Source organism: Astatotilapia calliptera, chromosome 10 (assembly GCF_964374335.1).
Source record: "Astatotilapia calliptera chromosome 10, fAstCal68.1, whole genome shotgun sequence".
In the NCBI taxonomy this organism is placed as follows: domain Eukaryota; kingdom Metazoa; phylum Chordata; class Actinopteri; order Cichliformes; family Cichlidae; genus Astatotilapia; species Astatotilapia calliptera.
In genome coordinates this window covers 33,820,427-33,955,314 of record NC_137431.1, presented here as the reverse complement: position 1 = coordinate 33,955,314, position 134,888 = coordinate 33,820,427, and the positions used below count along the sequence as shown (strand labels likewise).

The following is a 134,888-nucleotide window of genomic DNA, read 5'->3' as shown; positions in this document are numbered from 1 at the left end:
AATATGTTGAATTTTAAACAATAAGCATACAGATCACAAGGACACGGAGTCCTGACCAATCAGTAGAAACTGCTGTGTCCGTTTTAGTCAGTTTAGAAACACACTGTGTTTTCAGCACTGAGTTATTAACATTTTAAAGTGACCATTATGATTTTATGCTGCGACTTTTGCACCTGCTGACTGCAGCCGTGCCGGCCCGGCTGTTTGGATGGATCTCCTTCAGAGGCACGGCTGCAGCTTCCTGTCATGTTGTTGTCCAGCCTGGGTCACTCTGTGATATCACACCTCATTTCTTTGATGTGTTTGTGGGACTTTGTCTGGATTAAAGTGGGTTGTTGAACTCAGCTCTCTGTGCGGCCTTGTTTGTGGATCTGTCTTTGCTCAGAAATGTTTAATCAGCTTTTTCAGAGACAAATCAGCCGGACTTCTGCTGACATCATACAATAACTAATACTAAGCAGCCTTCATGTCATCACTGTTATTTATTACACAGTTTTAGATTCTGGGTGAAACTTTCATACAAAGTCCAGCTGAAGCTGACAGGATACTAAACTGGTGGCTGAGTGGTGTCACTGCACAGGAACACGTCTCCAAAACATCCCAGACATAATCAAGCAATTGTGTTTTCACTGTTAAACAAATGTTAACCTCAAACTATCATCAGAGAAACAAAGGTTAAATCAGAGGCAGCGGTTTCCCTCTCTGTGTTCATCTTTCACTCATGTTCCAAACGTGCTGCAAATACATCTTCACATCACCAAAATCAGAAGAAAGTGGAAAAAACTCACATCTGACGTTATTTTTTGTACACAGATTAAATAGCACCAGAAATCTTTGGCACAACTTCACCTACTTCTAAGGTGCATGCATGAGAAACTAACACCACACAGGTGTCGAACTCCAGGCCTCGAGGGCCGGTGTCCTGCAGGGTTCAGATGTGTCCTTGATCCAACACAGCTGATCTAAATGGCTAAATTACCTCCTCAACATGTCTTTAAGTTCTCCAGAGGCCTGGGAGCTTGAGCGTCCTGCAGTATCTTAGCTGTTCCCAGGACTGCGCTCTTCTGGACAGAGATCTCCGACGTTGTTCCCGGGATCTGCTGGAGTCACCCTCCTAGTGCTCCGATTACCACTGGGACCACCATTCTCAAGATTCTCGTGTTTCTTCTTCCTGATGTTGCTGTCATTCAGGGTCACTACATCGATCACTACGGCCGTCTTCTTCTGTTTGTCTACCACCACTCTGTCCGGTTGGTTAGCCACCACCGGTTTGTCCGTCTGTATCTGGAAGTCCCACAGGATCTTAGCTCGGTCATTCTCCACCACCATAGGGGGCGTGTCCCATTTTGACCTCGGGACTTCCAGGTTATATTCGGCACAGATGTTCCTGTACACTATGCCGGCCACTTGGTTATGGCGTTCCATGTATGCCCTGTCTGCAGGCATCTTGCTGTTATGTGCAGCCTGCAGCTGGGGTCTTGTCTGGTGTGGCAGACCCCAGCCTCCATGGACTTAGAGTTTGTTCCTATGCTGCCATGTTTAGTGTTTTCCAATACACACACACACACACACACACACACACACACACACACACACACACACACACACGTATTTTTGACTAATACAGTGAGCCGTCTTTACCAGAAATGACATTGTATTGTCCAGGCTTTCTCAGAGCTAACAATTAGATTCTTTTTCCGACACATGCTGGCAGACAAGCATTCCTGAGTTGCACTTAGAGCATATCTGTGTAGTGGACAGAATTAATATTACACCAACTGCAGACAGTTATTCTGGAGACACAAAAAACAGTCTGTGTGGACTCATTAAGTTTATTTACAGGAGCCGTGCTGTATAAACACGACAGAAAGAAACCTTAAGATTAGAAAGGAAACAAAACTGCAACACGACTACAGCATGTGTGGTGAGCTAACACAAAACAAACACGGATCTCACTCCCACCAAGATAAACTAAGCTTTACACAGTGAACACTTTTATTACTTACTAAACTAAAAATAACCAAAACAAACAAGTAAAATGACGAGATGGACGACAAATAGTGAGTTTCCCTCTAAAAACAAGAGCTGATGCAACATTAAGGTATTTTATTAGGAGGGTGGTGCCTCCATAACTTCTCTCACTACACCCAAGATCTTCAACAAAAAATCAGAAAATTAAGGAACTCATTGAACTAAATTACCAAAGAAAAACTTAAAGCTTATCACAGAACAGAAACAGTGACGATTATAACTGATCCTCTTATGGCCTCTGACAGCGGACTAATCTCTGTGATTGTCCAGGCCCCATCTTATCTTAATGACCTTGTAGTACCATATCACCCTATTAGAACACTTCGCTCTCGCTCTGCAGGCCTACTTGTTGTTCCTAGAGTATTTAAAAGTAGAATGGGAGGCAGAGCCTTCAGTTTTCAGGCCCCTCTTCTGTGGAACCAGCTTCCAGTTTGGATTCAGGAGACAGACACTATCTCTACTTTCAAGATTAGGCTTCAAACTTTCCTTTTTGCTAAAGCATATAGTTAGGGCTGGACCAGGTGACCCTGGATCCTCCCTTAGTTATGCTGCAATAGACGTAGGCTGCCGGGGATTCCCATGATGCACTGGGTGTTTCTTCTTCACTCACTATGTGTTTATACACCTCTCTGCATTTAATAATTAGTGCTTATTAATCTCTGACTCATCCACAGCGAGTCTTTGTCCTTGAAATAATGAACGTTTATTGTAACGATTGAGGTAGATTTGAGTGTACAATGTTTATTAGAGGCAGCTCTGCTAATCACAGCAGAGGGTGGCACTAGAAGGTGATTAAATCTACAAAGCTTGGTCCTCTGTGGAGCTGGAACCATGATTTCACAGTAATCTGATTACACTTTGAGAGTTCCCGTCAGCCCTGAATCATAGGATATCGCTGCAGGGATCAGCCCATTAAAAACACAGTGACCGTCCAAATCTCAGCATATAAAGTGCAGTTAGTGATAATGTCACTGTGTAGAGCTCACTCTGCCTGCTGCCAGCTGTGGGCAAACACATTTAGATTCATGCTGTGAGATGATTTCTGAAGGCCTGAGAATCAGCTTGATTGGCTCATTTAAAATGAGCTGAATCGACTCCTGAGAGGAAACGGGGCCTGCGATCCTGCCGCGCTCTGCGCTCTAATCACACCTTCAGACTGTGAGGTAAAACCTACTGCAGTGCTTCGCTTTCTGCCTGTCGGTGTCACAGATTTGCTTCTATTTGTGTCATCTAAAACCTGCCAACACCTCGTTGCACAGACTCACAGTCTCATCTCTGTAGCAGCATCAGTGCTGGAGGTCTCTATAACCTGCAAATAATCAGCACCGCCCTTCCTGTGTCTGTTTCTTCACAGGACAACTGTGAGCACTAACTGTCCTTTATAATAGTAATTAAAACTAAAAGCAAAGTGCCATTGTTATAAACTCCAGTCACATATATTAGTGACAGCTCTGGAGTCACACCAGTTTACATCACGGACTCACAGGGAGTAAAAGCAGCCTTCACAAATCAATATGTATTAAATACTTTGGACTTTTAGACCAATAAAATTCTGAGGTGTGTTTTCAACAGCGGCTTTAGCAGGCGAGAACATTTATCACACAGTAAGCACAAAAGTTGAAGCATTGGAATATTTGTAAGGTGGTTCTTGAGACCACTCTTTGTGTTCTGAGCTAAATTGGGGGCTCATCCGAGATTTGTGCATCCTATAAACTTTGCTTGTTCAATGATGCTGCTTTTAAGTGAAGTGTCGATGTATTTTGGTTTGATGACTTATTAGCCTTTATTAGCTGCAGCGGGAGTTTAAATATAAAAGGTTTTCATTGGCTAATCAGTATAATTACAGATGAGGGTGGAAGTCCTCAATCTAAGCAAGTGTAGTAAATTTGAAGAGGGGCAGAGGGAGCAGGCCTCCCAGGTACAGCCTGATGCGGCGCTAGAGACTCAGCTTCCTTTGCACACCTGCCCTTCACCGATTAATTGATCAGCTCCCACTCCAAGTCGCTGATCAGCCTGTAATTGAGCTTCCGGTAGTTTTTGGGGTGAATCTGTCGCTGCCGCCACACCTCCTCATACAGGCTGCGTATGACCGTAGGCAGCAGTGGGAAGCCAGCGGTGCGAGCCAGTGTGTTGCAGTACTCCCACTGATCCTGGTCCAAGATCAGCAGGTGGCGATGCTGGACTCCCCGCTCCAGCTTCTCCTGCAGCTCCCGCCGGACCTCATCCTCCATCTGAACTCGAGAGGGTAACGTGACCGAGCCCTCCAACACGGCCAGGGCGAACTGGACCTGCAGCGATAGAAGACAAACGAACCTAACAACCGAAGCTACCTAACAAACGGCATTCAAACCAGAGTAAGTCCGCTCTGCTTCTTAGAAAGTCGACACTGGGACTGCTGCAGTGGAGAACAGTGGGTATGACGGTACACTGCCGCTCACCTGGCAGTTGAAGTTGGGGAAGGGGCAGATGATCTTGCAGATGCCGATGAAAAAGAGCGAGGGGAAGGCGGGTGGCACCAGAAAGCGGTACAGAGGTGACATCATCTGGTCCTGGATGTCCAGACCCAGCTGGGCTGCGTCCAAGAACGGAAACCTGAAGTTATACCCGGTGCAGAACATCAGGACATCCGCCTCCGTCACCGAGCCGTCCTGGAACCCATCACAGTGTCAAATACAACCAACCAATCACAGGAGGCGTCTGCTTGAACTTTATTATATGCAGTGGCTTGCAAAAGTATTCGGCCCCCTTGAACTTTCCCACATTTTGTCACATTACAGCCACAAACATGAATCAGTTTTATTGGACTTCCAGGTGAAAGACCAACACAAAGTGGTGCACACGTGAGAAGTGGAACGAAAATCATACATGATTCAAACATCTTTTACAAATAAATAACTGCAAAGTGGGGTGTGCGTAATTATTCAGCCCCTTTGGTCTGAGTGCAGTCAGTTGCACATAGACGTTGCCTGATGAGTGCTAATGACTAAACAGAGAGCACCTGTGTGTAATCTAATGTCAGTACAAATACAGCTGCTCTGTGACGGCCTCAGAGGTTGTCTAAGAGAATATTGGGAGCAACAACACCATGAAGTCCAAAGAACACAGCAGACAGGTCAGGGATAAAGTTACTGAGAAATTTAAAGCAGGCTTAGGCTACAAAAAGATTTCACAATCCTTGAACATCCCACGGAGCTCTGTTCAATCCATCACTCAGAAATGGAAGGAGTACGGCACAACTGTAAACCTACCAAGACAAGGCCGTCCACCTAAACTCAGGCCGAACAAGGAGAGAGCTGATCAGAAATGCAGCCCAGAGGCCCATGGTGACTCTGGACGAGCTGCAGAGGTCTACAGCTCAGGTGGGGAATCTGTCCATAGGACAACTATTAGTGGTGCACTGCACAAAGTTGGCCTTTATGGAAGAGCGGCAAGAAGAAAGCCATTGTTAACAGAAAACCATAAGAAGTCCTGTTTGCAGTTTGCCACAAGCCATGTGGGGGACACAGCAAACATGTGGAAGAAGCTGCTCTGGTCAGATGAGACCAACATGCAAAACGCTATGTGTGGAAAACTAACACTGCACATCACTCTGAACCATCCCCACTGTCAGATATGGTGGTGGCAGCATCATGCTCTGGGGGTGCTTCTCTTCAGCAGGGACAGGGAAGCTGGTCAGAGTTGATGGGAAGATGGATGGAGCCAAATACAGGGCAGTCTTGGAAGAAAACCTCTTGGAGTCTGCAAAAGACTTGAGAGCGGGGCGGAGCTTCACCTTCCAGCAGGACAACGACCCTAAACATGAAGCCAGGGCAACAATGGAACGGTTTAAAACAAAACATATCCATGTGTTAGAACGGCCCAGTCAAAGTCCAGATCTAAATCCAATCCAGAATCTGTGGCAAGATCTGAAAACTGCTGTTCACAAACACTAATCTGACTGAGCTGGAGGGCCGAATACTTTCACAAGCCACTGTCTCAGGTGGACTTCCTGCAGTGGAGGATTAATACAGTTGAGGTCAGTCACCTGGAAGCGAATTCTGCCGTCGTCCTCGACGGCCTCTACTGAGCTGGACTGTTGAATCCCATCAGGCAGAGGGAAGGTGATCCGAGGGCGGCGGTGACTCAGAGTCACCTGTGAGATGAAGAAAGAAAAACACGCCGTGAGTCTAAAGCTCCGTCACACGCTTTCTGCACTCGCTGCTCGTCCCAGGCTGCAGTTATGCAGCGTAACCTGCTGTTAACTTCTTTAAAGACACAATTATACGTCTTTGCTCTCGCTCCTCTTCCTCCTGCTCTCTAACCAGAGGCTTCCTGTGGCTTTGTCAAACAGTTAATACAAATGTAGGAACATGCACCCTCTGTCTATCACCTGGCACCTTCCTCCCATCAGAGGAGGAACCCACTGGTGCCCAGCTCGTCAGGCATTCTGGTAGGTCAACTAAAATATGCAAGAAATAAAGATAATAATAATAAAAATAATACATCTGCATGCAGATGTTAGTTGTTACCTGGGCACCCACATTGGCCAACTCGAGGGAAATATCCAGACCTGATGCTTTGGCTCCCAGAACGACCACCGACTGACCCGCAAACGGCTCCGCGAATCGATACGAGTGACTGTGGAGCACTTTCCCTGCACACAGAGAGGCACACTGGTTCTAGAATGGATCACTGGGAGGGATGCTCTGTGCAGCGGTGACAGCTGTTCCAGAGTAGGCGGGGTAAAAGTTGTCCCACAAGGCTGGCCGACATGATAGACGATGGGCAGGGCTGTGAATACTCAAGACTGTGTTTATTGAACGCAGTATGGAGAAGAACAACGAGAATTAAGAGACCTGGTGACCAGTGATGGACGTTAGACCAGCTGTAAAACTGGAGGCAGTTTGTTCGCACTAACCACAACAACTACCATCTTCATCTGATGCGGCCCCCCTGGCGCCAGCTGGATGCTCAAGGCAAAAGCTGACGGGAATAACACAACTCTCCGTTAGATAACAAAACAGCTGCTGTGACTCCTCATTCAAGGTCACCGGCGCCGACCGAAGATTGCTGACTTTTGCATAACCGGGTGAAGGGACACTTTCTCTCCGCTGAACACGGAACACGCACGCATGTACACTGATGCAGACCTACACTCACCTCCACCCCCTCCAAACGCCTTCGAAGCTTATGTCTTTATGTTGTGAGATGTGCTGATTCGTGTGTTGAGGTGTATTTTTCTGTTCTCAAACTGATCTCCCTGTTGGAGCTCAGTCTGGGAGGAGTTCTTTTCTTCTCCTCGTCTTTCCTCATGTTGTGCATTTTCCATGGTTTCGGTGCGGGTGGCTGCTCGTGGGGTCGACCGGCCAGAGCTACCTAGCCTGACCGGTCTCCTCAATGTGATGTTTGTGCATTGTATATACGGTCGGCAGGGTGTCTATCTTAATTGCCCCTTGGAGATAAATAAAGTCTCTCTGACTGACTTGGCTGAGCTGCCTGTTGAACTTTCATTCAAACTTCTTTGGTGTCCAGAAGCCTCTGAAACCTCTGATTTTACCAACTGACTGAAACACGAAGGTTTCCCGGAGGTGTCTGAACACACCCGGAGGTACGCTTTGTGGGGATTCAGCACAAAATGAGAACAATGCTGGTGTGTCTAACCAGCCGCACGAACATTCCTGAAGCTCACACCGATGCGGCTCAGTTTGAAGTGTCACGATCTGCTGTGAACTCGCAAAACTGTCCACACCTTCAGTGTGCAGCAGACAGAAAGGAGAGGACTGAGCTCTGAGCGCAGTCCTTCCGCTGATCCAATCTAGCACCAGCGAACCTCGATTTACTAAACTGACACAGATTAATGCTAATCACGACTGAGTGTTTACAGATGTTACTGAGGCTTAAACACAAGAATAAACCTGATGAAGTCATCAGCAGTTCACTGCATTCATTCAATCTCCTCAGAAAAACTAATTTCTATCATATCAGGAACTTTTCATTAAAATACTTGCATGTTGTAAAAGCTTTGTTTTTGTTATGAAGGCATAAATGTTTGTTTTACCTTTAAAGTTCTCGATGCCTGGTATGAGTGGGATGTGAGGGTCTGAGTAGTGCCTTTAAAACAGACGAGAATAAGAGTCAAAATAATAAGAGCCGCTGAAGCAGGTGAACTCAGAGCTTTGGCACCCTCAAGTGGCAGCAGGGGGCAGAGGCTTTTATTCTGAAGTAAAGCCTACAGAGTCATTTCAAAATAAAATGCTCACCTTCAAATTAAGAGCTTTAATACACACTTTGTAACTTTCTGCTTTTGGATAAAATCTTTTTCTTTCTCCAAAACACAAAATCTTAGACTTCACAAGATTCACACTTTTATTTGTAAATGTCAACATTTAAAGACTTTTAAAAAAAGACATCGTATTAAAGTTGCACTCTGGAATAATTAGTGAATGCAAATATGTTGAATCGCAGCCACACGCTGACCAGGTGTTACGGCTCATTAGCCAATGAGATGCTGTAGTTTAACCTTTGATTTAATGAAACTTTAAACTACGTCTGAGACCATCAACTCATGGGCGAAGTGTTGGTCACAGAACCAGATTCATATGTTTCTGCACTATTACTTTTATTTGCCATCGCCCCCTGCTGGTCATTAGAACGCAGTGTGTGATCTCACCCCGAGCAGACGAAGACAGAGTCAAACATCTCAGTTTTCTGATGACCTGAAGAATCAGATGATGTCACTTCCCACGCCGTCCTCTCCTCCACCTCGCCCTCTGTCGTCACATTGACGGGCTTCACGCTTTCCACGACAGTGTTGAACTGACAAAAAGAGTCACAGTGAGGAAAGTGGCGCCGCGGGAGGTTTACTTTTGTATTGTATCATATTTGAGACAAATCAGATCTCTTAGAAAATTCAAGGCGAGCAGATTTTTATTGACGGAGCTGAAATCGTCTCCAAGTCTCTGATGATCCTGGGGTCCACACCGGTGGCAGGTACTCAGGTGTTGGCTTTATACTAGAGAGCAGTTTAGTCATATTAGAAACTCCATCAGTGACGAAGCATCAGGCTGTTCCTGGATGCAGCGATGTTTCCTTATGTTTAACACCCTGTTACAGCCAATCAGATCACTGTCACGGCTTCATAAACCAGAACTAAAAACCTCAGGACAACAAACCACAATCACACTTGTTTCTTTCAGGGATTCTGAAAAATAACCAGCCACGTAACATTAACCAGGTCAGGACTACTATTGGATGGATGGACTTTGTGTTTAGTGCTGTGACGTAGTGTTTGTGTAACTGCTGGATCTTTATTTGGGTTTTATGGTTTATTTAATACAGCGTGTGCCTGCAGAGGGAAGATAAATGAGATGATGAATAAAGAAAAAGGAAATGAAAACTTTGTTTTGAGTTTGAGTTCGGTGTGTCACACCAGGCTTTATGAACAGCTTTCATTAAGCCTGAGGAAGCAACACCGCTGGTACATTTTCATGTACAAAGCATGCTGGGTAATCGCCTTGATTATCTTTATTGCCTATGAACAGCTGTTAGGATTGTCGCTCGTGTTTCTGGTACCAGGAGTTAAAACAGAAAGTTCAAACGAACGAAAGCTGCTTTTATCCAGCTGGGAAACTTGAAACCTCAGATCTTCTACTGCAGAGTGCGTCTGTGATCCTGATCAGGTCTCTGTTGAACCAGATTTTACTCTCTTGGTTAAATACAAGAAGCAGTCGAGCTGGTTGGAGCCTCGCTTCAGACTGTGGCTCGGAGTTAACATCTCCATGGTCACGGCTGTGGTCTTTCCCACAAACTCCACACTCTTACTTTTTACAGATGCAGACATTTTTCAATTTTCAATCCAATCAATGTTATTTAAAACAACAGCTGCCTCCAGGCGCTTTATATTGTAAAGACTCTACAATAAAACAAAGAAAGGAATAAAACATTACTGAGTCGAAATTTTCCTTTCTGCACTCGAAGGGCATTAAATACAAAATGCTGCCATCGATAAAGATTTTAACTGAATCGTAAAGTCTACACGTATCACAAAGCAGCCACCTGCACCCTTCACTACATGACATCACAGACTGTGTTATGAGAGCCAGCAGCTTAAATCTGACTCAGAAGAATCCCGGGCGACTCACCCGGATGTGAGGCCGGATGCTGTGGCTCTGGCAGTACCTCTCCAGGTACCTCTGGACCTCCTGATGGGGCAGGAAGCTGCTAAGCTGGGGTTCAAAGGGGAAGTCCGGGAACATCATCACCTCCTTCGGCAGGTTGGTCCTGTCGGAATATCAGAAAACATTAACTGCGAGCACAGAAAGGAAACTTCACTGCAGCTCAGCCTTTCTCTCATGTTCATGTCAATGTAGGAGACTGCAGAGAGAACGAGCCCACAGGAAAGGACCAGAAACAACTGTGACTTTAGGCTTTAGTCGAGTCAGGACTGAAGCGTTAAGGATGACTTTACAACATAAATTATGCAAAGCTGCTCTAGTGAAACGTGGAGCCGGCCCTCGCAGCGAGCCCATCGATGGTGTGCAGACAGGTGAGCCTACCTGAGGTCTCTGTACATGCTGCTGTGCACCGGCAGCCCGTTATCAAGCTTTCCAACACGTTCGTCGTAACACCAGGTGCCGCCTACGTTTTCAGAGAGCTCGAACACCACCGGAGGAGCGAAGCGGCCTGAACGGGACAGGATGTGCCTGGCCGCGCAGAGTCCGGCTGCTCCGGCACCGACCACCGCCACCCGCTGCAACATCAGGTCTGTGCTGGTGACTCCACCTGAACTGAGCACGGAGACACAAACGCTCGAGATGAGGTCTGGTTATCACAGTGAGTAAACAGCTAATAATGAGTGTGCATGCTGTATGAATACAGTACGTGCTGATCTGCTCCACCTCATTTCCTGTTGTAAATCTATGTTCCAGTGCTACGTGCTCACATCAAACACAGCACACAGACGGATAACTAGGTGATAACTGATTAATGTGAAATATTTCCGAGCATCAAAATGATCATTTTGCTGGTTTTGGCTTTGCGCTCCAGAAGAAGCCCCGCCCACCTGCTGATTAAATGTTCTGTTTATGAGGGGCAGCCAATCAGAAGAAAACTGGCATAAAGAGGCAGGAGTTGAAACTAGCGGAACTGAAGCTCTGATTATTTTGAACCCTGTTAGAGTCAAAGAATAAAAGGTATGTGAGTCTAAAGGTCACAGGTGACGCTGTGACTCTAATTTACAGTTTAACCCAGCCTGGACTTGGACCTGCAGGCTGCCACTTTACAGTCCGAGCCATTAGCTCCGCTCCTCCACACTTCACAGATGAGCAAATATGAACAACTCCCTTATCAGAATGCTAACAAGCTAACTCAGCCACAGTTTCATAAATCACGTTTATTCAACCCCATATTGCAAACTGCGCATGCCCACACCAGGCGGCCACAAACTTTTTAAGTCTACCTGTCAGTGCAGATCGCTCCGTTGCTACATTAAAGTCGGCACTTTTAAACAAAACACCCCGATTAATCAGTGATGATGAAGAAACAAGGAGTTACCGTCGTCCCGCTCAACCGTCTCCCGTCCCGGTGTCCGCGGAAATCAGCGAAAACATCGCTTAAACGTTAGCTAACTGAACCGCTGGGCGTCCATCCAGGTACCGAGGCACGACTCACGTCTCAACACCGCTCGGTTACCGCACAACGGCCCTGGTGTTACGGAGAAAACGGTCCCGTGTCTTCCGCTAACGTAATCAAAAAACTTCCGGAGTCCTTCACAATAAAAGCAGATAAGGACGTTTAGCGCCAGAAAACGGCAAAAATAATATTTTATTTTATTCTATTTTCAATACATTTTAGCTTCATTTAGTTTCCTGAGTGGATTTACTTTACTCAGATGTATTATTATGATTTTGTTTCCTCTGTTACATTTTATTGCTGGTATTATTTTATTTATCTATCGAACTATTTGTGTATTTATTTTAGCTGAACAGTCCTCCGATCAACGCTTCCTGTTTTTAGATAAACGGACTTTATTATTTTGAAAAAATAGTTCGATGATAGTTTAGGTTTTAGTGTATTAACCATCCTATTACGGCTGCTTGTCGTGTCAGTATTTAACAAAAATGACTTAAACTACATGTCCGGGTTTCTTTTGAAGTTAATTTTATAATAAAATGTTAGCTGTATCAGCCAGCTGACCTCTGAGAATGGTGTTTGCACTCCTCACTGCACGTTCAGTCCTCGGTCCTTCATCCGTTTTGGTTCCCGCTGCTTTAGATGTCCTGTCATAAACACGCGCTTACACTCTTACAGGTGAGAGCAGCAGGTAACAACGCACCCTCAGTCAATAAACAGAGGGTCCAGGAGGGCTCTCTGTCTGTGTTTGTGCTCAAGGCTCTGCAGCCAGGGATGCTTTGTCTTGTTGCTCTGCTCTTTTCCACCGGATCTGTTTTCGGGATCTAAATCTAACGGGATCTAAAAATAGAAAAGAAATATTGAGTTTCCTCTTTAAATGCACATCATGAGCCACCCTGGTGGTGGTCAGAGGGCCCGGTGGCGCCAGTGTCCGGCAGCCTCGCCTCTGTCAGTGCGCCCCAGGGTGGCTGTGGCTACAATGTAGCTGCCATCACCAGTGTGTGAATGGGTGGATGACTGGATATGTAAAGCGCTTTGGGGTCCTTAGGGACGAGTAAAGTGCTATATAAATACAGGCCATTTACCATTTACCCTCACTGAATCACTGTTTAATGCTCTGCTGTAGAAGTGACGATGGAGGGAAACTTTGTGATGAAGTGAGATCTTGTTCATGTGACCTGCATCAGAGCACCTCCTCTTTCCCTCACGTCAGGATATTTCAGGTCAAGGAAAAGTGGTTAGGAAAAGGAGGTAGGTCATTGTTGTTATTGAGCAGACTAACTCAAAGAAAGCCTGCATAACTTTATTGGTTTAATCAACACGCAAACAGAAACAAACTCTTCACATTTCAAACATTTTATTAGAACAAAGGATGAAAACAGGCCGAGCCACTCCCCTCTCCCGGAACACTTCAGTCACACTCAGGTGATCGCTGCAGATAAAAGCACGCCCCCATCAGGCAGGAGCTCACTCTGCAGCTGAGCAGCAGGACTTTAAATGAAAACCTCTGCTGCCTTTTTGTTTTCAGTCTGTTCCTGCTGAGACCATAGGACTGACAAGTTCCAGGAAATAGTTACATCCATAAATCCAGGAGAAATTTTAGCTTGAAAGCTTGATGCTTCCCATCAGCTGATCAGCTCCCACCTCAGTTCCTCCCCCACGGTCTTTAATGTTCACGTGAATGGAGAAATAACCTCGGTATCCCAGCAGCACTCCAACTCCGTCGTCATTTTGCGGCAGCATTGCCGTGCGGCGGGGCCGTCTGTGGCTGCGCCTGCGTTTGCTCAGCGAGCGCCTGCTGCAGCCGCATGCGTTTTCGTGAGTAGTGCTGCCAGTGCAGCAGCTGCTGCTCGTCGATGAACTTGGCGCACTGAGCGTTCACCAGCTCCTTCCTGAAGTGCTCGTACTGCAGCAGCTCCAGCATGTGCAGGCAGTGGGGGTACCTGCAGGGGGCGGAGTCACAGAGCAGAGGTCAGCTGACAGAAGGGTTTACAAACATCACAACTTTATCCTCAAAGAGAAAATCATCTAAACTGAGGATCAAACACGTCGCCGTACTTGAGGAACTTGGCATACTCAGGCTCCTTCCAGTACAGCAGGTACTTCAGGTAGTTGATGAAGGATCTGTCCCTCAGGATGCCTCTCTGAGCCAGAACTGGAAACAAACACACAAAACCTACGTTAAACTCTGGCAAATGTGAAGCTGCGAGTTTCTGATCACAGAGTCACTCACAGTTCAGGTAGTTGGGATTCGCCAAACACTGGACGAACTCGAGCTCCAACTGGAAACGGTTCCTGGCCTGCTCGTCTGCACCGGGAAGCACACGAGTTAATCAGCAACACGACATTCAAACCCACAGCACAGATTATCCTGAGATCATCAGGAGCACATGCTTTTAACTTCTATTATTTAATTACATTAAATCTAAACCTCAATAATATCTCGAAGGATTCAATCCACACTACACACACGCCAACGTAACACACCCACGAGAACGCATGTTTCTATACCAGACTCCATTAGAAAAAAAGCAATTTAGAGGCACATTGTTTTAATTCAACCTGCAAACTTTAAACAGGCAGCTCGGAAATTAAATTTAATATAAGGATGAATTATTGAGAGCCGAATTAAAGAGCGAGTCTCGGAGTACAGTCTTCAGCGTCCATGCCAGGTCATCTTCAAACACACTTACGTTAGCTGATAAATCAGGTTTGTTGTCAATCGGAATAATTTCTTGGGACGTTGTGATCAGGACAGAAAAGGCCGACACTCTGCAGCCTGACTTAAAGCTAATCATGAGTGTACCAACGTCTTTAACAACACATTCAATTACATTTAAAAACAACCAGAACCTTTACTCCCTTTAACTCCCTTAAATAAAACTCGTAATCCCAGCGCCGCCAGACTCCATTCAATTTAACGCCGCTTTGTCTGTTTGCGGAATGCTTCGTAGTCAAAGTAGAAAAACAAGACGGAGCACATGTAAATACCATCAGCTGCTCACAGACACGCTTTTAAAGCCAACAAAGTAAAACTTACGGATTTATTTATGGCGTTTTGTCTTACAGGAAATATTAGCCTAGCAGATTAGCATTGACCAAACAATCTGCTACAAACCTGTTTCCATGGCTACAGCCTGAAGGCAGCAGTATGTAGATGAAGGACTTAAATGTCAGATAAACTGTATAAAAACTTAAGAAGCACAAATAAGAACAGAAAGCCGGGTTTTGCCCTTTTCGGGTTTAATCGCCGCCATCAAACGTGTGCAGACTAAAACGTAAAACGTTAAACTTCCGCCTTCGCGACATCCACGTCGCTTTACGCTGCCTGCTGTTCGTTGTTTGGCCTCAAGAGGGAGGCAACAGCAGACAAAAGATAAGCGCCTTCAGACTCCCACAGATATGGAACGCCAGGACTGACATAATGAATTAATAAATACACCATTAAATAATTAATTAAATGTGGCAATAATTAATTAAATAAATATTTACAACTCATTTAATTCAATAATTATTGGCACATTTAATAATTATTGACATATTTAATTAATCCATCCATCCATTCGCTTCCGCTTCTCCTTTTCAGGGTCGCGGGGGGCGCTGGAGCCTATCCCAGCTGTCATAGGGCGAGAGGCGGGGTACACCCTGGACAGGTCGCCAGTCTGTCGCAGGGCCAACACACAGGGACAGTTTTTGTGTCTGTAGGGCTGTTTGATGACGGTTTGGACTCTGGGAGATGAGGACACACCCACATCTGTTCCATACTGCAGCCATTGATGGTGTTACAGCTCTGAGGCAGCTTTGGGGCATCAGACGCACACACTGGAAAACCAGCACCTGGACTTCATGCAGGAGAGACGGCCTCAGTGATTTAGGTTCATAAGCGAGTTCAAACACTTCTGGCCTCTTATCACTTAGATTCCTTAATCTTAACAGTGAATGCATTTAAAGCAGGAACTGCACACCTAGCTGTCAGAAGTTTGGCAGCATGAGTACTGTAAAGTTTTGTAGGGTCCTTGTTAAAAATTCCACAAGCACCACGTTTGTCATATAAAGTTCCATTTTTTACAGTACATTGTTGAAATTATAAACTATATATTCTAGTTGTCCACTTGTCAGTAATCTTTGAGTAAATGGATGTCAGTGATAAATCAGTGGTGATTCACCTGCAAATGTTTTTAACAAACTTTGTTTTTTGTAGAATTCATCGGCAGCTGTGGAGAGATGCATTTGAATATCTTCTGGTTCCACTTTTCCTAACCTGGAAGCTGAGGATGGCTGATTGCTGACAAGGACGCACCTCAGTGCTTATCATGGGTGTTACATCCTCTGTGCAGGAATTCCAAAGAAAACGAGAGCAATGAGCACTCGTTAAGAGCAGCCAGAAATCTGTCCCTTTCTGGCAGCTGTGGAAACGTCCAATAAGAAAGTTTGCATTCTTAGAACAATGCTGGTCATGTGTGATGTGTCATCATATGAGGATATTACATTTTGACCTAATTCTGCTCAATTAAGTGTTTTGATCGTTGATCCAGTACGGCAGCTTTGTGTTGTGCTGCAAGTTAAAAACCATTGTCCTCATGAGCACAGCATCTAACAACTCTCCTTTACAAAAGTCGATTGACTTTAACTGGACACAATGGTTTCCAGTGGGAGCAGTGTTGGGGAGTAACGGAATACATGTACCGCCGTTACGTATTTAAAATACAAAATATGAGTAACTGTATTCCGTTACAGTTACCGTTTAAAAAGGTGGTATTCAGAATACAGTTACTTTGTTGAAATAAATGGATTACACTGCGGTACTTTCCTGTTTCATATTGTCGCGGGTCAGGACTGTTTGGGTTTTGTTTGACAGCTACGTTCTGTTGTTCCAGGCGGCAGCGTTACGGTTGCCATGGTTACAGGGCGATGCTCTCTCTCTCTCTGTGACTGTGTGTTTCCTGGGTGAGAGAGCGCCTTTTCGTTGTTGTTGTTGTCCTAAGCTAACAGGCAGAATGCTACAAGCATAGCTCTAAAGAATGTAGCATCATGGGCAGTGTAGTCCGTGTTGCAGGGAGAATGGACTGCCATACACGTCATGTGTCTGTGAGCGCGAGGAGGGAGAAAAAGGGGAGTGGAAAGGTACGAGTTGACATCGAGGAAAAACGGGAGCTGGAAGCATGTAAATATAATAATAACCACTGCAGCCAAGAAGAGAGCCTGACGAGCCCAGTTGTAAGTAAGCTATTAAGACTCGACTGTACACCGTGTTCGTGTTTTCCTCCGAAAACAATAAGTTGCGTTGGAGCAGTCTTTCAACGCCTCTCTCTGTCTCTCGCAAGAAAAGTTGACCCACACAACAAAGTAAAGCTATTTTTCGGCTACGAGCCGACAGGGACCCCGCCGTATTAGTCAGAGGTCCCTTTACTACAGTTCGGAGTCGCGGACCTTCAGTAATAGTAATAAATCACACAGCAATAGTACATTCATGTTGTTGTAAAAAGCATGATAATATATTAAGTAATCCAAAGTATTCAGAATACGTTACTCTCATTGAGTAACGTAACGGAATACGTTACAGAATACATTTTGGGGCATGTAATCTGTAATCTGTAATGGAATACATTTTAAAAGTAACCTTCCCAACACTGGTGAAGAGATACATTCATCACTCATCACTGACACCGGAGAAGTCACCTGGATGAGTGAAAAAACAATTTTCCATGGAAAATCCAGAGGAACTGAACTTTGTTGTTTCTTTGGGCTCAATTTCAGCTCTAGCAGCATCTCTCAGAAGAAAACGGTTTTCCCAATTATCAGATGAAAAGATTGTTGAACCAGGTGGTATTCTCTGGAGTTGAAATGCAGTTTATTAAATTGGAATTCAAAAATGAATTTACAAATACAGATTTTATTCTACAATTCATTAATTAAGCACAGAACTTTTTATTTCGATGCGCGTGGCTCTTGTGGTCCTCCATACAGCCTGGTGTAACAGAGTTAGAAAATAGCTTAATGAATTTCCTCAAAATTGATGTGCTTTGTGAATAGTTGGAGCCACCTGGTGGACAAACACAGCAACTGCAACTGTTAAGGTTCCAAATTGCTGCACAGCGCATGCCTCAGCAAAGGAAAAAAACTCCCAAGCTGGTGGTAGGTGCTAGTGAGCGATACTGTTGTCAATTTTGTAATTGTATTAATGAAAACACCCTCATAGTGGTAATTGTCAACATGTATTTTGATTGTAAGCAGTACTAGCATGTATCCCGAAAGTTACAGGCATTTTGATGCATGGGTAGTAACTTTATTCACGAGTAGCATTTTTAGTTAGCATGCTAAGCTAATACTCGTTAGCTAGTCGGGTGCTTTTTGACTTGCACTCAGCTCTAATGCTTCTCTATGAGATTGTGATTGTTCTAATTCTTTTTAACAGAACTGAATGTTGCAGTTGCTTTGCAGATTGTTAATGAAGACTGTGTGCTGTTTTCTTTGTACCAGTTGCCAGAATAAAGAGGGAGCCCAGAGTAAGGGCAAGTCCAGCGTTGCAGTGCCGTCCTTTCTACATGGGCATATCACACCACTTGCACAATAGACTCTCAGAACAGCAACAGCTACACTGGCATCAGTTAAACTTCAGCTGATATCACTTCAATATAAAACAGACGTTTTGGACATCAAGTCCAAGCTTCTGTTTGTTTCTGTTCTAACTTTAGTTCATTTTGGAAGATTTTTGTTTAAAAAAAAAACAGCAGAATTTACAAAAGCTGCATTTAAAGATCAATTTTTATTAATATGAAATAAAACTGTCAACAAGATGGTACAAAACTGAAACGTCATGTATGTACAGAACACTCATCAGCTCGCATAAAAATGGTGTTATTATGTTTAAATATGAACCTTAAAAATGCGAAACATATTTAGTAATTATGCTCAAATAATTCCAGTTCACAGGGAAAATAGTTTCTTCACTGGGAATTTTCCCAGTCAGTACAGTTCTGCTGCAGCTGTGCTAGAGTCAGTCCTCCAACAGTGAAATAATCACAAAGAAAATAAAAGACCAGCAATCTGGAAGAAAGTTTTAATACAGCATCATCTGCAGAAGAATCAGTCTCATTAACATAAACTGCAGACCTGGAACAGAGCCCGGTGGCACGCCTGCTAACAAGCAGTTTCACACATTTATGATGAGCAAATAAATATCAGGACTTCAAACAAAAAGAACAATTTTAAATGACATGGTTCTTACAGACAACACTAAGTGTTTTATAATCATCCTGTTTTCACCCTCTGTTAAACTTCTTCCATGTTTCCGTGGTTTCCTCGCATTCCTCACACTGTGCTTTCATCCTCTCATTCTTCACAGCTTCTTCTGTTTCACTGCCTTTAAACAAAATAATATTACACCACTGACAGTCAGCTTTCTGCAGATGTTTCAAATTAAAAGCCGGTGATTTTTGTTTGTTGAAATTCAGGTTTCTTTCAGCTGTTAAATTTTCATCAATATGGTAAAATGGTAAAAATGGCCTGTATTTGTATAGCACTTTACTAGTCCCCAAGGCCCCCAAAGCGCTTTACACATCCAGTCATCCACCCAGTCACACACATTCACACACTGGTGATGGCAGCTACATTGTAGCCACAGCCGCCCTGGGGCGCACTGACAGATCGTGGCTAGGGCGACCGTGGGTCAGGGGGTTGGGAATCGCATCTGTAACCGGAAGGTCGCCGGTTCGATCCCTGGGCTCTCTGTCCGGGTCGTTGTGTCCTTGGGCAAGACACTTTACCCTACTTGCCTACTGGTGTTGGCCAGATGGCGCGATATGGCAGCCTCGCTTCTGTAAGTCTGCCCAGGGCAGCTGTGGCTACAACTGTAGCTGCCTCCACCAGTGTGTGAATGTGAGAGTGAATGAATAGTGGAATTGTAAAGCGCTTTGAGGTTCTCGAAAAGCGCTATATAAATGCAATCCATTATTATTATTATTATCACTGAAGAGTTCTTTTTTTAAATTAAAGGGTCAACAGGAATGTGAATGTTTGTAGTTAGAGTCCACAGTCCAGCTCAGAAAACATTTTGAGAATCTATTTAAAACTTGGGGACTTATTGTCACTGTTGTCTGGCCCTAAGATTGCTTTAAAGACACTAAGAACGAATACTGTGACCTCAGTTTGTGTGTATTTCTCTTACATCATCTGTACAAACATATAAAGGTAGATCTAGTTTTTCAATCCACCAAAGGTAACGTCGACTACATTGCTTGTGTGTGGAAGTCCATTAATTGCCATTATTACTACTTTGTAGACAGTTTACTAGAACGTGTACACGCACAATGACACAAACAACAAAATCGAGATGATGTTTCTTGTGGGTGTAACACGAATATAAAAAACAAACTCCTGGCTGGGAAATGCCAGATGCTGGAGCTGAAAGATCAAATCTGAAAAGGTCTTTATGTGCATAAATAAAGATGTGGGAGGATGTTGCTCCTATACGGGTGCAGTGACGTTGGCCCACGAGGGGAAAGTGTCCAGAGAAAACATGACCCGACCCCAGCTGTTGATGGCCAGACTAATGCAGCCGATGCCGATGATATTCATCACCACCCCTGTTTTTGCCTGTAGGGGGCACAGTGGGGGGGGGGGGGGGGGGGGCTATGATGACATAATGAATCAGAATGATTATTTCTTTCCAACTGGAAGAAATGAAGAACTCACCATGTCGGACACTTTGAGGAAACCGGAGGAAAACACAATGGCATTGGGTGGAGTGGCCACTGGCAGCATGAAGGCGAAGGAGGCGCTGAGGGTGCAGGGGATCATCACGTACAGAGGGTTCAAGCTGATGGACTGGGACTGGGTTGGGAAAACAACAGAGTCATCAACTTTACCCATAAGCTGGCTTCAATGGCTTTTTTCCTGTTACATTTCAACACTTCCTGTTTAGATGTATCATAATAAAAGTCTGTCAGTGGTTCAAGGGTGAAGCTCCTTCTGTTCTCTGTCACCTTATGATATGAAACATCTGTAGGAACATCTGCAAATAACAAATATAGTCTGTGCTGGCTGTGTTTTTGGTACCATGGAAGCCAGGATGGGCAGGAAGAGAGTTGCTGTTGCAACGTTGCTTGCACATTCAGTGAAGGTGGCAACGAGCAGGCAGAGGATGATGGCGATGGCCCATGGAGGGATTGAGTGGAGCGGCGTCATCTGATCACCGAGCCAACGCGACAAACCCGACTCCTGAAAAACCAACAAGAAAAAGCCGGACTTCAGTCTGAGTCTGAAAGCAAAGGTTTCTCTGTGGTCTTTACTTTGAATGAAAACTCCATCTGGTGTCTTCACTTTTCCAAAATATATATAAGATTTACTTAATCTCATCAAACCATCTGCACTGTACCCATACAGAGCAGAAGCGTCATTTTCATTTACTCACAAAGTCTTAGTTGTGTTGTTCTCTTGGCTATTCAAAATGTACTTTTAGTTTATTCCTTCTAAAAATATACAAACTAAGGCTGCATAAAAGAATGTAACAGAAGGCCGGAATCTGTAAATGTCTTTGAAGTGTCAGCAACTATAAATCAAGGCTGATGTAGTAAAAAAGCCTTGTGGTGCACTTGGTGGAGCGATTTGTCTTATTGGTCCTTGTTTACTCTTCAAAGGTTTTACCTCACTGCCTTTGGCCAAAGCAAAGCCGCCTCCCAGCAGCAGGACAATATTCCAGGGCATCTTCTTCTGAGTCACCTGCCAGGTGAGCAGAGAAGGGGCGGGGCCTCGAGAGACCTGAGACTCTAATTGGATCAAACGAACAATTTAAATCACGAACATAAATTGCCTTTGTGTCCCATCCACATGTTGTGTGTTTGTGGTACCTGTGTCGGAGCGCCTCCAGAAGCAGAGGTATCGCGGCGGCTCGGAGGGAAGAACAAACAACAAAACAGCAACAAACAAGGCAACGGTTGCATCTGTGACGAACCTGCAGACACAGAGAGAGAGCTCAATGCAGGATCTACTTTCATCCACTCAGCATCAAACAACAAACTAGATACTGTCACTTCCAAAGACCACAGGTGGTTCGGGAAGATTAAAGCCTTAAAGAGTTATGTTGAGTCGAACATCTGGGACTCTAATGGCTGTGCTGTAATCTGGCAAGATCACCATGGTAGCTTTTGCAAAATGGTTATGCTTATTCACTGACTCATTACGCGATGTCACGGTCAAAGTGCAAATAAGATTCTCTGTAACAGGAATAACAAAACTCGGAGCCTCCTGCTGCTTCCTGCGACTGAAGCAACAGGTTCTAGCACCTTCTAAACACTACAGTCAGTCACGGGGCTTTGAAAGAGGAACACTGTTCAGCTTCTGTTTAAAATCTGCCGAGGAGAAGATGTGACAGCATAGCAGGTGAATGCCTGATCCCAGGGTTGTATTCATGAAACATCCCAGCTGTGTGTTCAGGGTCCAGGTCATTTAATGACTTATAAACAATAACCAATACTTTGAACTCAGGTCTGGGTCAGACACAGGAGCCAAATCACCTGACCTGGTGTTGAAGGGGGAGGGGTCTAGTTTTGGTTACCTTGGACCTTTGGTTTGTGCAAACAGAGGATTTTGAAATGTTTCCTGATTACACAGGTTTACAGTCGACGTGCAGTCGCCCTCAGCTGATGTCACAGCCTGACAATAACATGAGCAGCAACTATTTTCAGTAACTATAACTATAATAAATATCTACAGTGAACTACGTCATCAATGACTGTGCAGCAACAAAGGAATTTTCCTTCAGTGAAAACAAGACATTCAGATCTCAGAGTCTGCCTGCAGCTGACTGCTTCCACACAGATGTTACCAGGCACAGGGCACGGCCTGCTTCCTGTCTCCAAATCAGTATTTCAAATAACTGAAACCCCTAAAAGGTCAAAAAGTACAAAGCTCACAGGAGGTGGATGTAGAAACATAAACCCAGTGGTTGCATGGTCACTGAGTGTGTGCAAATACCAAACCTCCGGCTGTGGTGAAACTCCTTCTCACGAACTCAGCGGTCGATATTAGACGGGAGGTGAACAGAGTCAATGACAGCTGAAGGGCTTTCACTTAAGACGGAAGAGGGAGTTAAAAAGTCCTCATGTCTAAGAAATAATGACAATAATAAAAATAATTATGAGCTTTTCCTGCAGCCTTCATCGGTGGACACAGACCTGCTGACTCGCAGGTTTCTTTGGGAGCATATTGATATTTTTCATCTTTGCTGAAAAGTTGAAGGCTAATGCTCCTTCGCTTCATCAGCAACCTGCAAACTGATGCTCAGTAACATCCAGAACTGCGACCGCTCGGAGAAAAATCGGAAAAAGTCTGAAAAAGCTTTCCAACAAAACCCTAAAGCTTCAGTCCACAGAGGGCAAACATCTGCCATCCAGCTGTTTCTTCATTTTAACGTGTTTTATGATGAAAGCTCTGAACACGAGCTCACGGTTTCTGGAAGCTTCTTCAAGACTTTGTCTCCACATTCATGCTCCAAAGAGAAAAACGCTCTGATGGGACTAAACTGTGAATTCAGTGACAAGAAAAACCCCCCAAAGCTGTTGTATTTCTCAGTTAAACTGATTATTGATGTTTTTGAATATTCTAAATGTTTCTGTTTACGTGTTAAATCTCACATTTTTCTCAGAAACTGAGGATTTTTTTATTTCCCGTCTCGGCCTTAACAACAACCCGACAGAAACAAACAGGTCGATGCGTGACGTCTGCGCTACTCTCGCTGGTCATGTGACCCCACCGGGAGTTTATGAATGAACAGGAAAGTCATGTCATGTGTTGCCAATTTCCCACATGGTTAAATACGCATGTGTGTTTAGCTGTGGTGGTGCTGGTCGGGGTTTAAAGTCAACTTTAACGTCTCAGAGTTACAAAACATACATTTACAGATTAAAAATCTTCCTGTATGAGTCAGACAGACAGACTCTGCTTCCTTATTTATGAGCTTGTGCTATACTCACATACAGTCAGACATATATGATTTCTGATACTGCAGAAGCGAAGCAAATAAACGTGACAACCCTCAGGCTGCTGCTTGTTTCTGTGATTTTGTTCTGGACGTTTTCTCAAACGCAGAAACTCTGCAAAGTGCAACAACACGAACACTGTGCAGGCGTCAGAGAGTCGCAGCTGCAGGCAAAGAACTGACTACACGGAAAAGCTTCTAACTATTAATATAATCTAATGGATTAAATACATGGTTAACCTAATTTGGAAACCAGTGAGTCCAGTATCACCAGCTGATACACTAAAATTTAATTCACAAAAACTAATCATGCAAATGCTGCTGAAAGGGTTGAATAATAAAAGCTGAGATAATAACATTTAATTGAAAGAAAAATCAGACTAACTAGGCCCGATGTGCGGTGTGGAGGTGAGCTCAGTTCATGCCTCCTGCATTTGTGTAACACGGGTCAAAGCTGCAGCTGTGACACTAAAGTCCAGCATTTGTACCCAGGACACGTCCAGTGTTTGTTCCTCGCCTCTGAGTCCTGTTTATTCTGGGAGTTTGCCCCGAGGCAGGCCCTTTCTTTCCATCTCACATTACTGCAGGAACAGAGACGAACACGTGAAAGTTGGACCTCAGAGTTTCTGCTCAAAAAAACTCAAAACACCCCTTTAAAGGATCATTCCAGTGCTTCACAAAAGATCTACTTTCAGTTTGAAAATGAGACTTAAATCCAAATTCTTATATTTTCATTTAACACAATAAACAAATGAATAAACTACAAGCTTAGAAAGTTGTTACGATAACGTGGAGAGGCAGATTCATCTAAAAACATGAACCAGAACAAGAAAAGTGCATTTTAAAAAAAACACACCTTGGAAATAAAACAGGACGTAATTTAAAAAGGAAGTAATCTGGTCTTTTTTTAATGACACTATCTGACCAATAGAGCGGCTCCTGTGTGAAACTCAGATGTTATTCTGTTGGGTGATGTTCGTCGCCTGGTTACAGCTTCCTGCTGCTAAAGTAACACTGGTAGAAAGCTTGCAGCAGACCCTCCGACCCTGAGCGCTGTTAAAGTCGAGAGCTCGCCGACCCGGCCGAGCGGGTAACACTGGATGAGCAGGTGTCAGTGACCTGCCGGTCACAGCTCGTTGGCCGAGGAGGCTGGGCCCTCAGAGTCTCAGTTAGTCTGCTTTATTAAAAGGCTGAGATGGCGGTGGAGATCTGGGCGGAGCCACGCACGAGGACGTGACTGATTTGGGTTTGGTCTGCGCCGCTCTCTGAACCGCCCAAAACACTAAAACAGCTTCAGCAGCGAGCACTCATGAAGGTTTCGCTGGTACTCACTCAGCTTTGGAGTTGAACATGTGCGTCGCCCAGCCGTCCATGAAGCGCGGGTCTCGTGTGAACCACAGCGCCACCATGAGGATGAAAAGTGCCAGAACGCTGAACTCTCCGTAGCTCATGGGTCCCAGACGGGAATGCTCGTCCCTGATGACCTGGTATGCTGCCCGCTCCTTCTGCGACTTGACCGCACCGCAACCCCACGTCTTCCTCAGGCTGTGGTGCACAAAAGCAAAAAAACCCAATCATGTTTGTAACTGTAAAGTTGAGTTGTGGGAGCTGTGGGAGTTGTGGGAGATGTCACAGTAATGTTGGGGTTGTGTTTTGGTGAATGACTTACTTGCAGCCCACGTAGAGGAACTGCAGCCAGAACCAGGCCAGGGTCAGCGTTAGCACCATGGTGGGGAAAGCAAAGGCAAACCAGGAGGCAAAGTTGATCACGTCACCGTTCTGAGGGAAGAGCCTGCGAGGAAGAAACAGGAAGTTGAGAGTCAGGCCTCACAGGACACGTGGTCACATGATGTGGGTGCCGTTGCTGTGAGTTCGTACTGGTTCATCTGTCCGATGAGGACCAGGTTTGGCCCGGTTCCTGTCAGGGTAGCGATGCCTCCGATGCTGGCGGCGTAGCAGACCGACAGTAGGAGGCCTTTACTCATCCTCCTCGTCTCCTCCTCCACGTCACTCAGCTCCTCCAGCTCCATCTGACAGAAGTTGCTCTCCACGGTCACGACCGCTGAAAACAGTTAACAGTGTTAACCAATGAACCTATTACCCACAACAGCTACTGAGCGAACACTCACATTTATCTGAATGTATTCTCCACGTTATGTTTGACTCTTTATTTCTGATTTGGACTCATTTAGATAGATTGATTAAATCTTTATTGTGAACATGTTGAAAAAGTACAACAACATAGAAACAAAGCAAAACAAAAGGAAAACGAGCAACCACAACTACAAATAACTTTCATGTTCAAAAAGGAGCAGGAAGAAGCATAAGCTCATATAATCCCATACATATATACATATATACATACACATTTATATACACATTTTCAATAACCCCAGTAACACCTCAAAGGATACACAACCTACAGATATGATACATGAAAGTATTGGACAAGAACAGCCGCTCAGATCTCCACCTCCTCCCTGTACGCTGTAAAAACCAACATCCTTAAACCGCTGTTTAAACTGCGCCATGCTCGGACTTTGCTTCATATCTTTACTTAGTCTGTTCCACAGCTTCACTCCACACACAGAGATGCAGAAACTTTTTAATGTTGTACGGATACGAGGATGTTTTCAATTTAATTCCCCCCTCAAATTGTGTCCCCGTTCCCTTCTAGAAAACATTTTTAGAATATTGTCAGGAAGCAGGTTATTTATTGCTTTATACATAATGTGTGCAGTGAGAAAATGAACCAGATCTGTGAATTTTAGAATTTTTTGAGTTTAAGAATAGTGGATTTGTATGATCTCTGTAACCAGTTTTATGGATTATCCTTATGGCCCTTTTTTGTAATATAAAGATTGATGATAGCGAACATTTGTAAGTATTGCCCCAAACCTCTGCACAGTAATTCAAATACGGTGCAATCAGGGAACAATAGAGAATGTGGAGTGATTTGTGGTCCAGAATGTGTTTTACTTTACTCAAGATTGAGACACTTCTTGAAATTTTGTTATGTATATGATTTATATGAGACTTCCAGTTTAATTTATCATCTATAATCACACCAAGAAACTTATGTTCAAGAACTCTTTCAGTTCCACACCATCTATATCAGGGGTCCCCAATCCCAGTCCACGAGGGCCGGTGTCCCTGCAGGTTTTAGATGTGTCCTTGATCCATCACAGCTGATTTAAATGGATAAATTACCTTCTAAACATGTCTTGAAGTTCTCCAGAGGCCTGGTAATGAACTAATCATGTGATTCAGGTGTGTTGACCCAGGGTGAGATCTAAAACCTACAGGGACACCGGCCCTCATGGACTGGGATTGGGGACCCCTGATCTATATGAATCTGCACTTGTGCCTTTCTAAGGGAATTCCCAAATAAGATTATTTTAGTTTTACTTAGATTTAGCGAGACAGCTGGGATTGGCTCCAGCACCCCCCGCGACCCTGAAAAGGATAAGAGGTAGCGAATGGATGGATGGATGGATGGATGGATGGATTTAGCGATAGTTTGTTCCTGTTAAACCATTTTTCAGTTTTGCACATTTCTGAAGTAATTGTATCCAGCAGTTCCTTATTTTCCCCCCAGAACAGAAAATATTTGTGTTGTCTGCAAATAATACTAATTTTAATATATCAGATGCCTTACAAATATCATTTATATAAATAATAAATAACTTTGGACCCAGTACAGAGCCCTGTGGAACACCACAAGCATGATGAGGAATGGACACCCAGCTTCACAAATAGTTTCCTGTTACATAAATAATTTTTCACCAGTGCAGTACAACCCCCCTGATCCCATACCGTTCCAGTTTATTAATTAATATGTCATGATTGATTGTGTCGAATGCTTTCTTGAGATCCACAGATACTCCAGCTGCATACTGTTTCTGATCTATAGCATTCGTAATCTCGTCAATTGATTCGATTAATGCCAGAGATGTTGATCTTTTTGATCTGAATCCATATTGATTGTCAGAGAGTAATTTATATTTATCTAAGAATTTGTCTAATCGTTTATTAAACAGGTTTTCTAGGATTTTGGAGAATTGTGGTAGTAAAGAAACAGGCCTGTAATTTGTGAAGTGGCGTCTATCCCCGGTTTTGTACAGCGGCACAACTTTAGCATTTTGTTTGGAACATTCTGAAGTTGCAAATATTGAGAGGCCCTATGATTCCTTCGATGACCTTCTTTTCTTTAACAGTGACAGAACAAGCATTCCTCCCTCAGGCTACTTCAGCCATTTGGACAGTTGGTCCAAAGGTTGTGACTCACTTAACTCAGAAACAAAAACGTTTGATTACAGCTTTTTCTTCAAGGTGATTTCTGTATCTGCTCATCTGTCTGTTTCCCATAGATGTCAGGTTTCCTTGCCTCTGTGGACTTACCGGGACTGCTGCTGCTGTCTGATGGAGGTTTGTCTTGTGGTGCTGGTTTGACAATCTCCTTTGTATCCATCTGACCCAGTGACACCACTTTATGCTCAGGCAACATGTTGTCTTGTAGGTCTCTGGTTTTCTCTGAGTTGCCTTGAGTTTGGGTTGATAGATTCAGACCTGAAAACAAACCTATAAGTTAATACCTCGGGGTCAGACTACAGAGGAATATTTGAGCTGTCTCATGCAGTGTTAGTGACGACATGTTTAGGGTTTTCACATCAATACCAAAGTGACTTTTCTTCCTCTTTCCTTTCTTTAATGCTTTCATTCAAGCAAACTTTATCAGACTCAGCCTGACTGTTTCCCTGAACGAGGACCTATTCTGTACTGTGTATTCAGGGTCTTGACCAGAGTTTCCTCGTGATTCACAGTTATTATTCTGACCACTCATGCACCCCCTCAATTTATGGTAAGTCTGAAATAAGCGTCTCTTGAAGGCCACCCTCTCTAACAGCTCACTTTTTGGAAGCCTGCTGAGGGGCAGCACCTGTACTACCTCAATGTTCTGTTAAATGAGAGAAAATAAGGAAAGGCAGAATAAGGCCACTTTAAAACCTGTCTCACAAAACTGCTAGCATGTAGTCTGTGATAGACCAACCTGACAGGTGCTCCACTGTCTTTGTAATGCAGTACGTTTAGTACTTTATCAGTACCTTAGAGGAATGCTTTTTCTGGCATCGCTTCCATGTGGTTAGAAAGTAGCTATATGCCAGAAGCCTACATCGTACCTATCTCCATCATGTTTGGGTTAACAGCTTGAAGGATGCTGATGGTTTTCTCCTGATGCTCCTGAGGTAGTGCCTCACTCCTGTTCTTACTCTTGGCCGAATGCTCAGGGTCTACGTTACTGTGGAGCTGATCCAGGACGGCCTGGACGATGGGAACCATCATGGCGGTGGTTGCCGTGTTGCTGATCCACATGGACAGGAAGGCCGTCACTCCCATGAACCCCAGCATCAACCTGTGAGGGGAAGGGATTGGATTAAGCCTGAGAAACAGGGGAAGTGATCGGCTTCCACTGCAGCCCTGTGGGGACAGATTAGGTTCAGCTGACTCACAGGGCAGGTCGGACTCCAACTATCAGCAGCACCCGGAGCGCGATGCGTTTGTGGAGGTTCCAGTGCTCGACGGCTACGGCGACCATCAGGCCCCCGACAAACAGCATGTTGGTGTCCTTCAGGTACTGCATACACACCTGGACAAAAACAAGGAGGAGACAAAATAATGGAAATACAAAGTTAGCATGCAGCAGGACAAAAAAAAATCAGTTTGATAATTCGGTATCATTATTTGTATAAATGTACATGTAAAGTTGTAGTACCAGATGTAGTATACGATGTGTATGTGCACGGTCTTACTTCTTTGGACTCCATGATGCCCAGGACGGGGAACAGGATGGTTGGCAGCAGCGCTGTCACCGCCAGCGGCAACACCTCCGTGCACCAATATACCGCCATGAGGGCTATGACATAAGCACAGGCTGCCTCCTATGCACACATCAGAAAACACGTCCAGGTCAAAATGTAACCTGAAACCTGCAGCTTTAACACAACATCCACAAGATGTGAACAAATGGGTGTTTCAATGCACTAACGTAGTGTTCGTATAATACAGCAGAGGGCGCTAATGCTCCAGTGGCTGTTATTAAGCTTCTGCAGAATAAATGATGGTTAAACAAACAAACAAACAAACAAACAAACAAACAAACAAACAGACAAAACTTTCAGACAGATGCTTCAAACGGACACGTGTAACCGTGACTGATCTCACAGGTGTAACGTGTTACGCAGTAGCGTGCTAGCGCTCAGACCACGTTTTTGCAATTAGCTTTCTTCTCTGTGTATTAGTAAAATGTTACTCGCATTTTTTGAGTCTTTCGTTGTGACAAAAGAAAATTCATCCAGCACTTTGCTGCCAACAGAAAACATCCAGTCCAGTTTCACTGCACATGTTGAGCTCAGCAAGGATGATATTTATGTAAGCTTACTTTACACCCCCCTCCCCCAAGGGAGGAGGTCTGGGTGGATGGCTGGCTCTCCAACACACAGACTTAAAAGGTAAACGTGCTCTTCTACCCCACGGGACCTCTCAGAGCACCTTACTATTCTTTACTGAGGTCCATTTAGCCACAAAATGGTAGGAATGGTTTGTAATACAGTAATTTTTTATTTTTTTTACACTGAAATATTTTGGAAAATAGAGTGTGTGCTGTGACATGACCTCACTTCTAGCCTCTGCTTGTTTTTGGAACAAACGCACAGGAAATTAGTATCTATGGTTTTGCTGTAGTCGTTTCTGACACTGCTGCACAGAGTCAGCAGATGAATCAAAGGCTTAATTATCAAATAGAAATGTTTCGGCTCTCTTCTTGCTTTTGTGTCTGAATGACATTTAAATATTAAATATATTTGTATGTATTTCTCAGTTTTTTTATTTATTCTTGCTGTTTTACTATTTATTGTTTAATCTGGCACAGTTGGTGTGGAGCACCCACAACTGTGTTACATGGGCAATGACAATAAAGGGCTATTCTATTCTATTCTATTCTATTCTATTCTATTCTATTCTATTCTATTCGAGTCTATTAATCTAACCAAACTCTGTCTAACTGAGGCTTGGAGCAGGATCACACACCTCTAAGCTGTCAGGTTTAAACCGTGACGCTCTTTTCACTTTCCAGCCTGTCGATACCCAAAACTGTAAAAACACGTTGAAGTTGTTGTTGTAGAAGAGGAGATGTGTTGATCAGGACTCAGAGGGCTTAAGGTGCTGAACCCAACACGTGTCAGGATTTACTAGTACTGTACCCACCTCCATACATCGAGCTGGTGGAAACTTGTAATTCTGAGGAGACGGGGGAAGAGTGCATGACGATGAGGGGAAAGATTGTATTTCTTTCTATGAGCAGAGCCCCAGAGGCTGCTGGGAGTCTGCTGACAGGACCCACTGAGTCCAAACAAAGTGAAAGACAATGAAACCTGCAATAACACTGTGAGCAAGTCTGGGAAACGTGACTAAAGTCTCAGACGTGGACCCTGCTGTCACTGGTTAAGGATTTCCTTCGTTGTGTTTTCATTAACTCGTTGTGTTTGTTTCCCCAATAGCAGCTTTACATCCCACACCAGATGTTATTTCTTTACATCCAGATGTTGTATTTCAGAGGACTGATTCATTCATTCACCCTCCAAACTTTCATAAAGGTTTTAGTCCTATGATCAGGTGACTTCGTTATTTATTCTGTTCAATTCAATTCAATTTTATTTATATAGCGCCAAATCACAACATAAGTCGCCTCAAGGCGCTTCATAGATACAGAGTGTTGAGACTAGTAGTTAAACATATGCCATTTTATGACCAGTAGTCAATGTAGTAAATTAGGTTAACAGCTGTAGGCCATATATTATCCTTTAGTTCTGATGGTGTGCTATGTATGTAGTTTAGTCTTTATTATACTCTTGAATAAAAGAAACATAATCATTTTGTAGTTCATTAGATAAAGTGTGCATTACTCTGTATCCTTGATCGGCTGTGAATGTCTTACACTGTTTTCTTGAAATGTTTTATTGCTGAATCATATGAAGAAGGTTGTAAGCAGGGGACTTGGTGTCTGGGGAGAAGAGATAAAACCACATTCTTTACCCCCCTTCCTACTTCACACAGAAAGACAGGGAGGCAAGGTCAGGAGCCAGGCTCGCTAAGAATTAGAAAAACATGTGAAGATGCAGCTTTTATGACAAAGAGGGGGGCTGTGACTAGCTATAAAAGTCTGTGAAAGTTGCTACCATTTTGAGACATGCTGTTGACCCTCTGCAGGCATCTCTCCCATCCGGACGCTGTAATGCTCTGATTGTTGAATTGTATGGAAATAAAGAATTGTTGATTGAGCATTTATACACCGAGTATTGTCCTTCCTTCAGTCCAAAGATTAAAAGAATTGGGAGATTTTAACAACTTGGTGCCGTGTGACCCGGATCTTTGGCGTGCTGAGGAGGTGCAGCCCAACAATCATATGACCCCCTGTGAGCAAGCACTTTGGCAACAGTGGGAAGGAAAAACTCCCTTTTAACAGGAAGAAACCTCTGGCAGTTATTAGCTGTTTGGGAACTTCCCATGATGCATTGAGCCTTTCTCCTCTTTTCTCTCCTTTCCAGCTGCAGACGGCCGCCCCTCCTGCCCCTTGGCTCTGCTGGACGTCTCTTCCTGTCAAAACTGGATTCTTCTTCCTCACCTTTGCCACGTACTGCTGATAGAGGATGTCTCTCAGATATTGTAATTTCTTTATATTTCTTTATCTGATAATATCATGTTTGGTGACATCATTGTTGTACATTAGCAGTATATAAATACAATTTAATTCAATCTTTAGAGGGATTTTATAATCAGAATCATCAGAATCAGAATACTTTATTGATCCCTGGGGGAAATTATTTTTTGTTACAGTGCTCCATTTTAAACCAACATTAAGACAAGACAGACAATACACTAACTAAGAATAGTACAATATATACATATATATACATACATACATACATAAGTCACTCATAAATAAATAGCTGGAAAAGAAACGTGTAGCTGTTGCAGTATACAGTGTGTTAAGTGGATGAGTTGCACAGGCAGGAAAGATTTCCTGTGTTGTTCAGTGGTGCATCATGGGTAATCTCAGTCTCTCACTGAACGTGCTCCTGTGACTGACCAGCGTGTCATGGAGTGGGTGGGAGGTGTTATCCAACATTGTCTTTATCTTGGACAGCATCCGCCTCTCCGACACCACCTTGAGGGAGTCCAGCTCCATCCCCACAACATTGCTGGCCTTACGGATCAGTTTATTAAGTCTGTTGGCATCTGCGACCCTCAGCCTGCTCCCCCAGCATGCAACAGCATAGAGGATCGCACTGGCCACCACAGACTCATAGAAAATCCTCAGCATTTTCTGGCAGATGTTGAAGGACCTCAGTCGCCTCAAAAAATAGAGACGACTCTGGCCCTTCCTGTAAAGTGCTGTGGTGTTTTTAGCCCAGTCCAGTTTATTGTCAATGTGTACTCCAAGGTATTTATAGTCCTCCACAATGTCAACACTGACCCCCTGGATTGAAACAGGGGTCAAGTGTTTCCTGGTCTTCCTGAAGTCCACGATCAGTTCCTTGGTCTTTGCCACGTTGAGCTGCAGATGATTCTGCTCACACCACGTGACAAAGGAGTCGACCACAGCCCGGTACTCTGTCTCATCATCCCTGCTGATGCATCCAACCACCGCAGAGTCATCAGAAAACTTCTGAAGATGGCAGGTCTCTGTGCAGTGGCTGAAGTCTGTGGTGTAGAGGGTGAAGAGGAAGGGGGAGAGGACAGTCCCCTGTGGTGCCCCTGTGTTGCTGATCACCTTGTCAGACACACACTGTGGGAGACGTACATATTGTGGTCTTCCTGTCAGGTAATCAACAATCCAGGACACCAGAGAAGCATCCACCTGCATCGCTGCTAACTTATCACCCAGGAGGGTCGGCCTGATGGTGTTGAAAGCACTGGAAAAGTCAAAAACATGACCCTCACAGTGCTCGCCGGCTGGTCCAGATGGGTGTAGACACGATTGAGCAGGTAGATGATGGCGTCCTCAGTTCCGAGACGAGGCTGATAAGCGAACTGAAGGGGATCCAGATGTGGTCTTACTATGGGTCGCAGCTGGTCCAGGATGAGCCTTTCCAGGGTCTTCATGATGTGGGAGGTCAGTGCCACGGGCCTGTAATCCTGGGGGCCACTGGGACGTGGCGTCTTTGGTACAGGGACGAGGCATGATGTCTTCCACATCACCGGGACCCTCTGCAGACTCAGACTCAGCATAAACAGTTTATGAAAGACTCCACACAGCTGGGGGGCACAGGTCTTGAGGACAAGGGGACTCACTCCGTCTGGTCCAGCAGACTTGCCTGAGTGAAGTCTCCTCATTTGCATCTCAACCTGGTATTGAGTGAAGGTGATGGGTGGGGGAGGGGTGTCAGGAATCTCACAGGAGGCAACATGTGAAGAGAGAGGCTGGCACAGTGGTGTGGCTCTGGATTCCAGGCTGACTGCAGGTGAGGTTGTGGGGGTGGGAGCAGACACTGTGGTGTCGAATCTATTGAAAAACAGATTCAACTCGTCGGCTCTATTCTCACCTCCCTCAGCTCCCCTGCTGTTGGTTGGCCTAATCTCTAATAATCTGATTGCATCAGTCCTGATCACATCGGGCACCAAGCAGCCTTCGACCTGCCAACAGTCCAGCTGCCCTGTGCAAAGGCCGGACTGACTGCTGTGTGAGTGACGAAGAGCTGCTGCGAAAAACTACCAGGAATCCACGAAAACGCCTAAAAACTGCAAAGTGGACGAGATGTTTGGAGTGTGAAATACACGACAGTGTGAAATCATTTTCAAATGAGTTTAAATAAACCCCCCAAAGTCTTCTCAGGTTTGTAGAAATGCACTCTGTGTTTTCAGAGAGCGTCTCCGTGACCTTTCAGACCGTCTGCAGTCTGTTTGTCAATCAGTGACAAGAAACTGTGAAAGAAGCTGCTGTGCAAACACGCAGCGGCTGCACATCAGCGCAGCGCTCAGGTTATTCATCACCGAAGCATCGAGCTCACAACGGCCAGTGACAGGAAAACAAAGACACTGTTTCTATTACACACACAGCTGCAGTTATTCCAAACTTTCATGATCTCTTATCTGAGAGCAGATTATTAGGAACGCCTCTGCTGTGAACACTTTTACAAAACTTCAGCGTTTCCAGAAAATCTGCTGTTTGTTGTTTTTCAGCTCACGCTGAGCGCAAATCAGAACAAAGGTTCAAAGGTTAACTAACTAAGGTTAACTAATACACCTGAGGAGAGCAAAATATTAGCTACCTCCCGTGTCTTCATTTTGACCTTGGTTTCTAAATCAAACCCAGTAAAGAGTAAAAAACTCTTTAGTGCAGGGCTGTCAAACTCAAATACACAGTGGGCCAAAATTCACAACTGGAACAAAGTCGCGGGCTAACGCTAATATTTACTGAAAAACAAAATCTTCCTCCTGATATAAGAATGAATCTTTTCTTATGGACACGTTTTGCTGGAAAACTGAATATGGAACAAGCAAAGCTTAATACTAAACAATATATATATTAGCTGTATAGCAGTAGGCCAGCTCTGATAGTAATTTGGTGTGGCTTCGAGGGCCAAATGTAATTAGGCTGCGGGCCACATTTGGCCCGCGGGCCAGAGTTTGACACCTATGCTTGTGTAAAACTGAGATCAAAATAAAGTAGAAAACGATGATGAAACAGCGACACAAGGCTGATTGTCCGATCGTAGAGGTTCTTTCACACTCTGAGTTTATGTTGGTATTTATTCACGTGTTCACTAAACTGCTAACTTTAACTAATCATACAGAAAACTGGTCATTTTAAACACACACGGGTATGACATCAGTTAGGCTGGTTCACTGCTGCATTACAGTCTCAGTAAACTGGCCATTCATACTGGTTAGTGCTCAAACGCTTGTAAACAGCACTTATTGATGTGTTAGTGATCAAAACCAGGTGAATGTAACCAGTTTCGTCTCTGTCCTGATAAACTGGTGACTTTCACTGGTCATTGTTCGGGAAACTTGATCTCTTTAGACTAAACTGGTTGCTCAAACACGCTCTGAAACTTTTAGGATGTACTAGTTAATAAACTGCTCAGTAAACTCTTAACTGGAGTTGGTAATTTCTCAGAAAACTGGCTATTTAAACTGGTTGCTGCTCAGTTTAAACTGGCAGGTTCTCATTAACAGCTTCATTAAACAGGTTTGTTCTCTGGAGTGTAAATCAATAACTTGAACTGGTCACTGTTTCAGAAAACTGATTATTTAAACAGATTACTTAGATGAGTGCTGATTGGTTGAAAGTTTGTTCTTGGTAATATTTAGACCAATAAGTGCTCATTAAACCTGTAACTATGCTGCACTAGTTCACAAATAGCAAAGTCGGCAGAAGCTACAGCAGTAGCAAGAATGGAGGAGAGCTGGTTAGTGTTCAGTTTAATAAAAAAACAGAAAATAATAATTTTGTAATTAAATTATTTTAATCATCGTTCTTCAAATTTGATATTTAGATCACTTATGTTACACTGGTAGGTTGGAGGTGATCTGTTTGGGACTTTTAGGCTGCATTGCCAAACTGACTCTTTGTTGTGCCATAAACTGGTTATTTACACCAGTTAGTACTAACCCGAGCACTTCTCTGTGAGATGGTTATTCAGGACAGCTAGTACTCAGTAAAGTTGGAAGTATAACTGGTTACTTGTCAGTTAACAGGTTAAAATGAGTTTGTCCTGTACATTGGTTCACTGGTAACTTTAACCAGTCATTGTTCATGAAAACTAGTTAAAGTGCTCAGTGAACTGGTCACCTCTCAGTAAACTGGTGGGTTAAACTGGTCAGTGAAGCGTCTCACCGTGGTGCTGACGGCGAGCGGCAGCAGGAGGAACGGGCTGCAGACGAGAATCACGACGCCCTTCAGCCTCCAGACCTGTCGCAGCATTTTCACCCGCAGAGGAAGAACTGACATGGCTGATGGTGGTGATGAAGATGAAGATGAAAACAAAAAGTCAGTGCTGAATGAAGCTGAATCGGTGCCTCGCAGCTGCGTCCTGCTCGCAGGCTGCTCCCGGGTTTCTCTCTCACTCTGTCTCCGGCACATTTGTGATGCATTTCACAACACTAAATATTAACTTTATGTGTGTTACAGCACACACACACACACACACACACACACACACACACACACACACACACACACACACACACACACACACACACACACACACACACACACACACTTTATCTAAACTCTCAGCAGAACAAACACTGAAGTGGAAATCAGATCCGTTTGCGTCAGTCTCACCTGTTATCTTGCTGCTCGGGGTCAACACATCCGAGCACTTCTTCATCCTCACTGTGCCAGCACTCGGATGGATCACATGAAAAGCGGAGCTGGATAAAAGTTCAACATTTTTAAAATGTTTAAATGAAACAAAGGACATGTTGAAGAATAAAAATATAGTTAAAGTAAAGTAGCCTACTGTCCAGGATCAATTTTTTTTAATCCATTAATGTTTCATAACCAATTCGATTTAAATGAGAAAAAAGGATTAGATTTAAGGGGGAAAGACATCAGACTGAGACATAAACACAGACAAACCACGAAAGAACCCTTAAATGTCTAGATCCAAAGACAAGAGACACACAAACAAAGAAGTTGACTCTCCACCTTTTCTTTTTTTAGAACCAAAGAAGCATCTTAGGCTAAAGATGAAACATCTCCACAAACTTAAAGACGTCCGTCTGCTTTCTTTGTTCAAGCTCTTGAGACTACCATGACCTGGAGGAGTGAGAAACTACAGACATCCTGTGTGCTTACATAGCCTTTGTCCCAGACTTGATGTTCTTACATCTGCTTGTTGGACTTTGGACTACTTTCTAACCACCATTGGATGTTGCTTTTTATGTTTAGCTCTGCCTGTCTGTAGTGTACGCTTTCTGTCCCGTTGACTGTTGATTATGTCACAAGGACATTAAAATTGTACTTACAGTCAAACTCCGGCCCTATTGATGCTCCCATCCAATGGCATTGAGAGAAATGGCACTGAGCCCCCAATAGACAGTAGGGTGTAGTCCAAGCAAATATACACTGCTCAAAAAATCTCAATGGGAGAAAAATCAGGCAGGATCTCTCTACTGAAATGGACTGGGCAACGTGTTCGGCACTAAAGGGCGTCACATCGTTTGATGGAAAATAAAATGATCAAGAGGGCTGAATTCAAAGACACCCGAAAAATCAACGGCAGGTTAGTTCGTTTTGCTGAAATTTCATTGAAGCAACTCCAAAAAGTACCAGTTTGTTTGCATGCCTGACAATGTTGGGGCATGCTTCTAATGAGACAAGGGATGTTTAGGGAGAGCTCATCGTTGACCTCCTGGACAGATGAACTAAAAAGTCCCAGAGGTGTTCGACTGGATTAAGGTCTGGCGAGTGCAGGGGAAAGTCAGTGGTATTAATTCCTTCATCCTCCAGGAACTGCCTGCATACTCTCGTCACATGAGGCCGGACGTTCTCATGCACCAGGAGGAAACCAGGAACCATCAGCGCAGGGTCTTACAGTGAGTCCAAGGATTTCATCCCTGATACCTAATGCCATTCAGGATGTTGTTGCCTGAGGATGTCTGTGTCTCCCAACATGGATATGCCTCCCCAGACCATCACTGACCAGCACCAAGCTGATCACACTGAAGGATGTTACAGGCGTGGCTTCTCTGAATGTGCTCAGGGTGAACCTGCTGTCACTATGAAAAGAACAGGGCACCAATTCTGGTATTCTATGGCAAAATGCCATTCGGACTCCACAGTGCCAAAAAAGGAGCACAGGGGCCATAAGAGCACATTGGACCCTCAGGCCACCCTCATGAAGTTATCTGTTTGGTCAGAGACATTCACACCAGCAGCCTGCTGGAGCTCCTTTTATAGCTCTGGGCATGCTCATCCTGTACAGAGTATATACCAGACCCACTGATGGGTTAAGGCCTTCTATGGCTCTGTCCAGCTCTCGTAGGGTAACCGCCTGCCAGCTGGAATCTCCTCCATGCTCCTCAGACTGTTGGGAGACACAGCAAACCTTCAGGCAATGGCACGTATTCATGTGCCATCCTGGAGAATTGAAACTAGCCCCCCCCCCCCCCCCCCACACACACACACACACACATTGACCAGATCAATATCCCAGCTTGATATTATGCTCCAATTAAACAGTGTTTCTAAAATCATGACCCCCCCTTTATTCCTGTCACCATGCTTGAAATCAGACGCCACAAGCACAGATGAAACTGAAGGACGCTGCATGGTCATTGGACAGTTGGCAGCCTTTTTGACTCCAATCAGACCATAACTTACAAAGTGATCATTGCTGTACTCAATAAGACTTTAAACTAGTGACTGAGACCAAAAGTGCAGACAAAGTGTTTACAAAGAGTCATTTTCTCTCACATTTTCAATCAACCAGAACTTTTTTGTTCTTGGCCAACAGAGGCCTTTTGGTTATTAAAATATTTGCAGTACAAATGAGTGAAACTAAAAATTAACATCATTATGTACAACTGAGTTTTTCTCTCAAACATTTCTTCTTCTTTTGTAATTCCTGCCCTAAAATTACCTTCCTTGTTCTTCCTCTTCACTCCAGCTTTTGCTCCCCTCTCTCCAACTCTGATTATTTGTTCTGTCGTCCTCCTGCTGTGTTTTAGACTCAGTGAGACCAGCTGAGTCAGACAAAGGCCATCTGTCTTTGTAATTGGGGCAACGCTGCATTACACAAATAAATATTCTCTAACCCTGACCTAATAATCAGCAGTTAAGGCCATGTCAGTAGACATGGAAACACCTTTTAAACAGTCTGGATAAACAAGTTAGTCACAAGTAGAAAAATCGGGTTCTGGCACATACGTGGATTAAAATACAAGACACTGGTACCAACATAATGAAGTCAGCTGAATAAAAAACCCCAATCTGTTACTGATAAAAGGGTTGAACTAAACTATAAAAGACGAACAACACTTGTGACCGCAAGGGGGTTAAACGCCGCAGGGTCAGTAGATACAGGCTCTGTATGCTTTGCTTGGGTTTTCTCATTCTGTGCATTTCTTACTTTAAATCCAGCACACATTCATTTGTTTAGTATGTAAAAGATGGATGTGTCACGGCGATTGAGAAGAGCCGTGTGGAAAAGGAAAAGGAGGATCCAAACGCAGGCAGCCGTGAAGGTGATTTATTGAACACGAAAATAAAGAGAGACAAACGGAGAACTAAACTACTGGGCCCTGTTTCAGGAAGCCGGTTTAGAAAACTCAGAGTGAAAAACGATACGCAGGGTTGAGTAACCCCGAACTGTCCAACTCGGAATATTCGGTTTCAGAAAGGCTGATAACAATTAGTTCAGTCAACGCGGAGTTGCTACAACCCCAAGTTAAGCACGCGCACGAGGATACATAAAGCCCCGATCAGTGGAGCACAGATTAAGCGAGTCACCATGGAGACGGAGGGAAAGAAGGCGCGGTCGACGTATTTCACAGCGCTCGAGGCGGAAATTCTGATGGCAGCATATGCCGACAGCATGCACATCATGCAGAAAAAAAGTAACACAGCCGCAGCTGCAAAGGAAAGGGAGCATGCATGGCAAAACATAGCCGACAGAGTCAATGCGTGAGTGTTAATTTAAACATTGATCTAGGGATTTCCACCCATATAACACGTTATTTTATCATATGTCATTCTATTTATTATGTTATACATTTTATTTTGTGATGTGATGTGAGCGCAGGTGCAACCCAACAGGCCCCAAACGTTCCTGGCAGCAAGTAAAAATGAAGTATAAAAACATAGTCCAAACAGGTAAGGTGTAATTGTATTATGAGCCATAGTGCTTGGTCTGTGTGTCCTATGTAAATCAATTGCAGTTAGAGGCTACAGTAATATACCACCTGTAAGCACATATTGAAATTATCTGAGCACATCACAAGTACACATTTGCCTACTCTGTATGCCCAAATGTGTGCCGTCACAGCCAACAGAAAAAAAGCGGAGGCCCGAAAAACAGGTGGGGGTCCTCCACCACCACCACCCACAGAGGCTGAGCAGTTGGCCCTCAGCCAAAACAGTGGGCGCCCTGTGGCTGAAGGCATCTCTGCGGGGACATCCTCTGTGGCAACAACCCCACAAGACACAAGTGCCTACATAAGGGGTAAATCCAAAACAATACATGGCGTGCATACATCCATTCTGCACAGTCACCTTGACCAAAATGAACTATGTCGTAGTGAAGTTACTGTCCTACTGACAGAGAATGACAGTCATCAAACAGTTAGGTGAATAAACAACACTGAGACACTTGGAAACTGTTAACGTGCTGCACGGGTGAGGGCCCAGGGAGAGACTCACACACACCGAGCTGCAGTGGTACGTCTTTATTATGAGCATAGCAGTGTCCTTTAATTTTGCATACATGCGTGTGTGTTAACCTCCCACAGGGTGAGCTCCCTGTTCCCAGAGACAGAGCGAGTAGTACATTCCGTACCTTTCCCAATAAGTGTAACATATGAACATATACCTCAATGCAACATAAAGCTCATAAAAGCGTTTCCACCCTGACACCTACTGATTTTGCCTTCCCTCAGTGTCGGTTGTCTCTGAGAGCATACTGACAATGAGGTGTATGGTGATTGGTATGTCTGGTAATTGCCATTTGCGCCCACATAAGTCATGAGTGACCTGTATGAACCCCATATTCTTCCAGTTGACGGTGATGGTGTACTGCATCTGGTGCAGCCCCCTGTTGAGCCAGACCGACATGCAGTTGTGAGTACTCGTAATACTCCACAGACTACATGTGTCAACAGTAGAACAGCAATGTTGTTAAATGTCTCCACCACAGGCACATGATGACGACACAGTGACAGCTGCTACAGAGGAGGCCGCAACAGAGCCACACTATGAGGTATACAGTGTACAGTGGAAAATATAACAACTGACGACAATGTGGTACTATGATGACACCATGGACTTACTATGTCCCCGGCAGAGTGATGCTGGAAATGAAGAGGAAGAGGGTCCAGCCACTCCTACAACGAACCTTTCCACAGTGGGTTGTTCAGCACTGATTTACAACCAACCTAAGTAGGCATGTACTATGGATGCCAATGCTATGTCCCTTGTTGCAATAGCTCCCTGTGAAGCAGCTGTATAAGACATATCTGGCCAGGAAGATAAGAAAGTGCGACATGGAAATGGTGCACCTCCAGCTGCAGATCCAAAAGTCGAAGCTGGAGATTGTACTGCTGGAACAACAGTTAAGGGTGGGTGGAGTGATCATAGATGGACGAATCATGTCAGTGTTTGTACAACATACTAATATACGCATTTATTCTTTGTGTACAGGACATACAGGGTGACCAATAAAGGCAGTTGACCACAGTATCTGTGTATTTGTCTTGTAACATGTTGGGTTGACGGGTCACAGGAAATGGTTGTGGCATATGGTGTCTCTGACTGCTCTTCCATCCTGTACGTTCGTGGGTGGGTCAGGATGTTCATCGTGTGGATCACTGCTGTTGTCTGGTTCAGCTGGACACTGTTCACCTCTAATCGTGGCAATGTTGTGTAGGATCACACATGCCACAATGATGTCACATGCCCTTTCTGGGGTGACCCTGAGTCCACGAAGGCACTGGAACCGGGCCTTGAGCATTCCGATGGTCATTTCAACTCTGGCCCGTGTCCTGCAATGGGCCAGATTATAACGCTGCTGTGGGCCCGGTTCAGGGTCAGGGTAAGGGGTGAGCAAATAGGGTAGACATGGGTACCCCCTATCACCAAGCAGGTGGCCAGTGAACTCTCCTAGGACAGAAGAATACATGTCAGTGCAAACGTCCCTGTGGCAATTGGTCTCTGTATATTTCACAGTTACTTCGACCCACCATGTCCAAATTTGGTGCTCAGTGTACATTCCCGGAAGATTCGTGAGTCATGGACAGAGCCTGGCCACTTGGCTTCCACATTTGTGATGATGTTGGCAGCATCACATATGATCTGCCCAGTGCAGAGAACACATATTAGCATCCATTACCATGATGCCATCACTTGTTGGTGTGAAATGCTACAGGGAATTATGTACCTGTACATTGATGCTGTGGACGGACTTCCTGTTCACATAGTCTCCTTCATTTGCTGAGGGTGCAATGATTGGGATGTGGGTGCCATCTATACAGCCAATCACGCCTGGGAACCCTGGAAATTTATGTACCATTTGAGTGGTAGTTCACGTATCACCACATCATGCATTGAGTTTTGTTCATCCTGATACCTGCAATTTTGTGGCATCCCTCTTTGATAAATCTTGTGGGTCTATGACCGGGGAACACCACAAACGAGTGCAGGAGACGTTTCAGTGCAACTGTAACATTCCTGACTGCCCGACAGACGGTAGCCTTGGAAACGTGCTCAGCGTCACCGATATTGTACAGAAAGCTCCCGTTTGCAAAGAAACGGAGTGCGGTACAAAGAATATGTAATGGACTGAGCGCATGTCCGCGATGTGTCACATGCGCAATATATGGCCTGAGGATGTTATCCAAATAACTTATTGATTGTGCTGAGACACGGTAACGTTCACACAGGAAATCATCAGGTAATGATAAGATGTCCATACGCGCTCTGATCACTCTCTCCCGGCGGAGAGCTCTGCGGAGAATTTGGGCTTCAAGATCTACTGGCTCTTCAAGGAAGGGACACGCCATGTCTGACACTTCCTGCTGTCAGGTTTCCGACAAAGAGGCGGGGTCAGTCAGGGTTAGTTGTAGTAAACCTGCTAGGGGGCAGGTTAGCTTCACGGCGTGTGTCGTCATAGTGACTCACTGAGGCTTCAGCTGAACTCGCTTTGTGAAACCGAAAACCCAGAGTTTTCGTTAACTCAGGGTATACTTACTCAGTTTTTCCACTAAACCGGCTTCCTGAAACAGGGCCCTGAGCACGAACCTGAACCTGAACATAAAGGAAGGAAGACAATGGTACATGATGATGCCGGCAGGGACCACACGGATGAAACATGGCAGATACACAGACAGACCAGCAACTACAATGACAGAGGACACGACTAAAATACACGCAGAGAAACACAGGGGAATAACACAGCTGGGAATAATCAACGAGACGAGAGGTAAAACTGAACACTCACATGAGACAGACCTTCACAATAAAACAGGAAACAAGCGATCACTACACGAGGACGCAGAACTAAACTCACACAAAACATGACACAAATCCTTAACCACGAGTGAACAGAAACATGGAACTTAAATAGTAACCAACAAATCACAAAGGTAACACAACGATCATTCAAGAGATAAACGAAAACATAATAAACTCAAAATGCCGGGTCGAACCGACCCAGAACCGTGACAGGATGAAACCACAGTGATGTCATCCAGTGGTCTTTGGACTGTTTGTTTTATGGAGATAAATGTTTCATCTCAGTTTGCTGCTCCGTTTGGTCCCATTTCATTAACAGCTAGAATCTAAAGCTAAACTAACTGTAGCATAGAGCAGCTCCAACACCACAGTGCAACATGCACGTATATAGTGCATATGTTCAGACAATCTGTGTGCTGTGCTGCACACCTGCACTGTTTTGCTACTGTCGTTAACTAAATGTTTTAATAATATTCCATCACCTTTTAATGTTATTTTATCCTTTTTTTTAGACTTTACTCTTTTTGCCAGAATTAAATTGAGAAATACAAGTTTTAGTTTATTTGGAGAGAAAGGTCACAGGCATGTTACAGATGCACGTCGATTCAAATCAGTTCGTAGTGTGTTTGGAAAAATGACAGCTGGATAAAATGTTTGGCTTCTGTCGCTTTTACGGTCTGCAGTTGGTCCTCTGCTGCCGCTCAGTGGACACAGGTTGAACTGCACCAAGCCTCCTTCAGCTTTTCAACATTTATCTGTTTTCAGTTATTAAAGTCACAGAGCAGATATCTGGTGTCTCACTTGGCAAACTCTTGAAGGCCAAAATCACCTGTCCAAAGAAAGAGTTTAAAAAAGTAAACCAGTGCCGGCTGGCGAACAACATAAGCCTGAGATCGTCTGTCCACAGCTCTGATCATTTATTTTAATCTGGAGAGTCTGTTTGACGAGTGTGCTGGTTTATAGTTTGAGATATTAAATAGCAACACAGACTCATAGCAGCATGAAATGAATTTCATCCACTGGTTCATGTTCCTGAACATGAAATTCAGTGTTCATGTACCGAACTGCAGTATGTGAAAAACTGCTGTAACTCAGAACAATCATGAAAGTGGACCTTTACATATGGACCCACATAAAATATGCAGTATGAGGCTTTGATGACTGCTTTGGAATTTAATTAGAAAAAAAGAAAACTTTATATTTTGAGACATTAAATTTTACTCAGTTTATGTTTCATAGTAAATGTGGATTGTTGTGCCAAACTGATGTGAGTTCACACTGGTTCATTTTAAGTTTGTTGCATTCATTTTTTCTCGCCTTTATTCCAACTAAAACACTGAATTAAAACTGTTCACTGCCAACTCATCTGTAGTATTTCTTGATTGAGTGTGAATGTAATTTTGTCGTATCATATTCAGCAGATAAAACCTTTGAAGCTAATAATATTATTTATTGTTATTCATTGGTGTCACACTTAGTCACGGTCTGCTGTGCTTCACAGTGTTTGTGTGATGGCAGTGAGTGTTGTAGGTAGTTGAGATCACGCTGCGACTCTTCAGAGGTCCATACACGCAGGTGTCGTGTCCCCAGGATATGGGTGGTGTGTAGGGTGGATGATGGCTTTTTCTGCTTCTGTTTGGGAAGTGACTTTGTTCTAGCAGCTGCTTGTGGGGTCTCAACACCTTATAGGGCTTTGGAGTTGACGTCACGCCGCAATGTATAGTGGGAGCGCGGCGCCACAAATCAAAACAAACACACTGTGTTGGAACGACGACGACAAGAAACACGGTTAAAAGCAGCTCAAAAGAAAACAGATGATATAGAGACCGACTGCGTCCAGAGGCGAAGCGGCGGTAGGGGAGACCGGGGATAGTTGTAACGTGGGTCAGTTGTAACACTTCCAATTTCTCCAATCAGAGCTAAGTTTCAAATTATGTGACTCATCCTGTGCATGCCCAACTCAGTTCTGCTATCACATGTAAAAAATCAGCACATTTTGTCAAACACAGACAATTTAACATGAAAAAAAGTAATTTGTATGCCAAAAAGTAAGTTTTTCTACTTTATTTCAATTTCTAATAGCATTATCTGCTTTGCAGTTAAACTCATCAAACTTAAATTATGTTATTTGTATGTCTATGGGGATATATTCTGTGTAGGTCTTTAGTGCTAATGTTTTAGCTGTTGGCTGTAATGTTAGCTAGTTCATGGCTATAGGAGTCTGGGTCAGTTGTAACAATAATGCAGATGTTGCAACTTACCACACTATTACTTTAACTTATATTAAACAAGTTGGGGCAACGACATCAGCAGAGAGAGGTTCACTGGTCACCTTTGTATATGTGGTTAATGCCATTGGCAACACAATTCCTCCACTGTTTGTGTTCCCACACATACATTATGCAGACCACTGTGTCAGAGATGGACCAGTAGGAAGTACTGGTAGTGGAAATAAATCAGGATGGGTGCAAGAAACAGATTTCCTCATCTTTCTGAAGCACTTTGCAAACCACACCAAGGTAAGCCATGATAAAAAGTAATGGAATTGCGATGCTGGTGAACAACTAAATTTTTTCAGCTTCATTGTTATGTTCAAAATTGGTGCAAGAGTTGTAGGTTATAATGCCCACTGAGCCAATGAGGCCAAACTCAAGGAAGACCAACCAAAATTAAGGAAATATTCAGTTGCAGAAAATTCCATAATTTGTCTTTTTTGGGGGGTTGGAATATGTTCAAAAGTTAGATTTCTGTATTCTGTCACACACACACACACACACACACACACACACACACACACACACACACACACACACACACACACACACACACACACAGAGCTACATAAATGGCTCTAAGTGCATTCATGTGTTGAATAAACAAAGATTACATGTTAATGTTTTGTTAGTACCCTTATTTCATTGTGTTACATTTGTGTTACTCTTTGTGTTTGAGGCCATACCATGCAATGGGTAATTGTACTGCAGAGAAAATAGCTGCACTATTTAATAGCCGAGACATGTAAATACTTTGCATTACATTTTGAATCCACTACCTTAAAAGAGCTCCAATTTACAGACAGAAATGTCAAAAATGTTACAACTATCCCCGGTCTCCCCTACTTGAAAAAAATAGAGTGCATCGCAAATGTGGACCCGTATGAAATACGGCCGTGGAGTAAAGACCCCGACCACTTACCGCCACTGTCCTACCTTCACATATCTTGTTTGTGGAGTACGCGCTTACACTGCGAACCAGTTTCGTAATTACAAGTCGCTGGAGGCTCACATCCAATTTACTAACGGCTGGGTGCAGATTTGGCTATTTTCAAGCCGCCAAACTGTGAGTACGTCATCATTCAAACCAGGGTAAGTCAGCTGGAGCGCATCGAGTGTAATAGCTATGGTTCACCCCCCACCACAGTTGATGTTATACATTAATCAATGAACTGCTAAAATCTCGTTGTCATATTATGTGTCCATAATTGTAAAGTTGATGCAAACTCCCACATTGATAATCGGGCAACATATTACATCCATTTCATAGGCAGGCTTCCCTACAGTTGTGCGAAAGAATTAGCGAATCGTTACATAACACGCATGTCTGCAAAGTCACTCCATTCGATGTTGGTTCGCAATTTCTATGACCTCCGAAACCACCAACGATAATATTATTAAGCTATAAAGAGTGATATGAACACATACAGTATGTAGAACTTACTGGAATGAAAATGTCCGGTAAGTTAAGTGAACTGGATATCAGCTCGTCTCACGGCTGCTATCCAGGCTGGACGCCTTCTTTTTGTAACGCCGCCATATGAGCTGCCTCATGGTGCTTCCAGATTGGCAAAGAATAAAAACACAAACCCTTTTTAAGCGTATTCCTGTGCCAGTTGTGCGATCGAACATTGCAGCCGACCACACAGCAAGTACGAACCACGGCTGTTGTGTGTGCTTTCGCTCCTTTGTCGCTTGCGCTTTGTTTGGACCCGGAAATGGCGCATCAGGCCAAAATCCTTTCCACGCCCACCCCTGTGACATCACGCTCCAAAGCCCTATAAGTGTTGCTGTCCCTGAGGAGTGTGCTGATTAGGAGTGACACAGTGCATCCACACTTTATCAGCCTCATAGCCTTCACACGCTGTGAATACTGTGAAAAAACAACACGAAATTATAAATTTTTTCAGAAGTTAACTTGTCTTGGAACGTATACACACCCAAAGTGGCGCGCTTTTACAGAAAACCTCCTCCCAAACACACCCCTCCAGGTCTCTTTGCCAATGTGAGCGTAGAAATCTCCCAGAAGAACAACACAGTCACCAGATGAAGCAGCTCCACTGCCCCACTCACTGACCAAACTGTAAGCAACCTTCTCATCCCTCAGTGAAACCTGCAGCATACCCTGCTCACTGCCTTTCACCAACTCCAGACTAGAACAGAGTCCAACCCCAGAGCTGGGCGTTGAGGTGAGCACGGGTATGTCTAGTGAAAATACTGAATATTAACTACAATACTAACACCACGTGTGTTTTAGTGTGTTTGACTCACATGGTGTGGGGCACCTACTGTAAACTGAAGCCTGCTGAACTGAACATTTTGTCAAATTAATGCCAAAAATGATGAAAAGAAGGTGATAAAATGTCATACTTAGATTCACATTTAGATACTTTATAGGAAAGAGTCTAACCTCGCTGACTGATTGCTTTCTTTTTCAGAGAAGCCACAGCACCCTACGTCACACGCACTGAGGATGTAATAAGATTAACAACATGATCGACTTCTGTGAGAGCAGGATTTAGGTAGCTGCTCTGCACACAGATATAGGAAATGACAGAGGAAGGATCGCTTCCTTAGAGTTGCACACAGAAACCAGCCCTCGTGTTTGTCTTTCCTGGGGAAATACAGGTCTTGCATCATTTAGTGCTTCGCACCCAGGGGTCATGATAGCAGCTGAAGGCTGACCTGAAAAGTGTGATGAAGAGTGACATTCATGTGGTGTTGCATCATTCTGAAAAATTTCCAGTTTTGAGCAACATAAGAAACCAAAAAATAAAAAGGGACATGATAAGTGTTTTCACATAAATGATTCGACTTGTTGTGGATTATTTCCTGGGGTTCACCAACGTCTACACCAGCTTCTACTTGTCATCACAGAAGCTATAGACCCTGTGCACGAGAAAATGCTGACCTCCTGTATTAAGACCTGATGTAGAGTTGACCGTTTCCGGTAGCTTTATTTTGCGGTCAATCGCTAGTGCGAAGATGGACCCAAAAAACACAAAAACGGAAAGATTGCATTAAGTGACAAAGAGCAGGAGGTGGGAACACCCACCACTGCTGTGTCATAAAAACAATTTTGACGTTTGAAGAGTGCAGATCGATTGGTTGTTTACATCACTCAACACAAGCAGAGCTGCATTACAAAATCAGAAGCACATCTCTGTACGGGGACACTTCTTATGATTCAAACTACAGGTGAACAATAGTCAAAGGTTCCCCGTTATGTTGATATCAGCTGGTCAAGTGCACACCTACACAGCATGTCAACAACAAAAAGCCACAGAAATAAATAAATGAATGATTGCTGGTAGGGGTCTCTATATATTAGTATTTACGAAGGGTATGTTGAGATCTTCTTATGGCCTCTGACAGCGGACTCATGTCCGTGCTTGTTCTGCTAGACCTCAGTGCAGCACTGCAGTGGTTTGTATCATATCAATCTAATAGACTTTGTTCACATAAATGGAGAGTCCTCTTTAAACACTAAGGTTCTGGAGTTCCACAGGGTTCAGTGCTAGGACCAATTCTGTGTACATTATACACTCAACAAAAATATAAACGCAACACCTTTGTTACTGCTCCCATTCCCCATGGGATGGACGTAGAGACCTAAAATTCATTCCAGATACACAATATAACCATCCCTCCCAAACAGTGGTCACAAATCAGTCCAAATGTGTGGTAGTGGGCACATCTGCTATATTGAGATAATCCATCCCACCTCACAGGTGTGCCACATCAGGATGCTGATCTGACATCATGAGTAGTGCACAGGTGTACCTCAGACTGCCCACAACAAAAGGCCACCCTGGAATGTGCAGTTTTTTGCACTATTGGGGGTCTGGGGACCCAGAACCGGTCAGTATCTGGTGTGACCACCATTTGCCTCATGCAACACATCGTCGCATGGAGTCTATCAGATTGTCAATTGTGGCCTGTGGAATGTTGGTCCACTCCACTTCAATGGCTGTGCGAGGTTGTTGGATATTCGTGGGAACTGGTACACGCTGTCGTATACGCCGGTCAAGCACATCCCGAACCTGCTCAATGGGTGACATGTCCGGTGAGTATGCTGGCCATGCAAGAACTGGGACATTCTCAGCTGCCATCTGCCCTGAACAATGTGAACCATGATTCATCCGTGAAGCGCACACCTCTCCAACGTGCCAGACGCCATCGAATGTGAGCATTTGCCCACACAAGTCTGTTACGGCGACGAGCTGGAGTCAGGTCAAGACCCCGATGAGGACGACGGGCATGCAGTTGAGCGTCCCTGAGACGGTTTCTGACAGTTTGTGCAGAAATTGTTTGGTTGTGCAAACCAATTGTTCCAGCAGCTGTCTGGGTGGCTGGTCTCAGACGATCTTGGAGGTGAACCTGCTGGATGTGGAGGTCCTGGGCTGGTGTGGTTACACGAGGTCTGCGGTTGTGAGGCCGGTTGGATGTGCTGCCATATTCTCTGAAACGCCTGTGGAGACGGCTTATGGTTGAGAAATGAACATTCAATGCACGGGCGACAGATCTGGTTGACATTCCTGCTGTCAGCATGCCAATTGCACGCTCCCTCATTGCTTGTGGCATCTGTGGCATTTTGCTGTGAGACAAAACTGCACATTCCAGGGTGGCCTTTTGTTGTGGGCAGTCTGAGGTACACCTGTGCACTACTCATGATGTCAGATCAGCATCCTGATGTGGCACACCTGTGAGGTGGGATGGATTATCTCAATATAGCAGATGTGCCCACTACCACACATTTGGACTGATTTGTGACCACTGTTTGGGAGGGATGGTTATATTGTGTATCTGGAATGAATTTTAGGTCTCTACGTCCATCCCATGGGGAATGGGAGCAGTAACAAAAGTGTTGCGTTTATATTTTTGTTCAGTGTACATGCTTCCCTTAGGCAGCATCATCAGAAGCCATAGCATACACTTTCATTGCTCCATCACTCTGCATTTAATCATTACTTATTTTTCATCTCTGGCTCTCAGTGTCTTTTGTCCCGTCTTCCTCCCCTCACCACAGACTGATCGTGGAGATTGCTGGCCATCCCTGAGCCTGGTTCTGCTGGAGGTTTCTTCCTGTTAAAAGGTTTTTCCTTCCCACTGTTGCCGGGTGCTAGCTCACACAGGGTTTTCTCTCTATTGTTGTAGGGGTATACCGTGTAATATAAAGAAGCTTGAGGTGACTGATGTTGTGATTTGGCGCTATAATTGAATTGTGTTTTGCTGTTGTGGTTCTGTTGGCTTCATCAGGTAGTGGCCTTCAGCATACAATGGACTGGTTCACAGGTGAGTCTAAACCACCAGGAATGGGAATCAGCACCTCCAAGTCTGTTCATGGGGGAGTGGAAGATTAACCGATGGATTGGTCTGTGGTTAAGAGAGAGACTGCACACTTCCTCCAAAGGGTGCATGGGAGTTGCTGACACTTAGAAATATGGCAAAGAGTGTAATCATTTAGGAGAAACTCAGAGTGGAAGTGCAACTCCATATCGAAAGGAGCCGGGTGAGGTGGTTCAGGCCTCTTACTCAGATGGTGGCTGGATGAGGCATTCTGTGAATGTTCTACCAACAGGAAGTCCCGGGGCAGACCAAGGACATGCTGGGGAGATTATATGTCTCGACTGGCATGGGAACACCTAGGTGCCTCCCCACATGGGCTGAAGGAGGTGACTGAGGAGAGGAAGATGTGAGTTTATTCACCTAAGATGCTGCTCAGCCCCTGATAATCAGGAGAAGATTAATGGGTAGAATATGATATAACAAACACTGGATGATATACATATATACTATATTAAACTGTAACATGAAAGAAAATGGAAAAAATCAGAGGAAACCATGAAGCAAAGTACGATGCAATGTATTTGAATCCAATTTCCTACATTTGATCAGTTTCCTTTGATTTTACATTTAAAGTTGTACAAGTTGTACATGGGAAAATGTGATTACAATTATTATCATGCACACAGTGTTGACTCATGAATAAATACAGTACATTTTCTAATAAGTGAAAAAAAATAAAAGGATACAACAGCAACACAAAGCGAAAATTACCAACAAAACAACAGTTAAACCAATTTTTTCTTTAGTCTTTTGAAACATTTTGTGGAGGCACAGTTTTTATTTTATATGAAAAGAATAATTCGGTGCTCCTACTTCTGATTGAAAACTGACCTAAAACAGAGTTTTTAATAATCTGAAAGCTTAAACGTTTACCCGTAGCGTTATTATTTGAATAGGGATACCACTCCTCAGCTTTCATTATTAATGTGTTTGATTCATGCATATACAGCAATAATCTGACCTTCTGATTATTTTCGATTGAAGAGTTCAGGAACATCTCAATAATCACTTCATCAACATTCATGATAAACAAACATCTGAGTAAACGTGATTCAGTAAAAACACACGATATGATAATAACCTCACTGTTGATCTTCATGCTAAGCTGACTTTAATGAGTCACAGCTAAATGAATTTCACTGTATAGGACATGCACCGCTTTTCACGGCCACAACTGTAGCTCCAGCTACAGCTCCCACTACAGCTCCCACTGCAGCTCCAATTGGGCCTCCTACAGCTCCAACACCTGCTCCAATAGCAACTTCAACAGCAAGTCCAACACCAGCTCCCAGACCAATACCAGGAATTGCTCCAGCAGCAGCCACAACGGCCTGGATGAACCAGTTGTCTTTCTCTGCCAGTCTCCGTGCTTCCTGGGATGTCATGCCTGGATTTTCCCTCAGAAGTCGGCCCATCTCCTCTTTTATGGCTTTCTCTGCCTCCAGGAATTTTTCATTGGTGTAGCAGCTTCCTCCGTTTCTCTGAACCATTGTGTTGATCTTCTCCAACAGCTCTCTGACCTGAGTGGGATCTTTCTTTCTGTTGTTAAAAACATGATATCTTCTCTGACACTGATCGAGGAAGTCATTGAGAGCTTTACTTTTATGGATAAATGTTTCTATGTTCATGTCGTCGGCCTCCAGGTTGTCTCCATGTGTGAACAAGGCCATAGTGTACTGTGCTGCTGTTTCTCCAAACACCTTCTGAAGGATTTTCACTGTTTCTTGTTCTTCTTTTGTGAATCTGCCAGCCTGTAGCACAACCAGGAACACATGAGGACCAGGAGCAACAAATGAGATTGATCTAGCGATCTCTCTTTTCACCTCCTTTTCAGTTTTGCTGGTGTCGAACAGACCCGGAGTATCAATGACAGCCAGCGCGTGACCACCAAATTCTCCCGTTTCCTTTCGGCACTCTAACGTTACTGTGGAAGGAGATGTTGTGGATATAAAAGTTCTTGTTCCTAAGATGGTGTTTCCTGTTGCGCTCTTCCCAACTCCAGTTTTCCCAACGAGGACTATCCGGAACTTGGGTTCTTCCTCTTCTTCATCATCTGCCAAACAATGTTAAAAACATGACGCTGATGTTAATGTTGATCAGATGTGTACATCTGACATTTTCGTTCCATTTTCCTTTGGAAGGAAATGTTTTTTTTTTTAAAAACATCAGCTCTAAAAAGTATGCTTTAGTTATCTGGAGCCTAAACAGTAGTAACAGACAGTACCAGGCTGCTGAGATGGATGAAGGAGAAGCAAAACCTTGCAATTGTGATGAATTTTGCAAGAAAGAACTGCAAGAACGTTATATTAATACGAACTTTTAAAACAGAAGTTACATAGAATTTACAGGAAGCAGAGGGTCTGTTTTACGTGTGGACCAATCCATCTAAAATCAACCTGTTTTTACAACATTAACATTATCGTGTTAAAATGTTTAATAACTGGATATTTACAATATGAAAAGATTCAGCAATCCCATATTTCAGCACACACTAATAGAGATTGACAGACCACGTGACTTTCGCGCATTGCATTTTGCATTTTGTATAAGTTCATACTCAAGTTTAAAACAACAACTACACTAAAGCTATTCTGTTATACCTGTATGCAAAAAAAAATATTTCATAGTTCAGCAACACTGATCAATCTAATAAACTTAAACCTACACCATCCTCCCTATTCTGGTATTTTAAAGAGTACTTAGCGTAAATATTAAGCAACCTAACTAATAGGGTTCCAACTCCCAGCAGCAACAAAAATAAATAAATAAAAAATAGGGAACCACCCCTCACGCTCCACCTCATGATGCTTAATCGACGTAATCAACCTTAATTTGATGCAGTGTGAAAAAAAATGCACAGAAATCAATTATTTCTCAAGAAATATTAAATAGATTCAACATCTTTCTTCAACAAAATTGCAGACTGCACAGATGGTACCTTCCCAAAGGAAAAAGTACTATAGCTTACTAGGGTATATATATTACCGTAGACTTAATAGTTACTATATACAGTAATGGACTTGTATTCCTTTTACATCAAATTAAAACTTTGGGTGTAAGATTCGGATAATTATTTATTAAAAGCTCGACATTTTAAATGAGAATAAGAAAGAAAAGTATGTCTTTGTGCCCCCTTTTCCCTGTTCATGCCGTATCGGCCCCCCTGGCTAAACTTTGCTAGATCCGCCCCTGCACAGTTACCAGCGTCAGCTACGTAGAAAAAGATCCTGGTGTAGAAAGTAATATTAAATACATTCTAACAACAGCTGATCAAGCTTAAACGTGCTGCTGTTGTTCAGCCGCTGGTTTCCTCTTTCTGGTGCAAAGTGGGCCAAAAACAAACCAGAGAGACTCACGACAGAAAAGCCGATCAGCTGATCGTTAAGCAGTTTCATGATTGAAGTAGCAGCAAGAGGAGGCAGTCGCTCCATATATCGCTTGTTAAGCTTAACGTGGGAATGCTTTACAAACATTCAGAGATGGACTTACACACTTGCTTTACTTCTCTCGGGATAACTTTGTCGGAGATGAAATGCCGGGTTGCTAGCGAAGCTCCACATGCTATCCAGACCACCGACAGGTCCCGCATGCCACAGCCGCTCTATCACGTGATGCATACTGCTCTGACGTGCTAATGTTCTGAGGTGAGTTACGGCGTGTTGCAAGTTTTGTGAGGTGCTTTCGTGATATTTAATGGATCGATTACATTTTTTATTTTTCTCCGATATCCGATCCAGTAATTTAGGTCAGTATCGGACCGATACCGATACGTAATATCGGATCGGTCCATCTCTAGTACAAAGACAGACTTGATGAAAACTCAAAGAAAAGATACGAGGAAAAAATCAAAGGAGCGAAAGGGTCAGACCCTTACGAGCACACAGAGGGACAAAAGACGTTAGCGTGCTGCCCAACTTTCACCACGCTCAGATTTATAATCATACGGTTCTTGGAGTGAGTGCATACACTCATGAAGTTTAGTAACTTCAGGTCACTGCAACAAGCCCAGGTACAGTTTACCGACGGATGGGTGCAGGACCTTGAAATGCACCGTGTAGAAAGTAAAGACCATCGTACGTATCATAAGTTTACCAGTCTCACAAATCGTCTCCATAAATACACATTCGTTAACCGTTTATTAATACGACCTTTGAGCTCAATGGTAATTAATTAGTAGTGGAAATAATTTCTGGTTCATTACAGAAATGTAGCAGTGACCAGTGTTGGTCAAGTTACTTGAAAAAAGTAATCAGTAACTAATTACTGATTACTTCCCCCCAAAAAGTAATCCCGTTACTTTACTGATTACTTATTTTAAAAAGTAATAAATTACTTAGTTACTTAGTTACTTTTTAAAAACACAATTTACAACCTGAATAGGTGATAAAGTGATAGATCTTTCAGCCCAATTCTACTTTTTCTGCATAATCCATCATACAAAATGTAATCAAATGGAAAAGTCTCTTTTTTAACTTGTTTTATTAGTTAAAGTAACGCGTTACTGCCCATCTCTGGCAGTGACAATTCACTATTTATGCACAATAAACAAAGGAGCATAGCGCGACAATTTCTGTTCAGCGCCAGACTTGCTTGTAACCTATATCACCAATTATGTTATGAAAATGACGTATTAACTAGAGATGGCACGATACCACTTTTTTATGTCCGATACCGATACTGATATCATAAATTTGGATATCTGCCGATACCGATATGAATCCGATATAGTGTTTTTTAATCAACAAAACTGTTTTTTAAATATCTTGCTGCATTTTGTATAAGTTCATACTCAAGTTTAAAACAACAACTACACTAAAGCTATTCTGTTATACCTGTATACAAAAAAAATATTTCATAGTTCAGCAATACTGATCAATCTAATAAACTTAGACCTACACCATCCTCCCTATTCTGGTATTTTAAAGAGTACTTAGCGTAAATATTAAGCAACCTAACTGATAGGGTTCCAACTCCCAGCAACAACAAAAATAAATAAATAAAAAATAGGGAACCACCCCTCACGCTCCACCTCATGATGCTTAATCGACGTAATCAACCTTAATTTGATGCAGTGTGAAAAAAATGCACAGAAATCAATTATTTTTCAAGAAATATTAAATAGATTCAACATCTTTCTTCAACAAAATTGCAGACTGCACAGATGGTACCTTCCCAAAGGAAAAAGTACTATAGCTTACTAGGGTATATATATTAGACTTAATAGTCACTATATACAGTAATTGACTTCTATTCATTTTACATCAAATTAAAACTTTGGGTGTCAGATAAATATTTATTAAAAGCTCGACATTTTAAATGAGAATAAGAAAGAAAAGTATGTCTTTGTGCCCCCTTTTCCCAGTTAATGCCGTATCGGCCCCCCTGGCTAAACTTTGCTAGATCCGCCCCTGCACAGTTACGTCAGCTACGTAGAAAAAGATCCTCGAGTAGAAAGTAATATTAAATAAATTGTAACAACAGCTTATCAAGCTTAAACGTGCTGCTGTTGTTCAGCCGCTGGTTTCCTCTTTCTGGTGCAAAGTGGGCCAAAAACAAAGAAGAGACACGGACTCACGACAGAAAAGCCGATCAGCTGATCGTTAAGCAGTTTCACGATTGAAGTAGCAGCCGGAGAGCGAGAGGCAGTCGCTCGTTAAGCTTAACGCAGGAATGCTTTACAAACATTCAGAGATGGACTTACACACTTGCTTTACTTCTCTCGGGGATAACTTTGTCGGAGATGAAATGCCAGGTTGCTAGCGAAGCTCCACATGCTATCCAGACCACCGACAGGTCCCGCATGCCACAGCCGCTCTATCACGTGATGCATACTGCTCCGACGTTCTGAGGCGAGTTACGGCGTGTTGCAAGTTTTGTGAGGTGCTTTCGTGATATTTAATGGATCGGATTACATTTTTTATTTTTCTCCGATATCCGATCCAGTAATTTAGGTCAGTATCGGACCGATACCGATACGTAATATCGGATCGGTCCATCTCTAGTATTAACTACTAAAAAACACTGACCTTCGTGTAAATGCTTGGAGCAGACTAACCTGTGAGCTGGAGTGTTCTGGGACGTTATATTTGATCTTTGAATGGCTGCAATCCAGGCCATCCGTCGCCTGTTTGTTACTTCGGAAACATGGCTCGAACAATTTCTCTTCAACGACGTAATCCGATAACAACGATCTCTTTACCCGTCGGCTTCCTGTGGCTGTCATGTGACCGGCTATTGCAGTTAATAATACAACAGCTTCTTGCCATTTTGTGTTTCTTTTTATCGCTGTGTGACTGATTTCAATTGAAAGCCTGCGTGCGCTAGTACCTCTCGCCACGAGTTCCCAGAATCCTTTGCGGTTTTACCCCTGAATGACGTCATATTTTCAATCTCTATTTAAAAAAAAAACCATAAAAAAACCCCCAAAACAATTACTGACTGAATATGTTAGATCAGACTCTACAAATAATAATAAAAACATAAAAACAACAAAAACAAAACAACCAAAGAAATAGAGAAGAGAACATAAGTCCTAAAAACAGACGTGTAGTGAGCTCTATTAGTTTCCATGTACTTACCTAGCAGAGCATATGTGCTGTCCATGTTTGTCCCTCTGTAAGCGGCTTGTTTGTAATTGTGTTGCATGTCTGACTGCTTTCTGTTTATAGTGTCTCAGTATGAGAGTCTGCTTCTAGTCCTGCCCTCAAACATGTGACATCGTTATACGCGCTCACAGATAGAAGAGATGAGGAAAAATGGGTAACCCAGGTTACAAATGTTACCATGATGCAGCTATAAGAAAAGAACAACTTGAACAATGAATGACATCAAATACAACGTTTGATTACAACAGCTGATTGAGCTGAAAATTCATTGCAATTTTCCTCTGTAGGTCTCTGTGGACCTTGTTTACATCCACAACACTAATGGTTGCATTTAACACGTCATAATCTACGCTCATATACTCATAAAGTAAAAAAATCGTTTGTGGCAATGGTCCTAACATGATGTGGTGGTGTGACCGTGAGTTTGGGAACTGTGGGGGAGACCCAAGCCAAACCCATGTGCTGTTACTGTGGCCGAGAGTGAAAGAGAAAGTTTCATATGCCCCGATGACTGGACAGAAAACCGCTGCAAGTGTTACGCAAGAAAAGAAGGAGAGTATTCATAGTAGGAATTATGACCGCTGACCCCAGTCTTCTCTAACATTTGGAATAAAAATGGCTGCGTGGAAATGAACCCTCCAGAGAGGGCTTCTTTAACAGAGTTTAGACTGTTAGACTGTGTTTTAGTGTTTCCACTGAGATCTCAGTGAAGTGGTTTAGAGGATGTGGGGGTAGGGAGGGGGGATCTGGGTTTAGCTCTATGAAGATCAGTCATTTTATTGGTTCTATATTCAAAACATTGTTCATTATTTTCCAATGAAGATGATGAAGATTCAGTGTGATAAGATAAGATAACCTTTATTAGTCCCACGCGTGGGAAATTTGGTTTGTTACAGCAGTGGACAGTGCAAAGTTGCACAGAAAAATTAGAAGAAGAAAAAAAACACTGGAATAATATATCCATAAGATATTGTACACAATAGAATAGAATAAAACGAAATGCTTTATACAATATGAGTACAATACAACGATGCCAGAAAGAGTACTGCAATAGATGGGTAGACCGAGAACCAATCACAGTTAGTTTTAAAAGGATTCTGGACGTGTGACCGTGGTTAGTGATGGAATGTGAAAGACAGTAGTTCCCTGAATTTCATCTGGTTGTCACAATCAACGGAAGCAGGACCCAAACACAGACACGTGAAAATGAAACTTCTAACGAGCCGTTTATTATGGCTGATTAAGCAGTACAAAAAGAAAAAGGCCAAGTCAAAACAAAAGTGGACAAAACCTAAACTGGGAAATTAGAAACATGAAAAAACCCTAAACATGGAAACCTGACAAAAAATATCTGAATCCTGGAAACATGGCAGGAACATAACAAACGACCTGACCGAGAATGAATGACAGCAGAACACAAAGGGAAGTGGACGCACACGGGGTACACCGTTGACACACATGAACATGACGCCTCATGGGAAGCAAAACTAAACACAATGACCACGGAACATGAGGCTGTCAAAATAAAACAGGAAGCAGAGACACAAACGTAAGTGGGATAGTTAAGGAGATGATGGGAGACAAAGACATCACCAAAACACACAAAGGGCGAGGGGGACTTGACAGATGTGACACTATAAGGCTTTGGAGTTGACATCACGCCGCAATGCATTGTGGGAGTGCGGCGCCATTTTCGGGGTCTACGAATCAAAACAAACACACTGTGTTGGAACGACGACTACAAGATGCTTAAAAGCAGCTCAAAAGAGAATGAACTGTATAGAGACCGATTTCATTCAGAGGCGACGCGGCGGTACTTGCAGAAAATAGCGTGCATTGTAAATGTGGACCCGTATGAAACACGGCCGTGGAGTAGAAACCCTGAAGACCGTAGCCTGACATATTCTCGTACCTTGTCAGCGCGTACAAGTCGTCATTCAAACAAAGGTAAGTCAGCTCGAGTACTGCGTGTGAAATGCGTTTGATTTCCCTGCAAATATTCAGATTACTGCAGCATAAATTCATTCATGAGGGGAAATTACAGTGAGAACATGTGGAGGCTGTTAGGTGTATAACACAGTGAGTTCAGTGTCCTGAAGGATTTAGTTATTCTCTACGGTTAAAGAAATCGCAATCATTTATTCATGTTTATTATAAATAATCCTAATTATATATCTTGCTTCCATGTTTGTATCTTGTGTCACTAAAAATACATTTTATTTTAATTTTATATATTGATCAATGACCTGCAGAATCTCCTTATCATATTAAGTGATTCATAATTGTCACTTTATGCTTTCTCCATCTCTAAAGTGATGACATCCTTGCATTACATACTTTAGGTTCATTTTCTGCAGGCAGGTTTCTGACAGAGAACAGGCAGATTTACACTATAACCTGCAGCGTTCTATAGATGGACACATAAAGAAATGAAAAATGACATGTATGTGCTAACTTTCTAAACACTTTGTTACATTTATGATAAAGTAGATAAAACACATTTACGTCGGCCTTGGCTCATAGTTCTTGTCTTTAAATGAACTTTGTCTGAGTGTGTTTCAGGTCCTGCACTCTCAAAGACTGAATGAACCAGCATTGCAGCCATGGGTCACTGTGAGCATCACAGGGAAGGTTGAAGCCGCCCGCTGCACCTGTATGGCCGGAGTCGCGGAGACCTGGACCCACGTCGCTGCTCTTCTGTTTAAAGTAGAAGCAACAGTGTTGATCCGTGGCACAAGGACTGTTACAGATGAACCTGCATACTGGGTTTTTCTGGGTAATATGACCAAGATACAGCCAGAGGTTGGCCATAAGATAGACTTCTCCTCTTCAGCTGCCCAAAAAAGGCTCTTATTCAAAACATTCACAGACCATCTGTAGTGACAGGTAAAAGGAGCCGTCCTCAAAACAGAAACCTCCCACCTGCTACTGTGGAGGAGTCGTCACTGCTATAATGCCATCATGTTTTATCTAGGGGTCTAGATTTATGCCTGTAGTGCACTGCCATGTAAATAATTTGCATTTACTGAATATGTACGGACTGAGTCCCACTGTTCAAAAGTTGAATAAAGAAACAAACTAATTTTTGCCTCTTTTTTTAAAATTAAAACCACTTTATAGAACATCACATCAGTTACAATGATGATGTCATTTATAGTTTACAAATGACAAAATGTTCACACAAAATCATGACAGTGTTTACATGATATCACCCACTACTAACATTACTTTATTTACTGTGTCTTTTGAAAAAATACAGCTATTTATACAGCAAAAGACTAAAGAATATTTAACAGGAGCAGGTTTCATTTTTCCTGGTTTTATTATCACACTGTTCGCCAAACGCAGCAAACCTTCACCATCTTATCCAGGAGGGTCACCTCTTCACCCTCACATGGAAGAAGTAATCTGATTGGCATGGTGGTCTGTTTGAAGCAGGTCCCTTGTGTAGCGCTGGAACCCAGTCACGATGTTTCATCCATTTCATCGGCTGGTTTGCTGCAATAATGGCAAATAATTAGCAACTCTATAAATAGAAGGTAGTTCTGCAAAATCATTCAGTAGGATGTTTGTTCTAATTTGCTCAGAGCGCATCAAAAATAAAACTAATAGGCTATAAAGAGTGATATGAACATATTTAGAACTTACCAGAATGAAAATGTCTGGAGCACCAACAGATATTTGGAGATGGAAGAGAACTGGAGCTCGCCTCACAGCTGCTATCCAGGCTGGACGCCTTCGTTTGGTAACATCGATACACGAGCTGCCTCATGTTGCTTCCAGGTTGGGGAAGAATGAAAAGATAAACCCTTTTCAAGCTTATTCTCTTGCCGGTCGTGCGATCAAACATTGCAGCCGACCACACAGCAAGAACGAACCATGGCTGTTGTGTGTGCCTTCGCTCCTTTTTCGCTTGCGCTTTGTTTAGACCCCCGAAAATGGCGGCTCGGGCCAAAATCCTTTCCACGCCCACCCCCGTGAATGAGTCAGTAATAAGCCTTAAATATTACTGAATCACTTTAAACCAATAATATAATAATTCCCAGGTCTTGTCCACACATATGTGGGCATTTTGTAAAATGCTGCTTTTTCTCAGTGTTTTGGCCAAAGAGGTGAAACTTTTTAGATGCAGAAGGAGAATGCAGATCACCCAACCCTCTCCCCGGCCAGCGGTCTCAATAGACCAAGTACACAAAATCCTGAGGAAGATCACCCCCCGCAAGGCAGACCAGACAACATCCCTGGACAGGCCCTTAAAGCATGTGCAACGAGCTGGCTGATGTTCTCACCTCCATCTTCAACCTTTCCTTCAGCCAGAGCATCGTTCCCACATGCTTCAAAACCACAACTATGATCCCTCACCCCAAGAAAAGCCCAGCCACCTGCCTAAACGACTACAGACCAGTTGCACTCACTCCAATTATTGCAAAGTGTTTTGAGAGAATGGCGCTGGCCTACATCCAGAGCAACATCCCAGACACTCTGGATCCCCTGCAGTATGCCTACGGCCCAACAGGTCCACGTCAGACGCCATCGCTGCTGCCCTTTACTGCTCACTCTCCAACCTAGAAACAATGACTCCTACATCAGGGTACTATTGGTTGATTACAGCTCCGCCTTCAATACTCTCATCCCACACAAACTCATCCACAAGCTGGCAAAACTCGGCCTGCACCCCACCCTACAGGACTCTTTGACTGGCAGGCCACCGTCCATCAGGATCGGCAACAGGACTTCAGCCAGCATTATTACAAACACTGGCGTTCCACAGGGTTGCGTCCTCAGTCCCACCCTCTACACCCTGTACACCCACGACTGTGTCGCCTCCAACAAAGAGAACATCATACGAGGCGGCTTATAGGAGAGAGGCGGCCGGTCTGGTGTCATGGTGTGAGGACAACAACCTCACCCTCAACACTGATAAGACAAAGGAGATGAAAGTGGACATGAGGAAGAAGAGGAGGCCTCACCAGCCGCTGTTTATCCGGGAGCGTGAAGTGGAAAGAGTGAGCAGCTCATCTCAGAGGACCTCACGTGGACACCGAACACCACACAGCTGGTCAAGAAGGCCCAGGAGCGGCTTTATTTCCTGAGGAGGCCGAGGAAATTTGGTTTGTCTGCCAAGATCCTCAGCAGCGTCTAGCAGAGCAGCACTACTGCTACGGACCGCAAACGCCAGCAGAGAGTGATAACAACTGCAGAGAAGATCACCAGGACTCTGCTGCCCTCTCTGCAGAGCATCTATCATCGCAGACCCCACACACCCCCAACACGGACTGTTCTTCTGTCCTCGGGGCGAAGGTGAAAGTGATGAAGTGTGAAATCTAGAACATCTCGACTCAACAACTCCTTCTTCCTCACTGCCATCAGACTCTTGAACAGCGAAACTACCTCAAATGCAATTTTGCACATCAGGACACTTTGCACATGTTTTTTTGCACATTAAGCTCCTTTGTACATCCATCTACATTGACATCTGCATACACACGTCTTCACTTACTTATATTTTGTACTTATTTATTTATCTCCATTATTTTTCTATCCTTATTTTTATCTTATTTATCGCATTCTTTTAAAACTTTACCTAACTTGACATTTGTGTTTGGACAGCAAATGGAGGAATTTCATTGCACAGAGAAAATTTCTTCTGTATGACAATAAACACTTTGAATCTTGAAGGTGAGTCCTTCGTCTGTGTGGTTAGGGTCACATCTCCACCCGTTGCACCGACATTCTCTTCACAGCACTTGGGTTTGGCTTTTGCATCGTCATGTGGAGATAATTCCCCAAACTAAAGCTGAAACCTTCATTTAAACACACGCCTGTATGTTTGATCGTAGCCTCGGTGAACTGCTCTATCTACACCAACAGACAGGGTCTAGAGGGCACGTGCACAGTCAGCAAAACCAAAAAGGAAAGCCACGCAGCTAAACGTGCGCTAAACTGCTAAAATCTCAAATGTTGCTGTCATCATTTGAACAGTAACAGGAGCGACTCTTGAATTAGGCTGTGCATTTACTTATAATGGAAGCTGTGCTGAAACTCGAGGGTGAAAGTGGTTGTAGGCGGAGGGAGGACGGTGTTTGTTTCTGAGCTGCTCTGTGGGGGCGTCAGGCTGGAACCCGGCGGTCAGAACAAGACAAACACTCGCCCACTCTCTGCTGAACGTATGTGCACGCAACACGAAGGCTCCAACGTGGAGGATCATTGCACAAGAAACTGTGTTTCAGTCCAGGGAAACGTGGTGGCTCCAGCTTTGATTACCAGCTGTGCAGCTATGTTTAACTTAGCTTTCATTGTGAAGTTTAATTGATGTTTATTTGCTTTGTTCACTGCAGCCCAACGTTGGTATTAAATTAATTAAGCTTTTATCATTTTCCCTTGAAGTCTAACTGGGCACAGCTTCGTTACACTTATTTGAGCTTAGCTGTTTTAGTAACCTAACCTGTGCTGACTTGTGCAGAAAGAGGCTTCTTTGTTTATGGTTCTACACATTTTCTCAGCACACAATCATTTTCAAACTGCACTTAATGATTATAAAATACCAGCCTGCACCTACAAGTTATACTCGATTTTTTGGCTCCGAAATCAAACGGCAGTAAGCTGCTGTTCCAGCTCTTTATGACGCGTTTTCCCAGCTCTTTGGTGTTTTTGTGCCAGACGGCGTGATTGTTTAATTTTCCAGAAGATGCTTCCAGGGGCCAAATGATTGGTGGAGTTTGAAGGTTTAACCTGTTATTGAAAGAAAGTTTTATTATTTGTAATGTGCTCTGTAGATTCAGAGTTACTTTATTTGTCATTTTAGAATATTTAACAAAGCTTCTTGCACTGTTGCTAAAAAAAAGTCTCTCCTTGTAAAGTAAAAAAAACAAATGTAATAATAAAGTAAACATTTACCCAGAGGCTTCATGACTTATTTACACCATGTGTACGCTGTCAGTGTTAAATGATATCATGCTTTTTACCATAACTGTTGTTCTGTGTGAGCTGTGACTAAAGTAAAACCTGTGTTGGTGAAGGGGACTCACTTCATGCAGAAAGTATTTTGGACTATAAAGTTAACATTAAGAGAAAGTACAACATCGTAGTATTACTTCCTGTTCATTGAAGCTAAATAACTTCCCAGCAGTGTTTTCAGTCTGGCAGCTTGTGCAGAGAAACATCCTACAGTTTGAAAAGCAGCTTGTCTGTCAGACTGTAGGATGTTTTTTACATTGCGTGGCGGCAGCAGGCACCGAGTTGATCATTAACTAGCCAGCAGAGGGGTGGTAGTAGTCGGGTCCAGGCGCTACGCTGTCCAGCCTGGAGAAGGTTGGTTTGTCTTTCTTTACTTTTATTTTATCTCACCTTTTAAACCCTTTTGACCCCCATCATCTGTCTCCACATCGGACAAAAACCAGGTGAGTTCAAGGATGTCTTCATCTACCGAAACCTTTGTGCATTTGATCTCTAGAGAAAAATTTGCAGTCAGCGACTTTTAACTACAATATCCGTACGTAAGTTCTTACATGTTGAAGTGCACTCTGCAGAGCAGTATGTATATAATGGTGAGCCTGATCCTTTTATGTAGTGATGGTGTATTTATGCGGTTCTGTTCATTCCCTGTCATGTGTATGCTGCGTACTGCAGCCAAAAGAGGTTCTGAAACAGTAACCTTTAGTCTCCTGGTAAACACAGCAGCCATATCTGAAACGTCAACTGAGTCTGAACCTAGCGAGGGAATATTTACATATCAATAACCCTGAAAGCTTTCATACGGAGGAGTGTGCAGATGTTGGTCTTATGTTTCATCTTAAACTGTTATCTTTGGTTCCTAGAGGATGAGACACAACTGTCACCACAGGGATGTTCTTGGTTTAGCATTCAGAACAGGACGTAAACTCTACTTGTTCAGTGTTTAGGTCCAGTACAGAATATTTCTGAACCTGTTTCCCTGAGCCTCAGGCATAGCTGGACTGGCCATTGGGCATACCGGGCATTCGTCCGGTATGCCCGATGGTAATTTTTCGTTTTAAATGGGCGATGTTTTGTTGTTGTCTTTTTTTCGTAACCGTGTAAACAGTGAAAGGTGGCGGATTGGACAGATGCTGACAGACGTGTAAAAATAACTCAATTGTTTGGTAGTGGCTACGGTGGAGCTTTCACAGATTCAGTAAAATTAGCAAGTGGTGGAGGCCAGCAGGTGGATGGGGGAAAGGGGAGGTGGAGAGACCCGAGGCGGCTGCTGGTGCGAGCGTCAGGTGAACTGAACTTCAGGTAAGAAGTTATGACCTGCAGTCTATCTGGGTCAGATATAAACTAAGTTTACATGGAGTTTATTTTTGTTATGCTGACTTTTTACCGTCAGTTACAATAACTCGCACTGCTACTAGCTAGCATGACGGAGTTTCTATACAGCTGGGTGGTGCTATGATGTTACTGATAGTGAACTTTATTTTATTCATAAGGTCAGTTAGTAGAGTTGCCAACTGTCCCGTAAAAAACTGAATCCTCTGGTATTCAGAGTTAATATTACGCGTTTCGTATTGAGCTGAAAATAAATGCGATTTGTCCCGTACTTCAGCTGCAATAAAAAAAAGACAAAAAGCTGGATTTTTTCTTCCTCTTTGCTGCACAGCTGCCTCTTCTTCTCTCATTCTCCCCCCTCCCTCTCCTGCTGCTACTTCAATCATGAAACTGATCAATGATCAGCTGATCGGTGTTTCTGCTGCAAGTCCCGTCTCTCTTGCTTGTTTATCTCCCGCTTTGCGCCAGAAAGAGGAAACTAGCGGAGGTCGCGTTAAACAGCAGAAGCGCCTTTAAACTTGATCAGCTGTTGTTAGAATTTATTTAATATTAGTTTCTAGTATCAGCTGATGTTTGCTGGCGCCACAGCTGTAAAGCTGCTGGTCATGATGTTGGTTTGTATATGTGGTGAGAGGGAAACATGAAGATGAAACCAGGAGATGTCCTTACTGGATCATCAGAGCTGAACAGGTGATGGAGAAACAGGTTTACCTTTTAGTTAACATGAATGAGTTGAAGGGAAGTTATGAACTGTTTCTGAGAGAGTCTGTGAAGGTTCTCAGTCATCCAGGTCATCGTAGTCAAAGGAGCTTACAAAGAAAAGCGTCTGGACTTCTATAAGTTGCTTGAAGATACTCCCACTAGGTTTATATCTGGGACTCTCCACCATTTGACCTTAGAACTGAAGAAGCTTCTCGGATGAGAGGTGAAACATTAAATTCTTTTAATTTTACATTTGGAAAAAATGACAATTGAGAGTTAAATACACACAAAAGGACAGACAATCATTTCAAAATGAAGCAAACTGACAGAATAATCAGGGCTCTGCTCCAGGAAGCAGGTTCACAAACTCAAGTTTATTATATCCGAGATCGCCAAGTCAGTGTTTTTAGTTCGGTCAGAGTTAGTTTGACAATTAGCCATCATCAGAAGAGCATGACTCACCATGGCAACAGATAAGTAAAGGCCAGAACGTCCATTTTAATCCACTGGATTGAGGAATATGAATATGCTCGTGATACTAGGAGGGGAGAAATGATGAACTGCAAAAAGGTCGTCTTCTTTTTTTTATCGCACTCTGTTATTTCTGCCATTATGGAAACAATTAGTAAGATTTAGAAGATAAATCTGATTTCATCTTTAATCTAATCTCAGTCTTCACTGATACGGACACACCAGGCCAATGATAGTGACCGTTTCACACTGATGGAAGAAAGAAGCAGAATTTTTTTCAAGACTTAAGTAAAAGCAAACATGTTAAAATAAACATTGAACTATAGAGCTGTCTGTGTGTTGGACAGATAGATTTGAGATATTTCAGTTTAATTTTAGACTGTGGACAAAATCAGCAGCTATGATACGGGGGTTTATCCGGGGTAATCTGGAAAATGAGTCACGCTAAACCGGATCCAGTGTGAATCCTTGATCCATCTGGGAACTGCCCTGTTACAGAGCCTCGGATTCCTTCAGCGGGATCTGGTTCTGGGTCCACCCACTGAGACTGATTTAGCTGATTTTCAGTAGAAAAATATTGAGGCTCAGAATGTAAACATTTAAAATGTTGTTTGACACCAATCTGAATTTCAACATGATATGTAATCAGATTACAATTAGACCGTCTGCAGCTGCATTTAAAGTGATCGTGTGCGCTTTGCTGTTACACCACATGTGAGCTGAAGTTCCTCTGCTGCCTCTGGCGGATATCACTGAGTGTTTGTCGCCCTCTGATGGACACTCAGAGGTGTTGGCTGGTGAGTCTGGACTGCAGAGTAATTATCAGCATTTCATTAAAGTACAAATGTACTCATTTACATTACTGCATTTAAAATGTTGTGAACTGAGCTGATGGAGTCATGTCAGTGTTTCTCCTCAGCATCCTGCAGCTTTAAGGCTACGTCCACACTAGCTCGGATAGATTTGAAAACTCCACGTCCACACTAGCATTTTCAGTCGTTTTCACAGAGTTGCACATCCACATTCAAACACTTACGTTCCAGTCCTGCGCATGCGTGAAACACAAGACGATTCAACCTGCAACCTCAAAGGAAAACGCATTAGTGTGGACGTAGCCTCAGAAACTTTAGTCCAGAACAACAAGGACATCACACACAACGAGGACTTCTTCAAGCTTTGCTCACAAACTTTCTGTCCTTTTCCCTCCGTCTGGGAAGTGTTTCAGGAATCTCAGACGGGGTAATTGAGACCACATGTGTGCACCACACTGATGTGTGACCCACACCTCCCTGTGAACATTATAATCGCCCGTCTGAGAATGCTTTCCACCTCTGCTTACATTCTATTAAATGTTTCAGAAAAGTGTGATTACGTCAACTTCTAATGATTCACTTGATTAGTTTCAGTGGGTCAGGACTGCAGCTGCCGTGTGTCGTATGACAAAAGCACCTTCAGGTATCTCTGTAACCTATTAAAACATGTTGCCAGTAGCGCCCTCACAAGGCTAGTTATAGAAGTCAACTTAGGAGTTTTTCAGCCTCCTGCTGTCCCACACGCTTATATGTTGTTGTTGCTTTATTGTTAATTTATGATGTGATCTCCAGTGTTTTCCTGAAACTGGGGTCACCTGTTGTTCATGTATGACAATACTAATAAAGTTATAGTTCAGTGGTGTTCATAACACACACACATTGCGAATACAAACTGAGCTCTCTGTCTCACGGTTCCCTCTTCTCACTCTGCTGAAGTTCCAATGAAATGCAGACTAAAGAACTGGAGAGAGGTCTGAGAGCTGGAAGAAGCCGAACGTTTGTCATCTGGAAAACCTGGAACAGATGCAAATGAAGCCAGGCACCAATGAATAATTCATAATTCAAAAGAAATATCAACATATTGACAGCAGAACATGAATGCAATTCAATTCAGTTTTATTTACAGAGCACCAAATTCCAACAATCAGCTCAAATCACCTTAAACATCACCGTCAGCTCACAGTTATAGTACAGAGATGAAAGCCTGCACAGCTGGTGTGCTAGCAGCTGTGTGAGGCTGTACTTTGATCTAAATGCTAATATCACCAGCTAAGAGATATTCTGATCTTACCCTTCTGCTGGAGGTTTCTTCCTGTTAAAAGGGAGTTTTTCCTTCCCACTGTCGCCAAAGTGCAAGTTTTTTTCAGGGTCCCAACATAATTTCTTCAGAAGAAAGTACTGTACATGATGCCAGCATTTTCCCACATTTTCTAGATTCTGTACCAGTACTTTGTGTAAGATGCCATCAAAAAGTCAGTTAAGTTTTATTCTTTCTCACCTGTCTTTCTGTCTCCTTTCACTTTTAAAAGCCATGTTAGAAAAATATTTTGCCCTGCCGTGCTGTTAATTGATGTGGTAAATAAATAGTTTATGAAAATATCACTAAATCTGTCATTTATTATTTTTAATATTCAGTAATGGTCATGTCTCACCTCTAGTCTTCTCTGTCTTAATTTCAGGTTTCCACCATGTGTTGTAGATAGTTCAGGAGGTTAACTCGACCAGCTCTTTGGGTTTCAGCTAAGCACTGTTTAGAATACCAGAACAGGGAGGATGGTGCAGGTTTAAGTTTATCAGATTGATACATATATACCAACAAGACTGTACATCACTGTCACAACGACGTTTGTTTTCATTCAAAGGCTTTATGGCTTTTCCTATAATACCTGGTGGGCCGGTCTCCAGTCAAAATGCCCGGGCTGATTTTTTGTCCCAGCCCAGCCCTGAGCCTCAGGTGTACTCGGGTGTACTCTGAGGTGTAACTCATATACTGTGTTAACATGGTAACATGATTTTTATTCCTAAAACATTGTTGTTGTTGTCTTGCTCATCACATCAAAACACAAAACAAGATTGGGATGGCAAAACCAGCGAGTGACATCACTGTAGCTGCGTTCTTATTGGTGCAAATGGAAAAAACTACTGCTGGATAATATTTTCTCAGCATTTCTGTAGCTGTGTTCTTTCTGGTTAAAAGACTTAAATTAGCAATGAGAAAAATAACATTTTTTTTTAAATAAGAAAGTAACATTTTATAAAGTAAATAAATAAAAATCACTGAATTGCACCCAGTGGGACTTTCTCTCAGGGAAACTGGGTGCCTGAATTCTTTTAATCAGTTCAAAACTCAATCAAAAGAGATCTTAAAAAGAGTAACTCTGTACACGTGTCTGGGACGTCTCCAGTGTCGGACTTTGATGGCTCTTTCCATTTTCATTTTGCTGTTGATGAATAATAATTCTCATTAAAATGAAATATGTTCTTCTTCCTTACATTTTCAGGTTGACTGTTCAAAGATGAAGCTGTATCCTCTTCTTCTCTTGCTTTGTCTCTGCCATCTGGGACTCACTGTAAGAAGAACCTCAGTCTAAATAACTAAGGGGAAATACTCTCCCTGTAACTGTACACTAGAAAATAACCCAGTCTGTTCTCATGTCTTCAGGAAGAGCCCAGTCCAGCACCTACAAGTGTCAGTAAAACAGAAGAAGACGAGGCGTCAGAGGGTGACAGCTGTGGAGGAGCGTTCAGCCCTGAGGCACACAGGGCAATAGGAAAGGCCACCGAGCAACTGGGTTTGCAGCTCCTGGAAAATCTTCCTGTTAGTCCACAGCAGCCCAATGTCATCCTCTCACCGCTCAGTCTTGCTTTTGCCCTTGGTCAACTCACCTTAGGTCAGTTGTGGGTTAGAGGTTCATCTCTTTATCTGACAAACGTTGTGAAATATGATTTGCGAGCACCGTCACAAGACGAAACCTGTGAAATTCTTGATCACTTCCTGAAAATATGAAGACGAGGCACTGAATTTGATGGAAGGGTCTGGGCTTTACTGTCAACAATGTTAAAAATGGTCATTTCCACCTTCTAATGAAGTTTGATATTTGACTTCGTTGTATCCAGTGCCAGCTGGCTGAAAGTTTGGTTTGAACTTAAAGTGAACAAGAGAGACAGAATTAATATGAAAATAGGAGAAGCACAACTCCTGAACCCAAAACAACAGAAAGTCTGCCAGTAATTCTGATCTGGTTTTAAATGTGGTTTCATTCAACTACAAAGAAGCTGTTTGTCTAATGTGAGTTTTCTTTTTTCTGTGGCAGTGCACATGCAAAAGGAACAAACATCATCAACACCAGCAGCCTACATTTAGTACTTTTCTACACAAGACAGAAGCAGACATGTTGTGATGAAGTTCAGGAGCTGGTATGAAATGTTTCTTTGGTTTTATTATGTGATCTGATTTTTCTCGAAGGTGCTCGCACTGAGACAGAGAAGCTGCTACTAAAGACCCTTCATGCCCACGGTCTGGCATGCTACCATCATGCACTGGGAAGCCTTGTACCTCATTTTAGCCACACATCATTGGAGGTAGCGGCACGCATGTACCTGAAGCCAGGTATGAGATGATGAATATTGTACTTGTGGTGATTTATCGTAAGATTGGTATAAATCTGGACTTCTATTTGTATTTTTCCTGTCCTTTCTCTCTCAGGATTTAAAGTGAAGGCGTCCTTTGTTGAAGAGTCTCTGCACAGGTATAATTTACATTTGGGAAAGTATTGCACAAAGTTCCAGAGAAGCAGCCAAGTTAAAAAAAACACTTTTTTGGTGGAATAAAGGGATAAATCGAATTTGTTTCATACGTTCCTGTTTGTTTATGGTTTTACAGTCTTCCAGTTTGCTAGGTGGTGCAACAATGCTCAAAATCAATTAAGATATTAAGAAGAAAGCTAAAGAGGGCCTGAGAGCATGGTCAGAAATGTTCACTGCATAATACAAAACGTCATGTTAAAATATATAATTTTATATTTGATGCAGGTAAAAAAATAGGTAAAAATGAGAATAGATACCGCTCTTAAATGTCTGTTCATTACTCTTGTCTTGTATGTGCCATGTTGATATGAATTTTCCAGGTACAAATCACAGCCTGTTCCTTTAATCTCTATGGACGAGGTCAACCAATGGGTTGAGAATGTTACCAATGGACACATCCCCAACTTCCTAGAAAGTATTCCACATGATGTGGTGCTTATGCTCATGAATGCTGTATACTTCAAAGGTGACCCACTCCACAAAACAAAACTCTTCATTATTGTGTTTTACAGTCAGAGAAAAGATGGAACAAAGCTAAATCCTTGCTCATTAACAGGACAAATAAATCAAAGTTTTCTAAAGGGAGAAAAAAGCTCTCAGAATTGTGAAAACTGCAAAAAAAAAAATCTGTCCTGGCCAAGGAGGACATCATTCTCAAGAAACAGTACCACTGTCATATAACCAGACAGCACATTGTACAAACCAGGGAAGCATCTCATGCTATTAATGAGCACTGTAAAGACAAGCCGTGATACAATGTGATTATCTACAGCCGCTTCAACAACTGAGAAATAAACTGAATTTAAGTTGCTAATGATTCTGACTTTTTTCCACTTTTCATCAGGTCAGTGGCAAACACAGTTTGACCCACAAGCAACATCAAAGGGAGAGTTTTACTTGGACAGCCAGAACTCTGTGTCAGTGGACATGATGAAATCTGTCCAGTACCCTTTACGCCTGATGTATGATTCCAAACTGGAAGCACAGGTAACACCAACGTCTGGGGTAGCACAACATTTAACATAGACAGAAACCATGTGCAGTGTTGCCAACTCCTCAGTAAGGAAAATCGCTATTGGTTGTCCTAAAAGTCGCTAGAAGTCGCTAAATGACGTCATCGCCTAATTTGCATAATTGGTCATGCTAATCTAATTGTAACCTACGTTGTTGGAGAGAGAAATGACATCGTGGAAGAGACATAAAGTGAGTAAAAAACGTCCTAAATGCATTTAGAGTTTATTTAGAACTACAAATTAAATTTATTTTAGCAATTATTGTTTTTTCAATGTCACAATTCCAACCCTGCTCCTTTACCCGGGCTTGGACCGGCAAAAGTGACCCGAAATAGGCGCTCTGGTGGAGTTATTGTGTGTGTGTGTGTATAAGTAGTTTTACACTTTTACACTAAACAGCATAAGAGTAAAAGAGTAAAAGAAGAACTGACTGCGTTACAGCACCCGCTGCTTGTTGAGAGTAAAAGCGCTTTCACGTCTTTTTTTAGCGACTTTTTTTTAGAAAAAAAAGTCGCTAAGGGGTCTGAAAGCTCGCTAAATATAGCGACAAAGTCGCTAAGTTGGCAACACTGACCATGTGACTTGAAAAGCATATTTGTTGTTTGTGATAAGATCTCAAGATTAGTTATTTTTTTTAATTCTATAAAAATCTTAAATTTGTTTGTCTTATAGCAGCTGTGGAAGCTCACCTATGCCATGCCTTAATCCTGAGAACCAAAGGAAAATGAATCTTCCTATTAAACTTTTTTTGTGATTTCCTTCCTCTTTGGAGTTAAACACACGAGATATCAATGTAAAGCCCAGGATGTCATCTATTTAATACACCAGGACTTATTAGTCCCAAAAGTTGATTCTGTTCATCTGGACGTAACGTTTTCAGTGGGAGAAACGTTTCGTCACTCATCCAGGTGACTTCTTCAGTCTCAGCTGACTGCAGCTTTGCCCAACCCTATAAACAGTATATTTGCATAACGAGGTCAGTTGCTTGATCATTAATATACAACTTGTCATGCTCACTGATCAGTGGCCATGAGTCCCATTCACAGAGAGTTGGGGAATGGCTGCAATCACAGAACTGTAAGATGGTGACAGATGTACCCTTAGGCCCCTCCTCCATTCAGAGATGGTCTTTCCCTTTTCACGTAAATGGCCTCCTTGACTCCGCCCTCAAACCAGCGTTCCTCCCTGTCCAGGATGTTACATCCTCATCATTGAAAGAGTGTCCACTGGCCTGTAGGTGTAAATAGTCTGCAGAGTCCTGGCCTGACGAGGTGGCTCTTCTGTGTTGTAGCCAGAGGTTGTTTGGTTTCCCCGATGTATAAATCCTGGCAATCCTCCTGCACTTAACAGCGTACACTATGTTACTCTGTTTGTGTCGGGGACCCAATCCTTGGGGTGGACCAAGTTTTGGCGCAGCGTGTTTTGTGGTTTAAAAGCCACAGAGACTCTTTGTTTAAAAAGGACGTATTAGGATCGGTCAAAGAAATCAAAAGATGTAGACCAAAAACAAAAGTACATTACAGAGGACATAAATGAATAGGCTGGTTCTCAGGAGGTTAATCCATGGTCTCATGCCAAAGGCAACAACAAAAGTTACAAATGATTTCTCAGTTTCCCATCCAAAGTTGCAAGGCTCATCTTCCAGCCTGTTCCCTTCAACTTTTAGTTTATATGTTGAGATGAAGTTGGGGAAAAGACACAGACAAAATATCATCTTCTCTTGTCCAGGTTGCCAGTTTTCCCTTCAAGGGAAACACCAGCTTCTTAATCATCCTTCCCAGAGGAAACCTGTTGTCAGTGCTTTCCAAACTAAACATCTCCGACCTCTACAGATCTCTACCTCAGGAGAAACTGATGCAGGTGAACTTGCCTAAATTGAAGCTGGAGTACCAAAAGGAGCTCCAGGCGGCTCTGACCAACATGGGTAAGAAACTGAACGAGTCACTGAAGACATCTTGAATTTCGAGGATTTCCTTGGTCTTTGGACTTACAGTTAAGGACAAAATTGTTAGTCCTGTTATGAATTTTGGATGAACACCGAAACAAAATTATTAAACAAACAAACAAACAAAAAACATAGTAGGGCTAAAGTTTTTAGGTCTCCTGATACTGACAGCCCGCAGTCACTTGTTGTAGTTTTCAACACGTCTCATATGCTTCTCCTGAGCAATCCCAGCCCATTCTTCTATGGCAAGTCTCTCAAGCTCCTCCAGATTTTACGGTCTTCTGACATTTACCTTCAGTTCATCACACACTGGAAGATTTTATATTTCAAAATAAGTTTTTCTGTCAAAAGTGTTTCCAAATGGGTGTTAAAGGGGGTGGATGCAACCTTTCAACCCTAGATGGCTCCCTACAATCGTACTGTGGGTGCTCTACAGAGAAACGTTTAGGTGACCTTTGACTAATCAGACAGTTGAAATTCAGTATTTGCAACCACAATAAATCAGAATCAGAATCAGAATACTTTATTGATCCCTGGGGGAAATTATTTTTTGTTACAGTGCTCCATTATAAATCAACATAAACCAACATTAAGACAAGACAGACAATACGCTAACTAAGAATAGTACAATATATACATATATATACATACATACATACGTAAGTCACTCATTAATAAATAGCTGGAAAAGAAACATGTGTAGCTGTAGCAGTAACCAGTGTGTTAAGGGGATGCGTTGTACAGGGAGCCACAGGCAGGAATGATTTCCTGTGTCGTTCAGTGGTGCTTTTCGGTAATCTCAGTCTCTCACTGAACGAGCTCCTGTGACTGACCAGCATGTCATGGAGTGGGTGGGAGGTGTTATCCAACATTGTCTTTATCTTGGACAGCATCCGCCTCTCCGACACCACCTTGAGGGAGTCCAGCTCCATCCCCACAACATTGCTGGCCTTACGGATCAGTTTATTAAGTCTGTTGGCATCTGAGTTGGTTGAGTGCCACTTAAAGTTGTGTTTAAACAAAATGGAACAACAGATTGCAGTTGTCCAACAGTAAAGTTCAGAATTTATTGACTCTTTATGAAACCGTGTAGCTTTGAGGTCAACGTTATGGAAGTTGAGATACCCACAGATTGTACTGGCACCCTAACATAAACTAGTTTGTCAGCACCACTCAGAGTCAGGATGGGTTTTATTTTAAAGATACTGCACAAACTTCAGAATGCTGATATGCTCACTTCTCTTCATTGCATCCACCATATTGTCTTTTAAAGGCTTACATGAACTCAATTATTCACTTGCACACTTTAACACACAGAAACACATGTACTTAAAAGCCTTCGAGCAAGACAGGGTAAAGATACATTTTTTATGCCTTAGTTTAGATTTCAAATTTGCCTTATGTTATTTGGCTTTGACCGTTGACTGTACTTGAGTGTATATATATATATACACTCAAGTACAGTCAAGTATATATATATATACTTGACTGTACTTGAGTGTATATATATATATATATATATATATATATATATATATATATATATATATATATATATATATATATACTTGACTGTACTTGAGTGTGTATATATATAGGCGACTGGCAAGACTAAATTCTTTCGAGGCAGCACCTTGAAACAGTGATCCATGCTTTTATTTCTTCCCGCCTGGACGACTGTAACTCACTTTATGTGGGGGTCAGTCAGTCGTTGCTCTCACGTCTGCAGCTGGTTCAAAATGCAGCTGCACGACTCCTAACAGGAACTCGAAAAAGAGAGCATATAACCCCCGTGCTGGCCTCTCTGCACTGGCTGCCTGTGTCTTTTAGAGTTAATTTTAAAATTCTTATGTTTGTTTTTAATTGCCTACACAGTCTTGCCCCGCCTTACCTCTCTGAGCTTCTTCATCCCCACATACCCTGTCGGTCTCTCAGGTCAGCTGACCAGCTGCTCCTGGAGGTACCGAGATCCAGGAGGAAGCTCAGAGGGGGCGGGGCTTTCTCTATTGTGGCTCCAAAATTATGGAATAATTTGCCCATGCATGTTAGAGAGGCCCCCTTCACTGTCCACTTTTAAATCACGTCTTAAAACCCACTTTTATTCCTTGGCTTTTAACCTCAGTGAGACTTAGTTTCTTTTTTAATGCAGTAGTTATTTAATTAATGATTTCACTCTTCTTTTATTTGTTTTTTATTTATATCTCATGTAATTTTATTTTACAGTTCCAATGTACAGCACTTTGTGTCAGCTGTGGTTGTTTTAAAGTGCTTTATAAATAAAGTTGATGATGATGATGATGATGATGATGAAAAAAATAACTAATTAATCTTACAATTTTCTGTTATTAATTGCAATTACTTGATCAATAGCCTGGCTCCAATTACATTTTTTCAACTTTATAATTTAAGATTGTAGCAGACATTTACGCAATTCAATGAAGTAAATGCAGAATAAACACAAAGAATGTATGCTGGAATTCAAAGAGAGTTTTAATAGTTTTCATCAATCTTTAACACAGTGAATACTTACAAAAAAATCTTTAACCCTTTAAAGCTGGTCGGAGCGGGCACGCTCTGTTTTGCGCAACTATTTTTAAATCCCGATAGAACTGCAACCTCGTAAGCTAGCGCAATAATTTTTTTTGCATATGAAACCGGAGGAGTCGTACTTACATCTTATGCCATCAGCTTGTCCTAGGTCACAGTTTCCTTCCACATATAGCTTTGCAAAAATTGCATAAAAAGCACTTGCAGCAACAAAAACATAATATTCAGAAACACGCTTTGCCGATCCGATCAGCTGTTTGTAACACTTCCTACGTTGGAACAGACGTCAGCTCAAACTATCGCATGTCCACCATTACCTGCCCCAAGTGATGTCATTTTTGACATATATATATATATATATATATATATATATATATATATATATTAACCAACCGGACATAGTGGTGGTAGACAAACAGAAGAAGACGGCCGTAGTGATCGATGTAGCGGTTCCCAATGACAGCGACATCAGAAAGAAGGAACACGAGAAGCTGGAGAAATACCAAGGGCTCAGAGAAGAGCTCGAGAGGATGTGGAGGGTGAAGGTAACGGTGGTCCCCGTGGTAATCGGAGCACTAGGTGCGGTGACTCCCAAACTAGGCAAGTGGCTCCAGCAGAACAACACCGGAGATCTCTGTCCAGAAGAGCGCAGTCCTGGGAACAGCTAAGATACTGCGCAGGACCTTCAAGCTCCCAGGCCTCTGGTAGAGGACCCGAGCTTGGGGATTGGCTGCTTGCAGGGATCTCATAATTAATTATAATTATGAGAAATTATTGCCCTTAAAAATGTAAAAGGTTGTAATTTTTTTGTGCAGATAAAACAAAAAAACTAGTGCTGTTAGCAATAATCTCGTTAAAATGACCTTAACGCCATAACTGCATTAACGCGGCAAATCTCCGTTAACGAGTTACCGCGGATCACCCCGTGCATGGGGCTGGACAGCGTCAACGCGTTAGCGTGGTAAGCTCGTTAACGGGATGATCATTTTAATGAGATTAACAGTGACAGCACTACAAAAACATATCAATTTCTGAAATGGAAACCAATAAGGAGCGCATTCTGAAAAACCTTTTAGTTTTTATCTTTTTAATATTTACTATTGCTCATTAACAAGTATAAAGTATTTCTTCTCTGATTATGGTTGTTATAATCTATATGGCAGACTTAAAATTATTGGTTGGTCTTTTACTTTTTCTATTCTTGGTTTTCTTTACACTTGCAGTCACTGCTGGATGGCTGAGAAAATAAGATGGCCACAGCAAAGTTTTATAGGAGATTGGGGGTGTTCCATTTTGGGATGTGAAATGTTTCATTCTTTGCTTGTCAGTTACACTGAATAGACAAAGCTAATACTTTTTCAAATGTTATAACCAGTCAATAGTTTTCATTTATCATTATGTTAGAGGGAGTTGTTGTGCTGTCCAAGGTTTACTATTGGCAAGGTTATTACCTCTGTCTCTCCCTCCTCCCAGTAAATTATAATCTGGTCTTTAAGTGATGACTTGATGAATCCTGCTTCCGGGTCCAAACTACCCTGCGTTTAATAAGGCTTTTGTGTTTTTAACATGTTTTAATGCTTTATATCTTGTTCTATTTAATCTCAAAAAGCCCCTAAAAACAGTCAGTAATCACAGTCGGCTTCTCTCGGTTTTTATTACCGTTAATCATTTTAAAAACCTTACGATGTAACTACAGCCCAGCCCATGCAGCAGTATATGAATGACTAACCTGGTATTGTGGATGGATTATCTCAGTTGTTCTCCTGACTGAAGTTTGGTCCGTTTACAGCATCCTGCCATGCAATTACATTTGTTCCTGACCATCAGGAACCCTCATGTGAACTTTTACCGAGTGGAAAAAAAAGTTAGCGTTCATCCTCCACCTTCACTGTGTTTATGTTATGCTAACATAGCTGTGTAATTCAATTAAATTCAATTAAATTCAATTAAATTCAATTTTATTCATATAGCGCCAAGTCACAACAAAAGTTGCCTCAAGGCGCTTCATAGATACAGAGAAAAACCCAACAATCATATGACCCCCCTATGAGCAAGCACTTTGGCGACAGTGGGAAGGAAAAACTCCCTTTTAACAGGAAGAAACCTCCGGCAGAACCAGGCTCAGGGAGGGGCGGGGCCATCTGCTGTGATTGGTTGGTCGGGTGTAGCTAGCGATCACGTAGCACATCATTATATACCAGCTAGCCCAACTTCAGTAACCCTACAAACGTCACTGCTGTTTAGTTTTCGGTCTTCTTTTATGTTGGAAGTGATAGCAGAGCTGTACGTTTGAATTTTTCCAGAAATCTCTCAGTTAGAACATGCTATATTATATTTAGATAGGAGCTAGCAAGCTAACTTCCTGCTAACTTCTATCTTCGTTAAATTTAATAAATTCGGTTCTCATGGATGCCTGGATCCCCCATCCCATTCGCATTCGCTTATCCTTTTCAGGGTCGTGGGGCAAGAGGCGGGGGTACACCCTGGACAGGTCGCCAGTCTGTCGCAAGGCTAACACACAGGGACGCACTCACATTCACACCTATGGGTAATTTAGATACTTCAATTAACCTATCCCCACAAAGTGCATGTCTTTAGACTGTGGGAGGAAGCCGGAGTACCCGGGGAGAACCCACGCAAACACAGGGAAAACATGCAAACTCCACCCCAGCCTGATGGTGGAATTGAACTCAGGATCTTCTTGCTGGCAACAGTGCTGACCACCGTGTTAAACTTAATTTTTACACCTGGTGGAGCAGCCACAGTGATCATTTTATTACAGATGAAAGAATTTAGACAGTTTTTCAACTCTCAGTGATCCAGCAGTGTTCGTTTGATTTTGGGACCTGCAGCGGAATTTGGGCACAGACATGGCTAATAACGTCAGACTTAAAGACCTTGATTTTACCGCCAACCGCCAACTGACTATTACTCCAGTTCAGCATTCATTTTGGTCCTGAGAATGAAAAAAAAGAGCCAAACTTATGAAATTGTGTGGTTCCACAAGTTGTTGTTACCTGCAGGGACTGACCAAAACTTGTTAGTCTGCAAGCGTTTGACATTTTTCTCTCTCTCTCATTGTATCTATCAGGCCTTGGCTCTCTGTTCTCTGGTCCTGACCTCTCTGGGATATCGGACCAGCCCCTCACGGTGACCGGCATTCGGCACGCCAGCACAATAGAACTCAGTGAAGAAGGTGTCGAGGCCTCGGCCACCACCGTTGTAACCTCCATGCGCTCAGTCTCCATGTTCTCTGTAAACTCCCCTTTTCTTTTTGCTCTCGTCGATGACGCCTCCTTGACCCCCCTCTTCATGGGCATCGTCACAAACCCTGCCCCCGACAACCCCATGCTGAATGATGAGTCCCACAACAAGCAGTCATACAAACCCATCTCTGGTAATGGGAATGGTACTATAGACTTCCCTGAGTTTTGAACTGTGTAAAGTTAAAGAAAAGATTTTATTTTGGGAAAACAAACAATTTAGATTTGCTTACAGTAAGGGACTGGAAATCAATATACATGTAAAAGCACTTCTAAAGTTCACTAATTATACTTGATGTCTTATTTGTTTTATCCTAACTCCTTCTCTGTAAAGCAAAATTAGCTTATTTTCAAAAGTGTCAGTCATTTCCCCTTTAAAGCAGATTTAAGGCCCTTTCACGCTGGAAGCAGCACATGCAGTGCTGTGCTCGGAAACACATTCAGTTCTATTGTTTGCACTGCACAATAACGGTTTCCTGCTGTGCCAAGGAAAGCGCCAGCGCGGCAGCGTGAGTACACGTGCATGGTCAAAGTTCAAAGTTGAACTTTTCTAGGTAGCGGTGAGTGCGGTGCATACTGCATCTGATATGAAAGTGCATTTAGAATTACAGCAGAGGAAGCGCCTGGTGTTCACAAGTTATTGTAGATTAACAAAAAATACAGATGCAGGAATCGGTTGTTCCAAAAAGTTCATGCAAAAACTTTTAACAATGACATTTTAAAACATTTTAGGTTTCTGATGAAGTGTTCAGTGACTGCTGGTACATTTCAGAGCTTTACACAAAAATTCATAAAAGTTGTTTGATACAAAAAAAAAAACGTTTTCCACAAAATTGTGCATCATGAATGTTGTTTTCTTACAGAAGTTTCATTTTTAGTGTGTTGATTTTATTTTAAGAGATGAAGTGGAATAAACAAAAAAGCTAACACACCTGTTACACAGTAAAAATTACCCACACACACTCAGAATGTATAATTCACATTTTATCATGAAATAACCTGCAGATGATTTTTTGTACAATGCCTGTATGCTGCAGGTTTCAAAGGTTTAATGTACTTCGTACTTTAACAGCCACTTTCTGTGTATGCAGCTTTGAACAGACCTGAAAGAATGAATGTTGGCATAGTTTCAAAATCTGGCTTACGTCTCTTGTGCATCTTAATGATGTTTCCTGTAGTTTACAGGTTACTTTAAAGTAATCCGTCAGTCGTTCTGTTGTCTCAAAACACAGAAACAGATTTTTTCAGAAATTTAACTTAATCAACATCCAGTGTGAGTGACAGAACAAAGGAGAAGTAATGTAGCAGGCTCACAGTTTAGCGGAGGCAGTTAGTCACACACTGTACAGTTTTTATAGATCATTAGTTTCCCTATCAATGCTAGCGAGAGCATTCTCATTCTCAATGCGTAACATACCGATGATTTGTCACAGAGGTACCCTTCTGCATCCTTATGAGACGCTCCGGATCCTCTTTTGAATCCAACAGAATGCCGCTCACGGCTCTAACACGCGCTTGAGCAGAGTTTCCAGTCCTCCAATCCAGCCCTAACCATAACCATAACTTTAACTGTATCAGTGTTTTGCAAAGGGATTCGGGATCAGAATGTAAAACACTTTTACATGTATGGATCCATTGGCTCTCATGCCTTTGGACATGTAACATACCTACGATTTGTCACATAGCATCAGTATGTTATATGTTGTGGTGCTAGCAGCCACATTAGCCACACTAACAGGGTTTTCTTATTGCTGTCATTGACTCGCTGCATTGTCAGGTCACAGAAGTGCAAAGTCAAGACTCTGTATAACAAACAGGCCGCAATGATTTGATATCAGATGTTGAAAGAGAGACATTGCATGAAAAATATTATCGACACTAAAAGTTGGGATGGTGGCAAAAAATAAATAAATAAATGAAAGATGCTGGAAAAGAAACAAAAGTAACAAGTAAAGAAATGGATGGATGGGCAGCCAATCAGGTTCATTTTCAGTAGGTCAGTAGACAGTCCATTAATCTACAAAAAACTGCATCTAAACATCTACAAATACAGCTACAGAGTAGTGCTCATCAACGTTAACAGTGAAAACTGAACATCTGATCAGAGTATATTATATCATCGAAAGATTTGAACAATCTGGAGAAATCTCTTTACGCACAGGATGAGGCTGAAAATCACTGGCTGCCCATGACCTTCAGGCGCTCAGCAGCACTGTGCAGAAACAATGAATTTAATAAACCAAAATAAAACAACAGTGGGACATGTAGTAGAATAAAGACAGCCAGATCAGTCACAGGTCAAGAAGGTGCTTTAACCAAAGTTTGAGGGTTTGATCAGGAACAGATGACAGATTTTTATCTGCTAGCAGGACCTCACATCTCCAAATAAAGTTCCCACGTGTGGGATTAATAAAGGTTATCTTATCTTAACTTAAAAACAGTGGTGGAGATATGTCACATCCTGGACGACAGCAGTGTTCAGATAATATAACTGACAGTTTTCATTCTTTTGATTCAAATGCACTCTGGGTAAAAGGGGCGGAGCATGAACACCTCCAGGTTTTTTTTATGTAGATGCAAACTTTGTGTTTGAACAGCACTTGGACCACAAACAGGCACAAGAACGTGCACAGAGACGTGTGGAGGCCAGAAACCATCGGGTGGTGTCACATGATCACATACATCTTTCATCTACAGTCTTTGCTTCGTGTCAGCTGATTTCTCTGAAACACTCCTGAGCTGTTGTTTCTTTGTGTTCTCTCAAAACTTCAGTTATTTTAAGGTGCTTACACTTTTTATTAAATACCAGAATTTTTTAAGCTTCGTTTTTTTCTGGATCTGTGCGCGCTCCCGCTGCCTCTGCTGGCAGCAGCTGGATGCGCGCTGCTGAGGGTGCCGAGACAAGAGGCGTCAGCGGGGTGGAAGACTCACTTTCTGAGCTGGCAGGGACGCTGATCGACGTGGAGCAGAGAGGTGAGTGACTCTCGCTGCACTAGATGCATTTCTGCGCTTTTTACGCACACATTTGAACTTTTTTTTTTTGCATTGTTTTATTTGCGCCAGCTGGTATAAAAAGTGTAAAACTTGGACGTATTCGTAGCAGCGCAGCTCAGACATGAAGCACAGGGAGGTTTTCTGCAGAATTCAAAACGCTTTGATTCAGACTTTGTGAAAAACTTGCTGTTTCTCAGACACGCTGCGTTTTTCCTCCTGTTCAGCAGCCAGTCTGGGCTTTTCCACTCAGCAGGTTATATAAGAGCAGCAGGTCAGAGTCACTAAAACCAAGTAAACGATCATCAGCTTCGGTCTGTAAGGACATTTTTAATTTTTCTAAATTCTCATTGTTCGGATAAAACGGATGATTTTTAATAAGTTTGCAGGTTTGAAGATATTTGGGGTTGTAAAGAATTTCGTGCCAAGAAAAACATTTCACTGTGGAATATATTCAGGTTAGTGACCTGGACTTTAAAAATCCCTGATGTGATATCAAAGAGTTCACAAACAGCCAATGAAGAAACTTTCCAGTGAGGACCGGAGACAAGTCAGTGCAGGAACGGGAGCGCGCTGAGTCAGCTGGTCTGCAGGGGCGGGGGGATTAGCGCGCGAGCACACACACACACACACACACACACACACACACACACACACACACACACACACACACACACACACACACACACAGTAGTCCAGGATGAGACGTCAACGACGTCACCTCTCTGCACTCGTTTACACTGACGTGTGTCGTTCTGCAGAAACACTGTTGTGTATCTCGGGGCGCGTGCGCAGGTATTCTTATCCACGCACTAAAGGGACAAATCATTAGGTACAGCTCACCCAGCCCTCAGTGCTGCTGCATTTTGATGCATCTCAATCATCCAGGAAAGTAAATCTCCAAAAGTTGATTCTTCATCTGGACGTAGCGCTTTGTGGGAGATCTTATACACAGGACATTTGCATGATGACTGAAACCAGCCCTGACCTCACAGGTTATGTAACAAACTCTGACCTGACCTCCTTCAGTGGGCTGGTTTCAGTCATCATGCAAATGTCCTGTGTATAAGATCTCCCACAAAGCGCTACGTCCAGATGAAGAATCAACTTTTGGAGATCTCTGCTGCAGTTTTCATTAACCCTGACCTCGGACTCACGGGCTCGAGCTTCCTGTCACTCCCTGTCTCACATCTCCAAGAAACCAGTTTGAGATGATCTGAAAGATTTTTTTATTTCTCTCATAAACGTTTAAACGATCTAACTGACGACATGTTATCTCTGAGTTTATGAAGCTGTAGGAAAGAAAAGATGAGACACACTGCGACGATCAGGAGGTTAAAGAAGAAGAAAGCATCTGGGTTTTCCATCAGGCCTGTGGTTTGTGGGTGTGTGTGTGTGTGTGTGTGGTTTTAGGTTCAAATGACAGACCTCTGTTTATGTAAAAGCTCGAGCACCAGGTCCAGATGTGTGTGGAACAAAGCAGGCCGTGTGTGTGTGTGTTCCTGTCTAGCTATCTTTGTGAGGACCAAAATCTGCATCCTACTATACTTGTGAGAACCAGCAGTCACTTGTGAGGACACGCACACACCGGTCCTCACAAGTTTGAAGCCTTTTTGAGGCTCAAAATGTGGTTTTAGTGTCAGGGTTACAATTAGGTTATGGTCAGGTTTAGGGTCAGGGGCTAGAGAAAGCATTATGTCACTGAAGGTCCTCACTAAGACAGCTGAACGGGGTTGTGTGTGTCAGACTTACTCTTTCATGAACGCTGAGCTCAGACCTGAGATCATGATTTGTGTCCCGATGAGCAGCTCAGAGTTTGTTACATAACCTGCTATAAACTTCACAGAGTTTCCACAGCTCGGAGGTTTTCTGGCTCTGACTCTAATCTTTGTCTTTGAATTGTGTCTTTGTTTTGGATAATTTCGTCTCTGTAGCCTCTGTGGCGGCTGAACTTGTTTTCTGTACTCGTCCTCTGGACTTGGTTTGGCTCAGCCTTTCTTTGCACTTATGGAGAAATTAGGGGCGTTTGGTTTGGCGCAGAGGGTATCCCTGCCTGAGGAACAACAGCTGTGTGATGAAATATGGTTCATTTCCTTCACTGTTTGAGGAAATGTGTGAAAACTTGTTTCCTTTTGTTTGGATTTCAGGATGAAGGGAACGACTTTCCTGCTGCTGTTTGGAGTCGTGCTGAGCTTCTGTGACGCTCAGGTATCAACATCTGCCATCTGCACATATTTTCTATTCTTCTGCTTCCTCAGTTATGTAATTTACATCCCCAGAGCCAAAACGCTGGAGCCACAGACAGTAAAAAAGATGGATGTATCCAACGTCACCCCACCCACTGGTTTGATTTATGAAGCCTCGAGGTGAGCGTCTTCGCTCTCTCCTATTCTCACTGTAAAGCCGCACACTGATTGGCTAACTAATCTAAACCACGAGACAGACTTAAAATGAGCGAACGCGCCCATAAAGTGTCAGACGTCTCTGCAGCGCAGTCCCTCTGCAGACAGTCGCCCCCTGGTGGCCTTTAGAAAGAGCGCAGATTTCAGATACCTTTACTGGAAGCTACATCCATCTTTAATCAGTCTGTGGCTCGGACTTTGAATTTTAAAACATGTTTGAATTTGATGGCAGCAACATGGCTTAAAAAGCTGCGACATCAACAACACGAAGATGAAACATTGGTGGAAAATCTCAGAGCTGATGAGGTAATTTAGTGATGTGACTGTGTGTAAAAATACCACCTCACCATGCCCTCAAGGACGAGCTTTGACGCTTCAGGGTAGATCAATGAAGACGTGGTTTGACAAACATTAGAATGGTTTCTGGGTTTTTCCAGAGGTGGCTGCACAGGCTGAGACCACCCTCAGTTCAAAAAGATGGTTTATGGTTTATGAGCAACATTTGCTGCCATCCACATGATGTTTGCTTCAGAGGAGCCCTGTCTGTCTGAGAGTTATCGGTGGCACGAAGTTTTAAAAGTTCAGTTAATCATGAAATCTTTCCATCATTGGTCCGTTGCAGTCTGACACCGGCGGCGAGGAGGCAGCCGGAGAGGAGGAACACATGGAGCTCTTCACGACTCCGACTACAAAGATGGGTGCTGCCACCTCCGACTTCGGTTACAACCTTTTCCGCATCCTGGCGAGCCGCGACGCTTCCACCAACGTCTTCCTGTCCCCGCTCAGCGTGTCCGAGGCGCTGACTCAGCTGTCCATGGGTGAAGACACAAACACACAAACTTAGTCCAAACCTGAGCTTCGGCTTTAGTGTTGGTACGAGCTCAGAGGCCAGACTGGCTCAAGGTCATTCTGTTTGCTGCTCCCAAAAACACCGTCAGTGTCACGGGACCAGTTTTGTTTTTTCTACTTCTGTCTGTTTTCGTACTTCCACAATTAGTTTTCCTCTGTTCACTTTCAACTAAGCTAAGATTGTACAAAAGCGCCACCGTGTGGAGGAGGTGGACACAAGGGCCTTAGTGGAGAATATTAATTTAAAAACAGAGACATTCTTACAGTAAAAGTGATGCCCACGTCTGCTTCTCTAGTGAATAAAACAGTTGTGTCAGAGGTTTGTGACCTTAACACAAGCCCTCCTGTCCCTCTAGGAGGATCTGAGCATGCTCAGAGGCAGCTGTACAGGGCCCTGAGGTACCACACCCTGCAGGACCCTCAGCTCCACAACACCCTGAAGGACATGCTGGCCTCAGTCAGGACGGCGGGGAAAGGCCTGAGTACCGCTGCACGCCTGTACCTGGCGAGACGTGAGTTCACGTTGGGGTTGAGATGGAGTCTAAACATCAGCTGTGACTTTGCAGCTAAACCAAAACAACAGAACACAAATTCAGCTCATTTCTTTTCTATGTCCTGCGTCAAGTTTTCATTCCTACTCCACCGAAGGAGCTTAGCATGATTTATAAAAACAAAAGGTCTTATTTATTTGATGTGTTACACAGAAACTTCAAAAAGGCCAATGAAAGGTGCAGTTGTAGTCCTGTACTGCCTCTTTAGGGACCTTATCCATTAAACCCAACATTTCTGGTTGGCTTTCTTCTGGAAGCCCGCTGAGGGGCAGCGTCTGGTGCGTGAGCCGGACCCGATGACCATAGAAAAAAAAAGTGTTTGGCTCAGTTGTGTTTCAACCTTCTGGTAGAAATGTGAGGAGAAAAAGTCAACGTGAGCAATAAAACCATCAGAAGCCTAAAAAGGATTTTGGTGTTTAGTTGTTAAGAAGACATTGCAGTTTCATCAGATGCAGCCAAGTGAGCTAAGCACCTTCACCTTATCTTACACCGTAATTTAATGTTTGAAATGTTTGGACTGAAATTTGTGACTGAGACAATAAACTCTTCATGAACTTGTTTACAGAGGTGAGCTGGAGTAAAGGAGCCAGGTGGAACTGGTGGTTGCTCGCTGTCTCTGTGTTTGAGTCTTTACTGTGAGATCCTAATGTTCTCTCATGTTGTCAGGACTTCGTTTGAAGCAGGAGTTCTTTGGTCTTGTGGAGCAGCAGTATGGAGTTCGCCCCAAGGCGCTGCTGGGAGGATCCAAAGATGTGAAAGAAATCAACGATTGGGTGTCTCAGCAGACGGGCGGGAAGGTACAGCGCTTTCTGACCAAGCCCCTCCCTCGTGCCGCCGGCATGAGCATTGTGAGCGCCGCCTACTTTAAAGGTACGTCTTCAGCTCTGCAGACACAGATATCTACGAATTAGTTAGAATTATCATATAAATAAAATCCATACGGTGATTCAGTGATCAATATTACTTATCAGATAACTGTAAGAGTTTTTTCCAAAATGCTCGTGTATGGGTTTATGTGTAGGTGAAGTGATCGGCTCACATGTTCAACGCACCTGAACTTTGGGGCACCTGACTAAAGTTTTTAGGAATGAGACTAACTCAGAGAGCTGACTATAGACCGATCGCTGCTACAAAGTGACCTTTATCTGTTTAGCGAATCTTGGAAAAGATGAAACAAATTCAAAGTGTATGGTTGTGTATCCATGCCACTGAAACCATGAACAGGTTCTGACAAGTGACTGATCCTCAAAGTAAGTTTCAGCCATGATGAATAATGGGTTAGTTTCCTGTCCTAACAGGGAAGTGGACGACTCGGTTCGCTCAGAGTGGAGGGCTGGAAAACTTTCAGGTGGATGGCGCAGCACCTGTGCGCGTTCCCATGATGCAACAGGATAACTACCCAGTGAAGATGGGGGTTGACTCGGACTTAGGCTGCACGGTGAGCGTGATGAATAGCTTTAAACGGAAGCAGGTTATTATCCAGTTTCATTTAAATGGTAAATGGCCTGTATTTATATAGCGCTTTACATAGCCAGTCATCCACCCATTCACACACACATTCACACACACAGGTGATGGCAGCTACATTGTAGCCACAGCCACCCTGGGGCGCACTGACAGAGGCGAGGCTGCCGGACACTGGCGCCACCGGGCCCTCTGACCACCACCAGTAGGCAACGGGTGAAGTGTCTTGCCCAAGGACATTTATACAAATTTAAATGGACTTTACTGATAATGCAAAAGAATCCCATTTTTTACGAAGGAAAAAATGATACAGGGTTGATATTTATTACTAAAAACAAAGGCAGAGAGGAAAACGCTGCTGAGCTCCCGATGATGGCAGAGCAGATCTAACAGAGCCATTCTACTTCCTTTCATTCATCCCATTGTACAAAAATAGTTCTGCAGTTCAGCCGTAGATGCAGTAGGGGGCACTAATGAGCTTATACTTAATGAATAGAAGTGGATAGAGCTAAATGACTAAAATAGTTTTATCAGGTCTTTGACAGACATTTCTTATTAAGTTTAAAAATAAAATCAAACAAGAATTCACGGCAGCTGTCTCCGAACGATGGCTACAGTAGCGTAACTGCAGCACATTTCTTCATGTTTTTCTCCTCGTTCAGATCGCTCAGATCCAGATGCAGGACGATGTCAGCATGTTCATCTTCTTGCCCGAGGATGTGACCTCCAACATGACCCTTGTGGAGGAGAGTCTGACCTCTGAGTTTGTCCAGGACCTCTCCATGACGCTACTTCCTGCCAAAGTGTCCATTACTCTGCCCGTCCTGAAGCTCAGCTACTCCACAGACCTGCTGCCGCTGCTCGGCGACCTTGGTCAGTTTCATCCACCACGTTTTTTACTCGAGGGTTCTAATATAGGAGCATACTAGTATTTATATATCAATGCCGAACTGTCCATTCAGGGAAAAAAACCACTCATGAAGCTGTAGTAGTGTAGGCTTTTTCTGCTGATTGATTAACATGGTCGTCCTCCTCTCCCTCTCGGCAGGTCTCTCTGAATGGCTAGACAACCCGGAGCTGGAGAAAATCTCCACTCAGGCTGCCAAACTTATTTCTGTCAATCACAAGGTCACGATGGAGACGGCGCCGGAGGGGAATCAGTACCCGAGCGACACAACGCCAAGCCACCTGACATACCGAGTGGACCGCCCCTTCCTCTACCTGATCCGGGATGAAACCTCAGGGGCGCTGCTCTTTATCGGCCGGGTGGTCAACCCCAAAAGCCTGTCGATATAAAGTGCACACACACTTTTGCACACCTGTCTTCACGGGGACCGCCATTGGCAGACTGTTTCAGAACTTATGTCCAAAACCTAGACTTAACTCTGAAACAGCCCTTTAAAAGTTTGAAAACGCCCTCACTCTAAAGACCTAAAACTCACATTGGTCCCCACAGAGGCAGCTGTGCGCGCACACACACACACACACACACACAGACACAGATATACACACACACAGACGCACACACACAGACGCACACACACACACACACACACAGACGCACACACACACACAGACGCGCGCACACACACACACACACAGACGCGCACACACACACAGACGCGCGCACACACACACACACACAGACGCACACACACACACAGACGCACACACACACACAGACATACACACACAGACGCACGCACACACACAGACGCACACACACACACACACACACACACACACACACACACACACACACAGACGCACACACACACACAGACGCACACGCACACACACAGACGCGCACACACACACACACACACACAGACACACACACACACAGACGCACAGACGCACACACACACACACAGACGCACACACACACACACACAGACGCACACGCACACACAGACGCGCACACACACACACACACACAGACACACACACACACACACACACAGACACACACACACACACACACACAGACGCACAGACGCACACACACACACAGACGCACACACACACACACACACACAGACGCACACACACACACAGACGCGCACACACACACACACACACACACAGACGCACACACAGACGCGCACACACACACACACACACACACACGCACAGACGCACACACACACACACGCACACACACACACACACACACACAGACGCACAGACGCACACACACACACAGACGCGCACACACACACACACACACACACACACACACACACACAGACGCACAGACGCACACACGCACACAGACGCGCACACACACACACACACACACAGACGCGCACACACACACACACACACACACACACACACAGACGCGCACACACACACACGCACACACAGACGCGCACACACGCGCACACACACACACACAGACGCGCACACACACACACACACACACAGACGCACACACACACACACACAGACGCACAGACGCACACACACACACAGACGCACACACACACACACACACACACACGCACAGACGCACACACACAGACGCACACGCACACACACACACACAGACGCGCACACACACACACACACACACAGACGCGCACACACACACACACAGACGCACACGCACACACACACACACAGACGCACACACACACACACAGACGCGCACACACACACACGCACACACACAGACACAGACGCGCACACACACACACACACACACACAGACGCGCACACACACACACACACACAGACGCGCACACGCACACACACACACAGACGCACACACACACACAGATATACACACACACACACACACACAAAGATATACACACACAGACGCACACACACACACACACACACACGCACACACACACACACACACACAGACGCACGCACACACACACACACACACACACACACGCACGCACGCACGCACGCACGCACGCACGCACACACACAGACGCACGCACACACACAGATATACACACACACACACACACACACACACACACACACACAGACATACACACACACTCTTAGCAGGTCCTAGGAGGGACTTCAGGTGTTTGGCAGATGTCTGATTCTGATTATTTTTCATGTTGAAACGTGATCACGTTGATCTCGGCGGATACACAAACACACCCAAGATACTCAAAAGATTCTTTTTTTATAAAATCAAATATTGTCATTTCTGTTAAAAAGAAGTAAACACGACAATGAACCTGAGCACGTGTGTTTTGTTTGTTTCTCATTTACAACATCTCATTTTGGCTCCCAATGAGATCACGATTCACTGACTAAACTTAGCTGAGATCATGTTTACTGCTATACTAATAAAAGTCTCAAAGGTCGAGCAAGCAGCAGGCTCATTTACTCGCAGACACCAGGACAAGAGGAGACGCCCTCTACTGGCCACATTTTTCAGCACCGACCTCACTTTGCAGACCATGAAGCTCTGGCCTGGTGTTCATAGCACAAGAAAAGTGCTGCAAATAGACAAGACTTTGTTCTGTTTTGTGTCTGTCACCATTCAATATTAGTTTGCTGGTTTTTGCGCTTTTGTATTCAGTCATCAATATAAAGACAGAGACGATGATTTTATCACAGATTTATCATCAGAATCAAAGCTGGAGTCTCTGTAACTCTGAGAGTCTGTGGGCAGTGATGCTGTCAGACTGTCGGTCAGTCTATGAACATTCGCTGCACGTTACTGCACAATCAGCTTAAATCAGCCTGATCAGTGTAAAGCTTTAAACAGAGCATGCCGATCATTCATCAGTCACAGTAATGAAAATTGTGTTTCACAGTTGGCTCTTGGAGATGATGTAAATATCTGAGTGAAGATGAGGCTGAAATCACTCGTAAACTGAACAAAATAATAAATAAATAAATAAATAAATAAATAAATAAATAAAGGTGCCAACTGGAACCAAAAGTGGTTCTTTAGACTGATGCCATAGAAGAACCTTTTTTGGTGCCACAAAGAACCTTTCAAACAATGGTTCTTTGAAGAACCATTTCTTTCAGTGGTTCATTGAAAAACCATTAAAGGTGCCCCAAAGAACCATCAAGAAATGATTCTTTGGGGCACCTTTAATGGTTTTTCAATGAACCTTTTTTAAAATGGTTCTTTAAAAAACCATTTTAAATCTTTCAAAATAAAATGCATCATAAATTGAATTTCAGTAGGGTAAAATAAATACGAGCACATAGACATATATTAATGGTTTATTGTCATTTTGTAGTTACCAAAAGACAAAAAGGCATTTTAACCCTCAGCACAGCATCACTACTAATACATGTCACATTAGTGTTTTAAACAGTAATACCGTATTTCCCGGACTACAGAGCGCACCTGAATATTAGCCGCACAAGCTAAAATCAGGGGAAAATCCTGTTTTGTACATACATTAGCCGCACCTGACTAAAAGCCGCAGGCATTTCAATGTTGACTTATCATATGTAAGAGAATATGCACAAAGCGAATTGTCAGGAAAGAGATGGCTGTTTGGAGACACACCCCTTTTATTATTATTTTGAAAAACAAGTTATGGGTACATATTTGCACAACTTTTTAGGTATATGTACAAGTAGCGGTAATTACAAGTACGAAACATGTACTGTGCTTCATAAATGAGTAACAAATGTAGTACATAACAATAACCTGCAGCACACCAGAAAAATAGATCCGGACTACCTTTTAGGCTCAGGTGCAGCGACACGGCTTTAACAAGAAGAAAAGTCAGTCATTCACCATCTTTCTCTTCTTCCTGCCACTAAAACCACCAAAGTCCTCTCCTCCAGTGTCGGACACGAACAGGCTCAGGATGGCTTCGTCATCCACTCTCAGCTCCTTTCCTTCGTTGTCACTTTCAAAACCAAACAAATCCTCGTTGTCAGTGTCAGAGTCGAACACCCTCAGAAGGGCCGTGGCGGTGTCCTCCTCTCCATCATGCAGCAGTCCAGCCCTTCGAAATCCGTTGGTGATCGTGGATGTTTTCACACTTTTCCACGCTGTCAGAATCCACCGGTGGAGTTGGGCATAACTTGCTGAAGGTGTAGCGCTACTTTGAAGTTTGTTTTTCGCGCTACTTGTACGGCACTATGTTGCCTGGCGGATGGACATGTGACCAACATACCACTCTTGAACCCCGATACTGTGTGTCTGATCACATGCCCTTCCGCCAGGCAACGTAGTGCCGTACAACAGCGGAACAAACAAAACAAATCGTCTTACGATATGACAAAAATCATGGACAATCCATAGAAAAGCCGCACCTGACTAAAAGCCGCAGGGTTCAAAGCTTGTGCAAAAAGTAGCGGCTTATAGCACGACAATTATGGTAATTAAATATATTTGCTATACTATAAATAAATATATATAAATACTATATCTACAGATAACACAGCAATTAATACATGTATTGTTTAATTAATAAAACATCAGAAAGTGATAAAACACATTAGAAATAGCTTCATAACAGACCATTAAATCAACACATTTTCATCAGCAGATGTTTGCATGTTCAGTAAAAATATTTCAACAACAAGTTTATGATTAAAATGATCAATGAACTTCAGCCTTACGCTATGTAATGTACGTTTCATGTTGGACTCATGGTCCTTTGTTAGTCCAGTTTAGGATAATGTCTCTGACGTATGTATCATATCAAATATATGTCATATCAAAACAAGCCCACACCTGCAGTTGTTTCAGTTTTTCACAGGTGTTTCCTGTCAGCTGGTCAACCTCTCAGGCGGACATGCATATCAGCCAACCAAACGACAAGCTCCTCCCTTTGTGCTTCAAATCCCTCCCACTCTGAGACAAGGAGCTGAAAGAGAGAGAAAAGAGTCAATTATAAAGAAGAGAGAAAAGTGAAACCCTCCTCAGAAGGTCTGACTCGCATACCTGCAGTTGACCTGTGATGGACTCCAGTTTGGCGTTCACGTCATCCCTCATCGATGCCAACAGCCGAGTCTGCAGGGTGCCCTGGAAGAGCTGAGTTAATGTTCGACTCCTCCTGGTCAGGCTCTCCAGCTGGATGAGCCGAGGTCTCCCCTCTCGCCGCCGCCTCTTAACACAGAAACACAAATTGCATCTGAAGCAGGAGGAGCAGATTTTTTTTCCTATTCTTTTCTAAATCCAGGCTAGATCACGTGGAGGTATTTGGAAAACTTTTTTGGCCAGCGGACGACTGTTGTCTCGCAGAAAGTCAAATCGAATGTATGCGATACACAAGCAATTCACAAGAACACATTATAAAAAACAATGCTATATTGTGCTATATGCTATATTTGCTAATATATATAATAATCTCAAAAGTAATGCCTTGAAGCAGAAAATAGTAATACTTTATTAAAATTTAAAACAGAACAGTGTTTGGATGTGTGCATTGTGTCTACTGTTTGTTAACTCACCACATTCATAAATGTCTTAATAATAAATTCCATATTCTGTCACCACATTATTTGTGATCAGTGGGTTTGCGGGGTTAGGGGTGTTGGGGTTAGGGTCTTTAGGCTTTGGCCCCCACCCCTGCCACCAGTATATTTTTAAATATTTCTAACTTTTATTTGAATATTCAGTTTCCTACCATCTGCTCTTGAAGGGTAATCACCAGGTAACCCACCTCCCCCTTCGCACACACATGCACACAAACAAAACACACAGTATAATTCACAGCCTCATTATAGTAAATAAATATTTATGCCATTTACACCATCAAACTTAGACAGCTAAGGATGAAGAACCTTTTGTTCTTTAAAGAACCATTTGTAATAGCTGAAGAACCATCCACAAAATAAAAAGGTTCTATGACGTATGATGGTTCTTTAAAGAACCATGAAGACATCTGAAGAACCATTTAAGAACCATCGTTTTTCTGAGAGTGGGACCAGAGTCACTAAGAAAACAATTGGTAACACGCTACGCCGTGAAGGACTGAAATCCTGCAGTGCCTGCAAGGTCCATCTGCACATGTACAGGCCTGTCTGAACTCGCCATGTTTGGAGGAGGAATGCTACCTATGACTGCAAGAACACCATCCCCACCGTCAACAAGGAAACATTATGCATTGGGGGTGTTTTTCTGCCAAGGGGACAGGACAGCTGCACTGCATCAAAGAGGAATTGATGGGGGCCATGTATCGTCAAATCGTGGGTGAGAACCTCCTTCCCTCAGTCAGAGCATTGAAAATGGGTCGTGGGTGTGTATTCAAGCACGACAATGATCCAAAACACACGGCCAACACAATAAAGTATTGGCTCAAGAAGAAGCATGTTCATTTATTTATTTTTCTGGCAGACTTACAAAATCATCAGGGATTCAAATCATGTTTCCCTTACTGTATATTTATTGAAAACAAAACACCCTGACAATGTTTGGGGACCAAGTGGGAAATGTTATATATTTGGATCAGTCAGTGTCAGTCTGAATAGATTTGTACTTTATTCAACAACCAGATTTTCACATGCTCATTTTCAGTTTTTCAGTTTGTTAAGTAATGCAGTCTAAGAAGCCTGCTTCCTCAATCATTCACCAGCACCTGTAGGTGTGATCCTGTGGCTCTGCACTGTGTGAGGTGGCTGATGAGGATACCAACGCTCATGGTAGCTTTAGCAGAATGCGAGTTTATTCATTTAAATTTTTACAGTTACAGAAGCATATTTATGGTTCATTGTATCCCTTTGTTGTTGGACGTAGCGTTTTGCGTTTTGGGATGATTAGGAGTTTCTAGTTTGCATTTTTGATAATCTTGTATTTTGGTCATTTATTCTGTATAGTTATTTCACCTTCTGGTTATGGTGTTATGCTTTCCTGGTGCTTATTATTCAATGTCTTTACTTCCCTGACTGCTTTTGTTAACAGATGGATTAATCCTGTTGTATTTCCATTCCTTTGCTCTGTCTTGTTTACCTTTTTGTCTTCTGTGGCTTGTGTGTCCTGAGCCCAAATCTGCACTGTCTACACTGCCATCACATTTCACATGACCAGCAGATTCCACGCAGCCCGTGCCATGTTATAAAAAGCTCGAGTTAGGAGATGACGCTTATACAGCACATGTCTGGGGACAGTATGGAGAAAGTGGAAGAGCAGATCAAAGACCTACAGAAGGCCAATGAAGGTAGAGTATGATGCCAGGTGAGGGACGTACCAGCAACAGGAAGCCTCCTTCAGGTTAAATTATTTCCAGAACAGAAATGAGAAACGAACACTATTCATGGTGATGTTTTTGTTTGTTTATTTATTTATTGACAATTATTTTTAATATTACTTCTTCTCTATTTAATGTCACTTCTCAGCTATGTTGATGTCAGGCTGATGTTCCAGATGTTCTAACAGCTGATTTTCCATTTAACAAAAACAAATGTCCCACAGGTATTTTTACTGCACCAGTGAGAGGAGCCTACCACTTTGACTGTGTTGTACAAGAGTGGAAAGAAGATTTTCATTGCATATGAACACCTGCGATCTGGGGCTGGAAGTTCCTCTAAGTTTGCCTCACTACTTCTGGAGGTTGGAGATCAGGTGTTTTTGCGTCTCATTGCTGACACAAGAGTGTTATCATATTAAAGAAAGATGCCCAACGGATTTACTTTCCATCATAAAAACCATCAGACTACCTTCAGTGGTCATCTGCTTTTCACCATGTGAGAGGTGTGACAGCTGCAACACGTCCTGTTTAGGTTGTTTGGAGCTTTGCCTTTTCTATGAATAAAACAGGAAGTAAATCAGTCTGGGATGTTGGAATGACTTGTTTTATTTGGTCATTTTAATTTTCTACTTCTCCTCTGATAACACTCAGTCAGAGCATAATACCCACACAGGTAATGATCTTTTTATGGATGCTGCACAAACATTTCATTATGTGTAGACTTGTTTTACAAAGTTGAACTGTGGACAGATGCTATCAGGGAAAGTTTGATGAATACAAAGTGGAATTGGTCAGTTTACATTTGTTGTTCAATAAAGCTTTATGAAGCTGAAGTGGCATTTGGTTCACACGAGACAGTCTGAAGAATTAAAAAGTATTATTTCTGTAAAATTGCAGTAGCTGACTGACATACCAACAGCTGTGTGATCAAGACCTGTGGCAGCACATCACTGTGCTAAGGTGAATTTCAGGTTCCTACAAAATGAGCTAGAGCATCATCAAAATCCACATACAGTAAATATAGTGATAACAGAGGCCCCTACGGTGCCAGCAAGAGAGCATCGAGGTCATATTCATCAAACTAACAGTTGGTTTTAAACCGCACGATAAAATTTCATTGTGAATCTGAAGCTCGAGAACAGTTCAATTTAATTCAATTCAATTATATTCATATAGCGCCAAATCACAACAAGAGTCGCCTCAAAGCGCTTCATAGATACAGAGAAAAGCCCAACAATCATATGACCCCCTATGAGCAGCACTTTGGCGACAGTGGGAAGGAAAAACTGATTTGAGCTGATTGTTGGAATTTGGTGCTCTGTAAATAAAACTGAATTGAATTGCATTCATGTTCTGCTGTCAATATGTTGATATTTCTTTTGAATTATGAATTATTCATTGGTGCCTGGCTTCATTTGCATCTGTTCCAGGTTTTCCAGATGACAAACGTTCGGCTTCTTCCAGCTCTCAGACCTCTCTCCAGTTCTTTAGTCTGCATTTCATTGGAACTTCAGCAGAGTGAGAAGAGGGAACCGTGAGACAGAGAGCTCAGTTTGTATTCGCAATGTGTGTGTGTTATGAACACCACTGAACTATAACTTTATTAGTATTGTCATACATGAACAACAGGTGACCCCAGTTTCAGGAAAACACTGGAGATCACATCATAAATTAACAATAAAGCAACAACAACATATAAGCGTGTGGGACAGCAGGAGGCTGAAAAACTCCTAAGTTGACTTCTATAACTAGCCTTGTGAGGGCGCTACTGGCAACATGTTTTAATAGGTTACAGAGATACCTGAAGGTGCTTTTGTCATACGACACACGGCAGCTGCAGTCCTGACCCACTGAAACTAATCAAGTGAATCATTAGAAGTTGACGTAATCACACTTTTCTGAAACATTTAATAGAATGTAAGCAGAGGTGGAAAGCATTCTCAGACGGGCGATTATAATGTTCACAGGGAGGTGTGGGTCAAACATCAGTGTGGTGCATACATGTGGTCTCAATTACCCCGTCTGAGATTCCTGAAACACTTCCCAGACGGAGGGAAAAGGACAGAAAGTTTGTGAGCAAAGCTTGAAGAAGTGCTCGTTGTGTGTGATGTCCTTGTTGTTCTGGACTAAAGTTTCTGAGGCTACGTCCACACTAATGCGTTTTCCTTTGAGGTTGCAGGTTGAATCGTCTTGTGTTTCACGCATGCGCAGGACTGGAACGTAAGTGTTTGAATGTGGATGTGCAACTCTGTGAAAACGACTGAAAATGCTAGTGTGGACGTGGAGTTTTCAAATCTATCCGAGTTAGTGTGGACGTAGCCTTAAAGCTGCAGGATGCTGAGGAGAAACACTGACATGACTCCATCAGCTCAGTTCACAACATTTTAAATGCAGTAATGTAAATGAGTACATTTGTACTTTAATGAAATGCTGATAATTACTCTGCAGTCCAGACTCACCAGCCAACACCTCTGAGTGTCCATCAGAGGGCGACAAACACTCAGTGATATCCGCCAGAGGCAGCAGAGGAACTTCAGCTCACATGTGGTGTAACAGCAAAGCGCACACGATCACTTTAAATGCAGCTGCAGACGGTCTAATTGTAATCTGATTACATATCATGTTGAAATTCAGATTGGTGTCAAACAACATTTTAAATGTTTACATTCTGAGCCTCAATATTTTTCTACTGAAAATCAGCTAAATCAGTCTCAGTGGGTGGACCCAGAACCAGATCCCGCTGAAGGAATCCGAGGCTCTGTAACAGGGCAGTTCCCAGATGGATCAAGGATTCACACTGGATCCGGTTTAGCGTGACTCATTTTCCAGATTACCCCGGATAAACCCCCGTATCATAGCTGCTGATTTTGTCCACAGTCTAAAATTAAACTGAAATATCTCAAATCTATCTGTCCAACACACAGACAGCTCTATAGTTCAATGTTTATTTTAACATGTTTGCTTTTACTTAAGTCTTGAAAAAAATTCTGCTTCTTTCTTCCATCAGTGTGAAACGGTCACTATCATTGGTCTGGTGTGTCCGTATCAGTGAAGACTGAGATTAGATTAAAGATGAAATCAGATTTATCTTCTAAATCTTACTAATTGTTTCCATAATGGCAGAAATAACAGAGTGCGATAAAAAAAAGAAGACGACCTTTTTGCAGTTCATCATTTCTCCCCTCCTAGTATCACGAGCATATTCATATTCCTCAATCCAGTGGATTAAAATGGACGTTCTGGCCTTTACTTATCTGTTGCCATGGTGAGTCATGCTCTTCTGATGATGGCTAATTGTCAAACTAACTCTGACCGAACTAAAAACACTGACTTGGCGATCTCGGATATAATAAACTTGAGTTTGTGAACCTGCTTCCTGGAGCAGAGCCCTGATTATTCTGTCAGTTTGCTTCATTTTGAAATGATTGTCTGTCCTTTTGTGTGTATTTAACTCTCAATTGTCATTTTTTCCAAATGTAAAATTAAAAGAATTTAATGTTTTTCAATGATATTTTCTGTAAATTGAAAGTAAAAATTCAGCACAAGACAGAAGTAACCAGAGTCCTTCATGAGACTGATGAATGAAGCGATTGCATAAACGAAGGCTGTGACAGAGAACGACGTCGGATTAATGTTACATACTGTTTACTCAGGAAGTCAAAGGGAGCCGACGCGTTACAACATCAGCGTGAGAACAGAACAGGCGCTTTGGCAAAGCACACGGCAGGTGGATGTACCCACAAGCTGATTGCAGGCGAGGGTTCAGGTCTGCTGACACCTGGGATCTAGATAGATATCAGATAATGTGGGAAAAGACGTGGCAGTGAAATTAATTTGTGTTGTTAAAACATGTTGGACACGAAGATCCAACATGTTTTTTTCTTTGGTAAATCCTGATATCCTGAAAAGTTTTTTTATGATAGAAACCTTGAATTTTGTTGTCCTTCTCCATCTGACAAACAGTCTTTGGGAGTCTTTGCAGCCTTTGAACCCATCTGTCACTTTCTGTGAATTTAAGCTGTCGCTCGTGTTTTGGTTCAAAGACCTCATGGAAGAATTCAGGAGGAAACGACACCTGACAGGAAATCTGCTGAAGAAGGAGGTTGGAGGTCATGTTTATACTCGAGTGAAAGCTGCCATGCTTTTTTTATTGCTAAGGGACAAAAGTTCAGATGGAGGGGTAGATTGTCTTTTCTACAACCAGGAAGCTGCAGCTGTGACATTCCCGATACTGGCATAAAACTATAATAAGCAGCTGTGCCTCCTGTCTCGACCCCTTCTTCCTTTAAAAGGCTCCGTTTATTCCAAAAAGTGGGAATGCTCAACTATAAGTTAAGTATATAAATAAATAATCAGAAAAAAGTCAAAACAACTGGAGAAAAGCAAAGGTACTCATGGTGAAGGTAGCAGAGCATCCCAGGATTAGAAGAACCCAAAGATCCGACAGAGACAGAGAAATACTGAACCCAAAAGTAAAACAAACAGTATTAAAATGCTACAAAGTCCCCGATCAGTGAAAATGAAAATAAAAGCCTTTAAAATAGTTTCATTTAAAAACAAAAAAGTTAGATTTCACATGAACAAACTGAAAATGAAAAAGGTATTAAGATTTTAAATTCAAATTTAATTTGACCCCAAAACAAAAGAAAAAAAATCAACTGCCGAATAAATTCTTTACAAATCCTACCATGTGGATTCATGGATTTTTTTTTCACATTCTGTCTCTCACAGTTGAAGTGTACCTCTGGTGCAAATTACTGACCTCTGTCATCATTTTAAGTGGGGGAACTTGCACAATCGGTGGCTGACTAAATACTTTTTTGCCCCACTGTAACAACCTGTTGTGTAAAGAATATAAGGAGGTTCACATAACACAAATCAAAAATGCTGATCCAGCAGTTTGAAATCATCACTGTTCAAAAAGTTTGTATTTCTTTTTTTAGCGTGTGGTGAGCACGTTCTGCTGAGCCTTCATGAATGTCTACGATATGAACCGTGGTTCAAATTACAATTTGCTTTCTCAAAATCTACAAAAGCAACAGAGCCCAGATGAAGATGGAGTTTTTTGGAGCTGTCGGTGCAGTTTTGTGGTGGTGCTTTAGCTCTGACAGCACAATGTCTGTAGGAGAAAGCTCACTTCCTCCTCTGTGTCACAACATCATGATGAAACAGACCTTTAGCCTGAAAAACTGTTTCCTTTTTGTACAGCGCTACAATGTAAGAGGATGAAAGCATGCTGCATCAGTTTAAAAGACAAAAGAGTCACTCTTTAGGTTTGGCATCGTGGCTCTGTTCTGGGACCCGTCTGTGCTCTAACTCATCATTAGGAGTGAGAACGTGTTGGTCTGTGCTTCACATCTAAGCCTAGAGCAATAAGACGAGCAGCGAGACCCCTCACAGGCCAGGCCCACCACATTTCTACTTTACTGATGATATTCATGGAGATTAAGCAGGAGAGATGTTCTCCTCTTGTTTTTCATACTTCCCACACAGAACTGGGGCCCACAGACTGACTTTGAGTTTTTACATTTGAAAGAGTTGAGATGTTACCAGTTAGTCGGCGCTATAAAAAAAACATATATTTTGCTATTGATGTAAAGGATGTCTCATCAGATCTGTGATGGCTCTGCAACTTCATTAGCATTAGAAAAATACTACCTACTAACAAAACTAGCTAATAATGATGAAGTGTGTTTAGTTCAGTGACAGCATGGAAGGAGGAGCTAGGGTAGAGGGGGGTTGCAAAGGGGCTTGCAGATGTAAAAAAGCTGAAGAAGTTTAAATATGGAGGAGATTTTATACTGCTGCTGAGGTCTATCAGCTGAAACACTACAGAAGACTGTTAACATATGAATACAGCCTGGACTTCACTGTTGGGCTTTTTCTCCTTCTTTGGTTTCTTTTCTTGAGCTCACTGTTGGTCACACAGATGAAACTTGGATGGATTTTTTCAACATGCTTTTTTCTGGTGCTGAACCAAGTTTGCCTTTGAAAGTATGAATCACATTGCACTTCCTGGAGAGCCCTACATTGAAATGGGAGCTATCACAGAGCTTTGATTGTTCCTGTTTCCAGGAGTATGTCTGTGTAGGTTCTCAGGTATCCAGGTCATAGTAACCTTTTTTTTTTTTTTTTTTTTTTTTTTTTTTAAATGACATCAGAAACAGCAGTATGCGACATTACGTGATGGCAGAGCTTCAGTTCATCCTTTGTCATTTTTTTTTTTTTTTTTTTTTTAATAAATAGGACAGGGGGAATGAATGAGAGAAAGAGGGGGAGAGAAAGAAAGAAAACCAAAGGGGAGAAGAGACGGTGAGATAGGGGGGGAAGAGAGAGAGAAAAAAAAAAAAAGAACTCCTGGGTCACCTGTATGGAGAAAAAAAAAACAAACAAAAAAAACAAACAGAGGAGACAGCAAACAACAAAGAGCAACATAATAATAGAGAAAACAAAGCACCATCACAATAAACTAGCTAGCCATAGATATCAATATTTACTAAATAATAAACGATATTGTGCAGCACGCAAGATAGACAGCGCACAGTGTGCTTTGAGGCAGCAGCCAAGAAAGCTTTAGTCCGCGTCTGTGAATACCCATGTGTGCATACCTGTGTGGATCAGCATGCTTGCATTCCAAAGGTTTCTCCATGTAATGATCTGCTAGGGAGTGTGGGGGGGCCACAGCCCCGTCCTCCAGGGTGTGAAGCGGGTATGGAGGAGATCAAAACTCCAGACATCCAGAGGCCCCCAGAACACAAGAGACCATGGAAGACCAACAGAGGGGCAGCCGCGCCACTGTTCCAGTAAGAGCTGAGGAGAGTCCCAGATGAGGGCTCGCCCAGCAGCCGCGGAGCAGAAGCCAGGGGGAGTTGCAGTGACGCGCCCGTGAGCTCCGTCGGCAGCCAGCTGTGCCTGAGTGACCGAGCCCCAGGCCGAGAGGCCGGGGGCACCCCACCTCCAAAGGGGCCCGAGCGAGCCCCAGGCCCCAGGCCCCGACAAGCGGCCGCCAAGGAGTGAGCCGGTGTGTACCCGGACGCCCACCCCCAGACACAAAGAACCACCAACACACCGACACCTGAGGGAGTCCGCCACCGGCAGGGGAAGTGGTGGTGGGTGGAGATAGGCCTCCAAACCTTGGAGGGCCTGAGGTGTCCCCAGAGAGGTGGCGTCTGATACCCAACCTGACATATAGACACAGACATACAGGCACACACAGATACAAACATCCATTCCCACCCTCATGCTCTCATATGCACTTACTCCACACTCAACCAACGTGGAGACAGACATAAAGAGACGTTGTACACACGATCACACTCCCCAAGCGTACTCTACAAACCGGGTCTAGGTGCCCTTGTCCCTGGAGGGGGGAATTGCACCCAGACCCAGGTGGTGTTACCCTTTTCCCTGTGGTGGGGGGAGGCAGACCACCCCGACTCCGCAGCAGCAGGGAGGCCCCACACCCCAGACCGCAGTCGGACGGCCAACTCCTCCTACTAGCCCTCCCGCTCCAACAGGTCGCAGAGAATGGGGGTGGGAGAAGACTCCAAACCTCCCTCCACCCGCTCATTGTAGTGTTGATGCATATGTGTTCTAAGGTGCAATTAAAACCCAGGAGGGCATGGAGCTACCTGCCATGGAGCAGCAGGTAAGCGCATAGTCCCTCCTGCTAGCCCTCAATGACTAAGTGTATTTAAAATTGAGAGGTGGGCAACGACGTCAGGGGTGAGGTATACACCCTGATGGTAAATTGGACTCCGTGATTGTGCCCACCCCCAAGATCCTATATGTATGTGTAATGAGAGTGTGAATAATGTGAATGTCTAAGTTGTGGGATAAAATTGAGGCAGAGGCAGCCAGAAGGGGACAGGGGGGGGGGGGGGGGTAGCCTCCTCTGCACCCTGGTGACATACCCCCACTCCAAGGCCCTGCATGTGTGGGTGGTTGTAGTAACCTAAGGAACTTGGAAAGGAAAGCGACTGAAACGTAATTTTCTTGAAGACGTTTCATCTGAGAAGCGTCTTCAGTTCTAAGATGAAATGGTGGAGAGTCCCGGATATTAAAGCCTGGTGGGAGTTGCCACTTAAAATGGTTGTTGATCCACCATTGATCATAGAATAGAATAGGATAGAATAGCCCTTTATTGTTATTGTACATGTACAACACAATTATGCGTGCCCCAGGCAAACTCTGCAGGAGTAAAAAGCAGAATATAAATAATAAAGACATCAGGAATAAATTGCAAAAAGAAGAGAGATGTACAGTCAAGACGAATACATACAAAACAAGAGAAATGCACACAATGGAGAACAAAGTGTTTGGAAGCAGTGCAAAAAGACCTGAGTTCAGAGTCAGTGTGTGAGTGGCCTGAGTGACAAGGGTTACTCAGACCATGGCTCAGATAGTGTGGGACCTGATTGATCTGCGGTGCTGTCCAGAGGGCAGCGGCTCAAACGAGTGGCGGCCGAGGTGCGAGGGGTCACCTGCGATGGCCCTGGTTCACCTGAGACAGGAGGATCTGGCGATGGCCTTCAGGGGTGGCAGAGGGCAGCCATTGAGTTTTTAGGTGGTGTTAATGACCCTCTGCCCGGCCTTACTGTTCTCAGTCATGGCCCCTGAGTACCAAAACCCATGCAGGAGGAGCACGCTCTTCACTGAGGAGCTGTAGAAGGCCAGCAGCAGTTCCTGGTCCAGGTTCTTCTTCCTCAGAGGTCTGGGCATTCCTCGCTGCACTGTACAGCAGACACCACATTGTTAAGTTTGTGTTTAGGAGTTTTGTCTTTGGGATTAACCAGTTTTTGTCTGAGTGTGTGGCTGGATCTAAAGTACACTGTGATGTTGTGCTTGGAGAAGACTCTCCTGGGTTTGTCTGACAAACTTGCTGCATAAGGGATAACAGTGTTGTTCACTTTGTCCTTCTTTTTTGCTGCTCTTTGTCTCGTTGTGTTTTTGTGGTTTTCTTGGTTATTCATGTTTCTTTTCTTATTTTTCTCTTATGGGATATTTTCGCCCGTTTAGCCATTTTCGATCTCCTTTTGTTGAATTTGCATCGTGTTGTTCTGGCTTTGCATCTCTTTCTTAATGTTTTTTTTTCAGGTTTATATGTTTTTCTGTGGTCGGGTGACTCACCAGCTATGTTCAGGCCAAACTGTTGCAGGCATTTTAGATAAACTTAGAAACATGCTGCAGAGTCTGCATTTCTTCTCTGTTGTTTTTGGACTTTTTGTATATTTTTAGTATCTTTTCTTGGTTTTCTTCATGAATTTCTTCACAGCTGTTTTTAGTCATTTCTCACGTCTCAGTTAGTGTTCATGTTTCTTTGAGTTTATTGACATTTCGATGTGAAATATTTACCCTGTATTGTGAATTGCTGCACTGAAGTGTGATACCGCATGCTACGCCTTTGCACATACCTGTTGTGTGTTGAAGTAGGAGCAGCACACATGTTTGAGCCTGCAGCAGATACACCATCAGTGCTCCAACTGTCACAGACTTTCAGCCAATGACATCTTAAAGCTTCTGCCTGAACTTGCCTGTTTGTGCAGGTGGTCCGACCTCAAAGCTGGAATGTTTTATGAAAACTTGATGAGGAGCTCGATAAATCTGTCAGTTGGAAAGAATGCCTGTTTAGGCTTCAGGAAATTTGGTCACAGTTTGACAGATCTGCTAATGTGTGTGTGCGCGCGAGCGACATTTTTGTTTTAATCTGAATTTCAGATCACCTCCTGTGTTTAATGGTGGCATCTGTGGTGCAGTGATCTGGATCCAAACACTGACAATGCTGAAAGCATTAATGTGAAATGTTTTAACCGAGTTTTCATATATACATTACATATAGATACCACATTTAGTTTGATTTTCTTTTCTCTATAACACTGTCTTCATGTCTTCAACATATTTTTTTTAATATGGAAGAAGCTGAGTGCGGGTATTTTACTTCTTTTCTATGAATCTAAAAAAATAAAAGGTGGCACTAATATTAAGATCTTCTGTTTAATTTACTGAAATTATGCTGTTACTCCCAATGCTGTCACATATAAAATATAATGAAAACTACAGTTATTCACAAATATTTCTAACAAACGAGCTACATAAAAAATCCCCAAGGTGTTAGGACATTAAAAACAAAAAAATCAATAAATTTTGAAACTTTAAAGTGGATTTAAAAATGGAAGAAACAAAAACAAATCAAAAGTAAATGCTCAGAAAAACCGAGTTGCTTTTTATTTGCCAATTTATCTTTTACACAAAAAGCAGTAAACAATGTACACATGTGCACAAATCACATGTGGAAAAATAAACACAATAAACACACTTCAACATTAAATGTGTCAATTAGTTTTATTTAAAAACATACAAAAAAAATTATGAATTTTGATGATATTTTATGATATGTTGTCCATCACATTTCGATTAGTGCTTTAGTGATACTGCTCCACTTTATTCTAAAATGTTATATATTTCATATATTTTTTATAAAGCTGGTGTCCTTTATTCACTGTTCAATTGGATATAAATATTTACAGAACAGCGTTTCGAGTATGAAAGGTTATCATACAAACACTTAAACATTCAGCACAATATAATTTTATCAAACTTGTAGAAAACAGTTTATAAAAAAGTGACAAAACACTGAAGACATCTCGCTGGATTAAATTCATCCAAACTCGGAAAATGTCCACGGGATCTGTTTGTGCCGGAAGAATTAAGTTCATGAATTCACATTTTCATATAAAAAGAGTGTTGTGGTGCCTTTTTGTACTTTCTGTTTGTTTGCCATCCTTCTCTCTTTTTTAGTTTCCCTTCTTTAATCTCTTTGAAGTCTTTTCGTGACTCCAGAATCCTGTCACAGTGTTCTGGTAAAGTTGTAGTTCCCCCATATAGAAAACCTTTTCTGCTCAATATAGCTCCATATTTTTTTTCTTGAGCTCCACTAGAGTAGCATTGCATGGTTCACAGTTGGCAATAATTGTTATTTGCCTCATCCTGGGCTCTGGTTCAGCCCTCAGTCCACCCTCTGTCTGAAACAAGCTGGCCTAGCTGCTTTCTCTCTTCAAGATCACAGCATAAATACATTCACTGTACACAGGGATGTTTCTCTTTTATTTCATTTCCAGTGAAAATGATGGTACACTAAAAATATTCAGTGATGAAAGCTGTTGGCTTCCTCATTAGTGTGATGTTGAAATAAGAATTCTTTTGACACATTTAAATGTGAAAGTAAAAGTGAAAATGAGATTTAAAGGAATCTGTGCTGGATGTAATTTAACTGATGTACAGGAAATGATATAATGACCACATTTTTCACACCTGAAACTTGTTCCTATAGTGATGCTTTTGCAGATGTATTATCTTTAAGACCACAATCACATTGATCTGTCAGAGGTAACAACTGTATTCCAATTGTGTGCACGATTCACAGTTCAAAATAAACTTTCGTTGTCTCATACTCGGTTGTCGTGCAGCCACCTTACTGAGCTGTTTTAGCTCCTCCCCCTTTAAGACAGCTTCAACTGCTCCTTGTAAACAGAAAGTTTGACTAGCAGGTAGGCGGAGCTTAAGTGCCTGAGATGACCATGTTAGGGATATCGCCTAATGGCGATGTCACACAGATCCAAGAGTAGAAAAAACTGTAATAAAGTGAGTATTTGGAGCAGTGTACAGCCTGAGCATTAGAGTCACAGGGATCACTGTGAGTACACTGATCTCATTATTAGAGAGTTTACAGGTACAGGTACTTTTGATAATTGCATCTAAAAAATGTAACTAAGCCTTCCACCACCAGAGGCACCATTTTACCAGTGGGTCTATAACATGTCTTTGGAAGTCTGCTGTGCTTTTAATGTTTAATTTTCCTTGTTATGCCTTTGCTTTTTGTAAGCCACTATTTTAACCAATGCTGTGTTCTTAATGGTTAAATAAACCATGTGTTTGCGAGACAATTTTTTGTATATCAGGCAGGTGCACATATACTGCAAAGGTCTACTTTTACAATGTGAGTATTTTTAAGCAGCACCTGAGGGTGTCAGTAACTTACTTCACCCCAGCCCCACAGGCCTAAAGACTGCTTGGCAACTGCCTGGCAACCACCGTTTGGCTGTGATTCATTGCTGGAGTTTGCTAGCAGTCAGTGAAATTTTTCATAAACAGGTGTAGTGTGCTGTAGTAAAATGTTCGTTGCAGTAGCAAGGGTTGTATGAAATTTCTATGAAAGGTGCCGACTTGTTTGCAAACACTCTGCAGCTACTCGCTAAGTGTTTGTTAAGCAGTGACATGTGTGAAGAAACTGGAAACTGATGTTCACGTTAATGTGAACATTAACGTGAACATTCTCTTTCTCTTAGTGAAAGGACGCTGACTAAATCCAGATGATCTTCATTCCGCACTGCAGTCTTGCTATATCTAAAACTACAAATTATGAGCTTCCTGTCTGACCTTATGCTAACATGGAAAATTTCTGCTTGGAACTAACAGTTCTTTGACATATTGGTAAAGATTTATGGGTTTGATTAGATAAGTCATCTCAAAACAGGAAATATTATACATGCAGAAGGAGTGGAATTTGGTACAGTGGTGTCCCACAGTGTAGTGCTAAACATATTGTTACATGTTGCCAATGGCAACTCATGTGTCTCCCTATAACGTGATATTTTTTCCTTATTTTCATGCCAGGCAAGTGTTACTTTAATTAAATTTCTATAGCAAGAAAACATTATATTTTGATCATTTACCTATATATATGGATGTGCTTAAGTATATGATTGCATATATTATGTGCATCCTCACTTCTGGCTACAAAAACCCAACAAGGGGGAGGCCAAAACACTAAAGTTGGATAGTCAAAATGTCAGGGGTGACGTCACAGTAGTTAGGGCGACCTTTTTATGTAGTTTATGACTTCATCAAAGACAAATAAAAAAAAATCTTGAAAAACAGAGTCCCGTGTTACTCAGGTTATTAGTTTTGGCACGCAGTTTGGGACTGATATACTGCTCAATGGCCAAAAACTAAACATCGTAAGTGAAACTTTACATAAGTATACACTGTCAGTCACATTAAGAAGTTCTATCTAAAAACAAGAAAACCATTCTGAAATGTTAGCCATGATGTATAAACAAAACAGTGATAAAAAAATTATTTTTGCCTTATAATGCAAGCACATTGCTCCGTTATAAGTGAAGCATCCACCACACCGAGTAATTCACTGCTTAGTGGCAGTGTCCTTTCAACCAGCATAGAAAAAAACTACCTATGCAGTCTCAGTGAAAAGTGTTTTCTCAGAATCCACTTCATGTTATCAGTTCTTTTTCTTTGCCATTCTCTGATATTTTCTGATTCACCATCTGGTAATCACTTTCCTGATACCTGTCTCTTTTCCGCAGGACGACGATTGTCAGCAGGTAGCAGAGCAACCCTCCACACACAAAGACCACCTGCAGCCCTAGAAACCTGAATACACAAACAGGTGGTTATGGTTTTTTTATGGTTGTTTTTATGGTTGGGGGCTAGTCCGGGATGCAATCAGATGACAGAACGCTTTACAAAGCAAGAAATCTCTACTGAGAATGAGAAAAGTGTGATTCTGTGCTGGCAGTGAAATTTTTAGCCTTTATAACTGCAGAAAATGTGTTCATTTCAGTTGTTGTTTTTATAAGGATTATGAAATTGTTTTACTCTTTTAAAAAGAATTTACAGCCTGTCTCACAAAATGCATCACAATATTTATATAAATGACAATTTAATCTTTCCTACTATGAGAAGGAATGATTGCTGCATTCATTTCAATAGTCAAATAAACTTAATGACCACTTTTTGTATTTTGTTAGTATCTTTAAATGTTCCTTTTACCTGCTTCTGAAGCGCTCTAAGTTGTAGTATTGACAGGACGTCTGCTTGCCACATTTCTTGCCCCATAAGATGCAGGTGGTGTCGATGACACTGCCGTACAACACTGGACCGGGCATGAATGCTGTAAATAGACCAAGATGAATACTCAGTTAAAATCATAATTTTGGCCCCAAATTATTATTATTTTTTAAATAATTCATTCATTTGGATTTATTTATGTCAAAAAGTAAACAGTGCAGCCTCTATGACTGGTGGATGGTGACACAGGTGGCTGTAGCTGTTAGCTGTCTGCTTGGCTTCACTTTGGCTAACTGGAGTCCGTGACCATGTTTGTGCTGTTGGAGCCGTTTTTAATTTATCTGACCAGTAAAATGGCCACTGTGGTAATTGTACGAAGAGCTTGTCCAGTAGGTCTCAGCACTAGTTTTGGTGGCTGAAGTTTGAGGATTTTTATCTGAATGTTTCTTTGCACTGCTGTCTTGTGCAAATATAATCATATCTGGCTCCAAAAAATAAAAAATAAATAAGATGGTAAAACTGATTCTTAACATTGCCAGAAACCAGTGTATGAAACTGCATCTAAGCATATAAGCATCAAAGAAAATGCCTTCAGCAGGTCTTTGAGTTTAAACACAGACCTCGTGTCACTGGAGAACGTATGTGATGACTTACCGAGGACTCTGAACAGCATGTACTGAACTCCCACTGCGAAAGACTTATCCTCTGGAGGTACCTCCCTGCAGCAGAGACATCACATTCATGATAACGAAAAACAGGCTTCCAGTAGCTGTTATTTAATGGAGTAGGCAATCTGCAGAGAAATCTCTAGATTCTTCACATGTTTAGAAAAGAAAGTAGTACCTGACTGGAATGTGAAAATATTTGTCTAAAGGCTAAAGATTGTGTTAAAACAACAACAATTTGTCATGTGACTCTGTAGGGAATGAAAGGCAGCTTTACAAGTTTTTCTTTTTTTTTCATAAAACTTTTGTTTTGGTGTCCTTCCTTTAAATTACTTAAAACTGTTGCTAATGAAAAGACTCCGACTTAAGCATTCCCCATTATTTGACATTATATTATCTTTTCCATACCTGAGTATCATCATGCATGATGGTGTCTGGGAAAAGGCGGCGATGAAGGCAGTGAGACCCAGCAGAATCACGAAGGGTAGGAGGAGATGCTCACACCCACTGCCACAGCTCCGAGGTAAGGCGAAGCTGAGACCACCGACACACCGGCACTCAGTGTATTTCTACAGAAACGCACATGCAAATAGATCTGTTATTTGTACAGCTTTTTTTTTAAGTAAACCTGTTTGCATTTTATTTCCTCTCTTGTACAAAGTAATTCTTAAATAATGAAGTCGGTCTATTGCCGGTGCCAGTTTCATCATAAAGTCAGAAACGGTGCTTGGATTAGAAATTGATTCATTCTGTCAGTGAATAACTGAGTTCACAAAATCATGGGAAGTCAACGGTTGTTAGACCATTAGGGTCCGTCAAACCTACAAAAAAATGTTCCTACAGTGGGAGAGGTTTGGGAGAGTTCTGCAACATCTGGATGTAGAATTTCTTGCACATCTGGCCAATTACTCAAGGTCCCAATTTAGATTCTTTAAAACCAGTATTTTTACTTTCACTTTCATAGGTAAATCCACAGACAGACTGGTAAAATGAAAAGTGGGACACTCATACCATCGCAGTGACACAAACACATGACACTCCTAAAGATACCACCCCGAGTGGGCCCCTAATCCTTTCTGGCAGCACACACTGAATTTAAGCTTAACATCTGTAATAGTGAGACCACCTTGGAACAGCTGTAAGCTATTAAAACTCAAGGATACAAATGAAATAATAATAATGATAAACTGGCAGCTAAATTTGCTTCTCAGTGCAGTTTATTGTGGTCTGTTTTCTTTCAGGGCCTTTTCCACAGAATGTTCAGGCTACACAAATATCAATAAGATGATGGTGTGTGTGTAAGAGTCTGAAATAAAGCCAGCGTATATCTAAGACTGAAAGAGAAAACGAAATGTTTCTGCCGCCTCCACGTCTCAATGCCTCATATTCTCAAGGAATGTGATGTCACTGATTTCCTAAGAGCACAAACAAATGAAATGGGAACTGGCAGCAAACCACCACAGAAAGCATGCCAGTTCCTTGTGACTACACACCACTTGAATTTAAATTTGAATAGCAAACAGAGCTGAGCCTTAGTCACAATGTGAGATAACAGATCGGTTCACAGGAAAAAATTTCTGGAAAGATGATTAACTGAGTCTTACCACGACTTTGCTGAAGTTGTCTGTTTCTACAGATTGACAGCCAGCATGGCAAGGAGACCTGAACTCCATGCCGTCTGAACCACAGACCGGGTTAAACGCCTCCTCAGAACAGTGACAGTTAGAACTGCACTGCAACAAATCATAGCTGAAAATACGAACACACATTTTTATTAACATTTTAAAGGTGAATAAAGAAGCTGTAGATGCCTACAATAAGTATTATTAACATATATTCTGAATCATTTTATCAAGTTCATCTGGATTTTTATCAAAATGAGATGTCAAAGGCTTTACTAAGTATCAGTTACACAAAGGTCTCATCACCAACAAAAGAAAGGAACCTGTAAATCATGCCTTTTGCGCTGTAGCAGTTACAGCAGTGAAGTAAACTGGTGCCAAAGGTAAAATTGGTTGCCACCAGTGGTCAAATGAACCATTTAACCGATGGTTGATCAGTGGTATCCTTTCCCTGAAACTATATAAATAAGCGTATGGGGTTTCTGCTCTTGCTCTTGACGAAGGCGGTCGCACTTTTCTCCTCTCCCTTATCTTCCCTGCTTAGCTTCTTATGTCCTTGTCTTGTCTTGTGTTTTTACTTTTCTCTGGAACACTCTCTCACAGTCTGCTCTCTAAAACCTAAAAGAGGAATTATGGATTTGATCAACTGGTCTCTGAATGCAATTGACACCCCTTGTCAACGAGAAGTCTGGGCTTGGGTGAGCCTGAGTGCTGAAGATATCTACCTATTCGGAACCATGATAACAGGGTTCTGGCTGATCGGAGCTGGCTTGGCCCTGACTTATCGAAGAATTAAGGAAGCGGAACCGGCTGTTCAAACCCCCACAAGGCTGCCCGCTGGGATTGAAACGATGGGAGAGGCGTGAGTTTCTCAAAATGGGCTCATTGAGTGCAGCACGGATAAGATCTTGGAGAGGCTTACGGCTGCCGTGAACACTCAGAACAAGACCACTGAGTGAAAAACTGGATTACATCTGGAGGGGCTCGCTCGAACAACACCTTTGAGCGCAAATTCGATCACATCTTGGGGGAGTGCACTGCGGTCGTGAGTTCTCAGAATCGGCTCTTTGAGCAAAAAGAATGACAACATCACGGAGCGTAAGTTTGATAACATCATGGCGAAGCTCGCAGCTCTCCAACGGGAGATTGAGAGACCAGTGTTGGACTGTAGAACTGCTTTGAAATTCATATGAGTTGTTCGCACTAAAGTAAAAAGCACCATCACTTCATGCGGATACCCCTTTGGCACCAGCTGTTGTCTCAAGGCTGGAGCCGAACAAAAACACCCTGATAACGACTGTGTTTAGACTGTTCTTCCCATTTCATGCAAGGCCACCTGGGTTGGCTGGAAGACTGTTTACTTAGCCTGGCAGGACGAAGGACACTGTCTCAGCTGAACTCTGGACACGCACACACACACACATATACACTGATATGCACACACTCATCCCCCCCTCCCTTTCCAAACGCCTTCGACGCTTATTCCCTTCCAATGCTGACGGTGGATCAAGGAGACCAGCGCACAGGCTGCAGGCCCGGATGTGCTGTCTACACTGGCTGTCTCTCACCCTTTACCCCCCCTGTTGCTTGTCATGTGTTTCTTTGGTGTATTAAGAGTTTTTGGGCAACTTAGTTGTTTTATTTAATCAGTAATTTTGTTTTATTAGTTCGAGTTTTCACGAGTTTGTGATATTATAATAAACAAGTGAGAACATTTGTTTGCCATCTATGGTACACTTAGTCCCCTGTTAAGGTGAATTTGTTCTGAATATACAATAAAAAATATAAATCATGGATTTACATGGTAACGGGACAAGTACCTGTTGTTAGAAACCCCAGCAATGTTCTGTGTGGGACAGCCGAGGAACAGCATTGGTAGGGCAGTCAGAATGCAGAGAAGGATGGCTATTGTGCACAATTTGCTGGCGCCATTGACTGAAAGATTGAACCGTCGCATCAGAGCTCCACCCAGGACGGTCCCCAGTACCGCCATTGGGATCCCGACTCCTCCTGCGAAAAATCAATAATTCAGAAAACAGAAGCTTCATTTTTATGTCCACAGCTTGATTCCGCTGTAACGACTTTCATGGCACTATTCAGGTCCTCTCACCTATCATCATGGTGGAGAAAGAGGCACTCTGGCTGAACTGTTTCTCAATGAACTTGGCCATAAAGGTGGCGAGGCCGGACAGCAGAGCTGACAAGTTCACCAGAGCCAGAACCACCAGCAGGTAGATGGGATTTCGCAACGTTCGCAGAGCGATTTTAGGAAAACCTGAGGGAGGTGTACAGTATGACTGAGGATTAATATGCATTACTAAGTTTCTAATGGACAAAAAATAGCATTTAGACTAATAGGTACATAGACTAAAGAGCATAAAATGCTGGATGATGCAGCTGGATGAAGTAGCCCTTGCTGCTGTTGACCTCTTTTAAATTGGTTGACACCCTTCAGTCACCTCAGCTGGACAGGAAACAGAAGTGGAAAAAGGACTCTTACTTTTGAGGAACTGAATGAGGGTAGGTTCCTGTCGTGTGTCTGTCTGCTGCTGCTGCTCCTTACTTTCTGGTTCGGGGTCAATGTCTTCTGGATCTTCCTGCACAAATATGGAAAGAATATCACATGGCAGCCTTGTTTTTCCACTGTGAGATGTGAAACCAGTAAATGGAAGTTTACATTCATGAATCTGTCTGAGGCTTTGGATAAATGTTTCCTGGCTGGTTCCTGGGAAATGCGAGTTACTCGCAGGCATGAATTATTTAATCTAAAATCTTGACAAATGCCAAGATTATTTGAAGAACGGTTTTTGGAATGGAGACTATTTTACCCTGTGGCAGATAAAGAAGGCGTTTGAACCTTGAGATAAATCTACATTCCCACTGTAACCACAGGCCAGGACTGGATAGTGGAGCAACAGTAGGGTGATGTGTACTTTGAAAATGTACCATTACTGCCTAACCAGCTGTGACTGATACTATTTATTGACCCTGTGGTGGTCATTTTACAATGTGACGGACCCTAAACCTGGACCAGTGTGATTTAGTAGTTAGTTGTTCCCCTCCAGTCTGTTAGACTGCAGACGGTTTTGTGTCAGAGAGCACAATGACTCATGGGTGTGTTAATGTTCAAGTTGTCAGATTAGCAGCAGTATTATCATTGCATGTGTTTATTCCTGCACAGTGCTGAGCATAGCACACTGTTCAAAAACAAGAAGTGAAAGTGCAGCTGTGCAGTCTGTGAAGCACATGCTGCACAGGTAAGAAAGAAAAACTGTTGCGAGTCTTTTTGCCACACAAATTTGCTACAAAATGTTTTATTCACCAAGAACCTTGTTTGGATAAAATCGGAAAGCTTAAATACTCTTCTCAACTTCACAAATGTCTTTGTGTGGGCGGGAAGGATCCAAACTGGATACTGTCCAAAATATCTGGGTCAGGGCTGAGCTTCCAGCTCCCTCCAGCTAAGTAATGAGGTGAAGATAGTAGGCCATAACACACACACAATATATATACAGTATATATATACATATATACATACATGTGATACATGTGAGTAATTATTGGCCAGTTTAGTCAGTAATTCTTCACCAAACTCAGCAGAGAAACCTGGTTCAGTTCATGGAGTCGTCACAAAAGCCTTTCACTGCTGCAGCTTTTCAAACAAATGACCGAGTCTGTTCCAGACTGTTGCTCAACAGTGATTTATCTCACAGAGCTCACGGATGTCCACTAAGTGCAAAGGTTTTATTTAAGCACGGAAATACTTTCAGTTTAAAATCTAGTCAGAGTTGTGCTACAGAGAGTTACGTTTCATTAACAATAACATAATTAAACAATGAAATATGTGAGAAAGACTCCATCACAAAACTGAAATAAGTTTCATCATTTAACCCTTTAAAGATTAAAAAATGCTTTCTTATGTGGGGACAAGATTAGGATGCAGCAGTGCGCAGTGTGACGTCTAAAAATGAAAATTTACTTAAAGCAGCTGTGAAGATAGAAAAGTTTCCTGCTGTATAGTCAAAACTATTCTGATTGGTCTGTTCTGGCTGGTTTATGGTTCTTACCTTGGATCTGATGGACAGATCCCTGCTTTAATCTATAGACAGTAATCTGTATCTTAGGTTTGACAGATTGGTTACCAGCTGTTAGTTTGTGGATATTACCCTCATTCCTGCAGCATGTGGACTTTGTTAGTTCGTCTTTAGTGGCTACTTATGCAACTGTTCTAAGGAAGGTCCAGGAGGTCTTTTTAAATATTATGTGATGCAAGTCTAACAGTGGAAAACTTCCAAGGCATCAACTTGAAGTTTTCATAAAACACCCTGCTGACATTAACACAGTTATTACATCTTCAGTTTTAGAGTGATCTGATTTGCTATCTCAGAAGAGTCTCTTGCCTGACCACTTCTATGTAAGGTTTAGGTAGCATGAGCAGCAGGAAATGTACGGTACTGTTGGGTGTATTTTTCTAATGGACTGAAATTTAATGTCTCTATATATAAAACATACAGATTTTGTTTCAATTTGTTAGATATTTTGCTTTGTTGTGCATTCTTGGACAGTCCAGGTCATCTCAAACCAGCTTGATCTGTTTGATTTTCCTGCAGTTGGATGAACTCCTGACCTATCAGTCCAACTGCCTTTGCCTTTCTACAGACAGGCAGTTTGTCAGTAGATCAACTTTCAACAGCTAAGAAAATTTTTTTAATTCAATAATTGAAATAATTAAAATCTCAGAATTTAGCCCAAAAAGTTATTTTTAATTCATCATTTATCTTTCTACCAAAACATCCTGGACTGGAAATGTCCAGATCCCTTCTTTTCCCAGACTGACTAGCAGTGTTGGTCAAGTTACTTGAAAAAAGTAATCAGTAACTAATTACTGATTACTTCCACAAAAAAGTAATCCCGTTACTTTACTGATTACTTATTTTCAAAAGTAATTAATTACTTAGTTACTTAGTTACTTAGTTACTTTTTAAAAACACGATTTACAACCTGAACAGGTGATAAAGCGATATATCTTTCAGCCCAATTCTACTTTTTCTACATAATCCATCATACAAAATGTAATCAAATGGAAAAGTCTCTTTTTTTAACTTGTTTTATCATTTTTAATCTTTTAACTTTATGCATCAAGCAAAAATGTAATTATATGCAACATTCTCTGAGTTGAATAAATGAGTTTAACATTTAAACCTATTTTCTGCACATTCCAGCACATAAAATAAAATTATTATTTTTTGTCTTTCAAATAGATGCAAGTAAAACACAGAATAAATAACCCTAACCCTAATAATAATAAATAACACACACATGAATAAAGTCAAAGACTAACGGTCCTGTTGCTCTATTTTCACCTGTAAAGCAGGACTGCGGTAGGCGGAGGTTTACCCTGGTGCAGGTGTGCAGCGGTCAGTGGAAGGATACGGCAGTGTCTCTGTGAGTTTCCCATTACGTCGTTGCGCACTCGGTGCTTGCTCGGAAGTTTAGGGGTTTTTTCGCTGTAAAAAGAAGTTTTCTTCCCACGCACAGCGGACACTAATTTTTTTGTCACTTTTTATGGAATCAAACTCAAAGTAAGGTCAGTACTTCCACGCTTTAAACGCTGCACGCTCATACTCTCTCCCGCACTCGATATGTGATCCATTATTGATCTGCACACAGCTGTTGTCACTAACGGCGCACTCGCTTACGTCACTGTCATGAGACATTCTCGCAAAAAATCACGGTTTTAGTAACGCAGTAACGCAGCGTTCCTACGGGAAAGTAACGGTAATCTAATTAGTTACAAGTAACGTGTTGCTGCCCATCTCTGCTGACTAGTCTGCTTTCCTTTTTTCCTTTTTTCTCACAGCTCTGAGAGTACAGCATTAGCACTGTGTATAGCAATAACAATGAATCAATCATTTTTTTCACCAGCTTCATACAGACAGAGTTCGTCAGTCATCAGCAAAACCTGGTTGGATCAATCTTCAAGGCTTGATTTTGTTTCTGTTTCTTATGAAATTCACATGATTTCTTGTTGACTGCATTTTCCCCTCTTTACCTTATTTGTGAAATGAGTTCACTCTAACTAAATTGCTCAAATTTCAAAAGACCAGTCTTTTAGCTTCGGATAAACCACAGATCCCCTCTGAGTCTAAACTGCCAAATGGAAAAAAGTCCTTTTCCCCATCAACAAAAACAAAGCAAAACAAAAGAAACCATCCAACATTAGATAACTTACGGTTTGAAATCCATTCACATCAACGTAGCCAGATTTCAAATGACATGGCTCTATTTTTGTCCGCTCAGAAACTCACTTTTAATGAGTCCAACCCTGAACGGTTAGATCTAACATTTCAGATGGTAGATCTCAGCAAATACCTCTGACCTGATGGAATGAAAACAGGCTAAAAAATGTGACTGGGAGGCTTTCAGGCAAACATTTGGTCGAGCACTGATGTTTGGCAGCATGCTCAGGGAGTCTTATTCCAAGAAACTCTGTTGGGCAATTGGATAGTTTGTCTCATTTAATTGATAAAACATGTGCAGAAGCTGAACTTTCTCTTTTGTGTTGGGACTGAGCCAAAACACACAAAAGCAGTTTCACGTTTGCACTGGTTGAAGTGAAATAAGTTCAGCTTCACCAACAAAGCCTCATCTTATCCTGTCATTTTGTGTTCCTGTGGTTTAGAAGCAGAAAGTTTCTCTATCATAAAACATAATAACAGCATTGTGAGCTTTTTGCTTTCTTTAGTTAGTGACAGCTGTATTTTGCTGCATTGCAATTACAGATATTTTTAACTAAACGACTCATTTACCTCATGCAGTTTCTGACAAACAAACAAAGTACACCCCCCCCCCCCCCCCCCCACACACACACACATACATACTTACTCCCTATAATGACGACCAATCAAACCTCTTTGGATTGCAGGTCGGCTTCAGTTGATCATTATCGCATCGAGATAATTAAGATAATCACATTTTGGCTGCTGCCATTAAGATGTTTGAGCGAAGAAACCACAAAGGGCTTCTTGAATTGATGAAAAGTACTGTGATATATTGGCTACAAGCCATTTCATTTCCTAGTTTTGATTATCAACCTTCACTCCTTCCTTCAGTGGTGCTTGTGTTTGCTGTGAGGAGAGAAGACAGATCTCCTCCTCTATCCCTGTGTAGAAAACTTCATCCCACATCTGTGCAGATTATTTAAACTAAAATTCATATTCATCATTTAGATAACAATAGCAGCTCTCGGGTGGTCTGATAAACTATCGTAAAATAAAAGTTTTACAACTTTCCCACTGGAAAAAAAGCAATTATAAAAGGTCTTTAAAGATCCATTCATTGTCTTCTTGTTAAAAGTCAGTCACAGCTAAGCAGTGATTCCAAATGTTCGGCCGATCGTGGCTCAAGAGTTGGGAGTTCGCCTTGTAATCGGAAGGTTGCCGGTTTGAGCCCCGGCTTGGGGCTCTCGGTCGTTGTGTCCTTGGGCAAGACACTTCACCCGTTTCCTACTGGTGGTGGTCAGAGGGCCCGGTGGCGCCAGTGTCCGGCAGCCTCGCCTCTGTCAGTGCGCCCCAGGGTGGCTGTGGCTACAATGTAGCTGCCATCACCAGTGTGTGAATGTGTGTGTGAATGTGTGGATGACTGGATGTGTAAAGCGCTTTGGGGTCCTTAGGGACTAGTAAAGCGCTATATAAATACAGGCCATTTACCATCTTCGAACTCCTCACCAAGCTTTGAAGCTAAGCCCAGCCCACCTGAGAAAGGAACCTATTTTGGTTGGTTTTATTCACTACATTGGTCTTTCAGTCATGACTCGAGGTGAGGGCCGGAAGCCAGTCTGGCTATTTAAATCTGTGACCTGGTACCACATGTCAGGCTGCCAAACATAGCTTTGCCACACCTAGAAGCTGAATACCACTCATCATGAAACATAATTCAAAAAAATTCAAGTATATAGAGAGGAGCTGGCAAAATAACCAAAATAGAAGATAAAGAACAATGCATTTAAGTACCAATAGAAAGATTAGCTACTGGTGTATAGCTGGCGAAAGATGGAAAGCCACAGACAACTGGGGCGACCGTGGTTCAGGGGGTTGGGAAGCTCATCTGTAACCAGCCGGTTTGATCCCCCAGCTCTCTCTGTCCTGGTCGTTTTGTCCTTGGGCAAGACACTCCATCTACCGCCTACTGGTGTTGGCCAGAGGGGCCGATGGTGCGATATGACAGCCTCGCTTCTGTCAGTCACAGGGCAGCTGTGGCTACAACTGTGGTTTGCTTGCACTAGTGTGTGAATGAATAGTAGAATTGTAAAGCGCTTTGGGTGCCTAGAAAAGCTCTGTATAAATGCAATCCGATATTAACTACAGATAAAACATTATGAAATATTTAATAAAATGTTCACTTGAAAAGCCACTCTCCAGCAGAAAGGTTCTATGAAAGACCTGTCAGGTGTATTAATGATTAATCAGATTGATATCTATTTTGTTGGTGGAACAAATGTACAAGTTTTACAGTTTTGCTATTTACGCTCTACTCAACTGTTTTTCTTCCCTAGAATAGAGTTCATCAACCTGCCAGAGAACATGAGTCACTGTGAGCCCCCTGTAATTATCTTCAGTTACACCTGCTACACATGCGCATATCTTGGATCTGTCTGGATTAATCACTAAGCTAGGGCGAGGCAATTATAGGTGTGTAAAGAAAAACAAAGTCAATGCATCTGATGTGCTTCAAGCATTAGCCCTTGAGTGGTGCTGGATTAAATGTTACAAATAACGTGATCTGGGATATTAAGGCCCATAACGGATGCTGACTATGCCCATGAACATTTTCTCTACATGTAAGTTCAATTACACCAACAACAACTCTTCTGTATTAGATAGGACTGACTCACCTCTTTGGGCATGTTTCTGGGGAAGAAGAGGTAAGGTAGTGCAGTGAGAAAGAGGAGGCACGAGGCTACCAGGAAGCCAAGCCACCATGCTCCCACCCAGCGCAGGTCTTTAGTGTCCAACTCAATCTCCTCTGGAAACAGAAGAGAACACAAATCATGAAATCCATGCAAAGAATCCATCCATCCATTGTCTTCCACTTATCAGGGTCAGGGGGGCCAAGAGGCGAGGTAAAGCCTGGACAGGTCGCCAGTCTGTCGCAGGGCTAACACAGAGAGACAGATAACCATTCGCACTAACATTCATGCCTATGGGCAATTTAGAATAATCAATTAACCTAACCCCACTACATGCATGTCTTTGGACTGTGGGAGGAAGCGGGAGTACCCGGAGAGAACCCACGCAAACTTAACACAGAGAGGCCAGATGGTGAGTCAAACTTGCTGTTAGGCAACAGAACTAACCACTGCACCACTGTGTTGCCACATGCGAAGACTACGACTCTTTTTTTTTTTCATTTTATTTGCAGCTGTTTATTGCCTTATATCAGCCAATAAATTATCAATACATGTAACATAGGGTTAATTCACTGCCAGCCCATAAGCCTATCATTCATCCAAGTACATATCCAAAAATTCTTATATAGGGTGTAATATTTACGCTGCTTTAACCTTTAAACTCCAAACCAATTTGCAACCCACCTCCACTGCAGCTCCCCCTTTATACCTCCAAAGTAATCATGTGATATTAGTTCTCAGTGATGCCTGCTCTGTTGTGAAATACAACCAGGTGGAAGTAATCTTTTGACTCCAGTAGTTCTGCCTAAAGTAATAATATACAAAGACTGAATTTGCTTAAATTCATGAATCTTCTGATAGAAATACGTCTGCAAGTTTGACTTATAACTTGTCCTTCACATTTGTAATATACAGTCGATAATTTAAACGCATACTTGGACCTAAATGGTGAAACAACTGCCCCCCAAATGACTTACTGAGCCAGTTAAGGGAAAAACCTACTGTACGCGCTTTATGGTATAACAACAAGTCATCATACCTCCTTTGTTTGAAAGATGTGTCATTTACACAAAAAACAGAAGTCAGATGAAGCCTATGCTGGTGGAGTTCCATGTTTGGACAGCCATTGCTGTTATTTATAGTTAGGGTTGGTCATGGAGTCATTCCTAACAAAGAACTAAAACTGAATGCTTTTACAGTACAAGCTGAAATCTTCTTCCCTGTCAGAGGTTGTTCTGGATGAAACACAAACGACTTTCTTTTGCTTGGTAAAAGTGAGCTTCCCATAACTCGATCTTGCAAGAACCTACAGGTCCCTGGTTCTAGTGTTTTCACCGTGTGTAACTTGACATTCAGTACTGTGTGAACGTTCTAAGCAAAATCTGATGAAAATTTAGATGCTAGCTGCCTGGTCAGCTTCACCTCAGCTAATTGGATTCCTTCACGTCAACCTCTGGCTCATGTTTGTGCTTTTGGACCCTTTTGGAGCATTTTTAATTATCTGAGCTATAATATGGCTGCTCTGCATTTAAGTGTACTAACAGACCATCCCAGAAGTCTCAGCACCAGTTTTAGAACTTAGTATTTTTTTTCTTTGTTACTAGAGGGGATCTGTGCATTTGTGCAGTCTGCAGGTGCAAGAAGAACTTAGCAGTCCTAGAAATAAACTTTTTATCCAAATATAAACCAGCAGCCAACATAACATCAGCCAAATGTATAATTGGAGGTTTCAAAATGCACACTAAAGAAAAAAAATGGATGCTGTAATTGTGTCTACATCCTAAAATTTATAGATATCAAGACACAACCTGTAGTCTGTAAACACAACTTTCCACTAATTTAACTGTACACCAATGACATGCTGCCAATCTGAAACAAACGTCACTGCCCATCTAAAAATGTTCACTTGTTTTCCTTGATTTATTAAACCAGTTATGGCTTTGCTTATCGAGGCACACCAATGAAAAGGGTTCTACCTATCTGTTTGTGGCTGCACCCATGACGATGAAGAACCTCTGCAGATTTTAGTGACATTCATGTTTGAATCGCCAAACAATGAAGGCTAATCCCAGTGGAACCTGATCATTGAAAAACTCCGTGGGAACTTTGCAAGGCTGTAATTACTGAAGATCAGGAATGAGTAACTCTCTTGGTCCTGCTCTGACAACAACAACATTCCAAAAATCTTGCAATGGACACCTTAACCTGCTTTACCTGTTTACTATATTAACCTCATTACACTGCTCAGTGTGCAGTTATTGTCATGTTAAGACTGCTCTGCTTTTATCTATTATCTGACATTAGCACTGGTTCCAGTGGTGAAGGTTTCAAATAAGGTGAGTGTGACAGCTCTTATGCAACAGCAACCAAGAGAAGAATTCCAAAATAAAATCCATTAATTGTAGAAAAACAAAGACAAATGTTTTTGTTTCCAAAACAAAAACAATGCTTTACAAATTTTAATCTATTGTCCAATTACTGTCCTCACTGTCAATCCAGCTGTTATTATTGGAAAACCTTCCCAGATATTTCACAGCGTAGCTGACTCTTTGTAAAACTAAAGAAGAAAGGATGGATAAACATTAAAAGTTAAAATACTTTAGTTATCAGAAAAATCTGTTGGTTCCTTAATTTCATATCTATTTATTACATCTCCTGTGATCCTAAATGAGTGAAAGAAAAAGGAGGAATGTATCATCAAAACTGCCTAAACGCATTTAAAGTTGAGCTTTTAAGCTGATAAAAATACTTATTGCTAATGAAGCACATGACTGCTGGTTAAAATCTATAATTGGTGATTTTGGTGTTTTATTGACAAAACTTTATAGAAAAACAGGGACAATTTGTAGTGTGTGCAGTAAATGTTTTTTTTAAATATTGTTTCATTGAACATATTTGTCCTTAAATTCTCCTCTGAACATATTTAGTGCTTACTCAGCGCTAAGTTGCCTGAAGGCTCAGTGTAAGCCAATAAACCTACATGCCAACTGTGTTACAAATCAAACCACATCAAAAAAAGCTTTTCATTTACTAGCCCACCAACCACCACCAGTGACAACTTTAAGTGTGTCAATCCCTAATACAGGGAATACAGATCCCTAATACAGATTACGAGGTGACAGCTTCAACTTGCGTGTGTGCTGTTTTATTTTTTTTCAAGGAAATTAAACTTAAACATAACTCTCCAACCTTAGCACCACAAATTAAACCTCAAACATACATTCATGAAGCAAAAGAAAAGCGCCCTCAATTTTCCACGTCCCATCCTGTCCCTGGTCCCCACAAAATAAAATAAGATATACACACTCGCACACATTCTCCTCTGTATGTTTTTACTTACAAACACAGAATTGATGCAACATTTTACATTTTTTCTAAACATGCAAATTGTTAAACATGTTGTGTGACGGCACATTCACTTTCACAATCTGTTGGCCCATGTACGCATTCCACTGGGAATGTTGAAACAAGCAAGTTATTGTTTCAACAAGTCTGTAAAGAGACTGTAACATCATTAATCATGCAGACGTCAAACGACTGCAATGCCTGATTGAATGTCACGAAACTCTCACTCAACTTAGATCAGAAACGAAACCTGAAATATGAGCAGATGTAGCAGAACTATTGATCCCAGAAATGGTGGGAGTTAGCCTGTTAGCATCCAGCACATTACCAGCTAGCCACTTAAGGTTAGGGTCACACATTAAAGCAAGAAGCTTAGAAATGCAATGTCACAAACATAAAGTAATCCTGTTTCTTTTCTCATTACTAGTTTTCAAAAGTAAATAGTTGCTTTGTTACTTAGTTACTTTTTAAAAACATGGGTTAGGGTTAGGATATGTGAACCCTGAATATGTATTAAAGCGATAGACCTTCCAGCCCAATTTTATTGTTTCTGCATAATCCATCATATAACATTGAATCAAATGAAAATGTTTGTTTTTAAAACTTGTTTTATGAGTTTTAATCTTTTAACTTTATGCATCAAGCAAAAATTAAATCATATATAACAATCTTTGACTTGAAGAAATGTTTTTAACGTTTAAAACTATTTTCTGCATATTCTAGCAGATAAAATAAAATAATGTTTCGTGTTTACACTCTTTCAAACAGATGCAAGTAAAACACAATTGGTTAGCAGGAGTGGGGCCGGTGACTGATAATTAGTATGACTAGTTCAAAGAGCTGACTGTGGAGTATTTAATGAAATAAATATAATAGTTTCACTGAAAACACCTCAGATCCTTGTCTGAACATATTTCTAATCTGGATATCTGCCCTAAGCCTGAAACTTTCAACAGCAAATAATCTACTACTTCAGCTACAAAATACCAGCTTACACCTCCAATTACGTCTGGCTGAGTGTGAAGAAAGAAGAGGCAGCAGGAAATCCGCCAAAACATGAGAAATGCTCATTCACGAAAGGCTTCACAGCTTGATCATTTGTTGGATGTCAGAGGTTTGAGTTCAGTTCATTTCTATTATTTGCACCAAATATCGACAGTAATGACGATGCTTCGTTATATAAGTTAAAAACATAACAATGTATTGTTCCAAGAGACCAATGCCTCCAGCAGAGTCGGGTTCAGTATCTCCACAGCAGTAACTGCATAAAGTGTGCAAACACTGACAATCTCCCGGTGTGCTGAACCCAAATATTAATCTTTAGATATCATTCTTTGTTTCAGCATTGCTTTCTCATGAGTAAAACAGGATAAACTAGAACACTTGTTTTTAAACCGCCACCCTTTTGTAGAAATGTTGGCACGGCATAAACAGCCCGAGGACTGAGCGCTGCTGCAGCGTTTCCAGTTAGCAAATACACAAAAACAGGTCATTAGGGTGTGTATCTGTTACAAAACCTGTCTGCGGCCTGATGGTCACGAGAACATGGCTGTCTTAAAGAACTTCACACCACCAGTGAAGACCTCAGCCACTGTTTGCCAAACTGCATCATTTAAATGTGATTTATTTTATGGGTTTTTATCTTTTGTAGAAGATTTTAGAGGAAATGACCCACATTAGTCAGCTTTACACTGTTTTTATTAACACCATGTTGAGTGCTCACATGCAGGAAGTCCTCCTTTCCTTTTAAAAATGAGTAAGATAAACTTTCTTTAAACAGCTGTATAGCATTAGCACAGTGTGCCTCCTCACCTTTGGGTACCTTGTCAAAGTCAACATAGAAGCGTAGCATGAGGGCCCCAGTGATGAATCCGAAGGCCGGGCCAATTGAGGTCATAGCAAGGAGGATGCCTGGAAGACACGATAAAAAACCCCCTGAGAAGATGAAAGAGACGCCTGCTGGCCAACGGGTTGACCCTGACCTTTCACCTCAAACATCACTTTGGAATACTTTACCTGCTTTTTTCAGGCGCCTCCATCAAACACAAAAAAGATTCTGCTAACCAAACATTTCCTACCTCCTCACCATCACATAGACAGATTCATTATGAGGTTACAACAGTAAACATTATACATATGGAACAAGAAGCAGCGGCGAGGTCTGTGAGGTGTTACAAAGAGCTGCATGTGGCTGCTGTGTCGCTGTCCTGCAGTTCTTCTTACACTCAGAGGCCTCAACAAACTTGAAAATGAGATAAAACAGCAAATTTGTTTATGAAGCAATCTCACATTTAAAGAAAAGGTTTTAACATCTGAGCATGCCCAGCTTTCCTTACACCAGCGTGACAGAAAACAAAAGCAAAAGGAGAAGAAATCACACCGTGTCTACAAAATATGCAGCAAGGGCAGCATTTGTGCTGAAATTAGGACAACAATGGAGCTATAGTGAAGAAATTTCACATCATTATTAAAGACTTCCTGCCTGCAGGTCCCAGGATCCTAATTAAAACAGGTTTGTTGTATAAGCAGAGACGCCGCAGGCTAATGTAACTACAATGCAGCACTACAATCACGTCTGTTGTCACAGTGACTGTTCTGTAACAGGTCAGGTGAGCTTCTTGGACTTTGATGACCTCGGTCTCTGCTGTTATCGCCTTCTCATATTTTTATAACGCCCAGTTAAAGTTCTGTAATGTGAGTTGACCTGAGCAGAAAATCTTTCATGGCCTCAAGTGATCTGCTTTCAGTCTGTTAAATACAACTCTTGCCAATGTTTGCCTGATAGTTATGAGGAACAAAGGTATTTGTTACACAGCTATGATATAACAGTGGGTGGTAAAAGAAATGCAGTCATGCTGAAGAGCAATAACTGTTGTGTCTCTTTGGGTCATTCTGGCTTTGTCTTTGAATTAGAGGAAACTTCCCTATTTTTCATTTTCTTTCTTCAAAAAAAAAGTCCACCACAGAGACCAGAAATCTGTTTCAGCGATTGGGGAAAGTCTTCTGATTCTTTTCGTGTCCTGTCTCCGCCTCAAACATTCAACCCAACAATGGTTTGAAGCTGGAAGTGCGTTTGGACCCTTTTTCTTTGGATCAAAGACTCAACACTCCAGCCAATTAGAGAGTTTAAATATTTTCCTCCTGATCTGCATCACAGTTGGCAGTTCAGCGGGAATTACGTTTATCAGAGTGTTCATCCAGACCAGCCAATCAAGATCTTCTGTGAGATCAAATTTCAGCAATCAGTTATGACCAGTGTTGGTATATGAGCTGTGTCTTAGATTGCAGTCATCCGTACTTCAACAACAGTTTCAAGTTTGTCAGCTATGAATTCTTTGAAAGTAAAAAGTTTTTGAACACTTCAGAAGTATAAGCTCATAGATGGAGGATACTCCTTAGTGGAAAATACCTGGTACAGATGTTAAGTCATAGAAAATGTTATTTTCTGTGCTCAGAGGCTCAAAACGTGAGAAACATTCATAAAATGCAGTACTCAATGTGTATAATGTTCTTCTCTCCCCTTTTGCACAATCGGGGAGTGTGTCAGGATACATTTCACTGCATGTTGTACTTGTATAAGTATGTATGTGACAAATAAAGAATCTTCAAACTAATCAGCAACAGTTGGTTAAATGCAGTGCACTAACACTGATGAGACACTGAGACACTGATGGACTTGGGACTTCACTTTGAGGAAACCCCCTCAAGAGACTTCTTGACGTCTTCATCTCAGGTGTATTGAACCTCTAAACTACTTAATCTCCCAGAACGTGACATCGGGACCAAATTGCGAGTTAAAATATCATTCTCTGCTTCCTACCGAGGTAGAGCGGGGAATTCCTTTTGCTTGCGTAGTCGTCGATGTAGGAGATGCCAAAGGGCTGGATGGGGACAGCTCCGACGCCCAACAGCAGCTGACCCAGGAGCAGCATGGGGTAGATCCCCTGCTGGGCAGGGGTCTCCTGTTTCAGGCAGGTCTGATTGTAGGATGAGGTGGTGACTGAGCTTTCTGATTGGCAGAGGTTGGCACTTTTTTCATTGGAGGCTGTTTGGAAAACAGGGACACTTTTAAGATTGTCTGAATTCAACACACAGATTTCGTTCTCTGCAAATAAAATTGAAAGGGAGAAGATTCAGTCTGAACTCAATCTATTTCTAATTTACTGGCACATCAGCTAATTAACGTCCCTTAACTGGACCTGTGAACTGTGTTTGTGCTGTTGGAGCATTAATAATCTGACCAATAATATAACTGCTGTAAGGTTACTGTGGTAACAGAGCGTCAGAGAAGGCTGAGCTCCAGTTAACCAGGAAGTATGTAAACCAGGGACAGTTGATAACTTACTCCACAAAATAAAGAACATTCAAAAAACTCAGGAGGTTCGATGTGTGCGTGTGTTTGTGTGCGTGTGTTTGTGTGCGTGTGTTTGTGTGTGTGTGTGTGTTCTCACCGATGATGCTCTTCGTGTAGTGGTACGGTTCACTCATGAAGTGCGTTACCCCCATCAGCAGAGAGGCCAGGCAAGCGAGCAGAGCTCCAGCGCCGATGTACCGTGGCCGATGGACTCGACTCCCAAAGAAGCTCACAAAGATGATGAGGATGGTGTTTCCCACCTGTACTCAGACACACAACATCCGTAATGTAAGACTAACATCAAAGATTTCCAATCCTGTCACCTTCAGGTTCATATTGAGGTTTTTGTTTGTTTTCATCAAAAGGACAACTAAAACATCTCAAACATAAAGCTTAGACCTCGTTCCGATTATCATTCATTTATCGCCATCTTGTATCGTATACTGGACTGTATTCTCAAACCAAAAACAAACTTGTGACTTTCTGAAGAGCCATGAATTCATTAAGCAGGAGTTCAGAGTCCTAGCTGAACTGACCTCATTGAAGGAGGCCAGGAGCCCAGACTTCTGGCTGGATAGGCCATAGCGCCTCTCGATGGTGGAGATGGAGCTCTTCATGTAGCCCGACACCAAAAGCTGGGCCAGCTGCAGCAAACTGTGGCAAAACACAAAGAACTGCAAACAGAAGAAGAAGAAGACAGAAAGTCAGAAAACGCATTTTAACACAAGCTGCAGTTCCCCTTACATCCACACGAGGCAACAAACTGGCAAACAGACTGACAGGCTGTGTTAAAACCTCCGAAGTCCAACTTTGCCGACTTAAATTCTGACATTTTATTTGGCTTTACTTCACACTAGTTTCCACACCTGCTAACATTAGCATTTGAGAATCTATAGGTGGTAACTTGTAGCTCCACCCACAGTGCGGAAGTAACCTGAGGGTGGTTACATCCATCGTGCATACTGAACAGTCTGTTTCTGGCTCAATTTCAGCACAACGTGAAAGGTACAGACAAGAAACAGTATTTTTCTTTGCCCTGAGCTCGTCCTGGGATCATGTGACTGGAGAACAATTCCAGGATGAAGCTCAGGATGTGAAGTTTCAGTCCCACAGGTTCCAGTGTTTAGACAGGCGAGCGTCTGAGGCCAGCTTTTAAATCTCTCCGCTGCCTGAAGGGATCTGACCTCTGACCTTGCCCACTTCTGATTTTACTGTCACAGGCATTGCTACAGCGCCATGTGATCCTGTGATCAAGTCATTGTGTTTCATTTGTTTTTCCAGACACTCTGGGAGAGCAGACTAACGAACGCAGCTGAGCGTTCTTCTTCATCACTTTAACCCTGGAGAAACCAGGTCAAATTTGACCCCATGGGTTCTCCAGGGTTAAACACTGAAATCAGATCTTTGTGGGACGAGCTGTTAGAGACAAGCCTTAACCACTGGAACATCTGTCTGACACAACATCGGCCTTTAACTGTTTACAGTCCACCATTTTTACCCAGCAGGCCTCATACGAGCCCGGACAGGCCCGAGCACCACTCCCACTTTTTCAGCTCTAAGTTTGAAATAAACAATAAATGTTACAAATTTCCTTCAACTCATCTTTTCTTTCTTTCCTTTGTTGTATTCCCTTCCTTTCTCCCTCAGTCCCTTCCTTCTTTCCTTCCATCCTATCTTTGCTGTGGCGCTGCAGACAAACCTTGATGCTGTTGAAGAGACTCCTGGATCGAGCAGGAACTCGTAGGCTTCTGGGGTCAGAGGTCATGTTGAGGCTGTTGACTCACACGGAGACTGAAGAGTGACCCTGTGAACCACAAACATGGGTGAACCTGCCATTCATCGCTTTTATTCAGCAGAAAGTCCAGCACAAACAGCCCGACACACTCATGCTGAGCAAACACTACCTTCTAGAAGTACTGAGTGCACACACACACAAAAACACACCTACACACACACACACACACACACAACCCTGTTCAGCTATCTTAGTGAGGACCTTCATTGACCTAATGCTTTCCCTAGCCCCTGACCCTAAACCTAATCATAACCTAATTGTAACCCTGACACTAAAACCACAAATTTGAAGGCATTTAAAGGCTTCAAATTTGTGAGGACTGGGTTGTGTGTCCTCATAAGTGACTGTTGGTTCTCACAAGTATAGCAGAATGCAGATTTTGGTCCTCACATACACACACAGGGCGTGTGAGTGTTTGGATATAGAGCTGCTGAGTAAAACGTTGATCGTTCTGAGGGTGATTTGACACGGCGTCACAGAGCAGCCAGGTCAGCACCTCTGCGACGGACAGGTGGATGGTGACACAGGTTGCTGTAGCTGCTAGCTTCACCTGCACTGGACCTCTGGATGTGTTTGCGCTGTTTGAACCTTCTGCAGCATTTTTAAAGAAGAATGATAAAAGCTTTGGTCGGAGTGTTTTCACTATCATCAGCACTGAATGCTTATTGGCTCAGTTAGTAGCCAGAGTGCATACTTTGGATATTTCTTCATGTTGACAAATATGAATTTGCAAAATTAACTTCATTTTTTATTAAAAATGACCTGAAAAGGCTGTTTTCCCATTGGCTTCTGTCCAACTAGCTCTTAAACTGTCAGTGTTTCGTAGGATGCTTCAAGCAGAGGAACTGCATTCACCAGTTGACGGCACATTAGCATTCACCCTCTGGGCACCATGAATGTCTGTGAAGAAGTCATCACTTCATCCTGGACCAGTACGGTGGACTGACTGATGTTGGCACAGCCATCATGGCGAAGAGGAGTCTGGTTGGAGGCTTTTATTGCGAAGGGCAAAGGACCAGAAGACAAATGTTGATGTTTACCAAGAAGGTCAAAGCTTTTTTTTTCTTTGAAAGAGTTTTTTTCCCCTAAAACAGAACTGAATGTGAACAAAATTCACAAGAATGTGTTTGATTTGATTTGTGCCGTGTGACGTATTTCCATAATCAGGCTGAAATACAAAGACAACAACAACAGGAAACAGAGAAATTGTGGTAGAAGGAGGTGGAGAAGACAGGAAGTAGCTTCTTATCTTAGACGTCAACCGATTCTGTGACAGATTTTATCTGTCAGAGCCACAAACAGACGACCTTCATGTTTGAAGATAAAACCGATGACCACCACCTCCACCCTCTGCCTCCACACAGACTTCACGGAGTGAGGTGAGATTCCTGATGGTTGGAATAATCTGAATGTTTGTAATGAAGGAAACATTTTCCTTTGGCCAGTTTTTCAGGTCTTCCATGTTGCCAGTTTTCCTCATCACTGTTCGTGAACATGCTCGATCTGAAGATTGCTGATGGTTTACCCGGTGCCTCTCCAACCAAAGCCTGCTAAAATGGGATTGGTTGGTTTTTGTTGGACTACTGAAAGAAGAAAAATCCTTGAAGGTGTCAGGAAACGATTTCCAGCAGATGTCCTACAAGTCGGGTCAAAGACAAGTTCTTTTTTTCAGTAGATTAAATGTTTGACAGCAAGCACAGTGTTTGGAAACAAGCAGCATGGGATAATGAGTAACCAGGATACTGATAGCTTATCACACAATCAGGCCCACTCATGGCTCTGTGTACAGGCTCCTCACATCGTCACCACGTCCCTGAAGAACGAGCAAACTAAACCTGGGAATAACTAATGCCATGCAGGTCATGACATCATTGTTAACTTTATAATCAAGATTTAAATTAATATTTAAACACATTTTATGATTTCTGTTAATATAATATTAGTGCTATTGGAACTCTGTGAAACCTCTGACTGAGCCTGGCTGCGGAGCTCATTACGCTGGTCTCTGACCATGTTTAGCTCCTCGTGATCGCCATGACTGTAAAGGCCGTGTCACACACCAAACAGCTTAAAAATCCAGCTCCAAGCTCGAATTTCTTTATTCCAACTAACAGCACAAAGAGTCAAGTTACACTCCTGCAACGCGACGGCTGAGCTGTCTCACACACACACACACACACACACACACACGCGCGCACACACGCACACACACACACACGCGCGCACACACGCACACACACACACACACACACACACACACACACACACGCGCGCACACACGCACACACACACACACGCGCGCACACACGCACACACACACACACACACACACACACACACACACACACACACACACGCACACACACACACACACACACGCGCACACACGCACACACACACACACACACACACACACACGCGCACACACACACACACACGCGCACACACACACGCACACACACACACACACACACACACACACACACTCGCGTACTCACAGCTTTAGTGAAAAGTCCCAGCTGTCCCACTAAAAGCCTGAAACCTCCCACAGAGAAAAACACTCAGACTCACTGTGTAGCTCGTCTCTCTGCTGCTCTCACTTTGCTGCAGCTCCGACTTTCTGTTCCACTCAAGCTGCCAACACACCTCCAACTCACTGAGAATAGGAGGAGACAACAGGAGCGAGGAGAGTGGTAGAGTTTGAACCCTCCTTCTGTGTTAAGACAGTCTGTGAAAAAAGCCATGTGTGTTAGTGTGTATGTGTGTGTGTGTGGGGGGGGGGGGGGGGGGGATTTCTTCTCTTCAGGACTAAAAATCTAAATAAAAAAATGACACAAAAGGTGCAGTTCCTCCAAAGTCCAGCAGAGGCAGCAGAGACTCCCACAAATGTTTACATTGCTCTAAAATTTAAAGTCTGCATTATTAGGGGCGTGGCCTCTGGTATTGACAGGTAAGTGGCGACACAAGCGGCTGTAGCTGATAGCTGTCTGCTAGCTAACTGGAGTC

At 42.6% G+C, this 134,888-nt stretch overlaps 7 protein-coding genes and 5 long non-coding RNA genes across 19 annotated transcripts; 4 read left to right on the top strand and 8 right to left on the bottom strand.

Annotated features, from left to right (window-relative positions):
- Positions 1–1,818: 1,818 nt before the first annotated feature.
- LOC113030867 (uncharacterized) lies at positions 1,819–11,758 on the bottom strand. 3 transcript variants are annotated; one of them, XM_026182625.2, is made up of 9 exons: positions 11,563–11,758; positions 10,566–10,796; positions 10,152–10,290; positions 8,681–8,826; positions 8,069–8,121; positions 6,552–6,664; positions 6,056–6,163; positions 4,470–4,679; positions 1,819–4,319 (listed from the first exon to the last, which is right to left on the bottom strand). In XM_026182625.2, exons 2-9 carry the CDS (start codon positions 10,766–10,768, stop codon positions 4,008–4,010), a joined length of 1,284 nt encoding a protein of 427 aa, XP_026038410.2. In that variant the 5' UTR covers positions 10,769–10,796; positions 11,563–11,758; the 3' UTR covers positions 1,819–4,007. The 3 variants fall into 3 exon arrangements, with proteins under 3 accessions (XP_026038410.2, XP_026038406.2, XP_026038409.2); XM_026182621.2 differs by having other exon boundaries at positions 6,540–6,664; positions 11,563–11,757; XM_026182624.2 differs by having other exon boundaries at positions 6,540–6,664; positions 10,566–10,791; positions 11,563–11,757.
- A 1,144-nt stretch (positions 11,759–12,902) lies between these two features.
- med31 (mediator complex subunit 31) lies at positions 12,903–15,069 on the bottom strand. Its single transcript, XM_026181970.2, has 4 exons — positions 14,759–15,069; positions 13,874–13,948; positions 13,699–13,795; positions 12,903–13,583 (listed from the first exon to the last, which is right to left on the bottom strand). Exons 1-4 carry the CDS (start codon positions 14,766–14,768, stop codon positions 13,367–13,369), a joined length of 399 nt encoding a protein of 132 aa, XP_026037755.1. The 5' UTR covers positions 14,769–15,069; the 3' UTR covers positions 12,903–13,366.
- Positions 15,070–18,387: 3,318 nt separating this feature from the next.
- LOC113030499 (Na(+)/citrate cotransporter-like) lies at positions 18,388–36,776 on the bottom strand. Its single transcript, XM_026182005.2, has 13 exons — positions 36,516–36,776; positions 29,428–29,556; positions 29,128–29,264; positions 28,798–29,030; positions 28,019–28,186; positions 25,496–25,679; positions 25,287–25,409; positions 24,950–25,162; positions 21,489–21,592; positions 21,286–21,407; positions 20,698–20,859; positions 20,335–20,472; positions 18,388–20,235 (listed from the first exon to the last, which is right to left on the bottom strand). The coding sequence occupies exons 1-13, from the start codon at positions 36,759–36,761 to the stop codon at positions 20,107–20,109; spliced, it is 2,088 nt and encodes a 695-aa protein (XP_026037790.1). The 5' UTR covers positions 36,762–36,776; the 3' UTR covers positions 18,388–20,106.
- A 3,157-nt stretch (positions 36,777–39,933) lies between these two features.
- LOC145431599 (uncharacterized) lies at positions 39,934–42,077 on the top strand. Of its 5 annotated transcripts, XR_013911946.1 has the most exons (7): positions 39,934–40,310; positions 40,429–40,499; positions 40,672–40,848; positions 41,401–41,601; positions 41,686–41,745; positions 41,828–41,959; positions 42,042–42,077. XR_013911946.1 is itself a non-coding variant. In XM_080307665.1 (4 exons), the coding sequence occupies exons 1-4, from the start codon at positions 40,138–40,140 to the stop codon at positions 41,544–41,546; spliced, it is 567 nt and encodes a 188-aa protein (XP_080163791.1). In that variant the 5' UTR covers positions 39,934–40,137; the 3' UTR covers positions 41,547–42,077. The 5 variants fall into 5 exon arrangements, 1 of the variants encoding a protein (XP_080163791.1); XR_013911945.1 differs by having other exon boundaries at positions 41,828–42,077; XR_013911944.1 differs by having other exon boundaries at positions 41,686–42,077.
- On the bottom strand, positions 41,993–43,631 carry LOC145431604 (uncharacterized). Its single transcript, XR_013911949.1, has 3 exons — positions 42,778–43,631; positions 42,581–42,692; positions 41,993–42,500 (listed from the first exon to the last, which is right to left on the bottom strand). It is a non-coding gene; the product is annotated as an uncharacterized LOC145431604 (long non-coding RNA).
- An 8,342-nt stretch (positions 43,632–51,973) lies between these two features.
- On the bottom strand, positions 51,974–58,443 carry LOC113030133 (GTPase IMAP family member 9-like). Its single transcript, XM_026181297.2, has 2 exons — positions 58,051–58,443; positions 51,974–53,525 (listed from the first exon to the last, which is right to left on the bottom strand). Exons 1-2 carry the CDS (start codon positions 58,115–58,117, stop codon positions 52,609–52,611), a joined length of 984 nt encoding a protein of 327 aa, XP_026037082.2. The 5' UTR covers positions 58,118–58,443; the 3' UTR covers positions 51,974–52,608.
- Positions 58,444–59,213: 770 nt separating this feature from the next.
- Positions 59,214–61,159, top strand: LOC145431606 (uncharacterized). The gene is made up of 2 exons (XR_013911951.1): positions 59,214–60,024; positions 60,640–61,159. It is a non-coding gene; the product is annotated as an uncharacterized LOC145431606 (long non-coding RNA).
- Positions 61,160–61,285: 126 nt separating this feature from the next.
- LOC145431607 (uncharacterized) lies at positions 61,286–64,939 on the bottom strand. Its single transcript, XR_013911952.1, has 2 exons — positions 61,726–64,939; positions 61,286–61,575 (listed from the first exon to the last, which is right to left on the bottom strand). It is a non-coding gene; the product is annotated as an uncharacterized LOC145431607 (long non-coding RNA).
- A 374-nt stretch (positions 64,940–65,313) lies between these two features.
- On the top strand, positions 65,314–90,827 carry serpinf1 (serpin peptidase inhibitor, clade F (alpha-2 antiplasmin, pigment epithelium derived factor), member 1). The gene is made up of 18 exons (XM_080306939.1): positions 65,314–65,477; positions 70,850–70,918; positions 71,011–71,239; positions 71,815–71,958; positions 72,055–72,097; positions 72,476–72,621; positions 73,000–73,142; positions 74,897–75,092; positions 80,752–81,091; positions 83,793–83,896; positions 84,676–84,709; positions 86,062–86,122; positions 86,939–87,134; positions 87,522–87,677; positions 88,383–88,586; positions 89,015–89,154; positions 89,843–90,053; positions 90,229–90,827. Exons 2-18 carry the CDS (start codon positions 70,865–70,867, stop codon positions 90,474–90,476), a joined length of 2,649 nt encoding a protein of 882 aa, XP_080163065.1. The 5' UTR covers positions 65,314–65,477; positions 70,850–70,864; the 3' UTR covers positions 90,477–90,827.
- Positions 90,828–93,382: 2,555 nt separating this feature from the next.
- LOC145431594 (uncharacterized) lies at positions 93,383–95,245 on the bottom strand. The gene is made up of 2 exons (XR_013911940.1): positions 95,083–95,245; positions 93,383–95,005 (listed from the first exon to the last, which is right to left on the bottom strand). It is a non-coding gene; the product is annotated as an uncharacterized LOC145431594 (long non-coding RNA).
- Positions 95,246–97,167: 1,922 nt separating this feature from the next.
- LOC145431313 (uncharacterized) lies at positions 97,168–97,908 on the top strand. Its single transcript, XR_013911609.1, has 2 exons — positions 97,168–97,297; positions 97,552–97,908. It is a non-coding gene; the product is annotated as an uncharacterized LOC145431313 (long non-coding RNA).
- A 10,501-nt stretch (positions 97,909–108,409) lies between these two features.
- Positions 108,410–134,610, bottom strand: slco2b1 (solute carrier organic anion transporter family, member 2B1). Of its 2 annotated transcripts, none has more exons than XM_026181264.2 (15): positions 134,454–134,610; positions 131,787–131,891; positions 130,624–130,761; positions 130,185–130,347; positions 129,554–129,778; positions 127,546–127,644; positions 122,374–122,504; positions 115,981–116,077; positions 115,591–115,755; positions 115,301–115,490; positions 113,463–113,607; positions 112,267–112,427; positions 111,848–111,912; positions 111,176–111,296; positions 108,410–110,776 (listed from the first exon to the last, which is right to left on the bottom strand). In XM_026181264.2, exons 2-15 carry the CDS (start codon positions 131,850–131,852, stop codon positions 110,617–110,619), a joined length of 1,926 nt encoding a protein of 641 aa, XP_026037049.1. In that variant the 5' UTR covers positions 131,853–131,891; positions 134,454–134,610; the 3' UTR covers positions 108,410–110,616. The 2 variants fall into 2 exon arrangements, with proteins under 2 accessions (XP_026037049.1, XP_026037050.1); XM_026181265.2 differs by having other exon boundaries at positions 110,196–110,776; positions 134,381–134,508.
- Positions 134,611–134,888: the final 278 nt, after the last annotated feature.

Coding starts and splice junctions, on each gene's coding strand:
- LOC113030867 (XM_026182621.2), bottom strand. CDS start 10,768: ATGTTGCAGCGGGTGGCGGTGGTCGGTGCCGGAGCAGCCGGACTCTGC. Junction 10,291..10,565: donor AGCATGTACAGAGACCTCAG/GTAGGCTCACCT, acceptor ATATTCCGACAG/GACCAACCTGCCGAAGGAGG. Junction 8,827..10,151: donor GCATCCGGCCTCACATCCGG/GTGAGTCGCCCG, acceptor TCTTTTTGTCAG/TTCAACACTGTCGTGGAAAG.
- med31 (XM_026181970.2), bottom strand. Junction 13,796..13,873: donor GAATCCCAACTACCTGAACT/GTGAGTGACTCT, acceptor GTTTGTTTCCAG/TTCTGGCTCAGAGAGGCATC. Junction 13,584..13,698: donor GAGTATGCCAAGTTCCTCAA/GTACGGCGACGT, acceptor CGCCCCCTGCAG/GTACCCCCACTGCCTGCACA.
- LOC113030499 (XM_026182005.2), bottom strand. CDS start 36,761: ATGTGCCGGAGACAGAGTGAGAGAGAAACCCGGGAGCAGCCTGCGAGC. Junction 28,187..28,797: donor CCCAAACATGATGGAGATAG/GTACGATGTAGG, acceptor GTTTGTTTTCAG/GTCTGAATCTATCAACCCAA. Junction 20,473..20,697: donor TGCCCATCCTGGCTTCCATG/GTACCAAAAACA, acceptor TTCCCAACCCAG/TCCCAGTCCATCAGCTTGAA.
- LOC145431599 (XM_080307665.1), top strand. CDS start 40,138: ATGGAGACGGAGGGAAAGAAGGCGCGGTCGACGTATTTCACAGCGCTC. Junction 40,311..40,428: donor ATAGCCGACAGAGTCAATGC/GTGAGTGTTAAT, acceptor ATGTGAGCGCAG/GTGCAACCCAACAGGCCCCA. Junction 40,849..41,400: donor CACAAGTGCCTACATAAGGG/GTAAATCCAAAA, acceptor ATATTCTTCCAG/TTGACGGTGATGGTGTACTG.
- LOC113030133 (XM_026181297.2), bottom strand. CDS start 58,117: ATGCAACACAATTACAAACAAGCCGCTTACAGAGGGACAAACATGGAC. Junction 53,526..58,050: donor CAGCACATATGCTCTGCTAG/GTAAGTACATGG, acceptor ATTGTTTGGCAG/ATGATGAAGAAGAGGAAGAA.
- serpinf1 (XM_080306939.1), top strand. CDS start 70,865: ATGAAGCTGTATCCTCTTCTTCTCTTGCTTTGTCTCTGCCATCTGGGA. Junction 83,897..84,675: donor GATCGACGTGGAGCAGAGAG/GTGAGTGACTCT, acceptor GTCGTTCTGCAG/AAACACTGTTGTGTATCTCG. Junction 90,054..90,228: donor GCCGCTGCTCGGCGACCTTG/GTCAGTTTCATC, acceptor CCCTCTCGGCAG/GTCTCTCTGAATGGCTAGAC.
- slco2b1 (XM_026181264.2), bottom strand. CDS start 131,852: ATGACCTCTGACCCCAGAAGCCTACGAGTTCCTGCTCGATCCAGGAGT. Junction 115,756..115,980: donor CCTCATTCAGTTCCTCAAAA/GTAAGAGTCCTT, acceptor CACCTCCCTCAG/GTTTTCCTAAAATCGCTCTG. Junction 115,491..115,590: donor TTTCTCCACCATGATGATAG/GTGAGAGGACCT, acceptor GATTTTTCGCAG/GAGGAGTCGGGATCCCAATG.